This window comes from Hyperoodon ampullatus (genome assembly GCF_949752795.1).
Source record: "Hyperoodon ampullatus genome assembly, chromosome: X".
Lineage (NCBI taxonomy): Eukaryota > Metazoa > Chordata > Mammalia > Artiodactyla > Ziphiidae > Hyperoodon > Hyperoodon ampullatus.
In genome coordinates, this window is record NC_136913.1 from 133272500 (window position 1) to 133416678 (window position 144179).

General features: G+C 38.8%; 1 protein-coding gene across 1 annotated transcript; it reads left to right on the forward strand.

Moving 5' to 3' along the window:
* The first annotated feature begins 38063 nt into the window (after positions 1–38063).
* On the forward strand, positions 38064–103385 carry VAMP7 (vesicle associated membrane protein 7). Its single transcript, XM_079728309.1, has 8 exons — positions 38064–38146; positions 53342–53496; positions 58992–59049; positions 61026–61163; positions 70867–70957; positions 91594–91661; positions 99274–99366; positions 103276–103385. Exons 2-8 carry the CDS (start codon positions 53351–53353, stop codon positions 103342–103344), a joined length of 663 nt encoding a protein of 220 aa, XP_079584435.1. The 5' UTR covers positions 38064–38146; positions 53342–53350; the 3' UTR covers positions 103345–103385.
* Positions 103386–144179: the final 40794 nt, after the last annotated feature.

Sequence of the window (144179 nt, forward strand, 5' to 3'; positions counted from 1 at the left end):
AATTTAAAATATTTCCAAATCATGGAATATTATGCAATAGTTAAAAAAAGAATGCAGGGCTTCCCTGGTGGCGCAGTGGTTGAGAATCTACCTGCCAATGCAGGGGACACGGGTTCGAGCCCTGGTCTGGGAGGATCCCACATGCCGCGGAGCAACTAGGCCTGTGAGCCACAACTACTGAGCCTGCGTGTCTGGAGCCTGTGCTCCGCAACAAGAGAGGCCGCGACAGTGAGAGGCCCGCGCACCGCGATGAAGAGTGGCCCTCACTTGCCACAACTAGAGAAAGCCCTCGCACAGAAACGAAGACCCAACACAGCAAAACTTAATTAATTAATAAATAAACTCCTACCCCCAACATCTTCTAAAAAAAAAAAAAAAAAAAGAATGCAGAATATCTCTGGGTACTGTAATTAAAAGAGCTCCAAGATATATTGCTGAATAAAAAAAGCAAGTTGCATATACTTCTATTTCTATGTTGATACCTTTAAAAAAAACAGTGTGTGTGTATACATGCCCTTGTGTATACATATATTTGTATATATGTATTAAAAAGTTTTAAATATTTCAAATATTATATAACACATAGCATTGTCTACATTTGGGTAGGATACTGGGTTTGGGGGCTGGTCAAGCGACATTTTAGCTTTATTAGTAATGTTTTAGTTTTATAATGAAAAGATATTTACATATTACTTGCAAAATTATCTTTTACCTAATTTAAATGAGTGGAGTAATTTCATATAACTATCGGAATCAAGTCATACTGAACTATAGTGAAGTGGTTAGGAACAGGGGCTTTGGAGTGGGGCTTCCTGTATTTGCATCCTGGCTCTGCAATTTAGTAGCTGTGTTTGAGCAAGATGAAAAAATTCTCCATGCTTCTGTTTCCTCATTTTTAAAATGGAGATAACAGTAGTACTTACTTCAAAGGATTGTGTTAAAATAATATATGCAAGAGGCTTTAAAAATTGCTTAGCACATAGTAAGTGATCAATAAATCTCAGCCATTTTTATTATTATTGTTTTCATTTCCATTAATAGGCTTAATAGGTATATTAAAGGAGTCTGGATACTATTCTTGTGAATAAAATGATGAAATGTAGCCTGAATGTTATTGTTAGGATATTCATAGCAAATTCATTCATTAAATATTTTACATACATATTATGTGCAATTGTGTCCAAAGTGTTTTCATTCATAGATTACTGTCTGCATGAAAATCCATAGTGTAGTACTATTCAATGGTTTTGCCAAAAACTTGAGAAGAAAGAAAAAAAATGAAGATCATATAAATCTTCAAAGGAATACCAATTCCACTGATAACATGCAATGTTGAATCCAATAAGATGAAAGTATTTTTTTCATAAAGTAAAATAAGCTTAAATTAGATCTTAAAGTTTCTTTCACCCAACAGCCTCTCAATGCTATAATATTCTCACCAGTATCCCAAATAAGAATCATTCTATCGCTTATTAAATGTTGATTTGAACAGAGGACTCATTATTTCGTGATGCAGACAGTTCAATTGTTGAGCAGCTAGAACTGTAGCTTATGTTGATTCTAAATCAGCAACTCTGCAACTTCAAGAGGTGGCTCCTTTTCCCACTAGAGCTACACAAATCAATTCTCTTTCATCTTTTACATGTCAAAATTTTGAATATTTGTAGACATTGATCCTGCCATCCTAGAATCATTTCTTTTTCAAGCTAAAAATTCCTGCACTTATTTGGCTTCTTACCACCCTCTTTATCCTCTGAACCAATTCCAGTTCTTTGGTGTTCTACTTAAAGTGTAGGGCTTAGTATTTTTGTTGCTGGGAAAGTACATCTACTATTGCAACTCGCCACTTTTGCACATATCAGAGAGATAATCAGGAGCAGTTGTTCTATTGACCTCATATAATTAACCCTTGTGGTGTCTAATTAAAAAGAAATATATATCGGGGTCCCTATGTTTCCCTGTGGAACTGTTCTAATTCATCTTTGTCCTCTGGCTACTACTTTACATAAGATAACCATAGGGCAGTTAATTTTGGAAACACATATGATAGAAACTTGCAGTTCAGTCTTTTTTCCTTAATGTACTTTCAATCAATCCTTCTGGCTATACTCAATGATAATTTTCTTATACCTGTTTATTCTTTCATCCCTAACCCTATGTAGGTGATACTAAAAATTAAACCTTAAAATGACATGGTCTACGTTACCCTCATACTCAGATTTACCCAAGTTTCCCCTCTGAAGTCAGGTGACAGACATTTTCCTCAACTGGGGGAAATCTTGGCCTACTCTCTCTCAGAAATAGGAGAAATCCAAGGGAGGCCACACCAGCATACCTGAACCTGTTTCTTTAGGCTTTTATAGACCCTTTGGTTATCAAGTTCTGACTCTTAGAGAGCCCAGAATTAGCTCTTTTATTAGGATCACTGAATTCAGAGTTATTTTGTTCCTCTGGCCCATTAAGGTAAATCTCAGGTGACTCCCATAAGACTAACTTCCAAGCACTAGGGCTCCATCCTTAGATCTCTTCTCTATCTATACCTACTCCCCTCCCTCAACCAATCTTATAGTGTTAAATACCATACATATGCTGATAATACAAAATGTATGTCTCCTGTTCAAATCTCTCCCTTAAACCCTGCCATCCATGGCGTCAGATTCATCCCAAGCCTGGCTCCTTTTAAAGTCATAGGATGGCTGCTGGCAAACATCAGGACTACATTCTTCCTTGTTCCTATCTACTGGAAAATAGACTGCATTTCTTCCCAGACTCAGAATTTTACCAAAGGCTTTGTCTATAATAAATTTCTATTATCATGTAGTTTTCTCTTTTAATCTGTTAATATAATGAATTACTTTTATACATTTTTTTTCAAATGTCACTTTTTATTCCAAAATTTATTTTTTTGGCCATGCCACATGGCTTGCAGAATCTTAGTTCCCCAACCAGGAACTGATCCTGGGCCCTCGGCAGTGAAAGCATGGAGTCCTAACCACTGGACTGCCAGGGAATTCCCTATACATTTTTTAATATTAAACCACTCTTGCATCTCTAATGTAAAACCAACCATTTGATTCAATTGTTAATGTTTCATGTAGGATTTAACATATCTTTATATAAATGAAATGGACATGTCACATAATGCTTTTACATTATGTCTTTTACAGAGTGTCTTTATCTGATCTTGGTATCATGATTATGCTGTCTTCAAAGAATAAGTTAAGAAGTATCTCTTTTTTCTATTGCTTGAGAAAGTTTGATTAAAATTAGGATGATCTTCTTGAAATTTAGTCAAACTTGCCTGTAAATCAATCTGGACCAGGTGTTTTCTTTGGAGAAATATTTTTAAATCCTGCTTTAATTTATTTCATGATCCTAGGAATATACAAAATTTTATATTTCCTTAGGTCACTATTGGTAAGTTTAAGTCAAACTTCTTAATTTTGATGTTGATATCTTCTATATTCTTCTGAATCATTTTTGTCTCCTTGACCTAACACTAATTGAAAGAAAAGTGTTGAAATCTACTTCTATGTGGTAGATTTGTCAACGTTTCCCTGTATTCTATCAGTTTTTGCTTCACAGTTTTGAGGCTATAAATATATTTAAAATGTAAACATTTACCATTCAGTGATGATCCTTTCTATATCTAATATTTTTGTGTTAAAATCTATTTTATCTGAAATTAATGTAAGCACACCATTTTCCTTTTCTTAATATTTGCCTCCTATTCTTTTTTTTTCATCCTCTTACTGATAAAAAGTCTTTAATTGGGCTAAATTCTAAACATTTGATGCTATTATTGTAAGAATTACTTTTAACAATTTATATGTAACCTTCAAATTAGCAAATTTGGATCACTTACCCTTTAATTCTAAATGGAAGTTAATTTAGAGAAATCTTAATTATGCAATTGACCCATGACACACGCAGACTCAACTATACACATTCATTTGGGGAGTTAGTCCATAATGATTTCTGTTCGTTCAAGCTTGCTGCAGGTATAGTTTGTGTCAACAACCCCTCTTTTACTACACACAGTGTATTCCCGTATTTAAATGGTGGACTTGAAACAATGGTAGTATAGTTGTTGTAAAGATTAAGAGAAAAAGAACTTTGAGTTACTTCAATTCTATCATTTTGTTTGAACACTTGGAGTTTTTATTTGTTTTTAAATTCAAAACACTGTAACAGTATGAACTATGAGATAGAACATTTTTGTTTCATAAGTGAGAGTTTTAGTTCACACATGAAATATTTTACTGAGTTGGATTAATGTGCTTAAAATTGAAATTTAGCATTTTAAAATTAATTGTCATTTTAAAACTAAAGAAGAAATAAAAAAGATAATGATTTTTGCATATTGTTATATATTATTGAAAATATTTTTTTCATATGAAGGAAGAGAGCATTAAAAAGTTATCTACTTCAGGTGATGAATACATTAAGTATGCCACTGTTAGGCCATTTGCTCATTCTCTTTATAAGCTCTTAGAATTTTCTCCTTGAGAAATTCTGAAATTTCACTATGGCTAGGTGTGGGTTTTTCCTTATTCTCCTTAAGAGTACTGCCAATAAGAAGTTTTTTGCCTCTAATTCTGGAAAATTTATCTACATTATTCCTTTAAATTTTCCTCTTCTCTATTTTAATTTTTTTCTCCATTTCTTAGACTCCCATTTCCCACATGTTAGCACATCTACTTCTATTACACATACATATCCCCAAGGTTTTCTTCTATATTTTCCTTTTGATTGAAAAATTTCTTCAATCTGCTTTTATAATTTCTTAATCCGTTCTCCTATTTATCCCAGATACTGTACTCTTTATTTCTTTATTTACCCCAGAGAGTGAACTCTTTTTTAATACTAAATATTTCTGCTTTGTTCTTTTTTGTAATGTTTTTAATCACTTTGAATCACTGAAATATAATTATATACAGTAAATGTACCCATTATCATTTTTTGAGTTTTGACAAATGTATATAATCATGTAACTACCATCAATATCAAAAGGTTGAATATTTCCATCACCCACAAAAGTATTCTCAAGCCTCTCCCCCGCAACCCTCAGGTCCATCTGCTTTCTGTCACTGTAGTTTGCATTTGAATTTTTTCTTTCTTTCTTTCTTTCTTTCTTTCTTTCTTTCTTTCTTTCTTTCTTTCTTTCTTTCTTCCTTTCTTTGTGTATGGATATCCAGTTGTTTCAGCATCACTTGCTATAAAGATTATCTTTTTCTCCTTTAATTGTCTTGGCACCTTTATCAAAAATAAATTGACCATAACTATGTGGGTCTATTTTAGGATGTTCTATTCTGTTCTATTGACCTACATTACTATCCTTTTGCGAACACCAAATTATCTTGATTTCTGCATCTTTATAGTAAGTGTTGAAATCAGGTAGTGTAAGTATTCCCAATTTATTTCACTTTTTTTGAGCTTAATTGAATTACAATATTATATTAGTTTCAGGTGTTCAACATAGTGATTAGATATTTTTATACATTGCAAAATAATCATCACAATAAGTCTAGTTATCCTCTGTCACTATACAAAGTTATTTCAATATTACTGACAATATTCCCTATACTGTACATTATATCCCATGACTTATTTATTTTATAATTGTAAGTTTATACCTTTTAATTTCCCTAACCAATTTCACTCATCCCCTCCCCCCTCCCCTCTGAAAACCAACAGTTTTCTTTCTCTATATATATGAGTCTGTTTCTGTTTTGCTACATTTGTTCATTTGTTTTGATTTTTAGATTCCACATATAAATGAAATCATACAGTATTTTTCTTTTTCTGTCTGACTTATTTCCCATAGTGCAATACCCTCTAGGCCCATCCATGTTGTTGAAAATGGCCAGATTTCATTCTTTCTTATAGCTGAGTAATATTCAAGTTTATATATATCCATTCATCTATCAATGGACACTTATGTGGCTTCCATATCTTGGCTGTTGTAAATAGTGCTTCTATGAATGTTGGAGTGTATGTATCTTTTCGAATTAGTGGGGGTTTTTTTAACTTTTTATTCTATATTGGAATATAGCCAATTAACAATGTTGTGATAGTTTCAGGTGCACAGCAAAGTGACTCAGCCATACATATACATGCATACATTCTCCCCCAAACTCCCCTCCCATCCAGGCTGGCACATAACATTGAGCAGAGTTCCTGTGCTACACAGTAGGTCCTTGTTGGTTATCCATTTAAAATATGGCAGTGGGTACATGTCGATCCCAAACTGCCTAACTATCCCTTCCCCCCACCCTTCCTCCCTGGTAACCATAAGTTCGCTCTCTAAGTCTGTGAGTCTGTTTCTGTTTTGTAAATAAGTTCATTTGTATCATTTCTTTTTAGATTCCACATATAAGGGATATCATGATATTTCTCTTTCTCTTTCTGACTTACTTCACTCAGTATGACAATCTCTAGGTCCATACATGTGGCTGCAAATGGCATTATTTCATTCTTTTTAATGGCTGAGTAATATTCCATTTTGTGTATATATGTGTGTGTGTGTGTGTGTGTGTGTATATATATGTATACACACCACATCTTCTTTATCCATTCATCTATCAATGGACACTTAGGTGGCTTTCATATCTTGGCTATTGTAAATAGTGCTTCTATGAATGTTGGGGTGTATTTTTTCAAATTAGTGCTTTTGTTTTCTTTGGATATATACCCAGGAATGGAATTGCTGGATTATATGGTAGTTCTATTTTTAGTTTTTAAAGAAACCTCCATACTATTTCCCATAGAGGTTGAATCAATTTACATTCCCATCAAAAGTGCATGAGGGTTCCCTTTTTTCCACATCCTCACCAACACTTACTTGTTGTCTTTTTAATTAATTAATTAATTAATTAATTAATTAATTTATGGCTGTGTTGGGTCTTCCTTGCTATACGTGGGCTTTCTCTAGTTGCGGCGAATAGGGGCTACTCTTCGTTGCCATGTGCAGGCTTCTCATTGCAGTGGCTTCTGTTGTTGCGGAGCATGGGCTCTAGGTGCACAGGCTCAGTAGTTGTGGTGCATGGGCTTAGCTGCTCCGTGGCATGTGGGATCTTCCTGGACCAGGGCTCAAACCCATGTCCCCTACATTGGCAGGTGGATTTCTAACCACTGTGCCACCAGGGAAGCCCTGTTGTCTTTTTGATAATAGCCATTCTGACAGGTGTGAGGTGATATCACTGTGATTTTCATTTGCATTTCTCTAATAATTAGTGATGTTGAACATCTTTTCATGTGCCTGTTGACCATGTGTATGTCTTCTTTGGGGAAATGTCTACTCAGGTCCTCTGCCCATTTTTAAATTGGGTTCTTTGTTTTTTTTGATATTTAGTTGTATGTGTTCTTTTTATATTTTATCCAAAATATAAATATAACCCTTTATCAGATGTATTGTTTTCAAATATCTTTCCCCATCTAGTAGGTGGATTTTTCATTTTGTTGATAGTTTCCTTCACTGTGCAAAAGCTTTTTAGTTTGATGTGGTCCCATTTGTTCATTTTTTGCTTTTATTTCCCTAACCTGAAGAGATGTATTCAAAAAAATATATATTGCAATGCCAATCCAAATAGTATACTACCTATGTTTTCTTCTAGTAGATTTATGGTTTCAGGTCTTATATTTAAGTCTTTAATCCATTTTGAATTTACTTCTGCACAGTGCAAGTAATCCAGTTAGATTCTTTTTCATGTAGCTTCCCAGTTTTCCCAAAATCCATTTATTGAAGAGGCCGTCTATTTCCCCCATTGTATATTCTTTCCTTCTCTGTCATAGATCACTTGGTCATATGTGCATGGATTTATTTCTGGGCTCTCTATTCTGTTCCATGGATCTATGTGTCTGTTTTTGTGCCAGTACCATACTGTTTTGATTACTGTAGCTTTATAGTATAGTTTGAAATAAGGGCGTGTGATACCTCAAGGTTTGTTATTCGTTCTCAAGATTATTTTTGCTATTTGGGGTCTTTTGTGTCCCCATACAAATTTTAGAGTTATTTGTTCTAGATTTGTAAATATTTCTTAAGTTCAAACACATTCTAACAATTCTGCATTTTTACTCCCTTACCATGCTTAACGATTTTAACATCTTATTTTACATCTTTTTGTTTTGTGTATCCCTTAACTACTTATTGTGGATATAGATTATTTTCCTACTTTTCTCTTTTAACGTTCCTACTAGCTTTATAAGTACTTGACCTACTACCTTTACTGTATAGTTGCCTAATAAGAACTTTCCTCCTATAATTTTCATATTTCTAGTTGTGGACTTTTATGTTAAGAGAAGTTCCTTTAACATTTCTTTTTTTTTAATTTAATTTTTATTTTATATTGAAGTATAGTTGATATACAATGTTGTGTTAGTTTCCGGTATACAGTAAAGTGATTCACTTATACGTATACATATATCCATTCTTTTTCAGATTCTTTTCCCATATATGTTATTACAGAATATTGAGTAGAGTTCCCTGTGCTATACAGTAGGTCCTTGTTAATTATCTATTTTACATATGGTAATGTGTATCTGTTAATCCCAAACTCCTAATTTATCCCTGCCCCCGACATTTCACTTTTGGTAACCCTAAGTTTGTTTTCAAAGTCAGTGAGTCTGTATCTGTTTTGTAAATAAGTTCATTTGTATCATTTGTTTAGATCCACACGTGATATCATATGATATTTGTCTTTGTCTGACTTACTTCACTTAGTATGATAAATGCTAGGTCCATCCATGTTGCTGCAAATGGCATTATTTTGTTATTTTTTATGGCTGAGTAATTATATATATGTAACACATCTTCTTTATCCACTCCTCTGTCAATGGACATTTAGGTTGCTTCCATGTCTTAGCTATCATAAATAGTGCTGCTATGAACATTGGGGTACATGTATCTTTTTGAATTATGGTTTTCTCCAAATATATGCCCAAGAGTGGGATTGCTGGATCATATGGTTCTATTTTTAGTTTTTTAAGGAACCTCCATACTATTCTCTATAGTGGTTGTACCAATTTACATTCCCACCAACAGTGTAGGAGGGTTTCCTTTTCTCCACACCCTCTCAAGCATTTATTATTTGCATACTTTTTGATGATGGCCATTCTGACCAGTGTGTGGTGACTGGAGTTTTGATTTGCATTTCTATAATAATTAGCAATGTTGAGCATTTTTCATGTGCTTTTTAGCCATGTGTATGTCTTCTTTGGAGAAAGGTCTATTTAACTCTTCTGCCCATTTTTTGATTGGGTTGTTTGGTATTTTTTATATTGAACTGCATAAGCTGTTTGTATATTTTGGAGATTAACCCCTCGTCAGTTGCCTCATTTGCAAATATTGTCTCCCATTCTGTGGGTTTCTTTTTGTTTTGTTTATGGTTTACTTTGCTGTGCAAAAGCTTTTAAGTTTCATTAGGTCCCATTTGTTTATTTTTGTTTTTATTTTCATTACTCTAGGAGGTGGATCCCAAAAGATATTGCTGTGATTTATGTCAAAGAGTGTTCTGCCTATGTTTTGCTCTAAGAGTTTTATAATATCCAGTCTTACATTTAGGTCTTTAGTCCATTTTGAGTTTATTTTTCTGTATGGTGTTAGAGAATGTTCTAATTTCATTCTTTTACATGTAGCTGTCCAGTTATTCAAGCACCACTTATTGAAGAGATTGTCTTTTCTCCATTGTATCTCCTTGCCTCTTTTATCATAGATTAATTGACCATAAGTGTGTGGGTTTATTTCTGGGCCTTCTATCCTGTTCCATTGATCTATATTTCTGTTTTTGTGCCAGTACCATACTGTTTTGATGACTGTAGCTTTGTAGTATAGTCTGAAGTCAGGGAGCCTGATTCCTCCAGCTCTGCGGGTGTTTTCCCTCCCTCAGGATTGCTTTGGCTATTTGGGGTCTTTTGTTTTTGCATACAAATTTAAAAACTTTTTGTTCTAGTTCTGTGAAAAATGCCATTGGTAATTTGATAATGATTGCATTGAATCTGTAGATTGCCTTGGGTAGTATAGTCATTTTGGCAATGTTGATTCTTCCAGTCCAAAAACATGGTATATCTTTCCATCTCTTTGGGTCATCTTTGATTTCTTTCATCAGTGCCTTATAGTTTTTGGAGTACAGGTCTTTTGTCTCTGTCTCCTTAGGTAGGTTTATTCCTAGGTATTTTATTCTTTTTGATGCAGGCTTTAACATTTCTTATAAAGCTGGTTTGGTTGTGCTGAACTCTTTTAGCTTTTGCTTGTCTGTATCTCTCCTTCAAATCTGAATGCTAGCTTTGCTGAGTAGAGTATTCTTAATTATATATATTTTTCCTTTCATCATTTTGAATATATAGTGCCACTCCCTTCTGGTCTGTGGGGTTTCTGTTGAAAAGTCTGCTCAGAGTCTTATGGGAGTTCCTTTGTACATAAATAGTTGCTTTTCTCTTACTGCTTTTAGTATTCCCACTTTATCTTTAATTTTTGCCATTTTAATTACAGTGTGTCTCGGCAGCGTCCTCTTTGGGTTAATCCTGTTTGGGACTCTCCTTGCTTCCTGGACCTGGATGTTTGTTTCCTTTCCAAGGTTAGTGAAGTTTTCAGCTATTATTTCTTCAAATAAGTTCTCTGCCCCTTTCTCTCTTACTTGTCCTTTGGGACTCCTATAATGTGAACGTTAGTATATTTGGTGTTATCACAAAGGTCTCTTAAACTGTCCTCATTTTTTAAAAAACTATCCTCAGTTTTGAAAAATTCTTTTTTCTTTTTCTTTTTTCTATTCAGCTTGGGTGATTCCACTACTCCATCTTCCAGTTTACTGATCAATTCCTCTGTATCATGTAATCTACTGTTGATTCCTTCCAGTGTATTTTTTATTTCAGTTATTGTATTCTTTGGCTGTGTTTTGTTCTTTTTTATATTTTGTAACTTTTTGGTAAAATTCTCACTGTGTTCATCCATTCTTCTCCTGAGTTCTTTGAGCATCCTTATAATCATTACCTTGAACTCTTTATTGGGTAAATTCCTTATCTCTCTTTTGTGTAGTTCTTTTTCTGAGGGTTTGTCTTGTTCCTTCATTTTGAACATATTCCTCCTTTTCCTCATTCTCTGTGTTTATTTCTATGGATTAGGTAGGTCAGTTACACTTCCCAATCTTGAAGAAGTGGCCTTACGTAGAAGACATTCTATGGGCCTAAGCAGCATGCTTCCCTCTGGTCACCAGAGTTATATGCTTTAGGAGCGCCCCTATTTGGGCTGCACACACCCTTCTGGTGGAGGAGCCAGCTACTGTGGTAATGCTAGTAGGTGAGGCTGGCCCCCGGCGCAGTTGGCTGCCAGGACCTCCCTCATGCAGTGGCTGCCCCAATGGTAGGCAGGTCCAGTTCCCATCATGGTTGGTTGCAGGGCTTGAAGGTGTCTGGGCTTGTTACAGTCTCCCTGGTAGACACAGCCAGTTTCTGGGGTAGCTGGCTGTGGGGCCCTCAAGGACCTGGGTCTGGTACTGGCCCACTGGTGAATGGGACCTTGTCCCAGAGCATCTGGCTGTGCCACCTGGGGTCACCAGGTCTGGTGCCAGCCTGCTGGTGGGCAGTGCTGGGTCCCAGGCTGCCTGGGTGTGGGGCTGGTAGTGTCCAAGTTTGGTGCCTGCCTATTGGTGGGTGGGTTCCTGTCCCCACATCACTGGCTGCTTCTCTTAGGGAGTCCCAAATAATGGTGCCACTGGCTAGTGACCAGATAATCTCCCAGGACTAATAGGCTAGAGGGAGGACTCCAAAATGGCAATTGTCAGCACCAGTGTCCTTGTGGTAGAGTGAGCTCCCCAAAATGGCTGCCACTGGTGTCTGTGTCCCCAGGATGAGCTCCAGTTGCCTCCTGCCTCTCCAGGAAACTCTTCAAGATCAGCAAGTGGGTATGACCCAGGCTCTTTTCAAATTAGTCCTCTGTGCTAGGACCCAGAGCATGTGAGGTTTTTATACACACCTTTAAGAGTGAAGTCTCTTTTTCCTATAGACCTCCAGGTCTCTCATATATAAGCTCTGCTTGCTTTCAAAGCCAGATATTTTGGGGTCTTGTTTTCCTGGTGCAGAACACCCAGGCTGGGGAGACCAATGTGGGGCTTAGACTCCTTGCTCCTTGGGGAGAACCTCTGCAATTATGATTATCCTCCCATTTGTGGGTTGCCTACCATGGGAATGGGCCTTGACTATACTGCATCTCTCCTACCCATCTTGTTTTGTCCTTCTCTCTATCTTTAGTTGTGGAACGTCTTTTCTGCTAGTGTTCAAGTCATTCTAATAGATAGCTACTCTGTAAATAGTTGTAATTTTGGTGTGTGCATGGGAGGAGATGATCTCAGAATCTTCCTATTCCACCATTTTGACCATACCTCCCCCACTTTGTTATTTTAGAAAATTCTTTCTGGCATTTATATCCTTCAGATTTCCACACAAATTTTAGTAACAGCTTATAAATATCTCTTAAAAACCTTTTGGGATATTGATCAGCTTGAGTTGAATCTATAAATTAATGAGGAGAATTTGACACAACTTTAACACAACTGAGTCTTCCAATCTATGAATATAGTGTATTGCTCCATTTATTTAACTTTTCTTCTATTTCTGTCAGCAGAATTTGAAATGTTAAATGTACAGGTTTTCACATATTTTGATAAATATAGCTTTAAGCAATTCATATTTTTGGACACTATTTCAAATGTAACTGCTTTTTATGTCAGTATTCAATTGTTATTTGCTAGTTAATAAAAAGCAATCAGTTTTTGTATGCTGATCTTATATCTTGTGACCTTGCTCAATTGTGTATTTAATAGCATTTCTGAAGATTCATTAGGATTTTCCATTATATAAAATGTCATCTGTGAATAAAGATAATGTTGTTCTTTTCCTTTTCAATCTTTATGACTTTTATTTTGTGTACTGGTCTCATTATATAGTGGCTAGGACCCCCAGTACAATGTTGAAAAGAGATGGCAAGAGTGGACATCCTTGCCTTGTTCTCAATCTTAAGGGTAAAATATCAGGGCCTTTTTGTAGATGACCTTTATCAGGTTAAGTACACTTCAATTTCTTTTTGCTAAGAGATTTTTAAAAAATCATCAATTAGTCTTGATATTTTTCAAATGCTTTTTCTGCATATTAAGATGATCATATGGTTTTCTCCCTTATTCTGTTGATATGGTGAACAACAGTGTATTTTCAAATGTTAATGCAACCTTGCATTCACAGAATAAACCCAACTTAGTTGTGATGCATTTTTAGATAGATATTGCTGGATTCAATTTGCTAATATCTTGTTGAGTAATTTTATATCTTTGTTCATAAGGGATGTTGCTCTGTAGCTTTCTATTCTTGTAATATTTTAGTCTGGTTTTGATATCAGGGTAGTGCTGGCCTAAAATTTATTTGAAAAGTGTCCTCTCTTCTAATTTCTGAAAGAGTTTGTGTAAGATTGATATTACTTCTTCCTTAAATGTTTCATAGAATTCATCTTGTCCATCTGGTCCTATAGTGTTTTAAATGATGAATTAAATGTCTTTATAGAATATAAACTTATTCCAATTTTCTATTTTTTAGTCAATTTCAAAAATTTGATTTTTTTACAGTCAGTTTGTGAATTTCATCTAGTTGTGAAATGTCTTGGCATAAAGTTGTTCATAATACTTTCTTATTATCCTTTTAATATATGAAGGATATGTAGTGGCAGCCCTCTTTCATTCCTGATATTCATAATTTGTTTCTTCTCCCTTTTATTCTTGACCACGTTAGTAAGGCTTTTGAATCTTTTCAAATAACCAGCTCTTGGTTTCACTGATTTTCTCTATTGTTTTTCTGCTTTTAATGTCATTGATTCCCTTTCTTTATTATTTCCATCCTTCCACACCTTAGATTGAATTTGATCTTCTATTTCTAGTTATTCAGGTATAAGCTTAGATTATTTACTTGAATACTTCTTTCCTTTCTAATAATCAATACCATAAATAACCCATAAGCACTGCTTTAGCTATAACCCACAAATTTTGGTATGGCATATTTTCATTTTCATTCAGTTAAAAATATTTTCTAATTTAATTTATGATTTCTTTGACCCATGTGTTATATACAAATTTGTTTTCAATTCCAAATATTTAGGTATTTGTTTTATGGCCCCAAATATGGCTATTTTGGTGAATATTCCATGTACAGTTGAAAAGAATGTGTATTTTGTTGTTGTGTGGAGTTTTCTATAAATGCCAATTAAATCATGTTGGTTGATCTAACTCTTCAAATATTTTATACTCTTATTGATGTTCTGTCTACTTGTTCTGTCAGTTACAGAGAAAAGTGTGTTGGAACACCCAACTATAATCATGTTTTGTCTATTTTGCCTTTCACTTCTGTCAGTTTTTACTTCATGTATATTCAATCCCTGTTGTTAGGTGCATACACATTTAGGATTGCTATGTCTTCCTAGAGAATCGACTTGTTTATCATTATGAAATATCTGTCTTTATTCCTAATATTTCTTATTCTGAAATCTACTTTATATAATGTTAATATAGCCACTTCATCTTTCTTTAGATTATTTTTGCATTGTGTATCACTTGCCACATATTTCCTTTTTACCTTTCTGTGTCTTTATAATAGAGTCTCTTAATTGGGTCTTGGTTTTTTATCCAAGAGAGGAGAAGAGAAAATGTTTCTTTTCTTTTGTAATATAAGGAACTCCTATTTGAAAGTCAAAGTAAGTGAAGTCAAATGAATATATTTTCCAAGATGAGTCAATGCCACCTGACCCAATAGGATTTTAAAAAATCACAGTAAGAAATGAGGAAGAATTAAAAATACTTCTGGCAATATTTTGACATTGAATGAATAATGCATGACTCTCAAGCAGCATATAATACAAATTAAAAATTTTGAGTCAACAGCTCAGGCACATTTTATAATAAGATTGCAATAGAGAATGAAGTATAGACCTAAGTCATAGACACAATTGAAATACAGATAGCTTTCAGTTTTATGCCTTAGTATAAGGGAACAGTGATATTAATGACCTTTAATGAGAAATAATCTGAAACTTATTTTTATTTGTCAGTGGAATAGACTGTAGTACATTGATATGTGTTCTTTTTTCTAGCAGTTTTACAATATACCAGGTAGTTAGGACACAACAATTAACAACACTATCATTATTCCTGCCCTCATGAAATTTATATTTTAGTGGAAGAAAGAATGAAATATGTAATTAAATAATTACATGTAATTAAATAACTACTAGTAGTGAGAGCACCGAATGTTATAGAAGTGTATGTAAAATGAGGACATAATCTAGTCTTCAAGGGACCAGAACCAAAGGTTATAGTTAAGATATCTAAAGAATGAGCAGTAGTAAGCTATGTGTAGAGGGTTGGTTTGATAGTCCAACATGGGCAAAGGCCTGAGGCAGGAGAAAACTTGGTATGTTTAAGGAAGTGAAAGGAGGCCCACTTTATTCCCGTATACCTGGAATAAAGTGAGGGGGATAAGGTAGGATATGAGATAGGAAAGAACTACGCAGTGACCTGGCAACGTTAAGAAGTTTGTTTTAGTAATTAGGAGGCTGCAAAGAACAATGGAAATCAAGGTAATGACATAATCAAATGTGCATGAAAATTTTTTACTCTTTGCTATTCCCATGAGGTTTTGATGTGGCAGTCTATATATGTACAAGATTATTTTAAGTTGTTGATCTCTTTCCTGCCTCGAGGAGCTCCTTTAGAATTTGTTGCAAAGTTGGTCTGGTGGTGCTGAATTCTCTTAGCTTTAATTGTCTGTAAAGCTTTTGATTTCTCTGTCAAATCTGAATGAGAGCCTTGCTGGGTAGAGTATTCTTGGTTGTAGGTTCTTCCCTTTCATCACTTTAAATATATTGTGCCACTCCCTTCTGGCCTGCGGAGTTTCTGCTGAGAAATCAGCTGATAACCCTATGGGAGTTCCCTTGTATGGTATTTGTCATTTTCCCCTTGTTTCTTTTAATATTTTTTCTTTGTCTTTAATTTCTGTCAATTTGATTACTATGTATTTTAGCATGTTCCTCCTTGAGTTTATCCTGCCTGGGATTCTCTGCACTTCTTGGATTTGGGTGACTGTTTCTTTTCCCATGTTAGGGAAGTTTCCAACTATTATCTTTTCAAATATTTTCTCAGGTCCTTTCTCTCTCTCTTCCCCTCTGGGACCCCTATAATGCAAATGTTGGAGTGTTTAATGTTGTCCCAGAGTTCTCTTTGTCTTCATTTCTTTTCATTCTTTTTTCTTTATTCTGTTCTGCAGCAGTGATTTCCACCATTCTGTCTTCCAGGTCACTTATCCATTCTTCTGCCTCAGTTATTCTGCTATTGATTCCTTCTAGTGTATTTTTCATTGCAGTTATTGTATTGTTCATCTCTGTTTGTTTGCTCTTTAGTTCTTCAAGTCTTGGTTAAACATTTCTTGCATCTTCTCAATCCTTGCCTCCATTCTTTTTCTGAGATCCTGGATCATCTTCACTATCATTATTCTGAACTCTTTTTCCAGAAGGTTGCCTAGCTCCACTTCACTTAATTGTTTTTCTTGGATTTTACCTTGTTCCTTCATCTGGGACATGATCCTCTGCCTTTTCATTTTGTCTAACTTTCTGTGACTGTGGTTTTCGTTCTGCAGGCTGCAGGATTGTACTTCTTCTTGCTTCTGCTGTCTGCCCTCTGGTGGATGAGGCTATCTAAGAGGCTTGTGCAAGCTTCCTGATGGGAGGGACTGGTGGTGGGTAGAGCTGGGTCTTGTTCCCCTGGTGGGCAGGGCTGTGCTCAGTAAAACTTTAATCCACTTGTCTGCTGATGGATGGGGCTGTGTTCCCTCCCTGTTGGTTGTTTGGCCTGAGGCAACCCAGCACTGGCGCCTACAAGATGTTTGGTGGGGTTAATGGCGGCCTCCAGGAGGGCTCACACCAATGAGTACTTCCAAGCACAGCTGCTGCCAGTGTCTTCGTCCCTGCAGTGAGCCAAGCTGCCCCCCACCTCTGCAGGAGACCCTCCAATACTAGCAGGTATGTTTGGCCCAGTCTCTTATGGGGTCACCGCTTTTATGCTCTGGGTCCTGGTGCACACAAGACTTTGTGTGTGCCCTCCAAGAGTGGAGTTTCTGTCTCCCCCAGTCCTGAGGAAGTATTGCAGTCAAACCCACTAGCTTTCAAAGCCAGGTTCTCTGGAGACTCCTTCTCCCATTTCCAGACCCCCAGGCTGGGAATCCTGATGTGGGGCCCAGAACTTTCACTCCAAAGGGAAATCTTTTGTGGTATAATTGTTTTCCAGTTTTTGGGTCACACAATGGGTATGGGATTTGATTTTATTGCAATTGCACCCCTCCTACCATTTCGCTGTGGCTTCTTGATTGTCTTTGGATGTAGGGTATCTTTTGTGGTAGTTTCCAGCATTTTTTTGTCGATGGTTATTCAGAAGTTAGTTGTGATTCCAGTGTTCTTGTAAGAAGGGGTCAGCACACATCCTTCTACTTCACCATCTTGAGCTGTCAGGTTGAATGGATTTTTTTAAAAAGGCACACACACACAAGATCCAACTATATGCTGCCTACAGGAAGCTCACTTAACTTTAAGGACACATATAGGCTGAAAGTGCAGGGATGGAAAAAGATACTTCATGCAAATAATCAAAAGAGCAGGGTTAGCTATAGTCAAACCAGAAAAATAGACTTGAAGTCAAAAACTGTGAGAAGAGACAAAATAGGTATATAATTATAAAGGGGTAAATTCATCAAGAGGATATAGCTTTTGTAAATATATAAGCATCCAACCCTGGAACACCTAAATATGTAAGGCAAATATTAACAGAAATGACGGGAGAAATAGATAGCAATAAAATAATAGCAGGAGCCTTCAATAGCTCACTTTCAACAATACACCATCCAGACAGGAAATCAATAAGGACACAGAACACTTGAGTAACACTACAGACCAAATGAACCTACAGATATATACAGGACATTCTATCCAATGGCAGCAGAATGCACATTGTTCTCAAGTGCACATGGAACATCTCAAGGATAGATCATATGTTGGGCCACAAAACAAATTTTAACAAACTTAAGAGGCTAAAATCATATCAGTATCTTTTCTAACTACAATTACCTCCACATAATAAAGGGTATATATGATAAGCCCACAATTAACATCATAGTCAATGGTAAAAAGTTGAAAGCTTTTCCTCTAAGATCAGGAACAAGACAAGAATGTCCACTCTCACCATTTCAATTCAACATAGCATTGGAAGTCCTAACCAGAGCAATTAGGCAAGAAAAAGAAATAAAAGGCATCCAAATGAGAAAAGAAGAAGTAATGTCTGTTTGCAGATGACATGATCTTATACACAGAAAACCCTATAGATGCCACATAAACATTGTTAGAACTAATCAATGAATTTTAAAAAGTTGCAGGATACAAAATCCACAGAAAAAAATAAGTTGCATTTCTATATACAACCAACCAACTATCCAAAAAAGAAATTAAGAAAACAATGCCATTTACAATAACATCAAAAAGAATAAAATACTTAGGAATAAATTTAACAAAGGAAGAGAACAATGTGTATACTGAAAAACTATAAAACATTGATGAAAGAAATTGAAGAAGACATAAATGAATGGAAAGATATCCTGTGTCCATGAGTTGGAATAATTAATATTGTTAAAATGTCCATACTGTCCAAAGTCATCTATAGATTCAATGCAACTCCTATGAAAACTTCAATGGCATTTTATACAGAAATAGAAAAAAACAATTCTAGAATTCATATGGTACCACAAAAGACTCTAAGTAATCAAAGCAATCTTTGGCAAGAACTAAGATGGAAACAACACACTTCCTGTTTTCAAAATGTATTACAAAGTTATAGTAATTGAAACAATAGGATACAGGCATAAAAATGTACATACATACCAATGGAACAGAATAGAAAGCCCAGAAATAAATCTATACCCCTACAGTCAACTGATCCTTGACAAGGGTGCAAGAATATACAATGAGGAAAAATAATCACTTCAATAAATAGTATTGGGAAAATTGGATATTTACAAAAAGAAATTTTTCTTTTTGTAAATATCGAAGAATGGACTTGGACCCTTATCTCACACCATATATGAAAATTAACTCAAATGGATTAAAGACTGAAACATAAGACCTGAAACTGTAAAACTACTAGAATAAATCATAGGGGAAAACTTCTTGACATTGGTCTGCATAATGATTTTTTTTGGATATGACCCTGTATTAGTCAGGGATCTTCCATGAAACAGAACCTTAGAGATAGAGACAGAGATAGATAGATAGATAAATAGATAGATAGATAGATAGATAGATAGATAGATAGATAAATAGATAGATATGAGATTTATTATAGGAATTGGCTCATATGGTCATGGAGACAAGAAGCCCTACAATCTGCTATCTGAAAGCTGGAGAACCAGGAATTCTGATGGTATAATTCAGTCCATGTCTGAAGGCCTGAGAACCAGGGAAACCAATGGTATGACTCCCAGTCCAACACCAAAGACCTGAGAACGAAAAAACCACTGATGTAGGTCCTGAAGTCTGAAGTCCCAAGAACCAGGAGCTCTGATGTCTGATGACAGGAAAAGATGGACATCCTGGCTCAAGAAAAGAGAGAGAATTTGCCCCTCCTTTGCCTTTTTGCTCCATTCAGGTCCCCCAACAGATTCGATGTTCCCCTCCCACATTGTTGAGGGTAGATTTATTTATTCAGTCTATTGAATCAAATGGCTATCTCTTCTAGAAACATCCTCACAGATACACCAGAAATAATGATCTGCCATCTATCTGGGCATTCCTTAGCCCAATCAAGTTAATACATGAAATTAAGCATCACAAACACCCAAAACAAAGGCAACAGAAGAAAAATAAACAAATGGAATTGCATGAAACCAAAAAGCTTCTGCACAGCAAGGAAACAATCAACAGAGTGAGGAAACAACCTATGGAATGAGAGAGAATATTTGCAAACCATACGTCTAATAAGGGGTTAATATCCAAAATATATAAGGAACTCAAACAAAAAGTGGGCTAAGGAACTGAATAGACATTTCTCCAAAGAAGATACACAAATGGCCAAGCATATGAATAGGCACTTATAATCACTAATCATCAGAAAATGCAAATCAAAACCAATGTGGTACTGGAATAAAGACCGACATATTGATCAATGGAATAGGATAGAGAGCCCAGAGATAAACTCTCATGCATATGGTCAAATAATTTTTGCAAGGTTACCAAGACCATTTAATGGGAGAAAGGACAGTCTTTTAAACAAATGGTGCTGGGAAAACTAAATATCCACATGCAAAAGAATGAAGTTGGACCCTAATCTAACACCATATAAAAAAATTAACTCAAAATAGATCAGATAGCTAAATGTAAGACATAAGACTCTAAAACACTCAGAAAAAAGATAAGGGAAAATCTTCATGACATTGGATTTGGCAATGGTTTCTTGGATATGACACCAAGGGTGCAAGAAACAAAAGGAAAAAATAGACAAACTGGAATTCATGAAAATTTAAAAACTTTGTGCATCAAAAGACAGTATAAACAGTAAAAAGGCAGTCCACAGAATGGGAGAAAATGTTTTCAGATCATATATCTGATAAGGGATCAATATCCAGAATATAAAGTGAACTCCTAAAACCCAACAACAACAAACAACTTGATTCAAAATGGACAAAGCCCTTGAACAGACATTTCTCCAAAGAAGATATGGAGAAATCTAAATGGCCAATAAGCACATGAAAGGATTCTCAACATCATGAATCGCTAGATGAATGCAAATCAAAACTCACACCCATTAAAATGGATAATATCTAAAGAACATAAAATAATGTGTTGCAAGGATGTACAGAAATTGGAGACCTTGCACACTGTTGATGGTAATGTAAAATGGTACTATCACTGTAGGAAGCAGTATGGAAGTTTCTCAAAAAATTAAAAATAAAACTACCGTATGATCCAGCAATTACACTTTGGAGGTATACCCAAAAGAATTAGAAGCAGGGTCTTGAAGAGATAGTTGAACACCAATTATATAGCAGTATTATTCACAATAGCTAAAATGTGGAAGTAACCCGTGTCAATCAATGGATATATGGATAAGCAAAATGTGAATATATATATATGTGTGTGTGTGTGTGTGTGTGTGTGTGTGTGTGTGTGTGTGTGTGAGATTGGACCACTGGAGGCAGAAGAACAGATAAGTGACCTGGAAGATAGAATGGTGGAAATAACTGCCTCGGAGCAGAAAGAAGAAGGAAAGGAATTGAGGACAGTCTCAGAGACCTCTGGGACAACATTAAACGTACCAACACTTGAATTATAGAGGTCCCAGAAGAAGAAGAGAAAAAGAAAGAATTATAGAGGTCCCAGAAGAAGAAGAGAAAAAGAAAGGGTCTGAGAAAATATTTGAAGAGATTATAGTTGAAAACTTCCCTAACATGGGAAAGGAAATAGTCAGTCAAGTTCAGAAAGCACAGAGAGTCCCATACAGGATAAATCCAAGGAGAAACACACCAAGACACATATTAATCAAACTATCAAAAATTAAATACAAAGAAAAAATATTAAAAGCAGCAAGGCAAAAGCAATAAATAACATACAAAGGAATCCATGAGGTTAACAGCTGATCATTCAGCAGAAACTCTGCAAGCCAGAAGGGAGTGGCAAGACATATTTAAAGTGATGAAAGGGAAGAACCTACAACCAAGATTACTCTACCCAGCAAGGATCTCATTCAGATTCAACGGAGAAATCAAAAGCTTTACAGACAAGCAAAAGTTAAGAGAATTCAGCACCACCAAACCAGCTTTACAACAAATGCTAAAGGAACTTCTCTAGGGAGGAAACACAAGAGAAGGAAAAGACCTACAAAAACAAACCCAAAACAATTAAGAAACTGGTAATAGGGATACACGTATCGATAATTACCTTAAATGTAAATGGATTGAATACTCCAACCAAAAGACATAGACTGGCTGAATGTATACAAAAACAAGACCATATATATGCTGTCTATAAGAGACCCACTTCCGACCTAGGGACACATACAGACTGAAAGTGAGGGGGTGGAAAAAGATATTCCATGCAAATGGAAATCAAAAGAAAGCTGCAGTAGCAATTATCATATCAGACAAAATAGACGTTAAAACAAAGAGTATTACAAGAGACAAAGAAGGACACTATTGATCCTTGATAATGATCAAGGGATCTATCCAAGAAGATATAACAATTGTAAATATTTATGCACCCAATGTAGGAGCACCTCAACACATAAGGCAAATGCAAACAGCAATAAAAGGTGAAATTGACAGAAACACAATAATAGTAGGGGATTTTAACACCCCACTTTCACCATTGGACAGATCATCCTAAATGAAAATAAATAAGGAAACACAAGCTTTAAATGACACATTAGACCAAACGAACTTAATTGATATTTATAGGACATTCCATCCCAAAACAACAGAATACACTTTCTTCTCAAGTGCTCATGGAACATTCTCCAGGATAGATCATATCTTGCGTCACAAATCAAGCCTTGGTAAATTTAAGAAAATTGAAATCGTATCAACTATCTTTTCCGACCACAATGCTATGATACTGGATATCAATTACAGGAAAAGATCTGTAAAAAATACAAACACATGGAGGCTAAACAATACACTACTAAATAACCAAGAGATCACTGAAGAAATCAAAGAGGAAATTAAAAAATACCTAGAAACAAATGACAATGAAAACATGACTATCCAAAACCTATGGGATGCAGCAAAAGCAGCTCTAGGAGGGAAGTTTATAGCAATACAATCCTACTTTAATAAACTAGAAAAATCTCAAATAAAGAGCCTAACCTTACACCTAAAGCAACTAGAGAAAGAAGAACAAAAAAACCCCCAAAGTTAACAGAAGGAAAGATATCATAAAGATTAGATCAGAAATAAATGAAAAAGAAATGAAGGAAACAAGAGCAAAGATCAATAAAACTAAAAGCTGCTTCCTTGAGAAGATAAACAAAATTGAAAGCATTTTGAAAATTGAAAACAAAAACCATTAGCCAGACTCATCAAGAGAAAAAGGGAGAAGACACAAATGGACAGAATTAGAAATGAAAAAAGAGAAGAAACAACTGACCTTGCAGAAATACAAATGATCAAGAGAGACTACTATGAGTAGCTATATGCCAAAAAAATGGACAACATGGAAGAATGGACAAATTCTTAGAAAAGTATGACCTTCCAAGACTGAATCAGGAAGAAATAGAAAATATGCACAGATGAGTGACAAGCACTGAAATTGAAACTGTGATTAAAAATCTTCCAACAAACAAAAGCCCAGGACCAGATGGCTTCAAAGGCAAATTCTATCAAACATTTAGAGAAGAGCTAACACCTATCCTTCTCAAACTCTTCAAAAAATTCAGAGGGAGGAACACTCCCAAATCATTTTACGAGGCCACCATCACCATGATACCAAAACCAGACAAAGATGTCACCAAAAAAGAAAACTACAGGCCAATATCACTGATGGACATAGATGCAAAAATTCTCAACAATATACTACCAAACAGAATCCAACAGCACATTGAAAGGATCATACACCATGATCAAGTGAGGCTTATCCCAGGAATGCAAGGATACTTCAATATATGCAAATCAATCAATGTGATACACTATATTAACAAGCTGAAAGATAAAAACCATATGATAATCTCAATAGATGCAGAAAAAGCTTTCAACAAAATTCAACACCCATTTATGATAAGAACTCTCCAGAAAGTGGGCATAGAGGGAACCTCCCTCTACATAATAAAGGCCATATATGGCAAGCCCACAGCCACCATCGTTCTCAATGGTGAAAAACTGAAACCATTTCCTGTAAGATCAGGAACATGACAAGGGTGCCCACTCTCACCACTATTATTCAACATAGTTTTGGAAGTTTTAGTCAAGGCAATCAGAGAAGAAAAATAAATAAATGTAATCCAAATTGGAAAAGAAAAGTAAAACTGTCACTGTTTGCAGATGATATGATAGTATACATAGATAACCCTAATCCTACTAGAGCTAATCAATGAATTTGGTAAAATAGCAGGATACAAAATTAAGGCACAGAAATCTCTTGCATTCCTATATACTAACGACGAAAAATCTGAAAGGGAAATTAAAGAAACACTCCCATTTACCACTGCAACAAAAAGAATAAAATATCTAGGAATAAACCTACCTAAGGAGACAAAAGTCCTGTATGCAGAAAACTATAAGACACTGATAAAAGAAATTAAAGACAATACAAACAGATGGAGAGATATAGCATGTTCTTGGATTGGAGGAATCAACACTATGAAAATGACTATACTACGCAAAGCAATCTACAGATTCAGTGCAATCCCCATCAAACTACCACTGGCATTTTCACAGAACTAGAACAAAAAATTTAAAAATCTGTATGGAAACACAAAAGACCTCGAATAGCCAAAGCAAACTTGAGAAAGAAAAACAGAGCTGGAGGAATCAGGCTCCCTAACTTCAGACTATACTACATAGCTACAGTAATCAAGACACTATGGTAATGGCAAAAAAACAGAAATATAGATCAATGGAATAGGATAGAAACCCCAGAGGTAAACCCATGCACATATGGTCACCTTATCTTTGATAAAGGAGGCAAGAATATACAGTGGAGAAAAGACAGCCTCTTCAATAAGTGGTGCTGGGAAAACTGGACAGCTACATGTAAAAGAATGAAATTAGAACACTCTCTAACACCATACACAAAATAAACTCAAAATGGATTAAAGGCCTAAATGTAAGGCCAGACACTATCAAACTCTTAGAGGAAAACATAGACAGAACACTCTATGACATAAATCCCAGCAAGATCCTTTTTGACCCACTTCCTAGAGAAATAGAAATAAAAACAAAAATAAACAAATGGGACCTAATGAAACTCAAAAGCTTTTGCACAGCAAAGGAAACCATAAACAAGACAAAAAGACAACCCTCAGAATGGGAGAAAATAGTTGCAAATGAAGCAACTGACAAAGGATTAATCTCCAAAATATACAAGCAGCTCAATATTAAAAAACAAACAACCCAATCCAAAAATGGGCAGAAGACCTAAATAGACATTTCTCCAAAGAAGATATACAGATTGCCAACAAACACATGAAAGAATGCTCAACATCACTAATCATTAGAGAAATGCAAATCAAAACCACAATGAGGTAACACCTCACACCGGTCAGCATGGGCATCATCAAAAAATCTAGAAACAATAAATGCTGGAGAGGGTGTGGAGAAAATGGAACCCTCTTGCACTGTTGGTGGGAATGTAAATTGATACAGCCACTATGGAGAACAGAATGGAAGTTCCTTAAAAAACCAAAAATAGAACTACCATATGCCCTAGCAATCCCACTCCTGGGCATATACCCTGAGAAGACCATAATTCTAAAAGAGACATGTACCACAATGTTCATTGCAGCACTATCTACAATAGCCAGGACATGGAAGCAACCTAAATGTCGATTGACAGATAAAGGGATAAAGAAGATGTGGCACATATATACAATGGAACATTACTAAGCCATAAAAAGAAGCGAAATTGAGTTTTGTAGTGAGGTGGTTGGGCCTAGAGTCTGTCATACAGAGTGAAGTAAGTCAGAAAGAGAGAAACAAATACCGTATGCTAACACATTTATATGGACTCTATAAAAAAATGATTCTGGTGAACCTAGTGGCAGGACAGGAATAAAAGCGCAGACGTAGAGAATGGACTTGAGGATACAGGATGGGGGAAGGGTAAGCTGGGATGAAGTGGGAGAGTGGCATGGACATATATACACTACCAGATGTAAAATAGATAGCTAGTGAGAAGCAGCCACATAGCACAGGGAGATCATCTAGGTGCTTTTTGACCACTTAGAGGGGTGGGATAGGGAGGGTGGGAGGGAGACACAAGAGGGAGGGGATATGGGGATATATGTATACATATAGCTGATTCACTTTGTGATACAGTAGAAACTAACACAACATTGTAAAGCAATTGTATTCTCATAAAATGTAAAAAAAAAGTACATAAAATAAAAAACCACAATGAGCTTTCACCTCACACCTGTTGGAATGGTTATTTTCAAAAGACAAGAAATAACAAGTGTTGGCAAGGATGAGGAGAAAAGACAACTCTTGTGAACTCTTGTTGGGAATGTAAATTGGTGCAGCCACTGTGGAAAACAATATGAAGGTTCCTCAAAAAATAAAAGTAGAACTACCATATGATCTAGCAATTCCTTTTCCAGATATTTATCCAAAGGAAACAAAATCACTAACTCAAAAAGATATATGCACCCCCATGTTCATTGCCGCATTATTTACAATAGCAAGACATGGAAGCAAGCTGTTCCTATCAATGGGTGAATGGAAAAGAAAATGTTTTACACACACACACACACACACAAATGGGATAGTATTCATTCATAAAAAGGAAGAAAATCTTACCATGTGCAATAACATGGATAGACCTTGAGGGCTTTATTCTAAACGAAATGAGCCAGACAGAGAAAGACAAATACTGTATGATCTCATATGTGGAATCTTGGGAAAAAAAACTGAACTCAAAAATACAGAGAATAGAATGGTGGTTGCCAGAGGTGGGGGATTTGGGAGGGTGGGCAAAATAGGTGAAGGTGGTCAAAAGGTATAAACGTCCAGCTGTAAAACAAATAAATCCTGGGGATATAATATACAACCCAGTGGCTATAGTTAATAATGCTGCATTATATAATTGAAAGTTGCTAAGAGAGTAGATCTTCAAAGTTCTCATCACAAGAAAAAAAGGTGTAACTACGTGTGGTGATGAATGTTAACTAGACTTATTGTGGTGATCATTTCACAATATATACAAATATTGGACCATTAGGTTCCACCTAAAACTCGTATAATGTTATATGTCAATTATATCTCAATTGAAATAAAAACAAAAATAATGTCATGCACACACATAGAAAGTCCTCATTATCCAAGGACAACCGGTACTTAAAATGCTACCTGAAGGGAATCAACCTAAAAGGGGAAAAAAATTTCATCACTAATGATGGATAAAAGGTTTGTTTGGGACTTCATCCGGAAAAATAAAACCTAAGATTATGAAAATAAGCTTGCTTAATCTCATATTTAAAAGAATTTAGGTTTTAATTGCAGCTATGCACTAATTTTTAGATTGGACAAAGAATGAAATAAGAATTGTTTGGGGGATTTGGGGCATTTTTCCAATAAAAGTATCACATGATATAGTATCCTTCACCCCATTTATTGTTCTCCTAGCATAAAAAGGTGATTTTTGCCCCAAAATTTGAACAATTCATTGTTTCTTCTAAAGACTCCTCATTAATTTGGTATGAAAATACCTATCAATCATCCTCCATGTAGATTTTCTTCACTTCAGTTGTTAACTGATCTAATTCATGTGTCAGTGGCTTTGGTGTATTGAAGCAATTATCCAATACCACTTTCAACTTTATGAAATCCTGTATCTTTTGCATGATTTATAATTTTACCTTGCAATTAATTTGTATTTTGTTTTTTTTGGCCATGCCACGCAGCATGCGGGATCTTAGTTCCCCAACCAGGGATTGAACCTGCGTCCCCTGCAGTGGAAGAGCAGAGTTTTAACCACTGGACCACCGGGGAATTACCATTAATTTGTAATTTTTGCATTGTTAGCATTCAGTAGTCAACGAAGGACCGATGATATGATGAAGAGTATAGATGCTATTGTTAGGTTTTTGAGGCAGACTAATTTTATGTGATCAATTCATCGGTGGCCTTTTCCATGGTATAATGAATTTTAATTTCCTATACAATGTCATAAATCATACACACTCAGAAAAAAATTAATTTTTTACACAAACATACACACGTCTATATACATGTAAAGTCTTGTGAGATATATACCCTAAATGGTAGGATTAAGGTTGATTTTTATATTTTCCTTATTACCTACTTGCATTTTCAGATTTTTCTATTACGGATCATGCATTACTTGTGTAACTTAAAAAACTTTTGTGACTTATCAAATGAAAGTAGGTTTTGAATAATGTTGGAAAATAATGAGGCTTATAGTCTGTCTAGTGACAGATTTCATTTGCATTTGTTTTTCAAAGTGGCAACTGAAATTAGGCCTCGGTAGCAGTGTATCCTAGAGGCTATGGACAGTAAATGGACTTGAAACTAAAGAATGATAGATTTTGGTTATATCTACTAAACGACATTCTGTTTGTGTTGTTAACTCTGGTAGGCACTATTGCAAATTGAAAAATCTGATCCCAGTTTAGGATTAAATCTGATCCTATTTTGGAATTGGGGAATTAAATAGGTTTCCATAGTCTCTGCTTTTGCAGTATTTTCTAAGCTTATCAGCATCACTTGTGTTCCTTGCTACAAATACAGATACTCATCTTAAACCCTCAAAAATGTGACTTTGTAGGCCAGGAATCTATGTTAACAGCTAACATCCCAGGTGATTCTTGTGTAGCCTATCCATACACTGGTGTTAAAGGATCAATGTTTAGTCCAATGGTTCTAGGAAGAAACCACCAAACTCTTGGTGAATGGACATTTACACTCACTTCTTCATGATCGTATAATGAGAGTTTCTTAGGGTCCTCCTTGGGCAATAAAAACGTGATACAACTTCTATATGCATCAACTGCCAGCACCTTCCAACCAAGATAAAGTGAAAGATTATTATGTTATTCCTCAGTATCAAGTACCAGACCATAGAATGCAGCAAAATTTGAAAGAGAAAAGTAACCACTTAAAGAAAACTTTTTGCCAGATTCTAATACAGCTAGATTATAAAAATTTTTCTTAATGACCAGCTAATACAACCTCATAATTTATAGAGGAGAGTCAGAAAGATGAAGACATATGAATTGTATTGAAATCAGAATTGTAACAAAATCCAGGACAAAAATATCTCAATTGCATATATTATTTAAGTCTTTTCAGAGCATGTATCTCTAGTACTTAGCATACTTCTTGGCACATGATGCCTCAGTGAAGTTTGTTGAACTGCACCTCTCTGTTTAATTGCAGATAGTCAAAGTCATGGCGATAACTTCTAAAAAAATTTCCTAGAATGTTGGCCTTCCTAATTTGGCAGGCTAAAATTGTATGAATAACTCAGTAAGTCTGGATAACTAAATCATGTGACCTTAATGACTGAAGAAAAGAAGTTCTTTCTGTGGGATTTATTACATAAGCAGTAACCTTTGTCTCTATTATGCTCCTGTCCCACTCATCCTTTAAGATGCAGTTTGACTGTGAAGTCAGATTGGGCTTGGCCCCACAGGAAGCTGCATTGTATAAAGGTATATGGGGACTGTGGAGTAAAAATAGACATTGGATTTGAATTTATGCTTTGCTATTAACCTTTAACAAGATTTAAACCCAAGATTTCTCACCATTTTCACCATGTTCTTTTATATATCTAGATAAGGAGATGTCTATGGATTGTAAAATTCCAGTTGTTACTGAAATTTTAAGATATGGACCTCAAGAAGATACTACCCAGTGTTGTTGGAATATTAACTGAGAACACATATATCTAAAAAAATGAATGTAAGAACTTGCCTGACACTTAGTAGGAACTCAACAACTGCAATCTCCAAGAGAGCAGGAACTGTGTTTTGTGTACTGTTGCGTTAGTATCTCGGACATAGCAGGGACTCATTAAATATATGTTCAATAAATAAAATGTTAATGTTTCCTTTCCTCTGCCTACTTTGTTCATAAAATCTCTCTCATATCAATTATTGTTCTACCATGCTAAGTATCTTGACCCAGATTGTGAACGTATGGTTTTATCCTTGTTTGTAGTCTCCCAGTTCTTGGTCTTCAGCAGGCTCCAATAAATGTTTGCTAAATAGAAGCCATTAGCCTGTATGTTGATTCAATCCTCTTAAATTTCTATATGCCTTTCAATTATACATAGAAACTTACTGTCTTCTTACAAAAAGTATTTCCATCTCTCAACAAAGCTAATTATCTGCACAGCTGTGTGAAGATACAGTGCAGAGTTGAGCAAGAGTGTATCCTAGAGATCTTGTGAGCCACAGGATATGTGAATGAATTCCAGCCACTTTTTTTTACAGAGCTTCCAAAACACTCTGCAATTACTTCCCAGAAGGAAGTAAGATACACAAATTAAAAACATATATCCCTTGATTCCCATTGTGTTACATATGGACTCACAGCTTTCAGATACTCTTAAAACATAGTGTGAAAACCATTATCTTTACATGTAAGCTATCTGAAGCCGTTTTAAATTTCTTTTCCTTACAGGGAACTACCGCGGCCACATATTTGAAATAACGTTGAAGGCTGTAGTGGGAAGGAAAAAAAAAAAAAAAGGCTTGTGATGCCTTGGGGACACCAAAGGTGTGGGTGGCAGCCGCCTTGGGTTCTAGTCCCAGCTCCACAGTCTCTAACCCAGGGATGATTTAGAGCAACCCCTGTGAGCCTTACTGTTTTAGACTCTAGGAGTGGACTCTATCGGTGGTCCCTACCCCGACCCCCACCCTGTCAGAGAAGTGCTCCAGGTAAATCCCGAGCCGAGTGGGGAGGGAGATGAAATCCTGCTCACTGTGTTTTTGAGAAGCAATAAAAGAGACAAAAGAAAACCAAAGCTAACCTGCTCTTCATGACTGTTCTGTTCCCTTGCCCCTTGAAGAAGGTCACAGGTTCAGTCGGTTTCCCACTGCTTTCCCGAACCGGGGTCACGAGCTCGCATTCAGCGGCCATGTTCAGTATGGAAGGGTAGCGGCCCTCCTACCCTTCCATTCCTCACTGGAGCGCTGCACCCTTATCAGAGAAGCTGCCACAGGCAGTGACACAACACCGGGCCTGCCTGGTCCCTGTCCCCTGACCTTGTTCCTGGCTCTGTTTCAAGCTCTGGGCCCCTTGGGCCCTTTCTGCCAAGGTCCCTGGGCTGTGTACTCTGAAATACTTCACCCTTCGGTAGCACTTACGGACTGTCTTCCAACCATTTTGCTGAGAAATGTGAGATTTCTGCTCCCTCCCCCATCTCTGCGGCTTCTGCGTTGTAATCATCCCTTTTCAAGGTGACAGGAAGGCCCAGGACACAGGAACAGAAATGGAGGGGACAAACGGAAACAAACAGGTCGATCTGGGACTGTTGGATTTAGTCAACCAACACTGATTGCCTATCCTTCCTTGCATTCCCTCTTAAGGAACTTCTGAAACTTACGAAAGAGGGGGTGGGTTAGGAAGCCAAGACCTCGGGAGGCAAACCTTGGCCCCTTGAGTTTCTGTGCAACTTGGAGCCACGGTTTTCTTATCTGGAAAAAAAAGGTTGATGACAATAATAATGACTTCCTATCATTACACCAATGATTAAATGCAGTAATATATATTTATCTTAGAATACTATTTGATACCAGAGAAAGACATGTGCACAGATATGGAGGTTCAGCATTCAGTGCTGAGTAAACAGCTGATGCAAAAACTCAAAGGTAGGAACATACCAGATCTGTTCCAAGATAGAAATCATGGACTTGCAATATGATCATGCCTTAGAGATGTATTTCTACCCTTGTGCATGTGGGGATAACTTATATGGACATCTTCATCCCTACCAAGGAAAAGTTGGAGAATGGGGAAGACACTGCTATGTGTCCTGGATGTTCTCTCATTATGAAAGTGATTGATGACAAAGATCAGTTTATGTGTGGAGAAACAATCCCAGCCCCTTCCACCAGCAAATAATTGGTTAAAGGCTGAAGGCTTGAGGAGTCAAAAATTCTAAACAATTGGAAATGAGGCAAGGTGGAAAAAACAAATGTCAAGTTACAGGCCTCTCCCATAGGGACACCAGTTTTGTGGTTTGCTATTGCGTTAGATTGTGGATTCTTTACATCATATGAGAAGTAAGCCAACATATGGATTTTATGCTTAGAGCTTTGAACTCTAAGTGTTCTCAATTTTTCATCAGAATTGTAAAGGAGGATAATTTCAAGTCAGTGCTTTCTTTCCCTCTGTTTCATCATTTTAATGTCTTAAACCTAATTACTTGCTGTCTGATAGCAGCAGTATCTACCCCAAAGTCATTAGTATCCCTCATTTTTGACTTGGTTATAAAAATAATTCAAAGTAGCCCATTTTACAGTTTGACATCACGTTTGCTTTGGAAACTTTGGAACTTAAGACAATTAGTTGCCTTGTCAGTGCTGCACTTTCATCTCCTGCACCAAGCCTCAGGCTTGCCCTTGGTCTTGCCCTTTTGAGAATGTTCATGTACTATGAAGCAGGCCTTTTCTGTTACACTCCATGCGGTATTTGTCATGCCATTAAAATGAAAATATAGTGAGCTCCCAATTTCTCCAGGACTAAATGTTCATGGATAAAAAAGAAAAGTCAAAAAGTTAAATGGTCACAAAATTTGGAATTTTCTCATGAATATTCTGTATTTTTTTTTGAAAACTGGAAAAAGTCAAGGAGCTGAGGGAGGTAAAATTCATAACAGAATGAGAGGAGCAAAATATGCCAACTTAGTAAGTGGAACACTTGAATAATTTTGCCAGACCAGGGAAGATATTTCTATATTCCTATATCTGGATGCTCACTTGTTTTTAGAAAAGGCTAATGAAATTGCTCTTCAAATGGGAGTTGATGTCAAGTCTTTATGACTGGCAACAATGCTTTCAGCATTATCACAATATCATTTCACTTAACCTAAACAGTGAAGCACCTACAATAACTCTGTTTGCTGATGATTGTCTTGAAAATGAGAAGCCAAATCTGAATAAATGTGTCCTTGGGGGCATATCTAATGCGCCTCTATAATCTGTGACCAAACCAGAGGAACACTCTGACAGAAGAATGTTGTCCTGGAGAAAAATAAATTAAGAAAGAAAGCTGGGTCATCAGCTTTCCTCCATTAGAATGCTGAGAGGAGCAGGAAATTAGAATCAATATGGAAATTTGAAAACTCCCCTTTTATACACAACTTTCCTGTGTGTATATAAACTTAACAAAAATGCACTGACGTCTGGCAGGTTGTTTGGGAAATGGCTCCTGCAATTAGAAAGTAAAATGACTTACCAGAATGTAAACATTCTATTACTGTTAGCTGCACATGGACACCAGAGGTTTAAATTAAAACGTTTGTAGTCTTTTATTTTTGCCTGCCAGCACCATGGCTACGTGTAGCCATTTGACTGAGAAATAATAAATCATCAAAAGTTGGATGATGGAAATGCTTGGTATGTTATGAGAAGCACTGTTCTATTGCAGGTGTAAAGAAATGGCATGTCCTTCGTATGATGAGAATTTCATTGCTATGTGAGATAGAAACCTCAGAAGTAATCCACAACTGCTTTGCCAAAGCTGATGTTGGAACCATTGATGGCTCAGACCAACAGAGCCGGAAGTGTGATGACACTAACTGGAATGAGCTACAAAGAGAAACAAACTGTCCCATACTCAAATGTCAATGATTTTGTAGATATTGATAATGTGTTAGCTCCCTCTACTGATTGTGAATTTCAAAGGAGAACATGCATTCTCAAGGTAGATCTATTTTGGGCACAGACGAACAGGAAGAAAATTTTCCCAAGTCCAAATATCCAGGAGAAAAGAAGCATAAATAGCACTGGTGATCAGTGATAAATTGCAATAATGTGAATGATGGTGATGCCAAAACAACAGTCACTAGATTTGTTTGTGAACTACAAAATAACACATCACGATCCAATCCTGTTAAGCAGAATGTAAAACCAGGATCTCTCAGATATGACTAGAGTTCTGTATGATATATGTATCTTATTTTAGTGCAACAGACAGTTCTGGAGCATCTACTATAAGAAAGCTAGTTTGTAATCCAGGCTCCATCTCTTCTTAGCTTTGTAATCTTTGTCATGTGTACAATTGGGAGACTGGATAAGGTTATCTAAACCATCAGTTCTATAATTCCAGGTTTGGTAGCTGAAGGAACTAAAATGGAAATTGAAACCTTTACTCCATAAGCTCATACTATCTAAAATCATGTATTATAAAAAAGAGAATCCATTTTTCAGTAACCTGATGAAATGGTAACAGAACATCTAAATTTGAAAATTATCAAATTATAAAGCCACCTATTTAAACGGTTCTGCATGCACTGTAGTATACACATCCAGAAGCACTCCTCTTGGAAACTACCCAACATATTTTGAAAACTGTACATATTAATTTATTACCGGGGTAGACAGTATACTGGTATGCTAAATAAAGGCAGATAATTTTTTAAAACCCATACATCAGATCACTCCTTTGCTTGAACCTCTCTATTTCCCATTACACTTAGAATAAAGTCCAAACTCCTTCTTCTAGCTTACGCAGCCTTGCAAGACCCTCTGGCCACAAAAAGATAAGAGGGAACAAAACTCCAAGCAGAGAGAGCTGGTGCAAAGATATAAAGTGAGGAGGAGCTTGACATATTTGAGGAGCAGAAAGGCCTGTGTGATCTCCTCTCCTACTACTCTCCCCTCATTTCCACTACCCTCTAGTCACTATGGCTTTATTTCTGTTCCCTCTGATCTTCTTATGGCTGATTCCTTCTTGACATTTATATTTCAGCTTAAATATTACCCCATCAGAAGGAACTTTCCCTGATTTCCCAGTATAAATGCTTGTGCTAGAGATACAAATTTTGAAGCACAGGTGAGATTACTTTAGGAGAGACTATAGAGTAAAAGAGGGCCTTTGATAGAGCTCTAAAACCTCTAAATTGAGGCAACATTTAGAGTTCATACAGCTATTAACTCAGGACTGTCTGGCTCCAAAACTCCTTCTCTTTCTAAGATACTATGCTGTCGGGCTTCCCTGGTGGCACAGTGGTTGAGAATCTGCCTGCTAATGCAGGGGACACGGGTTCGAGCCCTGGTCTGCGAAGATCCCACATGCCGCGGAGCAACTAGGACCGTGAGCCACAACTACTGAGCCTGCGCGTCTGGAGCCTGTGCTCTGCAACAAGAGAGGCCGCGATAGTGAGAGGCCCACGCACCGCGATGAAGAGTGGCCCCTGCTTGCCACAACTAGAGAAAGCCCTCGCACAGAAACGAAGACCCAACACAGCCAAAAGTAAATAAATAAATTTTTTAAAAAAGTAACAAATGTTCAAGTACAATTGGTGTCTTTAAAAAAAAGATACTATGCTGTCTCTCAAATAATAGGCATTGAATAAAATTAAATTAATATTAAGATGAAAAGTAAACCTTTGCAGAGGATGAAAAAGCTTAAAAAAGCATATACTTTGCTGGAAAGTTAAGAGGTGATATTTAAGATATGTCTTGAAGGGTAAATAAGATTTAGATAAGGGAGGCAGCCTGTGCAAAGTCACTGAGGCATGAAAGAGCATGGTATTGAAGTGTTAACTTCAGTAGGCAAGGACATTGTCTGTCTTGTTCACTGCTATATCACCAGAATCCAGAATAGGCCTGGCTCATAGTAGGCACTTAGTACATATTTGTTGGAGGAATAGATAGATGGATGAATTAGTGAATGACACCATACAAGAGTAGGCTTGAACACAGGATGTGTTGGTGAGAGAAGCAGAATATGAAGCAGGGAAGGTCAAGAGAGGTCAGGTCATGGAGGGCCTTGAATTCTCCGTTTAGAATCTTAGACTTTATCCTCTACATAATGAGGAGTGAATTAAGATTTTAAGTAGAAGTTGGAAATGATCAGATTTTGTTTTAGATAAAACAATTTCAAGTGATGAGGAGTGGGTGGGAGGGAGATGGTGAAGGAGATACTGTAGGTACAGAGATATTACTTCTGGTTTCTAGTGCTCAGATCATTTATCATGATTTTTTTTAATGTCTATAGCCCAGCCAGAGCTGATAACAATAAATAAAGTATGGTATATGCTGCACACATTAGAGTAGAACAGTTTGTATAGTGCTTTGTGACTACTGCTATATTTTTGTCATGATTGGAAAAATACTGAGGAATGGAGTGGATTGTAACTTACACAAAATATCTCACCATTTCTCATTTTCCTTTTCTTTCTCCCTAAATATAAAGTAAATGCTAGCTATTATTATGTAAGACCTAATAAAGAAGAACCAATGACAAATATAATGCTTGTTCAATAAATGGTTATTGTCCTTGAGTGCTTACTCTTTGCCAGGCAGTATTGCTCATTTATCATTGCAGCAATCTTTGAAGACAGGTGCCGTTATTATCTTCATTTCAAAGATGAGAAAACTGAAGTTTGACAAGTGAGATATTTAGGGAATAGAATTAACATGGCTTGCTGATTATTTGGATGTGAGCTATGAGGGAGTGAAAGCATCCAAAATGATACCCAGCTTTCTGGTGTGGGCAACTGATTGCATGGTTGTGCCATTCACTGAGATGGGATTAGAGGAGAAGGAGGAGCAGCTTATGGGAGAGGGGAGAGTAGAAATGTATTAGGTCAACTAAAGACTACATTAAGTTTTAGGTGCCTGAAAGAGATGCCCAGCTTTCATTAGATATTTAGTCTGGGTTACAGGAGTCTTGTCTGGGCTTCCTATATGTGAGAATCATCAGCATACAGATGATAATCAAAGCAATGGGATTAGTTAAGATCACCCAAGAAAAGTTTTACAACTGAGAAAAGAAGAGAGTGTAAGGAAGAGCCCTGTGGAAAATGAACATTTCAAAGGAAAATGAGGATCTGCCACAAAAGTGGGAGGGGAACCAGAAGAGTGCAGCATCTTAGAAAAAGCTAAGAGAATAAAGGGTGCTATAAAGTGAATGTTTGTGTTCTTCCCACCCCAATTTATATATTAGAGCCTGGATCCTCAATGTGATTGTATTTGGAGGTGGATCTTTGGGAGTTAATTAGATCATGAGGGTGGGGCCCTCATGAATGGGATTAGTACCTTTATAAGAGATGTGCGAGAGATACTATCTCTTCACCACATGAGGACACAACAAGAAGGCAGCAGCCTGCAAGCCAGGAAGCAGGTCCTCACCAGAACCCCACCACACTGTGGCACCCTGGTCTGAACCTTCCCAGCCTCCAGAACTGTGGAAAATTAATTTCTGTTTAAGCCATTCAGTCTGAGGTATTTTGTTAAAGCAGCCCAAACTAAGGGGGTTTCAAGAAGGAGGGAATAACCAATGTAAAATCCTGCAGAGGTGAAGTATGGTAATGGTTAAAAAGTGTCTATTTTAGCAACACCGTTGAGAATTTTGACTGGAAAGGAGAAGTTAAGTCTGTGTGTGGTGAGAGGTTTGGGGTGGTGTGGGGTTGAGAAACGTGACTTTGGAATACTTTAGATGAGAGAAACTTTGACAGTCTTTAAATGCTGATAATAAAGGGCAAATAAGCAGGGAGCCGTTGAGACACGAGACACAGTAGTTTATTAGTGGAGCTCGACTGAGTTAGTAAGAAGGAATAGGGATGTAAAGGGGATGAGGGAGTTTACATCAAAGGAGAGTAGTTGGTTTATTATTATTATTACCATTTTTATTATTGCAAAAGAATGGGAGAAAGGATTGCTGAAGGATCCAAGGAGGTTAAAAAAATTTCGTGGCGAAATTAGAGGGAATTCCTGTCAGATGAATTCTATGTTGTCTGTGAAGTAACAGGCGACGTTACCTGCTGAGACTAAGCAGGGAGACGGTGGGGAAAGCTCGGCTCTTCATTTATCCCGCCGGTGGACTTTTTGTGGCCGTGCACTCTCTCGCTTTCTCTAAGGAACAGCGCTTGATGTTGTTTATAACATGAATTGTTGATGGAGCGGGTGACGGATTCGGCGATAGGCCAGCCGAAACTACCACTCCCAGAATGCAGTGCGGCTCCTGGGTAGTGCGGGGGCTGGGAACGCAGCAGGCCCCTCCCCGCCTCTCGCTCCCATTGGAGGAGCGCTCACATTCCCAGGAAGCCGCGCGCGGGCGGGGCGCTTTTGCGGAAGCCGGCGGCGTCCGGTTCAGCCTCCTCCGGGAGCAGGCAGTTGGCGACCCCGCGCTAACCCGCGCAACTCTGTCCCGATCCCCGAGTTCTCACACGGTGTCCGGACAGGTAAAAGCAGCGGGGAGCGCTGGGCCGGGAGACGATGGCAGAGGGAGGGCAGAGGTGTCGACGGGAAGGTGGAATTAGGAGGCAATGCAAGGGTGACTAGGGCTTCTCTGGTGTCGACAGTTCGAATTGTCGGACAGGTCCAGTTTTGGTGAAGTGCGTTTTATGCCGCTAAAAGGGTCTCGAGTGAAAGAGTCAGAATGCGTCACTTAAGTTGTTACAGAGGAAAAAAGAATGTTAACTTTCCCTCAGTTTGCATTCTGCACGACCTCTTTGTAGCATTTGAATATCTTGAGATTTCTTGAATCTTCTAAAAACTCTCTACGCCCTTGTTTCGATGACGTCACTTTCTGCTTTACCACCTACTTCTGGGCTCCTAGCCCTCTGCGTGCCCTTCCTCCAAGGCCCAGTGTTGTAATTCTTCTTCCTCAGTTCGGATAGGAGCTCTAATTCTCTGCCCCGACCTATTTCCTCAGCGTCAGACCTGTACAGTGTTGTTCTTCTTATTACTATTGGCCAATATTTAATAAACTGACCACGTACTAGACTCTTTAGTAAATGCTTTACACCTCCCTCCTCCATAATCCCCACAAACAATCAGTTATCAAGTCCTTTTCTTTCTGTCTTATTAATTGCTCTCAACTACCTGTACCTCCATTGTCCCACCCTTGATCCCGGAATATACTGTCATGTTTCGGACATTTTTTCCCTTGAATAGCTGTGACTGAGAGTAGAGCCACTCATATGTTTTGTTTAACACACATTTATTGAACAGCTAATATGTGCTAGACACTCTTCTAAGTGCAAGGGATATAGCTGGAAATGACATAGGAGATCGCTACTCTCAGTAGCTTACATATTTGTGAGTGTGTGTGGAAGGGGCAAACAAGAAGAATCAAGTTGATGTTATATGGTGGTGGTGGTTAATGCAAAATAGAACAAATGTTTTACTTGACAGGGTAGTCTCCTGTCCTGAGAAAGTTAGAAGGGTTGGGTTGGGTCTCAGAACATCACCCCAAAAGAATATTTGTAATACCAACAAGAATAGTCTTGATCTGTGACCAGACTTCAGGATTTTCATAAACACTTCTTCTTTTTCTCTCTCATATCAACGTTTGTTCTTCATTCTTCTGTCTCCTCCAAGGTTATTACATCAGAATTGGTGGCTTTTCTGTCATTTGCTTAGTTCCTCCCTAAGAAGAGTTGAGGATTGGATTATTCTCAGCTCAACTCCTTTATCTTAGGGAGATAGTTTGGTAATCAAAATATTGTTCTTTCCAGGTCCTACTGAATATAAAGTTATCTGTCTATAATAGTATATTTAAAACCAAAACATGTTCGGTGTTTATTTATTTATTAAATATTTGAGGGATTATTATATGTCAGGCACTGTGCGTTGAGGCATTGAGAACCTAGTAAGGATAGTAAGTAAATCTAGTAAGGATAAAACAGACACTTTGACCTCCTTCCAAGAAGAAAAAACTGTATACTGAGGAAATTCCCAATACATAGGCTGACACCTGCATTTTTTTTCTTCATCCAAGATGAGATAATCACAAAACTTTAAGAAATCTTCTAAACAATTGGGTGCATTCTTAGATTATTCAACCTTAAAGTTTATTGCATTTATTTGTTTATGTCTGTCTTCCATATTTTACTATGGTTTCCTTGAGTATAGACGTCCTTTCTTGCTGGTCTTCATACCTCCAGTGTTTACTATATTGGGTGCCATATAGTAAAGCCTTAGAACATGTGTTGAACTGAAATAGAAAAACTATTTGAGCAAATACAAGTTATTTAATTTATACAAGGCCTTCTTTTTACATATGGCCATTAGACTTATCCCTAAACCTTCTCATTTGCCAAATGTGGACCATTCCATCTCATCAGGCTAGTTTATTTACCTTCTCAAGCATGTTCTCACTTCTGTGCCTTCTCTTGTTCCATAGCTGTCTCCTAAAATGAGTTCCCATCTTTTTTCTGAGCACCTTCCATGCCCCCCGCATTTAATTTAATGGGACAATTTAATAGTATGCCCCATGATACAAGGGTGGAAAAAATTTAATTTCCATAATGTATTTCCTGTGAAACATTTTACTAATGAACTGTTGCAAGGATTAAACGTAATATATTTCCTTGCAGTAATACAGATAATGATACAGAATGCTTTCGTTTGATTTGGCATTGGCTATTGCCATGCGCTATGTGATGAGTTAATTCTTCCATTTCTTTCTTCTGTTTGAATAGTTGTGCAACGTTTATTCATATAGCACATTATAGTATCATTTGGGTTCCACTTGGTACAAACACCTTTGAGTATTATTTTTTGCTTAGCTTGAGATAATTTATGAGTTAATGTTATTCTTCCACACTGTCATTTTCAGAATGTCAGAAAACTAAGTCTCAGTTCTTAAAAATAAAAGGCTTTTTCCATGCAGACATCTTTCAGATGTAAATTGTTACTGCAAAGTATAAATTTTGTCCTTATAACTGATTAAAAAACACAACAGGAATACAAGAGTGCTTGAGTCATGATTGTCATTATGATTTTAGGATGTGTCAACCTAGGAGCAGCCAGACATGCTTCCAGTACATTAAAAATTAAGCACTGTTTTAGGGAATTTCTTGGCACCTATGCCTTTGTAATGCAAATGCAGCACTGAATTGTTTGCCATCACTCATTTATATGGTATACATGTAGATAATCCGGGTATTCGTATATATTTTTAATGTTATCAAAATAAAAATACAGAATTAAAAAATTTCTCAGAACACAAAGACTTGAGTGTGGGAAACACTGACTCGTCCTTTTACCCTACTCAGTTCCCTGAAACCATCTTCAACTTCCATTTGAAGATGCCTCCACTGAGGAGGAACATTTATGTTGTTGCTGTGCTATTTTGTTAGCAATATTTTTAATGCAGGCAATCCCTTACAAATGGATATATCCCAGAAGTTCCTTTGTAAGATTATTGTTTGAAACTCTGGGTGCATTTTTTTCTATAAATAATGCTACTTATGACATTTCAGTTGTTAAGCCAATGAATAGCATCATATATAACCTTTAATGGACTTAAAGACCTTCACCACAATTTCTAATAATTCCTCTATAAAAAACTACATTCAGAATTCTCACTCGGATTCCCCCATAGCATATCTTTTTTTCGGAACCCCAGCAACTGAAACAAAAATGTTCTTTCCTTAGAACTTTCTGGGCAGTAGAAACTGGTCTTTCTAACTCCAAGCTGTTGGAGGTTGCTCTTCTGGCCCATCGTTCTAAGGACAGGCCTCTAATATGATTATGGGAGGATGTGAGACAGAGGTTTTGGAGAAGAGAGGGAGGCAAGTTGGGGTGATATGAATATGTGGAGAGGGGAGAGTAGGAGTGATTTGGGAGGAATGGTGAGTTCCCAAGATGGGATTTGTTGTGTCCTCAAAAAACATGTTGAATCCTGACCCCTGCTATCTGTGCATGGGACCTTATTTGGAAATACGGTCTTTGCAGATGTAATTAAGATGTAAGTTAAAATGAGGTCATACTGGAGTAGGTGTCCTTATAAGAAGGGAAGAGACACAGAGACTACCATGTGAAGACATAGACACATGTGGAGAACGCCATGTGACTATGGAGGCACAGATTGAAGTGCTGCAGCTACAAGCCAAGGAACACCAAGGATTGCCAGCAAACCACCAGAAGCTAGGAAGAGATTCTAGAAGAGATTCTCCCCTACAGATTTCAGAAGCAGCATGGACCTGCCAACATCTTGATTTCGAGCTTCTGGCCTCCAAAACTATGAGACAATAAATTTCTGTTATTTTAAGCCTTGCATCTTTCGGTACTTTGTCACGCAGCCACAGGAAACTCATACAGGATTCTTAGCAGGAATGTAGTAGAATTGGGATGATGGCTATGGACCAAGCAAGGAGTGAGTAAGAGAACAGGGAGGAGCAGTGTTAAGACAACTTTCCTTTATATTCCATTATCTTTTTTTGTTCTTCTCTTTCTGGCTTATAGTTTAGTTCTTTTTCTTCTTGAATCTGACCTTATATAGCACTTTATCATTTAATGGACATTCACATACTGCTAATAATTAGCAGAGCCATGTTTTCGGACTTCAAATGCAGTATTCTTTTGCTACAGTTGTTTCTATTGTCCCAATATTCATTAAGACATTACAGATTCTATTGCAAGATAATAATAGTGGGCCCATGTGAGACTTGATTACAGGTGTGGTTTTTAGCAGTATAGGAGAGAGTAAGAAATGCTTATTTGTTTTTAACATCTTTATTGGAGTATAATTGCTTTACAGTGTTGTGTTAGTTTCTGCTGTATAACAAAGTGAATCAGCTATATGTATACATATATCCCCATATCCCCTCCCTCTTGCGTCTCCCTCCCACCCTCCCTATCCCACCACTCTAGGTGGTCACAAAGCACCGAGCTGATCTCCCTGTGCGATGCAGCTGCTTCCCACTAGCTACCTGTTTTACATTTGGGGGTGTATATATGTCAGTGCTACTCTCCCACTTCGTCCCAGCTTACCCTTCCCCCTCCCTGTAACTTCAAGTCCATTCTCTATGTCTGTGTCTTTATTCCTGTCCTGCCTCTAGGTTCTTCAGAACCATTTTTTTTTAGATTCTATATATATGTGTTAGCATACGGTATTTGTTTTTCTCTTTCTGACTTACTTCACTCTGTATGACAGACTCTAGGTCCATCCACCAAACTACAAATAACTCAATTTAGTTTCTTTTTATGGCTGAGTAATATTCCATTGTATATATGTGCCACATCTTCTTTATCCATTCATCTGTTGATGGACACTTAGGTTGCTTCCATGTCCTGGCTATTGTAAATAGTGCTGCAGTGAACACTGTGGTACATGACTCTTTGAATTATGGTCTTCTCAGGGTATATACCCAGTAGTGGGATTGCTGGGGCATATGGTAGTTCTATTTTTAGTTTTTTAAGGAACCTCCATACTGTTCCCCATAGTGGCTGTATCAATTTACATTCCCACCAACAGTGCAAGAGGGTTCCGTTTTCTCCACACCCTCTCCAGCATTTATTGTTTCTAGATTTTTTGATGATGGCCATGCTGACTGGTGTGAGGTAATACCTCATTGTAGTTTTCATTTGCATTTCTCTAATGATTAGTGTTGTTGATCATCCTTTCATGTGTTTGTTGGCAATCTGTATGTCTTTGGAGAAATGTCTATTTAGGTCTTCTGCCCATTTTTGGATTGGGTTGGTTGCTTCTTTTTGATATTGAGCTGCATGAGCTGCGTGTATATTTTGGAGATTAATCCTTTGTCAGTTGCTTCATTTGCAACTATTTTCTCCCATTCTGAGGGTTGTCTTTTCATCTTGTTTATGGTGTCCTTTGCTGTGAAAAGCTTTTGAGTTTCATTAGGTCCCATTTGTTTATTTTTGTTTCTATTTCCATTTCTCTAGGAGGTGGGTCAAAGAGAATCTTGCTGTGATTTATGTCATAAGGTGTTCTGCCTATATTTCCCTGTAGGAGTTTTATAGTGTCAGGCCTTACATTTAGGTTTTTAATCCATTTTGAGTTTATTTTTGTGTATGGCGTTAGGGGGTGTTCTAATTTCATTATATTACATATAGCTCTCCAGTTTACCCGGCACCACTTATTGAAGAGGCTTTCTTTTCTCCATTGTCTATTCTTGCCTCCTTTATCAAAGATAAGGTGACCATATGTGCATGGGTTTATCTCTGGGCTTTCCATCCTATTCCATTGATCTATATTTCTGTTTTTGTGCCATTACCATAGTGTCTTGATTACTGTAGCTTTGTAGTAAAGTCTGAAGTCAGGGAGCCTGATTCCTCCTGCTCTGTTTTTCTTTCTCAAGATTGCTTTGGCTATTCGGTGTCTTTTGTGTTTCCATACAAATGGTGAAATTTTTTGGCCTAGTTCTGTGATAAATGCCATTGGTAGTTTGATGGGGATTGCACTGAATCTGTAGATTGCTTTGGGTCGTAGAGTCATTTTCACAATGTTGATTCTTCCAATCCAAGAACACGCTCTATCTCTCCATCTGTTTGTATCGTCTTTAATTTCTTTCATTAGTGTCTTATAGTTTTCTGCATTTAGGACTTTTGTCTCCTTAGGTAGGTTTATTCCTAGATATTTTATTATTTTTGTTGCAGTGGTAAATGGGAGTGTTTCCTTAATTTCCCTTTCAGATATTTTGTCGTTAGTATATAGGAATGCGAGAGATTTCTGTGCACTAATTTTTTTTTCCATTTATTTATTTATTTATTTATTTATTTATTGCGATACGCGGGCCTCTCACTGTTGTGGCCTCTCCTGTTGCGGAGCACAGGCTCCGGATGCGCAGGCTTAGCGGCCATGGCTCATGGGCCCAGCCACTCCGGGGCATGTGGGATCTTCCCAGACCAGGGGACGAACCCGTGTCCCCTGCATCGGCAGGCGGACTCTCAACCACTGCGCCACCAGGGAAGCCCTGTGCACTAATTTTGTATCCTGCTACTTTACCAGATTCATTGATTAGCTCTAGTAGCTTCCTGGTAGCACCTAGGATTCTCTGTGTGTAGTATTATGTCATCTGCAAGCAGTGACAGTTTTACTTTTCTTTTCCGATTTGGATTCCATTTATTTCTTTTTCTTCTCTGATTGCCGTGGCTAAAACTTCCAAAACTATGTTGAATAATAGTGGTGAGTGGGCACCCTTGTCATGTTCCTGATCTTACAGGAAATGGTTTCAGTTTTTCACCACTGAGAATGATTGTGGCTGTGGGCTTGTCATATATGGCCTTTATTATGTTGAGGAAACTTCCCTCTATGCCCACTTTCTGGAGATTTTTTATCATAAATGGGTGTTGAATTTTGTTGAAAGATTTTTCTACATCTATTGAGATTATCATATGTTTTTTATCCTTCAGTTTGTTAATATGGTGTATCACGTTGATTGTTGAGAATTTTTGCATCTATGTTCATCAGTGATATTGGCCTGCAGTTTTCTTTTTTTGTGACATCTTTGTCTGGTTTTGGTATCAGGGTAATGGTGGCCTTGTAGAATGGTTTGGGAGTGTTCCTTCGTCTCCATTTTTTGGAAGAGTTTGAGAAGGATAGGTGTTAGCTCTTCTCTAAATATTTGATAGAATTCACCTGTGAAACCATCTGGCCCTGGGCTTTTGTTTGTTAGTAGATTTTTAATCACAGTTTCTATTTCAGTGCTTGTGATTGGCCTGTTCATATTTTCTATTTCTTCTGGTTCAGTCTTGGAAAGTTATACTTTTCTAAGAATTTGTCCATTTCTTCCAGGTTGTCCGTTTTATTGGCATACAGTTGCTCATAGTTGTCTCATGATCTTTTGTATTTCTGCAGTGTCAGTTGTTTCTTCTCTTTCTTCATTTCTAATTCTGTTGATTTGAGTCTTCTCCCTTTTTTTCTTGATGAGTCTGGCTAGTGGTTTATCAATTTGGTTTATCTTCTCAAAGAACCAGCTTTTCATTTCATTGGTCTTTGCTATTGTTTCCTTCATTTTTTTTTCATTTATTTCTGATCTGATCTTTATGATTTCTTTCCTTCTGCTAACTTTGGGGTTTTTTTGTTCTTCTTTCTCTAATGGCTTTAGGTGTAAGGTTAGGTTGTTTATTTGAGATTTTTCTTGTTTCTTGAGGTAGGATCGTATTGCTATATACTTCCATCTTAGAGCTGCTTTTGCTGTGTCCCATAGGTTTTGGGTCATCATATTTTCATTGTCATTTGTTTCTAGGTACTTTTTGATTTCCTCTTTGATTTCTTCAGTGATCTCTTGGTTATTTAGTAGTGTATTGTTCAGCCTCCATGTGTTTTTATTTTTTACAGTTTTTTCCTGTAGTTGATATCTAGTCTCATAGAGTTGTGGTCGGAAAAGATATTTGGTATGATTTCAATTTTCTTAAATTTACTGAGGCTTGATTTGTCACCCAAGGTATGATCTATCCTGGAGAATTTTCCATGAGCACTTGCGAATAAAGTGTATTCTGTTGTTTTTGGATGGAATGTCCTATAAATATTAATTAAGTCCGTCTTGTTTAATGTGTCATTTAAAGCTTGTGTTTCCTTATTTATTATCATTTTGGATGATCTGTCCATTGGTGAGAGTGGGGTGTTAAAGTCCCCTACTATGATTGTGTTACTGTCGATTTTCCCTTTTATGGCCATTAGCATTTGCCTTATGTATTGAGGTGCTCCTATGTTGGGTGCATAAATATTTACAATTGTTATATTTTTTTCTTGGTTTGATCCTTTGATCATTATGTAGTGTCTTTTTTTTCTCCTGTTTTAGTCTTTATTTTAAAGTCTATTTTGTCTGATATGAGAATTGGTACTTCAGCTTTCTTTTGATTTCCATTTGCATGGAATATCTTTTTCCATCCCCTCACTTTCAGTCTGTATGTGTCCCTAGGTCTGAAGTGGGTCTCTTGTAGACAGCATATGTACGGGTCTTGTTTTTGTATACATTCAGCCAGTGTATGTCTTTTGGTTGAAGCATTTAATCCATTTACATTTAAGATAATTATCGATCCGTATGTTCCTATTACCATTTTCTTAATTGTTTTGGGTTTATTTTTGTAAGTCTTTTCCTTCTCTTGTGTTTCCTGCCTAGAGAAGTTCCTGTAGCATTTGTTGTAAAGTTGGTTTGGTGGTACTGAATTCTCTTAACTTCTGCGTGTCTGTAAAGCTTTTGATTTCTCTGTAGAATCTGAATGAGATCCTTGCTGGGTAGAGTAATCTTTTTTTTTTTTTTTTTTTTTTTTTTGCTTTATAACAAAGTGAATCAGTCATACATATACATCTGTTCCCACATCCCTTCCCTCATGCATCTCCCTCCCTCCCACCCTCCCCATCCCACCCCTCCAGGCAGTCACAAAGCACCCAGCTGATCTCCCTGTGCTCTGTGGCTGCTTCCCACTATCTATCTACCTTACGTTTGGTAGTGTATATATGTCCATGCCTCTTGGGTAGAGTAATCTTGCTTGTAGTTTTTTCCCTTTCATCACTTTAAATATGTCCTGCCACTCCCTCTGGCTTGCAGAGTTTCTGCTGAAAGATCAGCTGTTAACCTTATGGGGATTCCCTTGTGTGTTATTTGTTGCTTTTTCCTTGCAGCTTTTAATATTTTTTCTTTGTATTTAATTTTTGATAGTTTGATTAATATGTGTCTTGGTGTGTTTCTCCTTGGATTTATCCTGTATGGGACTCTCTGCGCTTCCTGGTCTTGACTGACTATTTCCTTTCCCATGTTAGGGAAGTTTTCAACTATAATCTCTTCAAATATTTTCTCAGCCCCTTTCTTTTTCTCTTCTCCTTCTGGGGAACCATATAATTTGAGTCTTGGTGTGGTTAATGTTGTCCCAGCGGTCTCTTGAGACTGTTCTCTATTCTTTTAATTCTTTTTTCTTTATTCTGCTCTGCAGTAGTTATTTCCACTATTTTATCTTCCAGGTCACTTATCTGTTTTTCTGCCTCTGTTTTTCTTCTATTGATTCCTTCTAGAGAATTTTATATTTCATTTATTTTGTTGTTCATCATTGTTTGTTTGCTTTTTAGTTCTTCTAGGCCCTTGTTAAATATCTTGTATTTTCTCCATTCTTTTTTCAAGATTTTGGATCTTTACTCTCATACTCTGAATTCTTTTTCAGGTAGACTGCCTATTTCCTCTTCATTTGTTTGGGCTGGTGGGTTTTTACCTTGCTCCTTTATCTGCTGCATATTTCTCTGTCTTCTCATTTTGCTTAACGTGCTATGTTTGGGGTCTCCTTTTTGCAGGCTGCAGGTTTGTAGTTTCCGTTGTTTTTGGTGTCTTCCCCCAGTGGTTAAGGTTGGTTCAGTGGGTTGTGTAGGCTTACTTGTGGAAGGGACTGGTGCCTGTGTTCTGGTGGGCGGGGCTGGATCTTGTCATTCTGGTGGGCAGGACGCAACTGGTGGTGTGTTATGGGGTGTCTGTGAACTTAGTATGACTTTAGGCAGCCTCTCTGCTAATGGGTGGGGCTGTGTTCCTGTCTTGCTGGTTGTTTGCCGTGGGATGTCTAGCACTGGAGCTTGCTGGCCATTGGGTGGAGCTGGGTCTTAGTGTTGAGACGGAGATCCCTAGGAGAGCTCTCGCTGATTGATATTACGTGGGGCCGGGAGGTCTCTGGTGGTCCAATGTCCTGAACTCGGCTGTCCCATCTCAGAGGCTCAGGCCTGACACCAGGCCAGGATACCAAGACCCTGTCAGCTACACAGCTCAGAAGAAAAAGGAGAAAAAAAGAATAATAAATTTTTTAAAATAATTAAAATAAAAAAGTAATAATGAAAAAAAGAAGAGAGCAACCAAACCAATAAACAAATCCAGTAATGATAATAAGTGCTAAAAACTATACTAAGATAAACATAAAAATCTGAAATCAGTTCCAGACAGTAGACCCCAAGTCAGTTACTCCCAAAGTCCACCGCCTCAACTTTGGGATGATTCATTTTCTGTTCAGGTATTCCACAGATACAGGGTACATTGAGTTGATTGTGGAGATTTAATCCGCTGCTCCTGAGGCTGCTGGGAGAAATTTCCCTTCCTCTTCTTTGTTCGCACAGCTCCTGGGGTTCAGCTTTGGGTTTGGCCCTGCCTCTGCATGTAGGTCGTCCTCAGGCATATGTTCTTGCCCAGACAGGACAGGGTTAAAGCAGCAGCTGATTAGGGGGCTGTGGCTCACTCAGGCCGGTGGGGGGAGGGAGGGGTACGGAATGTGGGGAAAGCCTGCGGCGGCAGAGGCCAGTATGATGTTGCAACAGCCTGAGGCACGCCATGTGTTCTCCCAGGGGAGTTGTCCCTGGATCTCGGGACCCTGGCAGTGGTGGGCTGCACAGGTTCCTGGGAGGGGAGGTGTGGATAGTGACCTGTGCTTGTACACAGGCTTATTGGTGGCTGCAGCAGCAGCCTTAGCGTCTCATGCCCGTCTCTGGTGTCCAAGCTGATAGCCATGGCTTGTGCCCATCTCTGGAGCTTGTTTAGGTGGTACTCTGTATCCCCTCTCCTTGAACACCCCAAAACAGTAGTCTCTTGCCTCTTAGGCAGGTCCAGTCAGCTCCCAGCCCCCACCCACCCCAGTGGGTGAGCAGACAAGCGTCTCACGCTGGTGAGGCTGGTCAGCACCGATCCTCTGTGCAGGAATCTCTCCGCTTTGCCCTCTGCACCCCTGTTGCTGCGCTCTCCTCCGTGGCTCTGAAGCTTGCCCCCCCGCCCTCCCCCCATCTCCACCAGTGAAGGGGGCTTCCTAGGGTGTGGAAACTTTTCCTCCTTCACGGCTCCCTCCCAGAGGTGCAGGTCCCGTCCCTATTCTTTTGTCTCTGTTTTTCCTTTTTCTTTTGCCCTACCCAGCTACGTGGTGAGTTTCTTGCCTTTTGGGAGGTCTGAGGTCTTCTGCCAGCGTTCAGTAGGTGTTCTGTAGGAGTTGTTCCACATGTAGATGTATTTTTGATATATTTGTGGGGAGGAAGGTGATTTTCACGTCTTACTCCTGTGCCATCTTGAAGGTCCCCTCAAGAAATGTTTATTAGTGACATCTGAGAGGAAAGTAAAGTTTCTGTTGCTATATACCCAATGTTTAATAGCTCTTTTTAAAATTGAGGACTGCTTTTATTGAGTAAAACACTGCTATGCATAACTTACGTAGCTATCCTTATAACTTATATTCACTGTTCCTGGTTATATTCCAAATAATGTCCTCCCTCTTCTAGGTGACTATACTTTATATAAGCTTGCTGTCTTTTTCATGTGTAATATTTCTAGTTCCTCTAGCCATTCTTCAAGTGATACAATCTCCAGGTCTCTCACCATACTTTGCCCTTCTGTCCAGTCTTAGAATACTATACCTAGAATTGAACTCAGTATTACACATGTGTTCTAAATAGCACAGAGTATAATGGCAATAGTACTTAAAAAGATCAAGACACTCTGTTTCTTAATGTAATTTAAGATTACATAAGCATTTTAAGCAATTACATCATAACACTTCATAACGAACTTATGGTCCGCTAGCACACTAGATCTTTTTGTATTGTTGCTAAACTCAGTTTTCTTCTTGAAACTGCTAAAGGACTGAGGCTGTTACCTTTTCATCTCTTTGTCTCAGGGGCCATATGATTTCTCATCTCTGTTTCTCTTTGTGTTTTTTTTTCCCACTCCACTGCATGTCTCTTTCACCCTTACCAATGACCTCCTTCCTTAAATAATTTCAGTGACTGTTTTATAGTCTTAATACTGTGTATCAGTGAACAGAGCTGGGAGGTGACACTTGTTCCTTCTTCAAGGTTTCTTTTCCTTTGGCTTCAAGGCCACCACACTCTTCTGGCTTTCCTTTCGCTTTCCTGGTTGGTCCTCTTCCATCTTCTTTGTGGGTCTCTATTCATCTACCTTTCCCTCAACTATTTGGTATGCCTTGTATTTTGTCTTTGGTTTTTCCCTCAACTTTGGTTGTGCCTTTGATTTTTTTATGTATGCAATGTATCTTCGGCAAATAAAGCATGTTTAAAATGGCAGGTCTAGATGAGCTCATCTAGGATAAGAGAGTGCAGAACCAATCCCCATGGAAAGTCAACATTTAGAGGTCAGATAGAGGAGAAGGATTCAGCAAGAAGACAGAAGGAACAGCCAGACATTTAGGAGTGTTCCCAGAAGGAGGGTTATTCAGCTGTGTTGACTATTTCTGAGACGTCAAGTAAGGTGAGAATAGAGAAATGACCACAGAAGTTTGTAATGTAGAGGCTGTTGGTGATCTTGACAAGCATGGTTTTGTGGAGTGTTGAGGGGAAAAGCCAGATTATAGAAGAGAAGAATTAAAAGAAGATAGAGAAGCAGAGATAGTGTGTAGATGATAATTTTAAGAAATGGAGCAGTACCTGGATCATGTTACATGGTCAGTTGAGGCTTTTATGTTCAAGGGATATAATGTATGAGAAAGTCATTTGGGACTTATAACATGCTACTACATATGTGTTTGGAGAAATCCAGAAAGAAGATGGCTGAGGACACAACCCTGGGAAACACCTTCATTTACAGAGTGCAATGAAGAGACCCCAAGAGGAGTTCAGCTTAAGAGACACATGAGCATTTCTGTTCTGTATGCTGTCCTTCATACCAAAGACATTCCAAGAGGGAATCAGTGGATTCCCTGACCTCAAGCATTTTTTAGTTGCTGTGTTTCACAAAACGTGTTCATGTGAATCACCTGCATCCAGACAGGCTTGGCTCTTAAGTATATATTCTAGGGTCCCACCTCAGGCCTACTGAATCAGAATTTCAGGGAATGATACCAAGGATTTGAATTTTTAATAAGTGACTCTCACTTTGCCACCCAAGATGACTCTGGCTTATTGGATGAAACTGAACATGTTAACAAATAACATTAGGTTGAAGAGTTAGTTGAAGAATAAGAAGATGTTTGTTCATCTCTCTTATAAGTTCTTGCCATTAAATAAGAGAAACCAGGCTGTTCTGTGGGGAAAAAAATAGTACAAATTCATAAACATGAGGAAAATACAGGCATACCTCTTCTTATTGCACTTTGCTTTATTGAGCTTCACGGATATTGCTGGGGTTTTTTGTTGTTGTTTTTGTGTTTTTAACAAATCAAAGGTTTGTAGCAACCCTGCATTGAACAAGTCTGTCAGTGCCATTTTTCCAACAGTATTTTGCATACTTCATGTCTCTGTGTCACATTTTTTTTTTTTTTTTTTTTTTTTTTTTTTTTTTTTTTTTTTTGCGGTACGCGGGCCTCTCACTGTCGTGGCCCCTCCCGTTGCGGAGCACAGGCTCCGGACGCGCAGGCTCAGCGGCCATGGCTCACGGGCCCAGCCGCTCCGCGGCATATGGGATCCTCCCAGACCGGGGCACGAACCCGTATCCCCTGCATCGGCAGGCGGACTCTCAACCACTGCGCCACCAGGGAGGCCCTCTGTGTCACATTTTAATAATTCTTGCAATATTTCAAACTTTTTCAGTATGTTTGTTATGGTGATCTGTGATCAGTGATCTCTGGTGTTACTGCTATGACTCTCTGAAGGCTCAGATGATGGTTAGCATTTTTTAGCAATTAAGTTTTTTAAAATTAAGACATGTACATTGTGTTTTTTAAGATATAATGCTATTGCACACTTAATAGACTACAGCATATTGTAAACATAACTTTTATATGCACTGGGAAACCAAAAAATTCATGTTACTTGTTTTATTGTGTTATTTGCTTTATTGCGGTGGTTTGGAACTGAACTTGCAATACCTCTGAGGTATTACTGTGTAATCTTTAACTCATTCTGTGTTGTTTTAGAAATATTTTGTTTATAAAGGATCTTACCATAATTTATAGAACCATTACTCTCTTGCAGAAGATTCGGGTTATTTTCAGTTTATTTCTGTGATGGATAATGCCTTCATAGGACAGGCAGAATATAGTATAGGGATAATATTGTGGGTTCTAGAACCATACTGCCTGGGTTTAAATCCCATCTTTTACCACTTATTAGCTCTGTAATTCTGGACAAATTATTTAAGTCATTTATACTTCATTTTCCTCATTTTAATGTAAGTATCATGATAGTGTATTAATTTCATTGACATAAGGATTAAATTAAGTGTTTAAAATGGTGCCTGGCACATAGTAAGTGCTTAATAAATATGGGCTATTATTATTGTTAATAGGTATATTTGTGAATATAGAATCTAACTGCTGTTGAACTATTTCCCTAGGATAAATTTTCAGGATGGGATTACTTTATTAAAGGATGAAAACATTTTTATGTCCCTTTGCCGTCTATGGTCATTGCTTTTCAGAGGATGATAACAGTTTGTGCTGTGTAATTTGTAAATGCAACCTGTCTATCAGTGTAATGTACGTGTGTGTATGCATGTATCACATATGCATTACATTGTATATACACACACACATAAAAATATGTTACGTGTATGCATTTGGTTTTTCTCTAAATATGAATGCATGTCAGTGTGGTTTAGATTATAAGCTCGTAGAAGACTGACTTTGTTAAGTCTGTTGTTAAGTCTGTTCTGTTTAATGTTACAGTGCCTTGGTCAATACTGTCTCCAGATGGATGTTGGTAATGATAGTAAGTTACTTTTGAAAGATTATGTCAAAGAAATATTCTAAGTCTTATGTGTCTTTTTTCCTTTTGATAGATTGAAGCCATGGCCATTCTTTTCGCTGTTGTTGCCAGGGGAACCACTATCCTTGCCAAACATGCTTGGTGTGGAGGCAACTTCCTGGAGGTGACAGAGCAGATTCTGGCTAAGATACCTTCTGAAAATAACAAGCTAACGTACTCACACGGCAAGTGAGTTCTGCTCTGTGTGGGTAGCGGGTGAAAGAAGTGAATTATATTATTATAATCAGAACAGTAGAAAACTAGAAAAGCAAGCTTCTCAGTAGATAATTTGAATAAGCTGACAGAACAATAATCTTTACCAGTTTAGAAAATGTCTGGTTCTATTAATTTTAAATTTAACTAAAAATTATTTTATTCTTTCATCAAAGTGATATTAATATTTTAAAGAAAGATATGGAAATGTTAGATGTAAAAGTGACTCTGCTATAGAGCTCTAGTACATGTGAAACTTGATGTAGTTAAGATAAAGAATATTTTTTTCTTTCATTCTGTCTGTAAATATTTACTGAGCACTTGACTATCGCCAGACGCTTTGCTTGGTGCTGGGGATACAAGAAATCACTCAGTATTTGCCCTCATGGAGGTTATAGTTTAATGAAGGAGACAGTCATATCCATAGGTAATCACAGTAGAGGGTAGAAGCTAGTGGACAGGGGGATGGTATTCCAGGTAGAAGGAACAGCTAGTAGAGAAGTATGGAGGCATATTTAGTGAACTGCAGGTGGTTGTCTGTGACTGGTGCCCAACATGGTGAAAATAAAGCTAGAGAGACTGACAGAAGAGAAGTCCTGTAGAGCCTCATAGACCATGTTAAGGGGTTGTACTTTGCCGTATGGGCAATGGGAAGGCATTGAAAGTTTTCAGCTGGTGTGTGACATGGTAAGCTTTTGCTTTAGAAAGATCACTGTCGTGGCTGGTTGGAGAATGAATTGGAGGGGCATGGGGGGAAATCTTAGTAATCATAAAAAGTGCCTCAACCTTCCTCCTCAGTACTTAACTATCTTTTGTTACCTAACTCATCCTAATTTCCTTAGACCCTGTCTCAGAAGGAGGTCCTTATTGGTTTCCAGGGCCAACTCCTTGTATAATTTAGGATCTAGTCTAAGCTGCTGTAAGAGAGAGACCCCAAAATACAGTATTAATTTATGAGATAGCCCAGAGATGAGTGCTTTGGGACTGGTGGGGTGGCTCTGCCATTTTTTAATTAGTGCCTTCCAACTCTGGCCAAGGCAGCTTCTTCAGTTCTTGTTACTTCCCTGTGCTTGCCCAGTATTTTTAAAGGCAAAGCCCAGAAGTGGCCTGACAGTTTATTGTTCACTGCATAGTTATGTAGCTAACCTAGCTGGAATGGAGACTAGAATTTGTCATCTCTAGCTGTGCAGCCATATGCTCAGCTAAAACTCTGTTACTCTGGAGGAAGTTATAGGACATCAGTAGACAACATACAATCTTCCAGTCTACTCTTCTAGGCCACCAAAATATTAGGATGTACTCTTCTTCCCAAACTTAGAGCATACCTCCTCTCTGCAGGAGGTGGCCCCAAAGACTCATCTGATCGCTGTGTCCAGCTCCAGGTCCAGACAGTCCGAGTGATACACAGTCCTCTCCATCATGCCCAGGAGTGGCTCCTGTGGCCCATTAACAACAAACTAAAAGACAAGTCATATGATCTCCCTGTTTCACCAGACCAACCCAGTAGACATTGGTGGAATAAGAACAGCATCACCAAGTGGAAGTTGTAAACCTCGATTTAGAAAAGGGAAGAACAAGAAACACATAGATGTCACTGCTTCTTAGCAGTATTCAAATAACTACTCCACAGCAATTTCAGAGACTCCTATTCTGACCTGGGAGTGGTTAGTGGTTCTGCTTTCTTGGAAGAAATTCTTCATCTTTTCTCCCTTTCTTCTCCAGGAGGCTCTTCCTGGTCCATTATCCTCTCTGGCCACATCCAGAATGGGTGTTAGTGTGTCATCTTTGGGAACTGTATCGGTTTTGTATTCTGTTACTTCCTGGTGTAGTTTAGGGGCTAAGAAGTTACCTCTGGGTTAAATGACCTCAGTTTCTTGTGAGTATGGCTTTAGGGTTTCTTCAAAAATTTATTGGGCTCAACGATCGTGTTTCTAGTCAGTTCCCAGGAAAATGCTCAGGGAAAGCACATGTCATCTTTGTAGAGGCAAGGCTGGGAAGTAGGGCATGTTTCTTCCACTCATATTTTATCAGGCAGAACTTAGTCACTAGCCATATCTAGCTACAAGGGAAGCTAGACTATGTAATCCAACGAAAATGTGGTTATAGTGCAAGAAAGTGATGTTATCCATCTGCTGTGTCTTTCCACCTGCATCCTGACCCAGTCCTACCTGGTATCCTTTGGAGTAAGTCTCTATCACTGAGTTGTCTTTTCTTTTTAACCTTCTGCCTTAGTTTCTTTCCTATAATCATGTTCCGTCATCCCAATCAAAAATATCTTTTATTACTGTACACCAACAGAAAAAAGTACATTTTACTGTATGAAAATCATTTCCCCCTGAAATCTGACCTTCCTCTTGCTATTTCTTTCTTTCTTTAATAGCATCACCAGTCATTCAGTTGGCTAAGCCTAAAGCTTCAGAATCATATTTGACTTCTTAACCAAATCCTTGCCATTCTCCTACAGGAGGTATTTCAATCTCCTCTGTCCTCACTTGTCATAGTGTTTGTTCAGGCATTCATTGTTTCTCATTTCTAATAACCTCCTCCTAGCTGGTTTTTCTGCTTCTAGTTGATCCCTCCTTAAATCTGTATTTCACATTCCTATGATTATACTTTCTTGCTTAAAGCCCATTGCTTTTAGAATAAAGCCGAAACTCAGCCTTCACAATTTTGTCTATTCCTGACTTTTCTATCCTTATCTCTATAAAAATCTTTGTCATTACCTGACCTATCTATGTTATTTCAAGCTTTGGTATATTTTTTTCATGACTTTGTGTCTTGGAATGTCCTTCCCTTCCTAGGCCCCCGGTAAATTTTTGCTCATTTTACAGGTTCCAAATGAAATACTTTCTTAATTGTCACTTTAATCCTTCTGATTAAAGGGCAGTTCTGATCATGTCCCTTCCTTCAGCAGGTACTCAGGGTAAAGTTCCTTAACACTACTTGAAAGATTCTTCAAGATCTGCCCCTGCTCCCTTCTCTGGCCTTATCTCTCATTACTTGAGCACTCAGTTTTGTTCTCCAGCCATACTCAGCTATGTGCATTTCAGTGTTGGGTTCCTTCTCTCTTCCTAGCCTTTGCAATAGCTATTACTTTTTAAAAATCTGAGTTTGTCTTCCTGAGCTTATACGTTTCCTCTTCTGGAAACCCCTGAACTCCAAGATTGGGCCAGGTGCCCCCTTTTTGTGTGTCTCCATAGCATTCTGTGTTTATTCATATTGTAGTACTTATGACGCAGTGTTATATTTGCTATCTTTATTTTTTGTCTCTGTCCTCTGACTATAGGCTCCTTGATGACAAGGACCATATCTCATTACCTTCTGTGGTCTTTTCACCAACGTCCTCCCAAGTGTGGTTTAGGAGAAACAAATTTTGTGGGGAAAATTATGACTTTCATTTTTGCACCTGTAGTGTTTAAGTTGTCTATGGTACTCCTGTTGGATATGTCTAGTAGACAGTAGCGTATGCAGGCCTGGAGCTCGGGAGATAGGTCAGATTTAGATTTGGAAATCATTATAATTGTAGCAGCTGAAAACAGATATCGACAGCAAAACGAGAGTGGATGCCACCCTCCAGGGAGTGTGTGTGAGAAAAGCAGGGGGCTGAGGATGCTGCAAGACATCAACAGAGAGCAAAAGAGACTACCTTATAAACTAGGCAAGTCTGGTGTCAAGAAATCTAGTGGAGAGAAAACACTTTCTAGAGGAAGGAAGTGATCAGCACTATCAAATGTGTCAGAGAGCCACTGGATATGCAGTGTGGAAATCATTGGTGGAGTTGATGTGAACAATTTCAGTGCTGGAGGAAGACATTTTGCCTGAGTTCCCATACCTCCTTGTAATTCATATCAAGCCTCTATGTGAATATTAATAATATAATTCAACAAGTATTCTTGTCTGTCTACTTGCCCAGGGTAGAAATCTGGGAAGCAAAATAGACTTATCCCTCTGCCTCACCCCCAGTAGCCAGTCATCAAGTTCTATTATTTTTTCTCAGTCCCTTCTTCTTCACTGCCCATAGTAGTTTAGTTTGTTTCTCTCACTGTTCTACTTCAGTAGTCTTCTGTCTGGTCCTCCCTTCGGTCAGTTCTCCACACTTTAGCCAAAGCATCCTTTTATATGGCAAATCTGATCACACTCCCAGGCTTTAAAAACCCTTTGATGCTTGTTCATTGTCCTTAGGATAATGCATAGTGAGGTTTGAAAGTCTTATACAGCATGGTATTTGCTTACTTACAACCTCATTTGTGCAAGCAGTTTATTTTTTCCTTACATTCTATACTCTAGTCCAGGGGTCCTCAAGCCCCAGGCTGCGGACCGGTGGTGGTCCAAGGCCTGTTAGGAACCGGGCCACACAGCAAGAGGTGAGTGGCGTGTGACCAAGCAAAGCATCATCTGTTGCCCCCCATCACTCCCATCACTCGCATTACTGCTTGAACCATTGCTCGCTCACATTCATTACCACCTGAACCATCCCCCCAGTCACTCGCCTGACCGCCTGAACCATCACCCGTTCCCCGCCTGTGGAAAAATTGTCTTCCACGAAACCGGTCCCTGGTGCCAAAAAGGTCGGGGACAACTGCTCTAGTCATATTAACTAATTTTACTTTTAAACCCAGTATTTGCTCTTTTATCTCAAAGCCCTTAAGCTTATTGGTCTCTCACTCTGGAACACTCTTGCTTGTTCTTTTTGCCATCTCTTACTTAGTCTTCAGGTCTCAGCTCAGACATCACTTGCTCCAGGATGTCTTCCTGTTACCCTTTGACAAACTCTGTTGGGTGTCTCCTCTATGTCCCCACAGCACCATGTACTGCCCTTAACTCCTTATCATCCTGCTTACTATGTTGTTCCACAATTGCCTGCACTTTCATCTCTGTAAAGGCAGGGACTGACAGTTTTGCTTATTTGTATCCTCAGCACCTAGCCCAGTAACTGGTTCAAAGTAGATGCCAAATAAATGTTACTGTTGAGTATTCGGTAGAAAAAGTGTTTGCTATGAGATCTTAGGAGAAGGCAAAGAACACTGTATGGCCCATTTAGGGGTTATTCTTAATTACCTGTCCCTCAGATGTCATCTCTTGTTCAAACCTTAAGTATCTGGGAATTCCCTGGTGGTCCAGTGGTTAGCACTCGGCGCTTTCACTGCCAGGGCCCAGGTTCAATCCCTGGTTGGGGAACTAAGATCCTGCAAGGCACGTGGCACAGCTAAAAAAAAAAGTCCAATTATGCTTTTGTAGATATTATTTTAATGGGTAATGTGCATAACACTGCACTATGTAGCTTGTTTTAATTTCTTATTTATTTCTATCAGTTTGACTTCAGAGGAACATGTATATAGGGGAGAGGGAGAATAGACAGTATCTCTAAATAATACGGTCATGTTGGCAGTACTAAAATTTCTTATGCATAGATAGAAGTGAAAGAGATATTACTCATAACCACAGTAAGTTTTATATCTTTTATTCTACAGTTATTTGTTTCATTACATCTGCCAAGACAGGATTGTATATCTTTGTATCACTGATGATGTAAGTAACTTGAAGACATGTTGCTATTTAAGTATGTGTAATGTTAATAGAGCCAGTTCTTAATTATCTGTATCTGTGGTGGGTAAAGGTGATGTGAATATAACTGTCTATAGCTGGAAATTTTTTTCCTATACTTTGTATTTATCATATAGAGCAGCAAATGAAAAGAAAAGTTGATATCTGGGTATATGCAAATAAGCTTGCTTTTGTAGAGTTTTAGCTTAACCTCTTGTAATTTCTACATTTATTCTATTGTGTAGTGAGAATTGGTGTTCATAATTATGATTCTTTGGTATCAGACCCTCTCAAAATTTATTTATCTGAAATAGTAAATAGGTTATTTCACTCCTCCAATCAATAGTGAATTTTTTTTAATGTATGTGGACTTTGGGAAAACAAAATCACAATACATTATGATCAGCTTTGTAAACCTGTAGTTCACATTGGTAGGTTGTTTTTGAGTATTTGTAGCTTCTAGATGGAAAATGCTCAATAACTTAATGGTGGTCATCAAGGTCCTTTCTCCTCTCTGCAATCCTAGTGTCAGCTTCTTCCTGGATACATTCCCCTTATGGTTGCATGGAGCCACATGCTTCTTTATTTGTGTCCAAAAAAGACGGACTATGTCTTCTCAAGTCTCTTACTGTATGAATGAGGAAACTTCCCAGACGCACACACTACCCTCCCCGTGCTTTCAAAGTGGACTTCTTTTCATGACTTATTGGCTAGGACTAGGTTACGTATTTATTTCTAAATTGATCACTGACAAAAGGCATGGAATTGGCATGATTGCCATAGGTCAGGGTTCTTACGTTTATTGTGTCACAGACCCCTTTGGCACTCATGGGCCCCTCCCAGAATTTTTTTAAATGTGTGATTATAAACAAAACCAATTATATTGAAATACAGTATTCAAAATATTTTAAATACTGATATAGTAATATATATGCTTCTTTATGAATTCATTAAATAGCAAATTCTACTCATGGGTCTAATAAATAAAAATTATTTTGATGTGGTGATGAGTATAAATAATATTTTGAGAGATGTTTATAACTGATGGTATATGAAAAAAAGACTTCTCTTGGTGACAAGGTCACAGGTACTGTTAAATACTTCTCCGGTTTGTTACTACATTTACAATTGAAATTTGAGTTAAAGATTGGTGAAAATAATGATGAGATTTTTTGTTTTCTATCCAAGTACATCAGCTCCTTGAATTTGGACCATTGACCCCACTTTAAGAACCCTTGGCTTAGACTAATCATCTTAGGTGAAATGGAGATGAGTGTCAACCACAGTGATCATCACAATGATTTATATTTCCTGATTTCACAGTATTTTCTAAAATTATTTTAAAAATACAGCTATATCTGAAATGACTGATGTGAAAGTGCTTGGAGTAGGCAAGAAATATCACTAAATTTGGGATGGTCACAGTTGAGTCTTATATTTCTTGAGCTATAATTATCTTTTTGTATATATGTTATACACACACACACACACACACACACACACACTTTTTGACTGGGACTAGATAAGAGTACCACCACTATTGAAAAAATCAATTCAAACTTTATGTCAATAGTGTTATCTTTGTATGTGAAAGACTGTACTATTATTATGGATTTCTTAAGCATCTTCTTGTGCTGGACTTTCTAATAGATCCTGTGAAAGATATAGATGGAGTAAAACCCAATTCTTGCTCTCAAGAAGCTAACCTAGGTACTGTTATCTTAGTTGGCAGTAATCAAACATATTTGGATTAGACTCTCAGCTCTTTCATTTACTAGTTGTTTCACCTTTGGCAAATTAGTTACCTTTTCAGAGCTTTTGTTTCTTTATCAGTAAAATGAGGTCAGTTCCTCCTCATAGAATCATTGCTTAGTAAATGTTAGCTGTTCTTCTGGTTGTTGTTAATCATCCATATCATCTTTGTTTACTGTAATGTAAACTCTGTGTTGATCTCCTTTCAGGATTTTGAGCGTTCCCGAGCCTTTAATTTTCTGAATGAGATAAAAAAGAGGTTCCAGACTACGTATGGTTCAAGAGCACAAACAGCGCTCCCATATGCCATGAATAGTGAGTTCTCAAGTGTCTTGGCTGCACAGCTGGTAAGATCTTTCTCAGGATATAGTATTTGATTCATATCTTCTTTATTACCTTAAAGCACCATGAATATAGGGGACTCTGACCTGCAGTGTGTTTTTCTGATTGTGTTATTATATGCCAAGATAGTAAAACTTCCCTGATTAAAAATATATATACAGGGGCCATTTTAGGATGGAAAGTGAATAATTGGTGATATTCTCTATAAATGGTGGTCAGAGTATCTCAGGGTTGGGGAAGAGATTAAAGATCATCTACTTCAACTACCCATTTAATGTGTAAATCCACTCAACATGCCAAATGGCCTCTTAACCTATACATTAACCTCTACCCTCCCACGAGGCAGATTTAATTTTTGAACAGCTCAGTCAGTCATTTGAAAGTCTGTTCATCTGTATGAATACTTAATTATCCGCTCAGTAAAGTTGTACATATGTATACACCCGTGAAATACCACCCTTTTCAAGGTACAAAACATCTCCATGACCCTAAAGGATTCCTCATATCCCTTTGCAGTCAGTTCCCGCCCCGTCACTCTGCCTGAGGCAACCACTGCTCTATTTTCTGTCACCATAAATTAGTTTTATCTTTTCTAGAATTTCCTATAAATGGAATCATACATTATATACTCTTCTGTGTCTTCCTTGTTTTGTCGGTGTAAGCTTTTTGATATTCATCCATGTTGTATAAATCAGTAGTTTCCTTTTTTGCTGAGTAGTATTGTATGCATATACCACAATTTGTTTCTCCATTCACCTGTTGCAGGATATTTGAGTTACTTCCAGTTTTCAGCTATCACAAACAAAGCTGTTATGAACATCCATGTACAAATCTTTGTGCAGACGTGTTTTTATTTCTCTTTGGTAAATACTTAGGAATGGAATTGCTGGGTCATATGGTGAATGATGTTTAATTTTATAATGAATCGTCAAACTTTTTTCCAAAGTGGTTGTACCATTTATATTCCCACTAGCACTTGCAGTGTTTCTGCGTACTTGCCAACACTTGTTATGGTCTGTCTTTTTAATGTAATTCGTCCTTGTGGGTGTGTAATGATATCTCATTGTGGTCTTAATTTGCATTTCCCTGATGACTAAGGATGTGGAGACCTTAAAAAATGCTTAGTTACCTTTTATCCATGAAACTATTTGAGTGCAAAGACATAAGTTTTATCTGTGATGGTGTTGTGAATGAGAAAAAGAGACTTACTGTAATTGAATACGATCCTTTACACTTCTCCTTTTTAATACCCTTTTTGAGGATTACACTTCTAAATATGCATCCTGTAGGGATGAAGTTCCTTTAAATAGTTAAAATCTTTATTATTCAATCAGTTGGTTTGTTTCATGCTTCCAGTAGGAAACATTCATATATGTGAAGCTATGTAAAACATCACCAGCAAAATATATACTAGTGCCCATTTGAAAGTAAATAGGGTCAGGTTGGTGGCCAAGATGGTGGAGTAGGAAGACCCTGAGCTCACCTCCTTCCATGGGCACTCCAAAATTACAACTGTTTACAGAGCAACTATTGATGAGAAAGAACAGAAGACTAGTAGAAAAGATCTTATACAACTGAAGATATAAAGAAGGAACCACAGTAAGACAGAGGGGCAGAGACACAGTATAATCAAGATCCATACCTCTGGGTGGGTAACCCACAAATGGATAATTACAATTGCAGAGGTTCTCCCCAAGGAGTGAGGTGTCCAAGCCCAACATGAGGCTCCCCAGCCCTGGGGTCCTCCATTGGGAAGATGAGCCCCCAGAACATTTGGCTTCGAAGACCAGTGGGACTTAATTTCAGGAGTGCCAGAGGGCTGTGGGAAATAGACTCTACTCTTAAAAGGGCGTGTATAAAATCTCACATGCTGGGCTTCCCTGGTGGCACAGTGGTTGAGAGTCCGCCTGCCAATGCAGGGGACATGGGTTCGTGCCCCGGTCTGGGAGGATCCCACATGTCATGGAGCGGCTGGGCCCGTGAGCCATGGCCGCTGAGCCTGCGCGTCCAGAGCCTGTGCTTCACAATGGGAGAGGCCACAACAGTGAGAGGCCCGCGTACTGCAAAACAAAAAAACAAAAAAAACTCATGTGCTCTGGAAACCAGGGCAGAAGCAGTAATTTTAAAGGAGCCTGGATCAGACCCACTGCTGATCTTGGAGAGTCTCCTGGAGAGGCAGGAGGCACCTGGAGCTCACTCTGGGGACATAGACACTGGTGGCAGCCTTTTTTGGGAGCTTTTTCTACCATCCTTTACTAATGGAGCTTGCAAGCACCATTTTAGAATCTTCCCTCTAGTATATTAATGCCAGGACCTGGCCCTGCCCACCAGACTATCTGCATCAGTACTGGGACACCTCAAGCCAAGCAACTAGCCAGGCAGGGACACACCTTCACCCACCAGCAGGCTGGTTGCCTTAAGAACCCCTGAGCCTACAGCTACTCCAGGACCTGGCTCTGCCCAACAAAGGGCCCAGGACCTGGCCCTGAATAGCAGTGTGCCTGCCCTAGCCCTAGGACCTGCTGGGCACTGGCCCTGCCCACCAGCAGACCAACACCAACTTCGGGACACCCCACACTCCACAGCCAGCCATCTCAGAAACTAGCTCTGCCCATCAGCAGGCCAACACCAGCTCCGGGACCTCCAGGGCCCTGCAACCAGAGACCCCAGGATCCCCTGGACCTCTACAGCCAGCTGCCTTGTGACCTGGCCCTGCCCACCAGCGGCTGACAGCCTCCACACAAGGCAGAATCTGGCAACCAACCAGACTGGGGGCCAGCCATGCCTACCAGATTATCCACAGTAGTCAGCCAGCCACAACAGAAGGATCCACACAGCCCATGTAGGAGGTATCCCTATAGCATACAGCTCTGGTGACCAGAGGGAAGTGCCCTGCTGGGACTCGTAGGACGTCTCCTAGAAAAGGCCAACTTCTTCAAGGTCGGAAAATGTAATCAACTTACAAAATACATAGAAATAAAAAAAGGAAATTAGGAAAAATGAAGGCACAGAGGAACATGTTACAAACGAAGAAACAAGATAAAATCCCAGGAGAGCTAAGTGGAGATAAGCAATCTACCGAATAAAGAGCTCAAGGTAGTGATTGTAAAGATGATCAAAGAACCCAGGAGATGATTGTATTAACAGAGTGAGAAGTTAGAATTTTTTAACAAAGAGAAAGTGTAAACAATGACCAAACAAAGATGAATACAATAACTGAAGTAAATACACTAGAGGGAATCAACGGTGGATTAGATGATACAGAGGAACGGATCAGTGAGCAGGAAGACAGAGTAGTTGAAATCACTGAGGTGGAACAGAAAAAAGAATAAAAAGAAATGAGGACTGTTTAAGAAACCTCTAAAACAACATCAAATGTACTAACATTTGCGTAATAGGGGTCCCAGAAGGAGAAGAGAGAGAAAAAGGGGCAGAGAACATATTTGAAAATATAACAGCTGAAAACTTCCTTAACCTGGGGAAAGAAACAGATATCTAGGTCCAGGAAGCACAGAGAGTCCCAAACAGGATCAATCCAAAGAGGACCACACCAAGACATTGTAATTAAAATGGCAAAAATTAAAGAAAGAATATTAAAAGAAGCTAGGGAAAAGCAAAGTGTCACATACAAGGGAATTCCCTTAAGGCTATCAACTGACTTTGCAGCAGAAACCCTGCAGGCCAGAAGGGAGTGGCACGATATATTTAAAGTGATAAAAGGGAAAAACCTACAACCAAGAATGGCTTTCATTCAGTTTTGATGGAGAAATCAAAAGTTTTACAGATAAGCAAAAGCTAAGAGTTCAGCACCATCAAACCAGCTTTATAGGAAATGTTAAAGGGGCTTCTCCAAGAAAGAAAAGGCTACAAGAAGAAATATGAAAATTATAAAAGGAAAAATCCCATTGGTAAAGGCAAATATACAGTAAAGGTAGTAAACTAACCACATATAAAGCTAGGAGGAAGATTACAGGAAAAAGGAGTGAAATCACCTATAACTACAATAAAGGATACACAAAACAAAAAAATGTAAAATATGTCAAAACAGTAAATGTGGTGGGAGGGGGCATAAAAATGCAGGGTTGTTAAAATGCATTTGAACTTAAGAGATGAGCAACTTAGAATAATCACGTATGTATATATAGATTGCTACGTAGAAATGTTATGGTAACCACAAACCAAAAATCTATACTAGATAGACAAAAAAGGGAAAGGAATCCGAACATAACACTAAGATACTCATCAAATCACAAGGGAAGAGAGCAAAAGAAGAACAAAAAAGAAGTATAAAAACAACTGAAAAGCAGTTAACAAAATGACCATAAGTATATACCTATCAATAATTAAATGTAAATGGATTAAATGCTCCAATCAAAAGACATAGAGTGGCTGAATGGATACAGAAACAAGACCCATATATATATACTGCCTACAGGAGACTCAGTTCAGATCTGAAGACGAAAACAGAAAGTGAAGGGATGGAAAAAGGTATTCCATGCAAATGGAAATGAAAGGGAAGCTGGGATAGCAATATTTATATCAGAGAAAATAGGCTTTAAAACAAAGTCTGTAACAAGAGACAGAGAAGGACTACTTAATGATAAAGGAATCAATCCAAGAAGATATAACAATTGTAAATATATATGCACCCAACATAGGAGCACCTAAATACAAAAAGCAAATATTAACAGACATAAAGTGAGAAATTGACAGCAACACAATAATAGTAGGAGACTTTTAAAAAAATTAATTAATTTATTTACTTTTGGCTGCATTGGGTCTTCCTTGGGTTGCGTGAGCTTCTCATTGCAGTGGCTTCTCTTGTTGTGGAGTACGGGCTCTAGGCTTGAGGGCTTTAGTAGTTGTGGCTCTCAGGCTCTAGAGCACAGGCTCAGTTGTAGCACATGGGCTTAGTTGCTCCCCGTCATGTGGGATCTTCCTAGACCAGGGCTCAAACCCATGTCCCCCTCATTGGCAGGCGGATTCTTAACCACTGCGCCACCTGGGAAGCCCAGTAGGAGACTTTAACACCACACTTACCTCAATGGACAGATCATCCAGACAGAAAATCAATGAGGAAACACTGGCCTTAAACAACACATTAGACCTAAATGGGCTTAATTGACATATATACAACATTCCATCCAAAATCAGCAGAATACACATTCTTTTCAAGTGCACATGGCACAGTATCCAAGATAGATCACATGCTAGGCCACAAAACAAGCCTCAGCAAATTTAAGAAAATTGAAATCATATCAAGCATTTTTTCTGACCACAATGCTATGAGGCTAGAAATCAACTATAAGAAAAAAAACTGCAAAAGACACAAACACATGGAGGCTAAACAGTATGCTACTAAACAACCAATGGATCACTGAAGAAATCAAAGAGGAAATAAAAAAAATACCTGGAGACAAATGAAAATGAAAACACAATGATTCAATATCTGTAGGATCCAGCAAAAGCAGTTCTAAGAGGGACATTTATAGCAATGCCAGCTTACCTCAGGAAACAAGAAAAATCTCAACCTAACATTACACCTAAAGGAGCCAGAAGAAGAAGAACAAGGAAAACCCAAAGTTAGTAGAAGGAAAGAAATCATAAAGATCAGAGCAGAAATAAATGAAACTGAGACTAAGAAAACAATAGAAAGGATCAATGAAACTAAGAGCTAGTTCTTTGATAAGATAAACAAAACTGATAAACCTTTAGCCAGAATCATCAAGAAAAAAAAGAGAGGTCTCAAATCAATAAAATCAGAAATGAAAAAGAAGAAGTTACAACAGATACCACTGACATACAAAGGATCATAATAGACTGCTATGAACAATTATATGCCAATAAAATGGGCAACCTAGGAGAAATGGACAAATTTCTAGAAATGTACAATCTCACAAGACTGAACCAGGAAGAAATAGAAAACATGAACAGAACAATTACCAATAATGAAATTGAGTCAGTAATTTTAAAACTTCCAACAAACAAAAGTCTATGACCAGATGGCTTTACAGGTGAATTCTACCAAACATTTAAAGAAGAGTTAACACCTGTCCTTCATAAACTATTCGAAAAACTTGCAGAGCAAGGAACACTACAGGTCAGCATCACCCTGACACCAAAACCAGACAAAGATATCACAAATAAAATTACAGGCCAGTATCACTAATGAACATAGATTCAGAAATCCTCAACAAAATATTAACAAACTGAATTCAACAATACATGAAAAGGATCATACACCATGATCAGGTGGGATTTATTCCAGAGATGCAAGGATGGTTCAGTATCTGGAAATCAATGTGATATACCACGGTAACAAGTTAAAGAACAAAAACCATATGATCATCTAAATAGATGCAGAAAAAGCTGGACAGAATTCAACATCCATTTATGATAAAACCTCTGAACAAAGGGGGAACATACCCCCAAATAATAAAGGCTATATATGACAGGCCCACAGTTAACATCATACTCAGTGGTGAAAAGCTGAAACCCTCTAAGATCAGGAACAAGACAAGGGCACCCACTCTTGCCACTTTTATTCAGCATAGTATTGGAAGTCTTAACCACAGTAATCAGACATGAAAAAGAAAGAAAAGGAATCCAAATTTGAAAGTAAAACTGCGACTCTTTGTAGATGATGTGATACTATATATAGAAAATCCTAAAGATACTGCCAAAAAAAACTGTTAGAAATAATAAATTCAGTAAAATTGCAGGATACAAAATTAATATATAGAAATCTGTTGCATTTCTATACACTAACAACAAACTATCAGAAAGAGAAATTAAAAACCAATCCAACTTACCATCACATCAAAAAGAATAAAATACTTAGGAATACATCTAACTAAGGAGGTAAAAGACGTGTACTCTGAAAACTATAAGACCCTGATGAAAATATTGAAGAAGACATGGATGAAAAGATATACTGTGCTCATGGATTTGAAGAATTTATATTGTTAAAAATGACCATATTACCCAAGGCAATCTACAGATTCAATGCAATACCTATCAAAATACCAATGACATTTTTTACAGAACTATAACAAATAATTCTAAAGTTTGTATGGTGACGCAAAAGTTGCAGAATAGCCAAAACAATCTTGAGAAAGAAGAACAAAGCTTGAGGTATTACACGCCCAGATTTCAAACTATACTACAAAGCTACAATAGTCAAAACAGCATGGTACTCTCACAAAAACACACATAGATCCATGGAACAGAACAGAGAGGCCAGAAATGAACCCATGCTTATATGGTCAATTAATCTACAATAAAGGAGGTTAAGAATATAGTGGGAAAAAGCTGTCTTTTTCCCTCTTCACCAAATGGTGTGGTAAATCTGGACAGCTACATGCGAAAGAATCAAACTGGGCTACTTCCTCACACTATGCACAAAAATAAATTCAAAATGGATTAAAGACTTAAATATAAAACCTGAAACCATAAAACTTCTAGAAGAAAACATAGGCAGTATGCTCTTTGACATTGGTACTAATAATCTTTTTTTGGATATGTCTCAGGCAAGGGAAACAAAACCAAAAATAAACAAATGGGACTTTATCAAATTGAAAAGCTTTTGCACAGTGAAGGAAACTACCAACAAAATGAAAAGGCTGCCTACTGAATGGGAGAAGATATTTGCAAACAGTATATCAGATAAGGGCTTAATATCTACAATGTGCAAAGAACTGATAGAACTTCAACATCTAAAAAACAAACCAACTATAAAGTGGGCAGAGGAGCTGAATAGCTGTCTTTCCAAAGAAGACATACAGATGGCCAACAGGCACATGAAAAGATGCTCAACATCACTAATTGTCAGGGAAATGCAAATCAAACCCACAATGAGATATTACCTCACACTTGTCAGAATGGCTGTTTTCAAAAAAGGCAACAAATAACAAATGTTGGTGAGGATGTGGAGCAAAGGGAACCCTCCTGCACTGTTGATGGGATTGTAAATTCGTGCAGCCACTATGGAAAACAATATGGAGATTCCTCCAAAAATTAAAAATAGAACTATTATATTATCCAGCAATTCCACTCCTGGGTATTTATCCGAAGAATACAAAAACAATAATTAGAAAAGGTACATACACCCCTGTGTTCATCACAGCATTATTTACAACAGCCAAGATATAGAAGCAACCTAAATGCCCATCAAGAGATAAATGGATAAAGAAGATGTGGCATACACACACACACACACACACACACACAGACACACACACACATACGAATATTACTCAGCCATATAAAAGAACGAAATCTTGTCATTTGCAACAACATGGATGGATCTAGAGGCTATCATACTAAGTGAAATAAGTCAGCGAAAGACAAACACTGTATGATTTCACTTATATGTGGAATCTAAAAAACAAAACAAATGAACAAACTTAACCAAACATTAACAGAGTTATAGATACAGAGAACAAATAGGTTGCCCGAGGGGAGAATGTTGGGGGTAGGAAAGAATAGGTGAAGGAGATTAAGAGTTATAGACTTCCAGTTGCAGTATAAATGAGTCATAGGTATGAAATGTGCTGTGTTGGGAATATAGTCATAACTATGTAATATCTTTGAATTTTGACATATCATAACTAAACTTATTGTTGTGATCATTTGGAAATGTGTAGAAATATCAAATCACTATGTTGTGTAACAGGAACTAACATAGTGTTATAGGTCAATTATACTTTAAAAACAAACTCATAGAAAGAGAGATTAGAGAGGTGGCATTGTGGGGAGGGGAATTGGATGAAGGCAGTCAAAAAGTACAAACTTCCAGTTATAAGATAAATAAATACTGGGGATATAGTGGACCACATGATAAATATAATTAATAATGCTTTATGTTATGTATGAAAATTGTTGAGAGTAAATCCTAAGAGTTCTCATCACAAGGGGGGAAAAAGGTAAATAGGGTTAGCTGGCAGCAAAACTTTCAATTTAGCTTGTTTGTCTTTAGCTCCAGATGTGTATGTGAACCTCTAAACAAATCTGTGCCAGGATCCTTGACTATAAATGGAGATAATAATAATGGCATCTTCATCATAGAGTTTTTGCGTGGATTAAATAATATCCCCTATTTGAAGCACTTAGCACAGTGAAGTGACTGGAATATTGTGTATTAAGCAGTCCACAGTTGTTTGCTATAGATAATAATTTCAAAATATATACTATCTTCAGTGTCTTACATTTCTAGATCCTATAAGAAGCCAATGAAAATAGGATGCATACTCTGATCCCAACAGATACAAGAACAGATGCTCAGAAGCTGGGCCAGTCCCTACCTCATCATACCCAAGAAATGGGGAAAAATTTAGAGTACCCTTTCCCTGTCCTGTTCCCCCTGCCCCCACTACAGTCTTTTCTCCTTTCTTCCTTGTCTGAGCACAGGTTATATAACACCCTACTTCTGCCCCAGGAGTCTCAGATGTATATTTGATATAATACATTTAGCTTTATTTCATTTAAAACAAGGTGATCTTTTTATACTATAACGCTTATATTTCATATGGTAGCAAGTTTTATGCTTGCCTATATTTTTGGTAACAATTTTTGAATGAAGTGACATCTATCTTTTGTGCCAAAGATAAAGACAGTTTTATAGCATTCTTCAATGTCATTCCTCCTCTTTTTGTTTTCACATTGTAAATAATGTCTGGGTATCATGAGTTAAATCATATTCTTTTATAGAAGCATCACTCCGAGAATAAGGGCCTAGATAAAGTGATGGAGACTCAAGCCCAAGTGGATGAACTTAAAGGAATCATGGTCAGAAACATAGGTATGTTTCATGGCATACTCCGCATGCATGAGGGCAAAAATGATAATAGATTACTTGATTGGGGTCAAATCATTCTAGAGAGGCTGAAAGAGCACTTCCTTATTCTTAATATTGGAAGCTAATTGTCAGCTGAGATATGGATATTACTTACCTATGATACTGCCTGCTGTATGATGGTTTCTTTTTAGCACTTATGACTATTCATTCTAAATTTGTTAGCTTGCTTAGCAAGACTAAGCAAAGACTAAGACCCTTAAACAGTTCAGCAACTTAGAATAATTTAGTCAGTTTTGGCTGGAAATACCCAGATAGTTGATATCATCAGTATAGGCACTTAAAGTATAACTATTTGACCTCCTTAGAAAGTTTGTAGCTCTTGGCTGAGAAAGAATTGGACCAAAAAACTGTTGTATTCTTCAAGAGAATGAACTACGGCATGAATTCCATTGGCCTGTGTTTTGTCAAGAACCTATTTACCACATTAAAATAATCCAGAGAAATGCACTGTTTATTTTTTAATCGATTATAACAGTGGTATTTAGATTTAGGATGATGTTAATTTTTTAATAGCACCTGTTCTCACGATGTAGTCCCTGGGCCAGCAGCATCAGCATCCCCTGGGAACCTGTTACAAATGCAAATTTTCAGGCCCCACCCCAAGCCTACTGAATCAGAAACTCTTGGAGTGGGAAATCTGTGTTTTCACAAGCCCTCCAGAGGATTCCAGTGCATACTCAAGTTATAGAACCACTCTTAAGTATATCTTCTAAGAGGAATGTCTTGCAGAGAATAAATTCTTAATATAAAATTGAACAAAAATTAGTATATAAATGCTTTACAAGATATTTAACTGAGACGTCATTTCGTAGATGTCCATTTAATCATAATTTTGAATTTACTGTTTGAATTACTTTTACATTTATTATTAGAACACTTAAAAGTTATGAAAAGACATTTTAAAAATTTACTTTGTCTCAACATCCTAAAGTTTTATTTACATTTTCTTTCCTTTAAATTTTTACTTACATGTATACATAGTTAATCATAGTTTATATTCAGTTTTGTGGAGGCAGTATAATAGAGTAATCAAGATTTGGAGTCATACATGCCTGAGTTTGAGTCCTGATTTCACTTCCTACCTGCTGTTAGGCCTTGATCAGTCCTCTAACCTCTCTGACCTTTATTCCTTAATCTGCAAAAAGGAGGTAATAGAACCTGAGGTTACCAGGATAAAAGAGGTAATGTATGTAAAACACTGTGTACAGTCCCTGGCACATAGTAAGAGCTGAATGATTGTTAGCTGTTAGTCTACTTTATGCTCATACAGTATTTCTTTGAGTTATATCACAGGTGACCAATTATGTCCTTATGTTGGACACTTTGGGTCTTTAGAGCATTATTACTCAGAGTGCTGTTTTTCAACCAGATAAGGAGCTTGCTCCAGAATAGAAGTCAATGCTGTGCTTCCTTCATTGAGAACATCTTGCTATGAAAATGTCAATTTGACTGAACAGTATACTTGGAGACTTAGTTGAGCAGTAGCAAACACTCTTAGGTAGCACTGATTTAGAGTTTGTGTTATAGTAACAGTACTGTTATAAATGTTTCTGTGCCTATTCTTCTTATTTTGTTGAGATTAGTTCCCAGGAATGGGATTAATAATCAAAAGGCAGAAACATTTTTATATTTCTTAATATGTATGTCTCTTGGTTATTTGAAGTGATTTCCTTTCATTGATTTTAGTTTTAAATATAGGTCTAGATGCAGACTAGAGAACTCTTAAATATATCTTTCAATATACCTATTGAAAAACTACTAATATTTTTCTCTTTTTTTGGTCACCAAATATATTTATTTTGCCTAAAAGTGGAAGCAGCCAACTGCTACAATAGTATTTATTGCAGATGCATGTTTCCAGAAAATGAACCTTTTTAATCAACTCCTCTTAAATGACATTTATGTTTAGAATTACATAAATAGCAAATTAAAAATGTAGCAAAAACCTTCCTAATCATCTCCCTTTGATTTTTTTAACAGCTTTATTGACATATAATTCACATACCATACAATTTACCCATTTAAAGTATACAGTCCAATGGTTTTTACTATGTCCACAGAGTTGTATGACTATCACCACAATCAATTTTAGAACATTTTCATTACCCCCAAAAGAAATTCTGTACCCATTTACAGTCACTCCTCTCTTCCCCTCAACCTGCAGACCTAAGCAACAATTAATCTCCTTTCTGTCTGTATAGATTTGCTTGTTCTGGATATTTCATATAAATGGAGTTATATAAAATGTGGCTTTAGCAATTTTGAAGTATATAATACAGTATTGTTGACTACAATTAGTGTGCTGTACACTAGATGTTCAGAACTTACTAATCTTCTAGTTGCAAGTCTGTACCCTTTTACAACATCTCCCCAATTCCTGTACCCCCCAGCCCCTGGTAACCACCATTCTACTCTGGTTCTATAAGGTTCACATTTTTAGATTCCACATATGAGTAATATCATACAATATTTGTCTTTCTTTGACTAGCTTATCTCACTAAGCATGGTGCCCTCAAGATCCATCCCCATTGTTGCAAATGGCAGGATTTTCATTTTTCTCATGGCTCAATAATATTCCATTATATATATACACCACATCTTCTTTATCCATTCATCCATTGACAGACACTTAGCTTGTTTCCATATCTTGGCTGTTGTGAAATAATGCTGCGATAAACATGGGAGTACAGATATCCTTTCAATATCCTGCTTTCATTTCCTTCAGATAAAAACCCAGAAATGGAATTGCTAGATATATATGGTAGTTGTATTTCTAATTTTTTTAAGGAAACTCCATACTGTTTTTCATAGTGATTGAACCAATTTACATTCCCACCAGCAGTGCATAAGGGTTCCCTTTTCTCCATATGCTCACCAACACTTATCTCTTTCTTCTTGATGATAGCCATTCTAACTGGTATGAAGTTGATATTTCATTGTGGTTTTTATTTGCATGTTCCTGATGACTTGTGATGTTGAGCATCTTTTAATGTACCTGTTGGCCATTTGTATATCTTCTTTGGAAAAATTATATTCAGTTCCTCTGCCCATTTTTTAATCCAATTGTTTGTTTTTTTGTTATTGAGTTGTATTAATTCTTTATATATTTTGGATGATAACTTCTTATCCAATATATGGTTTGTAAATATTTTCTCCCTTTCTATAAGTTGCCTTTTCATTTTGTTGATTGTTTCTTTTCATGTCCAGAAGCTCTGTAGTTTGATGTAGTCCAACTTGTTGATTTTGCTTTTGTTGCTTGTGCTTTTGGTATGCTAAATATCATTGCAAAGACCAGTGTCAAGAAATTTCTTCCCTATATTTTCTTCTAGGTGTTTTATTGGTTTCAGGTCTTACATTTAAGTCTTTAATCCATTTCAAGTTAATTTTTTGAGTGATATATATAGGGGTCCAATTTCAATTTTCTGCATGTGGCTCTCCATGTGGTTTTCCCAACACCATTTGCTGAAGAGACCATCCTTTCCCCATTGAGTGTTCTTGACTCCCTTGTCAAATCGTAGTTGACTCTATATGTGGGGGTTTACTTCTGGTCTCTCCATTTTGTTCCAATGGTCCATGTATCTATTTTTGCCAGCAATACTGTTTTAATTACTATAGCTTTATAGTGTAGTTTGAAATCAGGAAGTGTAATGCCTCTGGCCTTGTTCTTCTTTCTCAGGATTACTATGGCTATTTGGGATCTTTTGTGGTTTCATATACATTTTAGGATTGTTTTTTCTATTTCCATCAAAAATGCCATTGGAATTTTGATAGATTGCATTGAATCTGTAGATGAATTTGGGTACTATGAATATTTTAACAGTATTAATTTTTCTGATCCATGAACATGGGATATATTTCCATTTGTTTGTATATTCTTTAATTTCTTTCATCAAAGTCTTGTAGTTTTTATCACACAGATCTTCACTTCCTTGGTTAAGTTTATTCCTAAATATTTTATTATTTTTTATGGTATTGTGATTGGGATAGTTTTATTACTTCTGTTGATATTTTGTTATTATATAGAAACAACTGATTTCTGTATGTTGATTTTATATCCTGCAACTTGATTGAATTCATTGACTAGTTTTAACAGTTTTTTTGGTTGAATCTTTAATATTTTCTATGTATAATATCATATCATCTTAAATAATGGCAAGTTTACTTCTTCCTTTCCAATTTGGATGCCTTTTATTTCTTTGTCTTGCTTGATTTCTCTAGCTAGGATTTCTAGTATTTTATGAACAATAGTGATGAGAGTGGGCACCCTTGTCTTGTTCCTGATCTTAGAGGAAAAGCTTTCAATCTTTCATCATTGCGTATGATGTTAAGCTATGGGTCTGACATAATGGCCTTTATTATGTTGAAGTAAACTCCTTCAATATTCAGTTTGTTGAGAATTTTTGTTATGAAATTATGCTGAATTTTGTCAATTGTCTTTTCCCCATTTATTGAGATGATCATAAATATTTATCTTTCATTCTATTAACGTGGTATATCACATGTATTGATTTGTGTATATCAAACTATCCTTGCATCCCAGGGATAAATCCCACCTAGTTGGTGTATGATTGTTTTGATGTGTTGTTGAATTCAATTTGCTAATATTTTGAGAATTTTTGCACCTATATTCATCAGGAATATTGCTCTAGTTTTGTTTTCTCATAGTGTCCTTATCTGGCTTTGGTATCAGGGTAATGCTGGCCTTGTAAAATGCGTTTGGAAGTATTTCCTCCTCTTCCATTTTTTTCAAAAAGTTTGAGATGAATTGGCATTAACTTTCCTTTAAATGTTTGGTAGAACTCACCAGTGAAGCCATTTGGTACTGGGCTTTTCTCTGTTGGGAGGCTTTTGATTACTGATTCAATCTCTTTGTTCATTATTAGAATTTTCAGAGTTTCTGTTACTTTCTGATTTAGTCTTGGTAGGTTGTATGTTTCTAGGAATATATTCACTTCTTCTAGGTTATCCAGTTTGTTGGCATATAACTTTTCATAGTAGTCTCTTATGGTCCTTTGTATTTCTGAGCTATCATATGAGCTATCAGTTGTGATATCTTCTCTTTCATTTCTGATTTTATTTATTTGAGTCCTCTTTTTTTCTTAGTCTAGCCAAAGCTTTGTCAATTTTGTTTATCTTTTCAGAAAACCAGCTCTTAGTTTTGCTGATATTTTCTATTGTTTTTCTGGTCTCTATTTCAGTTATTTCCACCATGATTTTTGTTATTTCCTTTCTTCTGCTAACTTTGGGCTTACTTTGTTCTTTTTCTAGTTCCTTGAAATGTAAAGTTAGGTTGTTTATTTGAGATCTTTCTATTTTCTTAATATATGCATTTATCACTATAAATTTCCCTTTGAGACTGCTTTTGCAGCATCCTCTAGGTTTTAGTGTGTTGTCTTTCCATTTTCACTTGTTTCAAGATATTTTTTATTTCCATTTTGATTTATTCTTTGACCCATTGGTTGTTCAGGAGTGTGTTATTTAATTTCCACATATTTGTAGATTTTCTAGCTTTCCTTTTATTGTTGATATCTAGTTTCATACCATTGTGGACAAAAAAGATAGTATGATTTCAATCTTCTTGAGTTAGTTAAGACTTGTTTTGTGTCCTATCAGATGATCTGTCCTGGAGAATGTTCTGTGTGCACTTGAGAAGACTGTGTATTCTGCTGCTGTTGGATGAATTGTTTTGTACATGTCAGGTTCACTTGGTCTAATGTGTGTTTTGAGTCCAGTGTTTCTTTTTTGATTTTCTGTCTGGATGATCTATCCATTGCTGAAAATGGGGTATTGAAGTCCCCTAATATTGTATTGTCTATTTCTTCCTTCAGATCTTTTAGTATTTGCCTAAGATAATTAGGTGCTCTGATATCATGTGAGCATATCATTGATTGTTATATCTTCTTAATGAATTGACCACTTTATTATTTTATAATGACCTTATGTGTCTCTTGTTACCATTTTTGGTGTATAATCTTATTTTGTGTGATATAAGTATAGTTATACCCACTTTCTTTTGGTTTCTACTTGCATGGAATATCTTTTTCTATCCCTTCACTTTGAGTCTGTGTGTGGACTTAAATCTGGAGTGAGTCTCTTGTAGCCAGCATATAGTTGAGTCTTGTTTTTTTATCTGTCCAACCACTCTGTGCCTTTTGATTGGTAAATTCAATCCATTTACAGTTTGAGTAATTATTGATATGAAAGGACTTACTAATTACATTTCATTCATTGCTTTCTGCCTGTTTTATGGTTTCATTGTTCCTATTTCCCTCTACTTCTGCTTACCTTTTTAAATTGGTGATTTTCTGTGGTTGTGTCCTCTATTTCCCCTTTCTTTGTCTTTTGTGAATCTAATATAGATTTTTGTTTTGTGGTTTCCATTGGGCTTACATAAAGGCTCTTATAGATAAAATAGTCAATTTTAAGCTGATAGCAACTTAACTTTGCATACAAACCTCCACCCATTTACTATCCCTATTTTATCTTTTTGACATCACACTTTACCTCTTTTTATATTGTGCATTCATTAACAAATTATAGTAGCTGTAATTATTTTTTAATTAGTTTTTATTGGAGTATAGTTGCTTTTCAATGTTGTATTAGTTTCTACTGTACAGCAAAATGAATCAGTTATACATACACATATATTGCCTCTTTTTTTGGGTTTCCTTCCCATTTAGGTCACCAGAGTGCATTAAGTAGAGTTCCCTGTGCTATACAGTATGTTCTCATTTGTTGTCTATTTTATACATAGTATCAATAATGTATATGTGTCAATTTCAATTTCCTCACCCCCACCCCACTTTCCCCCTTGGTATCCATACATTTGTTCTCTATATCTGTGTCTCTATTTCTGCTTTACAAATAAGATCATCAATACCATTTTTCTAGATTCCACATACGTGTGTTAATATACAATATTTGTTTTTCTCTTTCTGACTTACTCACTCTGTATGACATTCTCTAGGTCCATCCACGTCTCTGCAAATGACCCAGTTCCATTCCTTTTAATGGCTGAGTAATATTCCATTGTATATATGTACCACAACTTCTTTATCTGTCAGTGGACATTTAGGTTGTTTCTATGTGCTGACTATTGTAAATAGTGCTGCAATGAACACTGTGCATGTGTTCACTGTGCATGTCTCTTTTTGAATTATGGTTTTCTCAGGGTATATGCCCAGTAGTGGGATTGCTGGGTCGTATGGTAGTTCTATTTTTAGTTTTCTAAGGAACCTCCATACTGTTTTCCATAGTGGCTGTATCAATTTACATTCCCACCAACAGTGCATGAGGGTTCCCTTTTCTCCACACCCCCTCCAGCATTTATTGTTTGTAGACTTTTTGACGATGGCCATTCTAACCAGTGTGAGGTAATACCTCATTGTAGTTTTGATTTGCATTTCTCTAATGATTAGTGATGTTGATCATCCTTTCATGTGCCTCTTGGCCATCTGTATGTCTTCTGTGGAGAAATATCTATTTAGGTCATCCACCCATTTTTTGGTTGGGTTGTTTGTTTTTTTGATATTGAGCTGCATGAGCTGCTTATATAATTTGGAGATTAATCATTTGTCAGTTGCTTTGTTTGCAAATATTTCCTCCCATTCTGAGGGCTGGCTTTTCGTCTTGTTTATGGTTTCCTTTTCTGTGCAAAAGCTTTTAAGTTTCATTAGGCCCCATTTGTTTATTTTTGTTTTTATTCTCATTACTCTAGGAGGTGGATCAAAAAGGATCTTGCTGTGATTCCTGTCAAAGAGTGTTCTGCCTGTGTTTTCCTCTGAGAGTTTTATAGTGTCTGGCCTTACACTTAGATCTTAAATCCATTTTGAGTTTATTTTTGCGTATGGTGTTAGGGCGTGTTCTAATTTCATTCTTTTACGCGCAGCTATCCAGTTTTCCCAGCACCACTTATTGAAGAGGCTGTCTGTTCTCCATTGTATATTTTTGCCTCTTTGTCATAGATTAGGTGACCATAGGTATGTCAGTTTATCTCTGGGCTTTCTATCCTGTTCCACTGATCTATATTTCTATTTTTGTGCCATTGCCATACTGTCTTGATTACGGTAGCTTTGTAGTATAGTCTGAAGTCAGGGAGCCTGATTTCTCCAGCTCCGTTTTTCTTTCTCAAGATTGCTTTGGTTATTTGGGGTCTTTTGTGTTTCCATACAAATGGTGAACTTTTTTGTTCTAGTTCTGTGAAAAATGCCATTGGTAATTTGATAGGGATTGCATTGAATCTGTAGATTGCTTTGCATAGTATAGTCATTTTCAAAATATTGATTCTTCCAATCTAAGAACACAGTATATCTCTCCATCTGTTTTTGTCGTCTTTGATTTCTTTCATCAATATCTTATAGTTTTCTGCATACAGGTCTTTTGCCTCCTTGTGTAGGTTTATCCTAGGTATTTTATTCTTTTTGTTGCAGTGGTAAATGGGATCGTTTCCTTGATTTCTCCTTCTGATCTTTTGTTGTTAGTGTATAGGAATGCAAGAGATTTCTGCGTATAAATTTTGTATCCTGCTACTTTACCAAATTCATAGATTAGCTCTAGTGGTTTTCTGGTGGCATCTTCAAGATTTTCTATGTACAGTATCATGTCATCTGCAAACAGTGACAGTTTTACTTCTTTTCCCATTTGTATTTCTTTTGCTTCTCTGATCGCCGTGGCTAGGACTTCCAAAACTATGCTGAATAATAGTGGCGAGAGTGGACATCCTAGTCTTGTTCCTGATCTTAGAGGAAATGCTTTCAGTTTTTCACCATCGAGAATGATGTTTGCTGTGGGTTTGTCATATATGGCCTTTGTTATATTGAGGTAGGTTCTCCCTGTGCCCACTTTCTGGAGAGTTTTTATCGTAAATGTGTGTTGAGTTTTGTCAAAAGCTTTTTCTGCATCTATTGAGATGCTCATATGGTTTTTATTCTTCAATTAGTTAATATGGTGTATCACGTTGATTTTTGTATGTTGAAGAATCCTTGCATCCTGGTATAAATCCCAGTTGGTCATGGTGTATGATCCTTTTAATGTGTTGTTGGATTCTGTTTGCTAGTATTTTGTTCAGGATTTTTGAGTCTGTGTTCATCAGTGATATTGGCCTGTAAGTTTCTTTTTTTGTGGTATCTTTGTCTGGTTTTGGTGTCAGGGTGATGGTGGCCTTGTAGAGTGAATTTGGGAGTGTTCCAGCCTCTGCAGTGTTTTGCAAGAGTTTGAGAAGTATAGGTGTTAGCTCTTCTCTAAATGTTTGATAGAATTCGCCTGTCAAGCCATCTGGTCCTGGACTTCTGTTTGTTGGACGATTTTTAATCACAGCTTCAATTTCATTATTTGTGATTTGTCTGGTCATATTTTTTATTTCTTCTTGGTTCAGTCTTGGATGGTTGTACTTTTCTAAGAATTTGTCCATTTCTTCCAGGTTGTCCATTTTATTGGCATAGAGTTGCTTGTAGTAGTCTCTTATGATCCTCTGTATTTCTGTGATGTCAATTGTATCTTCTCATTTTTCATTTCTATTTTTTTTTTGCGGTACGCGGGCTTCTCACTGTTGTGGCCTCTCCCGTTGCGGAGCACAGGCTCCGGACGTGCAGGCCCAGCAGCCATGGCTCATGGGCCTAGCCGCTCCATGGCATGTGGGTCTTCCCGGACTGGGGCACGAACCCACGTCCCCTGCATCGGCAGGCGGACTCCCAACCACTGCGCCACCAGAGAAGCCCCTCTAATTTTATTGATTTGGATCCTCTCCCTTTTTTACTTGATGAGTCTGGCTAAAGGTTTATCATTTTTGTTTATCTTCTCAAAGAACCAGCTTTTAGTTTCATTGATCTTTGCTATTGTTTTCTTCATTTCTATGTCATTTATTTCTGCTCTGATCTTTATGATTTATTTCCTTCTACTAACTTTGGGTTTTGTTTGTTTTTTCTCTCGTTGCTTTAGGTGTAAGTTTAGCTTGTTTATTTGAGATTTTTCTTGTTTCTTGAGGTAGGATTGTATTGCTGTAAACTTCCTTCTTAGAACTGCTTTTGCTGCATCCCATAAGTTTTAGGTCATTGTATTTTCGTTGTCATTTGTCTCTAGGTATTTTTTGATTTCCTCTTTGATTTCTTCAGTGATCTCTTGGTTATTTAGTAACATATTGTTTAGCCTCCATGTGTTTGTATTTTTTACAGTTTTTTTCCTGTGATTGATTTCTTATCTCATAGCATTGTGGTCAGAAATGATGCTTGATATGATTTCAATTTTGTTAAATTTACTGAGACTTGATGGTGACCCAAGATGTGATCTGTCCTGGAGAAAATGTTCCATGAGCACTTGAGAAGAAAGTGTATTCTGCCACTTTTGGGTAGAATGTCCTGTAAATATCAATTAAGTCTATGTGGTCTATTGTATCATTTAAAGCTTGTGTTTCCTTATTTATTTTCTGTCTGGATAATCTGTCCATTGGTGTAAGTGGGGTGTTAAAGTCCTCCACTATTATTGTGTTACTGTCAGTTTCCCCTTTTATGGCTGTTAACATTTGCCTTATGTGCTGAGATGCGTCTATGTTGGGTGTATAAATATTTACAATTGTTATATTTTCCTGGATCGATCCCTTGATCATTATGTAGTGTCCTTCCTTATCTCTTATAATAGTCTTTATTTTAAAGTCTATCTTTTCTGATACGAGTATTGCTACTCCAGCTTTCTTTTGATTCCCATTTGTATGGAATATCTTTTTCCATCCCCTCACTTTCCGTGTGTATGTGTTTCTATGTCTGAAGTGGGTCTCTTGTAGACAGCATATATACGGGTCTTGTTTTTGAATGCATTCATCTAGTCTGTGTCTTTTGGTTGGAGCATTTAATCCATTTGCACTTAAGGTAATTATACATATGTATGTTCCTATTACCATCTTCTTTATTGTTTTGGGTTTGTTCTTGTGGGTCTTTTCCTTCTCTTGTGTTTCCCACCTAGAGAAGTTCCTTTAGCATTTGCTGTAAAGCTGGTTTGGTGGTGCTGAATTCTCTTAGCTTTTGCTTGTCTGTAAGGCTTTTGATTTCTCCATTGAATCTGAATGTGATCCTCACTGAGTAGAGTAGTCTTGGTTGTATGTTTTTCCCTTTCATCACTTGAGATATGTCCTGCCACTCCCTTCTGGCCTGCAGAGTTTCTGCTGAAAAATAAGCTGATAAGCTTATGGGGATTCCCTTCTTGGTTATTTGTTGATTTTCCCTTGCTGCGTTTAATAGTTTTTCTTTGTATTTAATTTATGTTAGTTTGATTAATATGTGTCTCGGTGTTTTTCTCCTTGGGTTTATCCTGTATGGGACTCTCTGCACTTCCTGGACTTGATTGACTATTTCCTTTCCCACAATAGGGAAGTTTTCAACTACAATCTCTTCACATATTTTCTCAGTACCTTTCCCTTTCTCTTTTTCTTGGACCCCTGTAATTCAAATGTTGGTGTGTTTAATGTTTTTCCAGAGGTCTCTTAGAGTGTCTTAATTTCTTTTCATTCTTTTTTCCTTATTCTTCTCCATGGCAGTTATTTCTACCATTCTATCTTCCAGCTCACTTCTCCATTCTTCTGCCTCAGTTATTCTGCTGTTAATTCCTTCTAGTATATTTTTCATTTCAGTTATTGTGTTGTTCATCACTGATTGTTTGTTCTTTAGTTCTTCTAGGTGCTTGTTAAATATTTCTTGTATCTTCTCTATCCTTGCCTCCATTCTGTTTTCAAGATCTTGGATCATCTTTACTGTCATTACTCTGAATTATTTTTCAGGTAGATTTCCTCTCTTCATTTATTTGGTCTTGTGGGTTTTTACCTTGCTCCTTCGTCTGCAACATATTTCTTTGTCGTCTTATTTTGTCTGACCTACTGTGTTTATGGTCTCCTTTCCACAGGCTGCAGGGTCGTAATTCCTCTTACTTCTATTGTCTGCCCCCTAGTGAGTGAAGTTGGTCCAGGGGCTTGTGTATGCTTCCTGGTGGAAGAGACTGGTGCCTGTCCTCTGGTGGGTGGAACTGAGTCTTTTCCCTCTTAGGGCAGGGCCGCATCAGGTGGTGTGTTTTGGGGTTTCTGTGAGCTTAGTACAACTTTAGGCAGTCTGTCTGCTGATGGGTGGGGCTGTGTTCCTGTCTTGTTGGTTGTTTGGCGTGAGGTGTCCAGCACTGGAGCCTGCAGGCAGTTGTGTTGGGCTGGGTCCTGGTTTTGATGTGGATACCTCCAGGAGAACGTGCACCTATTAATATTCCCTGGGCCCGGGGATTCTCTGGCAGTCCAGTGTCCTGTAGTTGGCGCTCCCACCCCGGAGGCCCAGGTCCGACCCCTGGCCAGGGATCCAAGAGCCCACCAGCTTCACAGAGCAGCCAGAGAAAAAAGGAAAAATAGAAAAGAAAACAAACAGACAAAATCCAAGACAAATAGCAAAAACAACAGCAAAGAGACAGCAGCAGCAACAACACAACAAACACACACGCAGGAAAAAGAAAAGAAAATAAAAACAAAACAAGAGCACAAACAAACAAAGGAATTCAAAGATGAGAATAGTCCATAAGGACTAAACTAACAAAAACAAAAAAATGAAAAATAAAACTAAAACAGAAAGCAAACAGCAAAAAAGTGAAGAAAACAAAATAGAGACATAAAAACAATAAAAAAATAAAAGGGAAAGAACAAAAACCAGAATAAACCCACAAAACAACAAAAAAGTAAAGTAAAAATTTAAAAATATATATGTTAAAAAATTCTTTTTAAATAAAAATAAAGAATAGAAAGGTAAAAAATAATAAAAGCAACAGCACCAACAACTGAACAAAATGAAACAAACAAAAAAGAATAATAGTAATAAGAATATTTTCTTGGGGCCTCCTCTGTCAGTGTCCTTGCCCCCACAGTGAGCCAGAGCCAATCCTTGTCTCCTCAGGAGGCCTTCCAATACCTCTAGTTAGGCCTCGGGACCTGCTGTGGGTACTGTGGGGCCAGCTCAGACTCTGACCTGGCCAGACTCCTTGCCCCCAGTGTCCACTGCTGCAAAGGCTAGACTGGTCTCAGTTGTGGAACACTTGTTGTCTACTCAGGTATTCCACAGACGCAGAATTTAGCAAGCCAACCTCAGGGATGTAATCCGCGGCTTGTGCAGCTGCACAGAAAGATTTCCATTCCTCTTCCTTAGTCACTGCCCCTGGGCCTCAGCTTTGGTTTTGACCCCACCTCTGCGTGTGCACCACCCTCAGGCATCTGTTCCTTGCCCAGGTGAGAGGGAGCGAAAGCAGTGGCTGCTTGCTGCACACTTACTCAGGCCAGGGAGGGGTACAGCGGCCACAGTTGGGCTGTGTGCAAATTGCCTGCAGTGGCAGAACCAGCAGGCAGTTGCAGCAGACTGGCACACTCGCTCTGGTGAGAGTCCCTCCCAGTGCCCGCGTAGGCAGGAGCTGGAATGTGGGGGCGGTGGTGGTCCTGCCCCCCACGTGTCTCTCAACAATGGCACCTTGCTTCCCAGGCAGGACCACACTTCCTCTAGGGGCATTCCCAGCCACGCATCCCCTCACTCCTGTCCCCTCTGCTATATCTACACAGCCAACAGCACTCCTCTCCCCAGACCCATTCTCCCAACCCCACACTTTAGTTCTCAGCCCCCGCCAGCATCGACAGACTTTTGTCCCAGGCAAGGGTGCCCAGAGCTGATTCCCAAGGAGGCTTTGGGGTGTGCAGCACTCAGTCCCCCAGAGCCCACGGGCAGAGACCCCAGCTCGAGGGCCAAGTGGGCCTGCTCAGATGGGAGCCCCTCTCAGTGCCTGCAGAGGCCGAAGAAGCCGGTGGGTGGGGAAAGGGCTTGTAATGGCGGCTCCATCCCTCACGTACCACTGAACAATGACACCTTGCTTCTATGGTATCCTGGGCTTTTTCCACAGACTTTCCCGGTTGTGGAGCTCCTTACTCCTGTCTCTTCAGGCTGTCTTTTCACAGCCAACAGCTATCCCCTCCCTGGGTCCACACTCCAAACCCCACTTTCCAGCACCCAGCCCCCCTCCGTAACAGGCAACTCATGACTCAGGCCAGAATGTGCAGAGCTGCAGTGTAGACCATGCATGCAGTCTTTGTCCTGCCTTCCACAGAGTGTCCACTGCATTCTCCTTTGATTCCCCAAAGGTCCGTTTCTGTCCCAGCTGATATCCCCACTGTGAGGGAGTTTTTCTGAGTGTGGGGACCTCCCCTCACCTTCAGCTTCCCGCCAGATTGCTGGTCCCTGTTTTGATTCCTCTTTTCTTTTTCTCTTCTTTCTTGCATCCTACCTCATTGTGAGGGGATTTTTCTTGTCCTTTTAGGTTGTCTGAAGTCCTCTGCTAATGTTCAGCAAGTGCTCTATGAGAATTGTTCCATTTGTAGATGTATTCTTGATGTACTTGTGAGGAGTGACAAATTCCATGTCCTCCTATTCCACCATCTTGACTCCTCTCCAGTAGCTGTAGTTATTTTTAATACTCTTTTGCTTTAACCTTTATACTGTAGTTGTGTTTAACACACCATCCTATTACAGAATTAGAGTGTTCTAAATCTGTATACTTACCTTTACCAGTGTATTATATACCTTCATATGTTTTCATTTCACTAATTAGAGTCTTTTCCATTCAGCATTTCTTGCATTGCAGGTCTGGTGGTGATGAAATCCCTCAGCTTATGTTTGTCTGGGAACATCTTTATTTCTCCTTCATATCTGAAGGATAACTTTTCCATGTAGAGTATTCTTGGCTGACAGTTTTTTTCTTTCAACATTTTGAATATGTCATTCCACTCTCTCCTGGCACATAGGGTTTCTGCTGAGAAAACTGCTGATAACCTAATGGGGGTTCTTTTGTAGATCACAGTCTTTTTCCTCTGGCTGCTTTTAGGAATTTCTCTTTGATTTTTGTAATTTATCTTAAGAAGGTCTTTTTGCATTGAGATAATAGGGTGATTAGCATCATGAATTTGGATGTCCCAGTCTTTCTTTGAGTTTGGGAAGTTCTCAGCTATTATATCTTTAATAACTTTTCTGCCTTTTATCCCTCTCTTTTCCTTCTGGAACCCCAGTTATTATAATATTTGTATGTTTGATGGAGTTCTATAGATCACATAGGCTTTCTAAATCACTCTTTTTCATTATTTTTTCTTTGTTATCCTCTGATTTCAAATTTCCTATATTTTAGCTCATTTAATCTATCTTCCACTCAGTCTACTCTGAGATAGATGCTCTCTATTGCATTTTTCATTTTACTCATTGAATTCTTCAGCTCCAGAATTTTGGTTTGGTTGTTTTCCATGATTTCTATCTCTTTATTAAATTTCAGATTTTGTTCATGTACTGTTTTCCTGATTTCGTTGAATTGTCTTTCTGTGTTCTCTTGCTGCTCTTTTGGTTTCCTCAAAACTGCTATTTTGGGCTTCCCTGGTGGCTCAGTGGTTGAGAATCTGCCTGCTAATGCAGGGGACACGGGTTCGAGCCCTGGTCTGGGAAGATCCCACATGCCACGGAGCAACTAGGCCTATGAGCCACAACTATTGAGCCTGTGCATCTGGTGCTTGTGCTCCGCAACAAGAGAGGCCATGACAGTGAGAGGCCCGTGCACCACGACGAAGAGTGGCCCCCGCTCACCGCAACTAGAGAAAGCCCACGCACAGAAATGAAGACCCAACATAGCTATAAATAAATAAATAAATAAATAAATAAATAAATAAATAAATAAAATTTTTTTAGAAACTGCTATTTTGAATTCTTTATCAGCTAGATCCTAAAATTTCATGTCTTTGATTTTGGTTATTGGTGAATGATTATTACCTTTTGGTGATATCATGTTTCCTTGATTCTTCATGTTCCTTGGAGTTTTGTGTCACTGCTTTCACATATGAAGTAGCAGACACCTCCTCAAAACTTTGCTAATTGCCTTCAGGTGGGAAATATTGTTCATACATCCTGTTATATCTGGGGTTTTCTCTGACCTTGTGTGGATATACCTGCTCCATGCTTCTTGCTCCCTCTTGTGGCATAATTATTAAGCTTTTATGTCTTGTCTGGTCTTACAGCTCACCAGGATGTCTGCTAGAACCTCTCTTTTGTTTTTCAGAATGTAGCACTACAGTTCAAGTTTTTGGTTTCTCCCTTTCACATAGACCCTGGTCAGATATTTTGAGAGCACTTTTTTATTGGAGCTTGCTCTTGCCACTGAACTCAGGAGCACATATAAGGAGCTGGCCGGAGAGTGGGAGGAGGTGTGAGTCTTGCACTCTGGGCATTGGGGGTGACTGTGGGACTGGTGAGGGGATCATTGGGTGAGGGTTTCCCAGAAGCTCACAGATGGACTTTCCACTGAAGTCCTGAACACAGTCATCAGGAACTATATCCCTTTAATATTGATATTCTTACCTGCTTTACTAATTTCTTCCCTTCCCCCAGTCATGGAGGTCCCAGCCTCAAATTTGTTTTGTTTTGTTTTGCTCCAGTAGCATGCTAGAATCTCCCCTCAGCAAGGCTGGAGTTCTACAAATTCTCTTTTGTCCTTGTGTGCCTGCTCAAGTCAGTACTCCTCAGGTTTTCCCCAACCCAACCATGGCCAAGAGGGATTGGGGCAGGTTCACTGGTCCTGCTGATTCCACAGCTCATACAATGGTCTTTCTGCCTATTACTGATGCACAGGTGGATGAGACTCCTCCCAGGTCCCTTGGCATACCTGGATCCCAGAACTCTAACAGAGGGACTTTTGTTCATGGATGGATGTCTAACTAGTTGTTTAAAAGGGGGGACAAAAAGGAATATCTTATGCCACTATGATGCTGACATCACTTGTCCTTGTTATATTCAGAGTTGAGCTCAGTCTCTCTCCCCTATTCCAATAATCTTGACCCCTATTGCAATAGTCTTGAATAAAGTCTTTCTTACCATTTTTGACAAGTGCCAGAATAATTTCTTTTTAATAGTATCTCTCTTCCAACATCTTTCTTGCCTTGTTCCCATTTTTTTTATGCTATTGTAAATTGAATTTTTCTCTTTTTTTCTTGGATTTTTCATTGCTCATGTATAGAAATACAGTTGGTTTTTGTATTTTGATCGTGTACAATCTTGTTGAACTCATTTAATAGTTCCTTATGATTTTATGTATATAGGATCATACCATCTGAAAGTAGAGTTTTAATTCTTCCTTTCCAATCTGGATAACTTTCATTTCGTTCTCCTGCCTAATTGCCCTGGCTAGAACCTCTGGTACAGTGTTGAATGAAAGTAGCAAGAGTGGACATCCTTGTCTTATTCCTGATCTTAGAAAGACTTTCACAGTTATGTATGATGTTAGCTGTGGTTCTTTCATAGGTGCCATTTGTCAGGTTCAGGAAGTTCCCTTATGTTTCTTGCTTGTTGAGTTATCATGTAAAGGTGTTGGTTTTTGTCAAGTCCTTTTTTGTATCTAATGAAATGATCACATTGTTTTTTGTCCTTTATTTTATTAAAACATTACAATAGTTGATTTTTGAATACTAAATCAACCTTTCATTTCTGAAACAAATGCCACTTCATCATGGTGTATAATCCTTTTTATATATTGCTGGATTCATTTTGCCAGTATTTTACTGAGGACTTCTTATGTCTTTATTCATAAGAGATCTTGATCTATTATTTTCTTGTGATATCTTTATCTGGTTTTGATACCAGAGTAATACTGACCTTATAGGATGAGTTGCAAGTGTTCCCTCCTCTTCTGTTTTTAAAAGAATTTGTGAAAAATTGGTGTTAATTCTTCTTGAAATGTTTGGTAGAATTCACCCTTGAAGCCATCTGTGCTTGTGCTTTTCTTTCTGCAAAGTTTAAAAATTACTGATTCAATCTCTTTATTTGTTGTAGCTCTATTCAGATATTCTGTTTCTTCTTGAGTCTGTTTTGGTGGTTTGTGTCTTTCTAGGAATGTATCCATTTCATTTATCTAATATGCTGACATACTCTTGTTCATAGTATTCTCTTAGGATCCCTTTCATTTCTATGAATTTGATAGTTATTATTTTAGTAATTTGAGTATTCTCTCTTTTTTTGGTCTGTTTATGCAAATATTTGTCAATTTTGTTGATCTTTTCAAACCTACTTTTGGTTTCATTGATTTTCTCTATTTTTCTTTTATGATCTATATATTTTTTCTGCTCTAATGTTTATTATCTACTTCCCTCTGTTAGCTTTGGATTTAGTTTGATCTTCTTTTTCCAGTTCCTTAAGATAGAATGATAGGTTATTAATTAGGGATCTTTTGTCTTAGTCAACTTAGAGTACTATAAAAAATTACTATAGACTGGGTGGCTTAAACAAAAGAAATTGATTTTCTCACAGTTCTGGAGGCTGGAATTCTAAGGTCAGGGTGCCTGCATGGTTGGGCTTTGATGGGAACTCTCTTCCCAGCTTGCAGATGGTGCCTTATCACTGTGTCCTCACATGGCTGGAAGTAAGACAGGGAGCAAGCTCTCTGGTGTCTCTTCTTATAAGGCCACTAATCCCATCATAAGCCTTCATGGCCTCATCTAAATCTAATGATCTCCCAAAGACCCCATCTCCAAATACTATCACATTAGGGGTTAGGGCTTCAATATATGAATTTGTGGGGACTCAATTCAGTCTATAACATTTTTCTTCTCTGTAATGTAGGTGTTTGCTGCTATACATTTCCTTCTATTCACTGATTTTACTTCATCCCATAAGTTTTCCTTGTTATTGATATCTAATTTCATTTCACTGTTGAGTGAAGCAGCTGAGCTCCCCCTCCCCCAAGTAAGTTTCTAATTTCTGCTCTTTTTCCTGTGTATGGATCACACTTTCCTGTTTCTTTTCATATCATAACTTTTTTTGAAAATTGGACATTTTCGATAATGTAGCAACTCTGGGTACTGATTCCCAACCCCTAGGGTGTATTGTTTGCTGGTTTATTTGTTTAGTGACTTGACTGCACTTTTACTTTGAAGTCTATTTCTCCCACAGTGTGCAGTCTCTAATGTCACCTCTCAGAGGGAACAGCCTTGGACATACACATAGTCACCCTGGAATGACACAGCTCTCTTGTTTCTTTTCCTAATCTCCCTATTAAGCCTGCCTCTGTGGTACCTCACCCAGTTGTTAGCCTCCATTAATTGCAGACTAATTGTTCCATTTTTATTTTTCTGACAATTTCCCATACATAAAGTCCTCCAGTGATCTAATTAGATTTGCATTCCCTTGTGTTTGAGGCCAGTCTTAGGTATTTGTTCTGACCTCAGGAGGGTTCTTCTTAGCTGACTCTTCCCCCAGGTACTCTCTGTTAAACTTCTAGCTGTCACATGGTTTAGCTTGTTATTCTCATGAAGCTCCCAGCTTTACTGTAACTGCTTATCTCTCAAATTTCCATTGTTTTGACAGCACCCTTAGGCTTGAACTTCCCCATACTCTGTTCCAAATAAAGTCTATTCTCTTAGGAAAGCTCTCTGTTCTTAAGTCCTGCCTTTCCCCCTGGGAACAATCTATGAACCACTGTTCTGGAGCTATGGATAGGGACAGTGGACTCCTTCTCTTGGAGTGACACCCTTGCCCTACCAGTGGAGTGCTGGGTAACCCTGGTTTTCTTGGCTTGCCTCTCCCAGTGTGGAACCTCTACTCTATGAGTTACATCAGGGCAGGGGCACTCAGAGCCCACTATTCTTGGCCTGCCACCTGCGGTAGAGCTTCTGCCCTGTGCATGGGGGCTAGGTAGATGGAGGAAGCCTCACACCTACCAGTCATGCCATGCTGGAATAGAGCTTCTGCCTTATGGACCTGGGTATGGGGTGAGGTAGGAGGATAAATGCTGATGAGTTGCCCCTCCTGGGGGCAAAGCATAGCCTTTGAATGGGACCTGAGGGGAAAGAGCGCTCCCAGGCTTTATTTGCCAGGAGTAGAGCTTCCATCTCACTGAACTGAAGCATGGAGTAGATCATGTCTCAAATGCCATAGACTCTCACTTTTCTTACTAAGAATTCATTGATTTTCATGTGTAAGTGTTTCTTCATTTGCTGTATGCCCTTAGGACATTCACAGTTTTCAGAGACTTTAAATTGTTTTTGTTTGATTTTATAATTTTTACCAGTTATGGTGGTTTTATTGGAGAGAAGCTCTGTGGAGCTCCTCACACTGCAATTCTGGAAATGTCCAACTCTCATTTATTTTGAAGGTTCTTTTTTTGTTTTTAGTCTCAGATTATACCCTTAATTCAGGTGTTTGCAAACTACAGCCCTTGGATCAAATCTGGTCTCTTTTTCTAAATAAAGTTTCATTGGAACACAGTCATGCCCATTCATTTATGTATTGTTTATGTCTGACAGAGTTCAGTAATTGCAACTGAGACCATTTGGCCCACAAAGCCTAAAATATTTAGTGTCTGGCCCTTTACAAAAAAACTGACAACACCTACTTTAGTTGATAAGCTTTACTAAGGTCTTTCATTACTTAAAGATATAAGTGCTTCCATAGAAAATATGAGTTGTCAAGAATACCAACAATAATTAAAATCAGATTTGGCTTAAAGGCAAAATTAGTAGATTTGTAATATAAACATATTTTTTGTTTTTCCAACATTTTCAGATCTGGTAGCTCAGCGAGGCGAAAGATTGGAATTATTGATAGATAAAACAGAAAATCTCGTGGATTCGGTAAGTATGGGATATGGTAATGTTTTTCCAGGGTGTAAACTAGAGAAACTGTGGTTGATGGCTAATATAATAGGGAAATGTCTTAAATTCAATACTTCAGTGGGTTTTTTTTTTTCGTTCTAACCCCCATTGTGTGACTACGTTGTGATCATGAGGATATCAATGAGGCATAGAAAAAAGCCACAACCCATTAATAGCCATTAAGGAAGCTTTCATTTGGAAAACGTACTCAATATAAAGAAACAATTTTTTAAAGCTTTGATGCCTACATAATTTAGCACCTTAGCTACATATACCAGTCTGTTCTCTGTATATTCGTAAAACACAAAACAAAAGTGCGGGACAGTTGTGACCCATTATGGATCCTAAAAATCAGACAGTTCAGCCACTTTCTTGCTTACCGTGACAGCTTGAGCTTTTTTTGTATTAAACAAGAGGCAGAGATTGATAGGGAAGGATGTGTCCCTGTAATCTACTTATGCTACAATTACGTGTGTCTCCGCATTTTCCATCTGGTTGGTGGATGAAAGTTTTCAGGAAAGATGATACATATACAGTGAATAGAAGGACAGCAGAGATCAGTTACAATTTGGGTCTACACAATTACAAATTTACATGAAGAGTAGAAATTTACCCCTTGAAACAGATATCAGTGAGTGATCTTTTTCATTCTTACTGACAGGTAGATTGTAGTGGTTAAGAGCACAAGCTCTAGAGTCTGGTTGCCTGGGATTGAATTCCAGCTCTGTCACTCACTAGTTGTGTGACCTTAGGCAAGTTACTTAAACTCTCTATGCTTCAGTCATCATCATCTGTAAAATGAAGATGAATCCTTTTCATAGTGTTTTGAGGGTTAAAGCACACAATGCATGCAAAATCCCTAACACAGTGTCTGATACATAGTAAGAGCTATTTAAAGGTTTATTGTTATTGTTAGTTTTACAGAGACATCTATTAACAGTAGGTCTTAGGAGGATAATAGTTTTTTCACCAAAGTACATGGAAATTGGAGGAAGAGTGGCACCATACAGGAAGTTAAGACACCAGGGTTTATAATGGCTCACTTTGTAAACCGTTGCTTGGGGACAAAGAGAGAAAACAGGTTTCTGATTGTAGATCTGATGACAAGTTTTTTTGTACTTCGAATCTATCTCTTAGGTATCCTTAGTCCCTGAAGATGACCCTATTTAGCTGGAGTGGCCTGTGTTTGACCAGTACTAGTATAGTCTGCACTTTCCAAAAAAAGCTTTCTTAATTTTGTTGACTACATCACCCAGATTAACAAAAGGTACTCACTAACTGCTGCCTCTTTTTATGGAGGAATAACAAATGCAATAAAGTACAGCAAATGTACTACTTTTAATAAGTGTGCAGCTCAGTTATTTTTTTACATATGTTTATACCCATGTAACCACCACCTAGGTCAAGATATAAAACACTATCAACACCTCAGAAGGCAGCCTCAAGCCCCTTCCAGTTAATAATCCCCAACAGAAGTAATTTTTCTGACTTATATCACCCTAGATAATGTTTTTCCCGTTCTTAAAATGTATAGAAAAATGGAAACGTATGTTATATATTTGCGTATGTCCCCTTTCACTCACCAGTATGCCTATGAGATTCATCCATGTTGTTGAATGTAGTAATAATTTATTATTTTTTATTGTTTTGTACTACATATTCCATTGTATAAGTCTACCTACCACTATTTATCCATTCTCCTCTGTGGGGCTTTAATTCTGGATCCTCTATTTTGTTCCATTGTTCTCTTTGTCTATCTTTATGCCAGTACCACACTGTATTGCTAACTGTAGCTTTATAGAATTCCCTAAGTCCTTCACTATGTTCTTCTCCAGGACTGTCTTCACCATTTTAGGTCCTTTGCATTTCCGTTTGTGTTTCAGAATAAGCTTGTTATTTTCCATCCTTAAAAAAATTTGTATCTTTGATTGTGATTGCATTTAACTGATAGGTCAATTTAAGGAGAATTGGTAATCTTGACAGCATTGAGTCTTCCTATCCATAAACCTGGCATATGTCTGCTTTTGCATAGGATTTCTTTAATTTTTCTCACCAGTGTTTTTTAGTTTTTGGTGTACAAGTCTTGCACATATTTTGTGAAATATACCTTTGAGAATTTCATGCTTTTGCATTCTACTGTAAATTTAAAGTTTTGTTTTCCAATATTTATTGCTAATTATATAGAAATGAAATTAATTTTTGTATATTGACCTGGTTTGTATCCTTCAACTTTGCAAAATTCACTTACTAGTTCTACGAGCTTTTTTGTAGGTGCTTACATTTTATTTCTTTTCCTTGTATTATTGCACTGGCTAGAACCTTCTACACAATAGTGAAGACAAGTCATGACTGGACATTCTTGAATGAAGCACATCTTCTGGAGAAAAATTCAATATTTTCACAATTATGTTGTTAGCTGTAGATTTTTAATAGGTACCTTTTATCAGGTGAAACAAGTTCCTTCAATTCCTCATTTCAGAGTTTTATTCATGAATTTTATCAAATATTTTTTCTCTATTTATTGAGAATATTATGTGGTTTTTCTCCTTTAATCAGTTAATATGACTGAACCTAACTTACTAAACTAATATTTATTTCTGAATGTTAAACTAACCTTGCATTCCTGCAAGATCATGATACAGTATCCTTTTTATATAATACCTTATTGGATTTGCTATTGATTTATTCAGGAATTTTGTATCTGTGTTCATGAGGGATGTTAGTCTATAATTTATTTTTCTTTTTGGGCTTTGGTATCAGGGATATACTGGCCCCATCTGTGAAATGTTACCTCTCCCTCTCTATCCTCCAAAAGAGTTTAGGTGTTACCAACATTATTTGCTCCTTTGCTGTTTGGAACGATTCACCAGTGAAGCAGTCTCAGCCTGGAGTTTTCTTTGTGGGAAGGTTTTAAATCTACCATTTTACTATTTGTTTCCCTTTTTTTTTACCATCTGTTCTTTGTTCCCTTCACTCTCTTTTTCTGCCTTCTATTCCATTAATGAGTACGTCTTAAATTGCACTTTTATTCTGTTTTGTTATTTTGTGATTGCTTTAAGGTTTATAGTATAAGGCTTTAACTTATCATAGTCTACCTCCAAGTGGTATTATCCCACATCACAAATAGTATGAGAACCTTATAATAGTATACCTCCAATTTTTACCTGGCCTTGGTGCTATTTTTGTCATACTTCTATTTACACATATAACCTTCAAAGGATATTTAAATAATAAGAAAAACATCTTTTCCATTTATCCATGTAGTTAATATTTCTCGTAACTCTTCATTCTTTTGTGTAGACCCATATTTCCATCTGGTGACATTTTCTTTCTGCCTGTAGGATGTCTTTTAACATTTCTTGTAGTGTAGGTCTGCTAGTAATGAATTCTTTCAGTATTTGTATATCTGAAAAGTCTTTATTTCACTTCCTTTTTTAAAAGATATTTTCACAGAATAGAATTCTATATTATTTTTTTTCTTTCAATATTTGAAAGATGTTTCATCACTGTCTTTTATATTGTTTCTGACAAAAATTCCACTGTTGTTTTTACATATATAATGTGTCTTTTTTTCCTCTGGGTGCTTATAAGATTTTTCTATCATTGGTTTTAAGAAATTTGATTATAATATACTTTGGTGCAGTTTTCTTTATGTTTCTTCAGGTCTGGGTTTGTTGAGCTGTGGGTTTGTAGTTTTTATCAAATTATGAAAACAGTCAGCTGTTATTTCTTCAAATATTTTTCTGTCCTTCTTTCCTTCTAGGACTCCAATTATGTGTACATTAAAGCACTTGAAGTTGCCCCACAGCTCACTGATGCTCTGTTCGTTTTTTTCAGTCTTTTTTCTTTCTGTGTTTCATTTAGGATAGTTTCTATTACAGTGTCTTCAAGTTTACTTATCTTTTTATTCTGCAGTTTGTAATCTGTTACTCCCATTTTGTGTATTTTTCATGTCTACAAGTTTGATTTTGATCTTTTTTATGTCTTTCATGTGTCTCCTTAACATTTGCATGCTTTCCTCTACATTGCTTAATATATAAAGTATGTTTATAATTGAAATGTTTATTCCACTTACATGTAATGTAAAGATAGAGTTGAGTTTAAGTAAGCTATGTTGCTCTTTGGTTTTTATTTGCTCTGTCCTCTTTGTTCCTCTTTTTTATTTTGTTTATTCAAATATTTAAAAAATTGTTTCATTTTATCACCTCTTGGTTTTTCTAACATCCTTATTTAATTATTTATTTATGATCAATAAATCACAGACCATACAGTTGACCCATTTAAAGTGTACAGTTCAATGGGTTTTGGCATATTACATTATAATTTTTAATTGTGGTGAAATATATACATATAATAAATTTGCCATTTTAACCATTTTAGTGTATAATTCAGTGACATTGATTACATTCACAGTGTTATGCAGCCATCATCACTATCTATGTCCAAAACTTTGTCATTATGCCAAACAAATTCTGTAACTATTAACCAATAAGCTCCCATTCCCACTCCCCCCAGCCCCTGGTAACCTCTTACCTACTTTTTGTCTCTATGAATTTGCCTATTCTAGAGACCTATAATTGGAATCCTACAATTATTTGTCCTTTTGTGTCTGGCTTATTTCACTTAGCATCATATTTTCAAGTTTCGTCCATGTTGTAGCATGTGTCAGGACTTCATTTCTTTTTATGGCTGAATAATATTCCATTATATGGATATACCACATTTTATTTATCCATTCATCTGTTGATGGACCGCTGAGTTATTTCCATCTTTGGGTGCTTATGAATAATTCTGCTATGAACATTGGCATACAAGTATCCATTCAAGTCCCTGCTTTTATTTCCTTTGGGTATTTACCTAGGAGTGGAATTGCTGGGTCATATGGTAATCCTATGTTTAGCTTTTAGAGGGACTACCAAACATTTTTTCATAACTGCCACACCATTTTACATTCCCAACATGTGCAAGGATACCAGTTTTTCCACATCTTCACCAGCACTTGTTATTTTCCATATTTTTATTATAGCCATTCTGGTGGGTATGAAGTGGTATGTCATTGTGGTTTTGATTTTCATTTCCCTAAGGACTAATGATGTTGATCATCCTCCGTGTGCTTATTGACAATTTGTATATCTTCTTGGGAGAAATTAGTCAAGTCCTTTGCCCATTTTTAGTGCATCATCAGCTGCTAGTGAAACCATCTACATGGAGTGGAGAGGCCATCAGGCTGGTCAGCTTGCCCTTGTCATTCTCACAGGGGTTTTTATATATTTTTGTTATTTTCTACTTACACCCACCCCCACCCATCCCCAAGGGAAGCTTTGATAAGGTGTAACAATTGCTCTTTATAGTTGAACTGGTTTTAAACAGGTGATATATCAGTGTTCAAATACTGACCTGAGGATTGTGGAGAAATCTTCACCCCAACCTGTTGAATCACATAACTGTATTTAGGTTTATTAGTTTGATTGCTCACTACTTTTTCTTATTCATATTATCTTCTTCCTTCTTGGAGTCTTTATTGTGACTTAGTGTTTGAGTAATTGAAAAGAGTTTGGGCAACTGAGAAGTTCACCAACTATGTACAGTTTAGAGGGCACAGTCCCCAAGCCTCCCTCAATTCTGACACCAGCTGCAAGTTTGTTCATTCCCCAAACCATCCTCGGGTTTGATAACTCACTAGAGGGACTCACAGAACTCTATGAAAGCTATTATAGTTATGGTTTTTTACAGGCAAAGGTTACAGATTAAGCTCAGCCAAAAGAAGCAGCATATTGGGTGGAGTTGGGGAGGTAACAAACCCACGGTTTCTGTTGTTCTCTCCCCATGGACTCATTACTCTCCCAGCATAGATGTGTGATGACATTGTCAACAAAGAATTAATCAGTCCATCTAAGAAAGAAATGGAAAATTTTATTTGAGCCAAATTTGAGAATTATAACCAGGGAAGAGCATCTCGGATAGCTCAGAGAACTGTTCCGCCCGTTAGAAGTCAAGTCACAGTTCTATAAGGCTTTTGAGACAGAGGACTGGACATTAAATGACATATTATTGACACTTACACAATCCAGATCTAAGTGTCACTGTGACCCCTTACAAGATTAAGAAGGAATGTTATCTTTAAGTTGTCTTGTTGGTGCTGGGAGAATGTTGGTCTTTATGGTTGAGCAGGAGTTTTTGCTGATGGGGAAGGTTTGGTCAATGCATAATGCAGATACACAGTGCACATTGTGGGGAGAGAGGAGGCCAAAGGGCAGAGAAAAATTTTTATGTTTAAATTTTTGTCTTGCCATAAAATATGAATTTTATTTCACAAAATACACAGAGCATTGTACAACAAGGAAGCTTGCCCAAGTTTCATTGTTCAGTTTTGTTGTTTTTATTGAAGTATAGTTGATTTACAATGTTGCATTAGTTTCTGATGTACAGCAAAGTGATTCAGTTATATATATATATATATATATATATATATATATATATATATATATATATATATATATATTCTTTTTCACATTCTTTTCCTTTATGGCTTATTATAGGATACTGAACATAGTTCCCTGTGCTATACAGTAGGACCTTGTTATTTCATTTTTCAGTTTTTATTGTGGTTTCATTACATAAGCATGATTGACTGATTGCCTACTTGCTTAATCTCAGTCTCCAGTCTCTAGCTCCTCTAGAGACCCAGAGCCCCTATCCTAAATCATATAGTTGGGCTTTCTAGAGTGACTAGTCCCTGCACTAAATCACATTGTTACTATTTGGCTAGCCCATGGCCCCCAGGCAAGAAAAGGGTACCTCCCAGGAGCTGAGAGCAAAGGTCAGATCCCTTTTTGGGCAAGGTTAAATTCTTTACGATACAGTACACTTAGTAGGCATTTGGGTTGTTTCCAGTCTTGAGATTAGAGAAATAGTGCAGTTAGAAACATTTTTGTATATGTCTTTAGATGAACTTATGCATATATCTCTGTTGGGTATATACCTAGGAGTGGAATTGCTGGGCTCTTAGGGATTTTTGTTTGTTTGTTTGTTTGTTTGTTTTAAACTGCTTGTGTCCTGGTGGGAATGGTTTAGTAGATATTGAGAAATTGATGCTGCAACAGAAAATGGATAACTGAAGGAGTGAAGTTCTTTGGGTTTGGGCCCTCATACGAGTAAATACATATCTTCCTATGGAAATTGAACAGGTTCTTATGGTTCACAATGCCAGGATTATACTGGGCCGAATAGGCAAATGTGTTTGCACCCAACTAGCTCATGCTTTCTTATTGGAAGCATGAAGATGAAAAGGCTTTTCTCCTATCACGAAGAACTACTTCTCGTGCTCAACATCACATGCATTGCTGTGGTGGAGAAGAAAAAGGAGGGAATTCTTTCTAGTGGGCTCATACTGCTTACCATATATGTGGCAGAGTCCTGCTTTGTGGAACTATTGATTATGAATGGCCAGTCTCTACCTGTGAAGAGAGGGAAGGGGTAAAAAACATTGAAACAGAATTTAATGAAAGTAAAAGTTTTGCAGGTATTATTGCAAATCAATCATGTAGTCAATGCCAGGGATCAAACAATTCATGCTTTCTTTTCCCCCTAGTCTGTCACCTTCAAAACAACCAGCAGAAATCTTGCCCGAGCCATGTGTATGAAGAATCTCAAGCTCACTATCATCATCATCATCATATCAGTTGTAAGTTTTTGTCCTTTTAATATATGATTTTATTTTTCAATCTCTAAGAAATTAGGTGCTGGAATTCTTTCTCAGTGTTAGCACTCTGAAAAAAAAATGATGAGCACTCTGAAATGAGCTACATATAACTTTTAATGGTAAAACACATGACCAGGGATTAGCTTTCCTATGAAGTTACTGTGACATAGTGTCCCTATTTAAACCCCATTTCCCCACTGAGAATTCTTATATGTAAGTAGTCGTTTAAGGCATTCCAGATATTCCTGATTATTTAATGGTTTTCTCACTGCTGAAATGGGATTCTTTTAAACTTACATTTTCTAATTGAGTGAATATTTTCTAATAATATTTCTGTTTTCTAGTTAATTCTGTTTTCTATTTCTTTGTTTCTGTATTCTCTTTTCTAATTCATCTGTTTTGTTTCTGGCAGCCTTGCATAATTTTTATTAGTTGTAATAGTTTGTCAGTTGATTCTTCTGTGTGCTGTAGATCAGGAGTCAGCACTTTCTGTGAGGTCCAAATAGTAAATATTTTAGGCCTTGCAGGTCACATACAGTCTCTGTCACATATTCTTTTTTTAAACAACTGTTGAAAAATACAAAAACCATTCTTAGCTCACAGGCAATGGCTGTAGTTTGTTGACTCCTGCTATAGGTAAATTATGATACTGTCTATTAATAATCTTAACCTCATCATTTATTTATACACATACCACACACACACACACACACACATATTTCATTTACAAGCAGTGCTGAATAATTGTGGTATCAGTAGGAATCTTTATTTAGTTCCTGGTTTTAATTGGAATGCTTCTAATATTTATGAGTGATATTTACTATGAATTCTTGTTACTTTTATTGTGAAGTTAAAGAACCTTTTATTTCTAGAGTGCTAAAAGTTTTTTTATCAGGAATAGGCATTTCACTTTAAGAAATGGTATTTCTCTACCCAATGAATTGATAATAACTACATTTAATATTAATATATTGAATGACATTAATGAAAGCACTAATAATTAACTATTCTTTCATTTCTGGGATAAGTACTAAGAGGTCATTATGTAGTATTCTTTTAATGCATGGTGAGTTCAGTTTCCTAATACTTACTTACTTACCCTTGTCTATGAATATAAAAATTAGTCTAGGGACTTCCCTGGCGGTCCAGTGGTTAAGACTTTGCCTTCCAATGCAGCGGGTGCATGTTCGATCCCTGGTTGGGGAGCTAAGATCCCACATGCCTCGTGGCCAAAAAACCAAAACACAAAACGGAAGCAATATTGTAACAAATTCAATAAAGACTTTAAAAATGGTCCACATCAAAATAAACAAACAAACAAAAAGTAGTCTGTATGCTGTCCTCCTTTTGGAACCCCAATATAAAAAGATATTGGACCTCTTTGAACTATCCTGCATGTCTGGTAACCTTTTTAATATGTTTAAACTCCTTTTCTGCATCACATTCTGGGTGAATCATTCAGCTAACTCTTCCAGCTCTGTTAATTCTGCTATCCAGTTCTTCTTTTTAAAAATTAATTTTTAAATGTGTAATTTTTTAAAGCCATGCTTTAAATTTCTAAGAACTCTGATTATTCTTATTTTAACTTTTTTTTTCATGGAACTTGTATTTGTTAACAAATATACTCTCTCCTTGAATTTGTCTGGATATATATTCAGAGATATATCACAGGGCATTACTTTCTGCAGTGGCAAGAGCTGGCTAGGCAAGTCCAAAATCCACATAGCAGGCGGGCAGGAAGGGCGGGCTGGACCTGAGGGGCAGGAGCAAACCTGTATATACAGGCAGAAGGTCTTCTTCAAGGAAACCTTGGCTCCACTCTTAAGGCCTTTTAGCTGATTGGATCAGGCTCATTCAGATTATGTAGGATAATCTGCCTTACTTAAAGTCAACTGATTTATGAGCTTTAATCACATCTACAGACTACAGCAACACCTTGATTAGTGTTTGATTGGATACCAGTGCACTGTAGCTTCCCCAAGTTGACACACAAAACTGACCTCACAGAAATGTAGTTAGTTATGTTTATATGTAATGGGTATATTTTTAAATTTTTATTTCTAATATGGTTAAGTGTTGATAGTTATAACCCACCTCTAAACAAGAGGTCTTTGGAGTCCTCACTAATTTTTAAGAGTGTAAAGAAGTCCTGAACCAAAAGCTTGAGAGCTGCTCTAAGGAGTGGGGGAGGGATGTTTTGCTTTGGGGGTAGTTTGTGTCTTGGCAAAGCAGCATTTCCTCCTCATCCTCTTTTCATTTACAGATGCCCAAAGTTAACTCCTAGCAGATATCTCTGACTCAGCTCCACCTCTCCTTGACCCCTATTGAAGGTCTTCCACCTTAGACAGCTGGACCTGCCTAACAGAGAAGGACAGCTATAGCTCTATTAATGTTATACTGGAAATTGTGCCTTGATTGTCCCCTTGTTCAGGATCCTCAGGTGGCACATTCTTGGCTTCTCAGCTTAGCTTCTTCCTCCTTCTTTGGTCTAGGAATTTAGATTGAGTTATAAAGGTAGATTATTATTAAATTCAGATTATATTTATTGATTACTTATTACATGCAGAGTACTTTGCCAACTTGCCAACTCTTTACCAAAAGGTGTTGTCACCTAATATATTGTACTTCAGCTTTAAAAATCCTTATATTTTAGCTGTGGCAAGTTTCTATCAAATTGGAATATCTGTGTTTATGTGAATATGATGAGTAGTTTAGCCTATTTATTAATAACCAGAATTTTCTATAACCCCTACCCCCAACATTTGTAGAGAAGTAAGGAAAAACACTTTGCTGACTTTAGGTAGGGAGCATGTAATTCATAATGTATTTTTTTCTAAGTGTGTGAGTAATGAAATCAGTCACTTAAAGATCTTAGAAAGTTGCAATTTAAATCAGAACAAAATGACTGATTTAATGCAGTGAACCTAAATTTTACAATGAATCTATTTTTGGAATGTAGTAATCTGAGCAAGCATATGCCATGCTGAATATCATAATTTAAAATTATAATACCATAATTAAAAAGCTAATACCTCTTTTTTGTTTTTTCAATTTTTAAAGCTTTTTAAAATTGAGATACTTAAAGGAAAATGCACATATCTTAAGCATACAGTTCAATGACAGATTCACACATTTGTGTAACCCATACTTTCATCAAGATACAGAGTGTTTTCATACCCAGAAAGACGGTTCATGTCCTTTCCCAGTCAACCCCCACCCCCAGCTGAGTGGCTACCGTTGTTCTGATTTCTTTTTCTGTGGACTAGTTTTGCCTCTTCTAGGACTTCACGTAACAGAATCATATAGTGTATCCTGTTTTTGAGTCCTAAAACACTAGTACATCTTTATTAGGACTAGTATTTTTGCTGTGTTACTTATAATTGGGTAATTATAATTATCATTGTTATCCACTGAAAGGTTCATGGCAACATTTTTGCTCATAGGTGATACAGATGTAGAGTCTACTCATGCTTTTTAATATTTTTAATCATCCTAATAATGAAAAATTAATCCATGTGCAAAAACCTAAAAATGTACTTAATTATAAAATCATACTTAAGGGAATCATGCTAATTTGTGATCTTTATGACAATGATGTTATCAGTAGAGTTGCTTATATAGTTCCATTCTGCCTATTTCCTAGTGAAGAGAAACAACCCCACTGCTTTCCCTACCGGAAAAGAAAACAGTGGAATTCAAGTGGATGTGGGTTATATCAAAAAAGATCATTTTAATTCCACTTCTGTCTTCGAAAATACTTCATTAGTGTATTGTATTATTACACAACTCCACTCTAATGGAACCAATATTTGTTCATCAGTCTTTATATATTATTTAGGAGCCTATGATAGATTCAAGAAAATAAAATTGCCTTCTCTGCCCCCACCCCAGGTATTCATCTATATTATTGTGTCACCACTCTGTGGTGGATTTACATGGCCAAGCTGTGTGAAGAAATAAAAAAGTTATCATTAACCAAGGATACGACAGAACAAGGAGTTAAAAGCAATCCGTGTGATTCAAGCCTTTTAATACTGAGAGATGGTGTCTGCCAGTCTCTTCAACCCTCTTCTTTCTCTCTCTTTTTTTTAATATTCTTCTATGCCTCCAGATTTATCTTTGTCCTATCAACCAATTTATTCCAGTGCACTTCAGACTGAACCATTTATTGCAGCAGTAGCCTTAAAAAGGCATTTTGTTTCTTGGTTTGTTAACTAGTGTCATCTACTTATAGATACATTTTTGTTTATAACTGCACAAAGCTATCACCAAGGTAGAAACCACCTGTCTTATGAGCTGTCTACTGAAATTATGGATGACCTTTGTGCACACAAAAGTTTAAGAGACAGATAGTATTGCTAACATCTCGTCTTAATGTCTTTTGATTTTGAAGGGTTTTAAGTGCTTGAAAATAAAATACATGGAAAATTCTTGTTATTTGGGGAATTGTAATTAATTGTTGGTGTTTCTAGGAGCCCAAGCAGGTAAAGTATTAAACATTTTATCTCAGATGGGGAACGTTTTGCTAGCCTGTTAGAAGCAAACAGAGTTATCCTTGTCTGCCTATTATTAACTTTGAGGAAGAAAGTTTTGATCATTCACAGACCTCTCAGAGCTTGATAGCCTCTGTTTCCCCATTGCAGTTGATTTGAGAAGACGGTGGTTTACATATTGTTGAAGGTTGTGGTTTTTTACATATTCCTTTTTCTTTGGTGGGTATTTAGGGCAATTGTATAGATAATAGAATGGGTAGTGGAAGGAGTGAGGAGACACATTCCTCTGGCTCACCAAAGAAAAAGAAGAGAACCACAGTGGAAAAGCCCAAACTGAATATAGTCAGCAATCAACTCCAGGGTTTGGGTTTGACTGGTGTTGAATAGTAGTTTGAGCATCCTTTGTGGTTTAGTAAGTCCTTTAATCTGCCTAGTTTTGAAGAATTCTTTTGGGAAACTTGAGAGTAGACAGTATGATACATAGAAACAGTACAAGACATTTTAGCTAACATCCATGTAACTGCAGTGTGAAAAAAACTGGAGTGTAATCATACTGCTTTGGCTACTCTGGCATCTGTTAGCTAGTGTGTACTTTTGGTGTGTATCTGAAAGGACAGCATTTGCTGCCTTAGATCTAATTGCATTTATTTATCAATAAATGCCAGTAAATGGAAATTATATTACATTTGACTATTTTCCCAATGAAAGAACAAATTGGTCTGTAAAACCTAGTCACCTTTTTAGCCTAATCATGTGCCTTGAATATTTATGTGTCACATAATCTGGCACCTGCTACCTGTTCTTCCATCTATACCTTTCAATTCATGCTGATTCATTTATTTGACATATTTTCAACCCCCTGGGACTCTTTTCCTGGTGATCATGTATAGTGCAAATGTTTTTTCAGTCCTCTTTATCAACACTAATGCCTTTTAATTACATCAGCATTTCCTATTGGAAAACACATTTGTTCCATGAAAACATTTGGCATTCCTTAATAATAATTTCCAAATGTCTTTAATCCAAAGAAAAAGACTTAAAGCTTATTTCCCTTTCTTATACACACCTGAATAAAAATGATGTGCATGTTTTAGGGATAAATTACTTAACCATCCCTTGATCTATTTATGTATAAGAATGCTTTTTAAAGCACATATCTTGTTTTAAATGATGCACAAACTGAAGGCATTAATAAAATTTAAGAGTAATACAATGAGTTGCTTGTTTTAGAATTTCTTCCTGCAATCTATTTTTTTCTGATGGCATTTTGCCATAGTTTACAGAACAAAAGTATTTTACTTATGCTCAAAATACATTTAAAAGTGTGACCTGGAGCCTTACAGTAAAGAGCTATAGCACTGTCTCAGGTGTATAAAATTTCTTCAAAACCAAAAGACACAAAAGAAGTTAAAAAAGTATGTAGGTCGTACCAAAACCAACGAAAGATCATGAAATGACCACACAGCCTCTACAGCCATCATCCTGAGACCATGGTTGAGACAGAACAGGAAGAGAACCCCAGGGATTGTAATCCAGTTCAACACAACTCTGACTGGTTCTGAAATAGATGGCTCAAAGGAAGGCATTTGAGGGTGAGAGAGAATAATTTGTTGGAGCAAAACAGGTTTAGTAAAGAAAAAAAGAAATAAGAGTGGCAAAGATCAAATGTACAAAAACTGGGCCACCACGAAACAATAATCTGTCACTTTGGGCCTTTGAACCTAGGTAACTGAAGTCAAGAATGGTAGAATATGTTTCTGTACATGCTAGAGCAACTCAAAAACAGCCCATTTAACTCTCCCCAGGCCTCCTGCAGGTTTCAACTGAAGTGTGCATTCCCTAACCAGACAGTTAGAGGTGGGGGAAAAAGGCTATTTGGTTGTTATGAACAAAGAAAGAAGTGGTAAAAGCTAATTATTTCTCTTTACTTCGAACCCTTGGCCACAAGGTCAAATAGTGTCACAGTCTCTAAGTTTCCTTCAGAATAGACGGACATGGCTTCCATCAGATAATGATTCTTCCTTGCTTAACTTTGCTTTCCCAGCCTCAAGATAGATGAAGAAATTGGGTTGCTTCCCTGGATATCTTAATGAAATTGATATAACAACAGAAATAGCAGCGCTAGACCCTCCTACACTGTTTGACATTAGAAGCAGATCTGTTTCTGACTACTCCATCTTTTAAAAAATAATAAATGGGGTAGAGTGGTGGTGGCGGTGGTGGTTAACCTATGATTCAGTTTGAATTCAATGAGTAAAACAGAGCCAAGACAAGTATTACAGAAACAAGGGGTTTAATACTGTCTTCAAGCTTATACAGGTGTATGACAAAGTAGGAAGAGAAAGTCTGGAAGGGAGGTGCCAGGGGATCAGAGGAACAGTCCTAAGCATTTCCACTTAAAGTGCTAGTGCTGTTGAACAGGTGGAGCTTGTTGGAAAACCTGAGAATCCCTACATGTCTGTTTGTCAAAATAGGTGTGTGACAAGAGTTGTGTGGAAAAGAAGCCACAGGCTCAGTAAACCTGATGCCAAGTACCCAATTGTGTCCCCAGTTGGTCAGCAGGGCCAGTAGTCAAGAGGATGAGCTAGATGCAGAGTGGAGGAGATAGAGAAAAAGCTGGGGTATGTCAGTTACCTTAGCATCTTCATGTCTGACTGCCCTGACCTTCAAAGAGTATTGGCCTCCACTTTCCTTCTGCTTTCCAAGTCTTACGTGACTTCATTTCACAGGCAAAACAATTCTAAAAGCATATAGGGAAAGGAGTTTTAATGAAATTCCCAGCTTCTAGCAAGAACAGTGGTGCCAGTCTAGCACAGTCAAGTTCTTCCTATATTCATTTTTAAGATCAACTGCTTCATCTTATGGAGAAAGACCATTTGGGAAGTTAAAGCATTCTTTTGGTCAAGGTACATTGTACAAAATTATTTTGGATTCGTGTTGTTTATTAAAACAAAACATCTAAATTCAAAATATGTTGTGACTTGTTACATCTCTTCCAAAAAGAATAACTGTGAAAGAAAATTCATATGCACAGGTTGACACCCTGACTTACTTGTTTTTTACTTGCATTCCAATTTGGACCAGCATAAAGAAAAGTTTAAAAGCCTTATGCACAGAGAGAGAACATTAAATTCAGTAATACCCCTTATAGACTTCATTTCTGGCCAAGATGGAGTAACAGTGACTGTGTTTACCCTCCCACCTGAAATAACCCAGTAAAGGACAAAATATTTGAAACAACTGTTTTAAGACACTGGCCTCCAGGCAATGAAGGGCAGTGATATTTCAAAGAGGTGAACCTAATTATTGCCCCAGCTTATTATGTTGAGAGAGTATCCAAGCTACAATGGAATGAGAAGGAACCCAGGAAGAGCCTGGAAGATTCCCTGAGTTGACACATGACAGATACCCAGAGATGTTTTCAGGGCAGGGCATGGTACTAAAAATGAGACAGTTGCAGAGAGAAGACTCTAGAGATCTGAGGAAACTACCCAATGGCAGGGAAAGAACCACCCAAAGACTAGAAGGAAGAATATCCTACACCCACACAGGGCTAGGAATAACCCTACAGACAGGAGATAGACAGGAAAACCTCATGAGTCACAGGGTATTGGGTAGAGTACTCAGAAGGGTCTTGCATAGACCAGAGTTTCTCAATCCTGGCACTGTTGGCCTTTGGGGCCAGATGTTCTTTGAGACTGTCCTGTGCATTGTGGGATGTTTAGCAGCATCCCTGGCCTCAACCCACTGGATGCCAGGAGCACCCTCTCTCCAATTGTGACAACTAAGAATGTCCCAAATGTTCCTGCAAAGTTGGGGTGAGGAACAAAATCAACCTTGGTTAAGAACCACTGGCCTAGACTTAACAGTCTCACCCAGGATAATAAATCTTAAAATCCAGACCTTAGAAGCTGTTTCCAAGTAACTGTCCTAGAACAAAACTTAAGGATATATTTGTGGGAATATAAACAAGATAAAAGAGTGTTGGGCAGGGCAGCAAATAAAAAATTACCAGTCACACAAAGAAGCAGAAAATATGATCAATAATAAGGGAAAAACCATTCAATTAAAATAAACATGGAACTGATACAGATGTTAGAATTACCAAAGACATAAAAAGTTGTTAATATTATATTTCATATGTTCCAAAAGGTAAGTAAAGATACGGAATTTTAAAAGGCCCATTGAATTTTTAGAGATGAAGGCTAGGTTTTCTGAGGTAAAAAATACACTGGATAGAATTAGTGACAGCATAGACGTTTCAGAAGAAAAGATTATTGACCTTGAAGGCATAGCAATACAAACTATCCAAATGAAACATACCAGTTAAATACATTGTTAAATGTCAAAATGAATTTTAAAAAAGGAAGAGTCAACTCTAAATGCCTATAAGAAACTCACTTTAAACATTAATGGGTTAAAGTAAAAACATGGAACAATATACATGCTGACACCAATCAAGAAAATTGGAATGGCTATTGTAATATCAGATGAAGTAGATTTCAGAGCAAAGAGTATCCAGGGATAAAGGAGATAATGTGTCAATTCATCAGGGGTCAGGGTATAGGGATTAATGTTGGGGGATAGGTTTGGGGCTACCTCTAACTGCAGCCCTATAATATGGGGAAAAAAATACTAGAGGTTGGTTTGTACTTCAGATTCTTGCTTAGAAACTAACCCTAGTAAAGAATTGTAACTGGAGATACAGTGAGACATGAGAAATCAAAAGTATACCTTTATCAATTATATATTACTGCATAACTACAATCCCCAAAATGTGTGCCATTAGAAAGTTACAAATATTTTCCAGTGTTCATGTTTATGATCAGGTTAAGGACTCCATGGGGGTCAGGGTAAGGGTCAGAATCAGGGGTCAGGGTTAGGGGCAGTTCAGATGCTCATCATTGTGCATAAATAGAAAAAGCACAGATAAATGCATGTTAAAGGTTACAATGTAGAGGCATTAATTTTAATTTTATTATTTGCTTTATGGTCTGCAAATATTTGCTACAGGTAAAACATACACAACAATCCTGTGGAAAATGAACACTGGGTTTCTGATTAGCGATAACATTTCTGAAAGCCACTTTTTCTCTGATGGCTCCATGTGGCTTCTGAAGTAAATAAACTGAGCACACAAAGATCAACTTTGACCCACACACCAGTAAAACAAGCAAAGCTGGTGAAAACTATAAAGAAAAAGAAAACAACCATTGCAGTCCTGGAAATTGACTTAAGGGCAGTCAGCACATGAAAAAAAAATCAGGAAAGTCTGCTACATCTTGGTAAGAACAGTGAGATTCTGTGGCACTTTAACCCTGACCCACTCCCTCTCTTCCCCTCCAAACTCAGCTTGATGGAGTGAGGCTAGAAGATAGGTATCCCTCCTCTTCCAGCTCCAGTCAAGAGATATGGAATCTCCCCAGGAGTGTCAGGCTGCCAGCCCTTCTTATGTCCCCAGCTCCACATTACAGAGGCTCAATCCTAGGTCAGTGCCGCCAAGAATCAAGGCTCCGTTCCTCCACCTAGTACCCCTTCATAGGGCAGAGGCTCCACCTCAGGTGCAGCATGATGAAAATACTGGGGCCCCAATCTCCCTCACCCCAGGTCAATTGTAGAGTACAGATTCTGTGCCAAGGCAAACAGCCTGCCACTCCAGCTCAGCACCCTATCAGAAAGCACAGGTATCACTTTGAGGGAAGTGGGTTCCTGTCCCTAGCTCCAGATAAGTGCCTTAGATATTCCACCCAGGGAGAGAGGCAAGAGATAGAAGGCTCTAAAGCTATCCCTAAAGGGACAGGCTATATATAGAACAGAGTGGGTGGGACGAAGCATACGATGTAGATAATGGAGCAAAGCAATTGAGAGCAGACAGGAGATCAAGATGGAATAGAAGGACATGGAGGTCACCTCCTCCCACAAATGTATAAAAAATACTTTTACATGTGGGATAATTCTCACAGAATACCTACTGAACACTGGCAGATGATATCATACAACCAGAGCTGCAAGATCACCACATAACTGGATAGGACGAAAGGGCAAAAAAAAAAAAAAAGGAATCAGGACAGAACCTATGCCCCAGGGAGGGAACTCTGAAAGGGGAAAGGTGCCCTCATCCTGGGAACCCCCTTCACTGGCTGGGAGATCAGCTGGGACAGATAGAGAGCTTCAGAGGCTCAGAGGAGAGTGCAGCAGCCTGCTTGCAGCAGGCAGGACAGAGAGAGACCTGCACAGAAGGCCACCTGGCCACCTCACTGAACACCCCAGCCTGAGACGTGTACCTGCCGGTGTGTGCATCGCCTGGGTGCTGAAATCCAGGCTTCAGTGGACAGACACAGGGACAGGACTCAGTTTGGCTCTGTGGAGACAGCCCAAAGTACCTGGAGTGTGGTCTGAGCCACAACTGGTGGTGTGAGCAGGATGGAGTCCAGGTCCACAATAAGAGCCCCATTATCAATGCCCGCCTGAAGGGAGGGGTGTGGCCCCGCCATAGCAGCCTCATTCTTAGCTTGCTCACAGTGGGCCTAGCTCCACTGCTATGAGTTCTGGGAGCACACAAGTGCTGGGGGGCAAGAGGGCTGAACTCTGAGCTGACTCCCAGTGGGTGTGCAACTTTGGCGGATTCATTCTGGCAGTTTTGTGAGCGCAGCACCTGGGGGACATCCAAGGTGATTACCGGTGCTCCCGTAGCTGAGGTGGGTCCAGCACCAGCAGCAGCAGGCTTTATGGGTGCACACACACAGAGGCAGGGCTGAAATCTGAGCTGATTCCCAAGTGCTCCCACAGCAGAGGTGGACCCAAGGGTAGTGCCAACAACAGTGTACTTTGTGAGCACACACAATGGGTGACAGGCCACATCACAGAGTACAAGTCTTGGACAGCTCTTGGAGAGGAACACACAGTGGCTCCTTTCCCAGCAGGAACACTCCAATTCCACCTACCTCACACCTCAGCTTAAAACTGGATCTGGAGACTTCTACTCCAAAAACTGGAGAGCAGACGCTGTCCCCAAAAGGGCTGTGACAACCATGGAGCAAAGAGGAGGCCCTAACATCCAGTGCAGACTCTGGTCACCACAACACTTATCATGCCCCCTATCAAGGGGATAATGACCAACACATCCTGAGGAAAGACATGGCAGGCATCCATACCAAAAACAGCCTTTGCACCAAAAAAATGAGACTCGTGCAGGCTACACAGGGATGCTCCCATGTAAAAACAGGCCTTCAAGACAACAGTAGATAACTGCTTCTCCTAAATTCATAGAGTCAGAGAAATAAAAGTAAAATGAAGAAGCAGAGGAACCACTCCCAATTAAAAGAACAAGAGAAATCCCCTGAAAGAACAAACAATGAAACAGACCTCTTCAGTCTACCAGACCCTGAGTTCAAAAAGTAGGTAATAAAAATGCTGAAGGAATTAAGAAAGGCTATCAATAAAAATGCAGATCACTGTAACAAGGAACTAAAAACTTTAAAGAGAAGTCAATCAGGGCTTCCCTGGTGGTGCAGTGGTTGAGAGTCCGCCTGCCGATGCAGGGGACACGGGTTCGTGCCCTGGTTCAGGAAGATCCCACATGCCGTGGAGCGGCTGGGCCCGTGAGCCATGACCGCTGAGCCTGCGCGTCCAGAGCCTGTGCTCTGCTATGGGAGAGGCCACAGCAGTGAGAGGCCCGCGTACCGCCAAAAAAAAAAAAAAAAAAAAAAAAAAAAAAAACCTGTTAGGCCAAGTTGTAACTTATGGAATGGGAAGAAATGGGCTACATTTTCTACCTCAAGAATATAAATAATTTATATGAAAGTTTTTATGAAATAAAACCAAAGGAGAATTTAGTAGTAAATTAAGAATAGAGTACTTAACTGAATCAGGCCATGAAGCACACACACACACTGACTGTCACTCCCCCCCCAATACTGATAATTTCATATGCCAGTAATAAGCTCCAGACATATAAGAGGAGATAAGTTGTAAGGAGGTGAGCATACTGGAAAGTGTGCTTGGATGAACCAAAGTGTAGCTTAAAGAAAAGCACCTAGGTCCTTCCCTGGTGGCACAGTGGTTAAGAATCCGCCTGTCAATGCAGGGGACAATGGGTTCGATCCCTGGCCTGGGAAGATCCCACATGCCGTGGAGCAACTCAGCCCGCGTGCCAAAACTACTGAGCCTGCACTCTAGAGCCTGTGAGCCACAAGTACTGAGCCCGAGTTCCACAACTACTGAAGTCCGCACACCACAACTACTGAAATCCGTGCACAGCAATGAAGACCCAACACAGCCCAAATAAAAAAATAAATAAATAAGAAAAGCACCTAGTTCACAACCAAGAGAGTTCATACTGCATGAACACTTTGTACTACAAGTAGCCCAAACTTCCCACCAAATTCAACTATCATTAAGTAAATTAAATAAAACATTCATTCAACATCTAAGTATAGGATATAGAAATTTGTCTGGTGCTATAGATAAAGTACCATAAAGGAATGATGGAAGAAGTATTAAAAGTAGCAAAAACTTACCCCTTTTACCTTTTGCATAATGATTTAACTAGAAAACTTTAACAGAGAGAACTTAAGTTAAATACCCTGAAACCAGACAAGCTACTTATGAACAGTTTACAAGAACAAACTCATCTTTATGGCAAAATAGTGAAAACGATTTATGAGTAGAGGTGACAAGCCTACCAAGCCTGGTGACAGCTGGTGGTCCAGAAAATAATTTTAGTTTAACTTTAAATATTACTTTAAAAATATAACTTTTAACATAATTTTAAATGTTATTATAAAAAGGTAGAGCTTCTTAGATATGATACAACCTTCCCTAGAGAGTATGCATAAATATCACCATAGTCGACTTAAAAGAAGCCACCAGTTAAGAAAGCATTCAAGGTCAACAACACATTCATCTGAATACCAATAGTAAATAAACCAACTTCTAATTTAATACTGGACTAATCTATTAATTAATAGAAGCAATCCTGTTAATATGAGTAACAAGAAATATTTCTCCATGCATAAGCTTATGTCAGAACAGATAGCCCACTGATAGTTAACAATAAACCTAAACTAATACTTAATCTATTCAAACACTGTTAACCCAACACAAGTATGCATTTAAGGAAAGATTTTAGAAAGTAAGAGGAACTTGGCAATCACAAACCCTGCCTGTTTACCAAAAACATTACCTCTAGCACTTCTGGTATTACAGGCACTGCCTGCCCAGTGACATTTCTTTAATGGCTGTGGTATCCCAACTGTGGAAACACAGCCTAATCATTTGTTCTCTAAAGAAGGACTTGTATGACTGGTCACACAAGGGATTTACTGTCTCTTTTAATCAGTGTAATGGACCTTCCTGTGAAGAGGTGGAAATAAGATGAGGAGACCCTATGAAGCTTTAATTAATTAATCCAAAAAATAAACAATAGACTTTAAGGGCTAACATCACTTTTAATGGATTAACAATTTTGGGTGGGTGACCTCAAAGAATAAAACAACCTCCAAGTGATTAAAATTTAGACCAACTAGTCAAAATGCTTTACCACTTATTGATTCAAAATATTGATCAATGGAACGAGTTACCCTTAGGGATAACAGCTCAGTCCTCTTCTAAAGTTCATATCAACAATAAGGTTTATGACCTCAGTGTTGGATCAGGACATCCCAATGGTGTGACTGCTATTAATGGTCTGTTTGTATAATGATTAAAGTCCTATGTGATCTGAGTTCAGACTGGAGTAATCCCAGTCGGTTTCTATCTATTATACATTTGTCTCATTATGAAAGGATGAGAGAAATAAGGCCCACTTTACAAAAGCACCTTCAAACTATATGATGATAAAATCTACATTCAATTAATTTATACATACCCTACTGTAGTCAGGGTTTGTTAGGGTTTGCGGAGCCCAGCAATTGCATAAAACTTAAACCTTTATTCCCAGAGGTTCATGTCCTCTTCCTAAGAATATGTTTATAATTAACATTCTTTCACTAATTACCCAATTTTACTCGCCATAGCATTCCTTACATTAACTGAATGGAAAATCCTAGGCTATATTGAAATCCAGAAAGAGCCAAACATCATCAGCCCCTATGGATTATTACAGCCCACTGCTGATGCAGTCAAATTATTTATTAAGGGATCACTATGACCATCAACATCATCACTTTATATGTTTATTATTGTGCCAGTGCTAGCCTTAACCCTGGCTCTCACAATATGAATTCCTCTTCCTATACCTTATCCACTAATTAATATAAACTAGGCATACTATTTATATTAGCCATATCAAGCCTAGCCATTTATTCCATCCTCTGACCCGGATGAACTTCAGATTCAAAATATGCAGTAATTGGAGCTCTATGGGCAGTAGCACAGGAAACTTCATATAAAGTAACAGTAGCAGTTATTATCTTATCAGTCCTACTGATAAATGGATCATTTACACTTTCAAGAGCAATTATTACACATGTCGACCAAAAAAAATGCACAACGTGAGAGTTGTGAGTTAAGTTTTATTTGGAGCAAAATGAGGACTATAGCCCACAGCATTGCAAACAACTCTGAAAAACTGCTCCAAAGTGGTAGGGAGGAAGGTCAGTACATATGTGGTTTTGCAGAAGGCTGCTGCTAGTCTCATGAAGCAGACGTCACCATGACAGATTTTGGTGCTTTTCTAGATATGAGGAGATACAAGAATTGGGCTCATAAAATCTTCTCCTGAAAATATCTAACCATCTAAAGGCCTGTTTTGCCAATTTTCCCCAGAGCACAGAGGACCTCATTCCTGATCTCTGCCCTAAACTCCTTTCAGGGGTTGTTGAAAGTCAGTGGTCTCAGCAGCTTGTGAGTTAATCCTTGTAGAGATAGGCGGCAAGTACCAAACTTTATTTGGCACACAAGAACACCTGTAACTAATTTTCCTCCTGACCCCATCCATAAATCGATTATCTCTATTCTAGCAGAAATCCAATGGAGCCCCATTTGATTTAACAGAAGGAGAAACCTGTATTTGTCTTCAATGTAGAAAACATAGCAGGACCATTTGCCCTGTTCTTCCTAGCAGAATATGTCAACATCATTATAAGAAACATTTTCATAACAATCTTATTTTTAGGAGCATTTCGCATTTCCTACATACCAGAATTATATATAGCTAATGCCATCATTAAAACACTCCTAACAATCTCCTTTCTATGAATTTGAGCATCGTATGCACAATTTTGATAGGATCAACTTATACATCTCTTTTTTTAATTTTATTTTATATTGACATATAGTTGATTCACAATGCTGTGCCAATCTCTGCTGTACAGCAAAGTGACTCAGTTATACACATAGACATTTTTTTATATTCTTCTCCATTATGGTTTATCACAGGATATTGAATATAGTTCCCTGTGCTATACAGTACGACCTTGTTGTTTATCCATTCTATATATAATAGTTTGCATCTGCTGATCCCAAACTCCCAGTCCTTCCCTCCGCTATACTGCCCCCCCTTGGCAACCACAAGTCTGTTACCTATGTCTGTGAGTCTGTTTCTGTTTTGTAGATAGGTTCATTTGTACCATATTTAGATTCCACATATAAGTGATATGATATGGTATTTGTCTTTCTCTTTCTGACTTACATCTCTTATAAAATTTTTTTACCACCAACATTAGCCCTATGTATTATATATGAGAGGTTTCATCACCTGTCATCACATCAGGCGTCACACCACAAACAAAAGTAATATGTGTGTGAAAAGAGTCACTATGATAGAGTAAATAATAGAGGTTTAAGTGCTCTTATTCCTATAACCATAGGAATTGAAACTACCCTTAAGGATTTTACATTCTCCATGCTACCACATAACACCACATGCAATAGTAAGGTCTGCTAAATAAGCTATCGGGCCCATACCCCCCAAAATGTTGTATATCCTTCCTGTACTAAGAAACCCTATTTTTACTATCATTCTACTGACCATCATCTCAGGAACCATAATTGTAGTAACAAACTCACACTGGTTACTATTATCCCCATTCTAATAAAAAAAATTTAACTCAAGAGCTATAGAAGCATTCAACAAATATTTTCTAAAACAATCCACCACATTGATGCTATTATTGTTAATCTAATATACTCTGGTCAAGAAACACAAAGAATAACAAAAATCTTTAATCCAGCAACATCCACCATCTTGACAATCGCCCTTGTCACAAAAGTAGGACTTTCCCCATCTCACTTCTGAGTGCCTGAAGTCACACAAGGTATTCCATGAACAGCAGGCCTGATGCTATTAACATGACAAACTTGCACCCCTCTCAGTTTTATACCACATGTCACCATCCATCAACCTAAACATACTATTAATCATAGTGATACTATGAATCATAATTGGAAGCTGAGGCCGACTTAGCCATACTCACCTAGAAAAGATTAGCCTCCTCATCAATTGCCCATATAGGATGCATAACAGCTATTATAATGTATATTCAGATTATAACAATCCTAAACATACTAATTTATATCATAACAATACTATCTTCTTCTTATTTATGTCCAGATCATGTACTACAACAGTATCATCATCACACACATGAGATAAAACACCTCCCATCATAATCCTCGTCCTCACCATTATAGTATCATTAGGAGGTTGCCCACCACTATCAGGGCTTTTACCCAAATGAATAATTATCCAAGAGATAACAAAAATGATAACATCATTCTACCAACACTAATAGCTATCATAGCAGTCCTCAGCATATACTTCTACTTGCAGCTAACATACTCCACATCACTAACTATATTCCCTTCAATAAACAACACAAAAGTAAAACAACAGTTTGAACATACAAAACAAATAACCTTCCTATCATTACTAATCGTGATAGCCACATGATTATTACCCTTAACTCCGATTTCTATCAGTGCTGGACTAGGAATTTAGGTTAGTTTAGACCAAGAGCTTTCAAAACCCTGAGCAAGTATTATTTACTTAATTCCTGAAAATAAGGATTGCAAGACTCTATCCTACATCAGTTGAGTGCCAATCAAACACTTTAATTAAGCTAAATCCTTACTAGATTGATGTTCTTCCACCCCAGGAAATTTTCATTAATAAGTATATACTCTAGTCAACTAGCTTCAATCTAATTTTGCCATCAAGGAAAAAAAAGGTGGGAAAAGCACCAGCAGAACTGAAGCTGCTTCTTTGAAGTTACAATTCAATTTGTTGATTCACCACAGTGTTTGGCAAAAAGAGGGCTCAATCTCTGTCTTTAGATTTACAGTCTAATGCTAGCTCTGTCATTTTACCTCTGTTCATACACTGCTATGTAAAGTTAAAATAAGGAAGGAACTGAATTCTTTTCAGCTGCTGTCAAGCCAACACCATAATCATTATTTCTTTCTCAATAAATGAGATAATAGTAAAAAATTACATAACATTGTCAAAGTTAAATCATAGGCAAAAATCCTCTGTATCACTAAGGCACATCCATTTCATCTAGGCTCTCAAGATGCAGCATCATCTATTATGGAAGAACTTTTACATTTTCATAATCACACATTAATAATCATTTTAAAATAAGTTTTCTAGTCCTCTATATTATTTCACTAATATTGACAACTAAACTGACTCATATGCGTAAAACAGATGCACAGGTAAAGAGAAGTTGAACAATTTGCCAGCCATCATTGTAATCTTAATTGCCCTATCATCATTGTGAATCCTTTTCATGATACAGGAAATCAATAACTTTTCCCAAACCATAAAAACTAAGGGTCAGTAATGATGCTGAAGCTACGAATACACAGATTATGAAGATTTAAATGTTGACTCCTCTATAATCCCCACATCAGATCTAAAACCAGGAGAATTATAACTAATAGAAGCCAATAAGGGACTTCCCTGGTGGTCCAGTGGTAAAGAATCTGCCTTCCAGTGCAGGGGACGTGGGTTCAATCCCTGGTCAGGGAACTAGATCCCACATGCTGTAGGGCAACTAAGCCTGCGTGCCACAACTACTGAGCTCGCACACCTCAACTAGAGAAGAGCCTGCACCATGCAACGAAGAGCCTGTGTGCTGCAACGAAACATCATGCGTGCCTCAATGAAGATCCCACGTGCCACAACTAAGACCCAATGCAGCCAAAAAAATAAACAAATAAATAAATAATAAATATATAAAAAGAGATCAATGGAATTAAAAAAAAGTCAATAAGGGAGTAGCATAGAGATAATCATCAAATGTTAATTTCATCTGAAAATGTTTTACACTCATGAGCTGTTCCTCCTTAGGCCTAAAAAACAGCTGCTATCCCAGGACACCTAAATTAAAGAATCCTAATATTGACAGGACCTGGCGTTATGTTGTGGACAATGATCAGCAGAGGTCGTTTTCCTGCATTCAAAGACAGGACAGAAGGAGATGGCTGAGATGCAGGGGTGAATTTGGAGCCCATGGGGGATGTGCTCTCTGAGCTCTATGACAGAAACAGGGTCCAAGACCACCCATCACGCCCTCCTGAGTGGAGTCTTGGGAATATTATGTGTTGGTGATGAAGTGGCCTGAGCGCTTGCACAGCCCTGATGCTGTGTCCAACATGGGCCCCATGCTCTTGGGACCACAACTTGCAGTCTATGGGTCCACCCTGAGAGTCCTTCCTGCCACAGAGTAGAGACCACCCAGCAAGCAGCCCCCTCCCCAACTAACAGGAAGAGGGGAGGAGAGCAGGGACATCAGAGGAATCTCACTCAGACAGCAATACCCCAGGGGTGCCAGCGGGGACAGTGATGATACAGATGAGACACAGCCCAAGAGACTGTACCAGAGGGCCCAACAAGCAGCTGGTCAGGTCCTGCCTCATCTGCACCCCAGACACCCTGTCCTTCATACACCCCCTTCCTCATATACCCTCTCCCTAAATGCAGATTCTTCAGATGTAAACAGGCAGAGCTTCAGACTGAAAGTCAGCTCTTCCAAAATGGTCCCTCAGCAAACACTGCAGGATTCCACTCAAATGGGGGCCCTGGAGTTGACAACTCATGGACCGAGGTGGATGGCAGTGCCGGGAGAGTGGGAGGGAATGGGAGTGGGACTTTCGTGGTTGTGGAATGTTGGTTTTACAAGATGAAAAGTTCTAGGGATGGTGTGATGGCTCCATGAGAAGGTGAATATATCTGATGCCTCAGAAACATGCACTTAAAATGGTGATGATTGTAAAGTGTATGCAATGTATGTTTTATTTCACTTAAAATAAAATATTCTTTTAAAATGATGTCTTATTAATTGGGATTCCAGTTAGACTCCCCTTTATCACAAATGTGTGAGGCCCAAGCACCATCCCTCACCTTGGGGGCCATAATTGTACCCTCCCATGGCACGTGAGGGACCATTCTTAGGGGGGCTAGTCTGTGATACCTGAGCTCTGTCCAGGGGAACACAGACAGTGGTGACGCCCCCCCAGATTAGATATACAATATGCTATGATATTAATATGATACCACCAAGGGTTATTTGTCACTCAGCAGAACACAGAACAGCAACTCGCTCAAAGGTGCCTGTCCTCAAATGAATGTGACAAGATTAAGACAAGAAAAGGGACCACGGGTTAATCAGGGCAACAGCCTCAATTCAGATGTTGGAAATCTCAGAGGGCACAAGACACACTGCAGCCAAAAAGCAGATGTACACGTGATCCTGACCCGTGCAGATGGCGTGAGACCCACACAGTCCCCCCACTCCCTACCTGGGGTCACCTTTCCATACTCCCTAGGGTGACCCCACCTCCCCAGACCCTGTACCTGAGGTCTCACAACCACACTCTCCAGGGTGACCCCACGTCCCCAGACACCGCACCTGGGATCACACATCCACACTCACCAGGGTGATCCCCACCTCCCCAAACTGCCCACCTCGGGTCACACGTCCACACTCTCCAGGGTGACCCTCACCTTCCCAGACCCTGAACCTGGGGTTACCTGTCACACTCACCAGGTGACCCCTACCTCCCCAGACTCCACACCTGGGGTCACATATCTACCTTGGTCAGGACACCATGGCTGTGCTAAGTGGGGCTATATGTGTGAACAAGGCAGGTTCCTGGACCACCTGGGACCCTAGAAAGAAGTGTAGGGTCCATCTCCTCTCCCCACACTTGGCCCAGAGAAGTCAGTCCCCTCCTGCTTCCACTTTGGTTCTATGTTATTTTAATTGTTTTTAACGCTTTCATGCTAAAGTTGAACACACAACCTTAGTTCTGGCAGGCTCAGCCCTTTCCTTTCTCACTGAGGTGATGAGAAAACTCATGGGACAGGAGGGCTGAAAAAGGAGGACAGGCCCAGAGATTGAGGATGGATGGTCGACCAGAAGGACAGTGCAGAAGCAACCTCACCTGCTGCCCATCAGCCTTAAGCCCAGGTCCACATGCCCTGAAATCAACTCACCAGGTAAACCTGCCTCCCTACTCGCCCTGTGCATGCTGGTGAATAGGAATAATTACCAGGTATCACACCTGAGGAGCCTCCATGAGCCCTAGGGAAGGTGAACCTCACAGGGTTGAGAAATGAGGCCTGTACCACAGCACTTAGCCTCAGCATGCATCCCCTGGGAGGGCCAGGTAACCATACTCAGAGCAGAGGCTGTTACCCAGACAAGCCCACATCAGCTCCAGACCCCAGACGTCTGAGCACTGACATTTGGATGCAAGCACAGAGCTTCCCAGTGCTGAGGCCAGGCCAGGTCTCTACCCAGGTCTTCACATCCACCCTGAAGCTCCCAGGACTGAGGCAAGGCTGGGTCTCTACCTAGGTCTCCACATCTTAGTGTATGCAGAACACTGTCAGGTCTAAATGTACTTGGTGTAAAGAAGATAGTAAGGTCTAAATTTCCCAGCATAGACAGAAATTATTCTGGTCTAAATGTTCCAGTATAGACAGAACAAGCTCAGGTCTAAATGTACTCAGTGTAGACAGTACTTCATCAAGTATCAATGTGCTCAGATTGACAGAATAAAGTTAGGTCTAAATATACTCAGTGTAGGGCTTCCCTGGTGGTGCAGTGGTTAAGAATCCACCTGCCAATGCAGGGGGGCACGGGTTCGAGCCTGGTCCAGTAAGATCCCACATGTTGTGGAGCAACTAAGCCTGTGCACCACAACTACTGAGCCTGCGTTCTAGAAGCCCATGAGCCACAACTACTGAGCCCACGTGCTGCAACTACTGAAGCCCATGCACCTAGAGCTTGTGCTCCAAAACAAGAGAAACCACCACAATGAGAAGCCCATGCACGGCAACAAAAAGTAGCCCCCACACGCTGAAACTAGAGGAAGCCTGCACGTAGAAATGAAGACACAATGCAGCCAAAAATAAATGAATAAAATCAATAAATTTAAAAAATAAAATAGATAGCCTCATCGACCAGAGGGCAGACAGAAGAAGCAAGAAGAACTACAATCTTGCAGCCTATGGAACAAAAAACACATTCACAGAAAGATAGACAAGATGAAAAGGCAGAGGGCTATGTACCAGATGAAGGAACAACATAAAACCCCAGAAAAACAGCTAAATGAAGTGGAGATAGGCAACCTTCCAGAAAAAGAATTCAGAATAATGATAGTGAAGATGATCCAGGGCCTCGGAAAAAGAATGGAGGCAAAGATCGAGAAGATGCAAGAAATGTTTAACAAAACCCTAGAAGAATTAAAGAACAAAGAAACAGAGATGAACAATACAATAACTGAAATGAAAACTACACTAGAAGGAATCAATAGCAGAATAACTGAGGCAGAAGGATGGATAAGTGACCTGGAAGACAGAATGGAGGAATTCACTGCTGCAGAACAGATTAAAGAAAAAAGAATGAAAAGAAATGAAAACAGCTTAAGAGACCTCTGGGACAACATTAAACGCAACAACATTCGCATTATAGAGGTCCCAGAAGGAGAAGAGAGTGAGAAATGACCAGAGAAAATATTTGAAGAGATTATAGTCGAAAACTGCCCTAACATGGGAAAGGAAGTAGCCACCCAAGTCCAGGAAGCACAGCGAGTCCCATACAGGATAAACCCAAGGAGAAACACGTCAAGACACATAGTAATCAAATTGGCAAAAATTAAAGACAAAGAAAAATTATTAAAAGCTGCAAGGGAAAAACGACAAATAACATACAAAGGAACTTCCATAAGGTTAACAGCTGATTTCTCAGCAGAAACTATAAAAGCCAGAAGGGAGTGGCATGATATACTTAAAGCGTTGAAAGGGAAGAACCTACAACCAACATTACTCTACCACACAAGGATCTCATTCAGATTTGATGGAGAAATCAAAAGCTTTACAGACAAGCAAAAGCTAAGAGAATTCAGCACCACCAAACCAGCTCTACAACAAATGCTAAAGGAATTTCTCTAAGTGGGAAACACAAGAAAAGAAAAGGACCTACAAAAACAAACCCAAAACAATTAAGAAAATGGTCATAGGAACATACATATCAATAATTACCTTAAACGTGAATGGATTAAATGCTCCAACCAAAAGACACAGGCTTGTTGAATGGATACAAAAACAAGGCCCATATATATGCTGTCTACAAGAGACCTACTTCTGACCTAGGGACACATACAGACTGAAAGTGAGGAGATGGAAAAAGATATTCCATGCAAATGGAAATCAAAAGAAAGCTGGAGTAGCAATACTCATATCAGATAAAATAGACTTTAAAATAAAGAATGTTACAAGAGACAAGGAAGGACACTACATAATGATCAAGGGATCAATCCAAGAGGAGGACATTAACAATTATAAATACATATGCACCCAACATAGGAGCACCTCAATACATAAGGCAACTGCTAACAGCTATAAAAGAGGAAATCGACAGTAACACAAAAATAGTGGGGGACATTAACACCTCACTTACACCAATGGACAGATCATCCAAAATGAAAATAAATAAGGAAAGAGAAGCTTTAAATGACACAATAGACCAGATAGATTTAATTGATATTTATAGGACATTCCATCCAAAAACAGCAGATTACACTTTCTTCTCAAGTGTGCATGGAACATTCTCCAGGATAGGTCACATCTTGAGTCACAAATAAAGCCTCAGTAAATTTAAGAAAATTGAAATAATATCAAGCATCTTTTCTGACCACAAAGCTATGAGATTAGAAATCAATTACAGGGGAAACAATGTAAAAAACACAAACACATGAAGGCTAAACAATACATTATTAAATAACCAAGAGGTCACTGAAGAAATCAAAGGGGAAATCAGAAAATACCTGGAGACAAATGACAATGAAAACACGATGATCCAAAACTATGGGATGCAGCAAAAGCAGTTCTAAGAGGGAAGTTTATAGCTATAAAAGCCTACCTCAAGAAACAAGAAAAATCTCAAATAAACAATCTAACATTACACCTAAAGGAACTACAGAAAGAAGAACAAACAAAACCCAAAGTTAGCAGAAGGAAAGAAATCATAAAGATCAGAGCAAAAATAAATGAAATAGAAACAGAAAACAATAGCAAGGATCAATAAAACTAAAAGCTGGTTCTTTGAGAAGATAAACAAAATTGATAAACCATTAGCAAGGCTCATCAAGAAAAAGAGGGAGAGGACTCAAATCAATAAAATTAGAAATGAAAAAGGAGAAGTAACAACAGTCACCGCAGAAATACAAAGCATCCTAAGAGACTACTACAAGCAACTCTATGCCAATAAAATGGACAACCTGGAAGAAATGGACAAATTCTTAGAAAGGTATAACCTTCCAAGACTGAACCAGGAAGAAAGAGAAAATATGAACAGACCAATCACAAGTAATGAAATTTAAATTGTGATTAAAAATCTTCCAACAAACAAAAGTCCAGGACCAGATGGCTTCACGGGTCAATTCTATCAAACAATTATGGAATAGCTAACACACATCCTTCTCAAACTCTTCCAAAAATTTGCAGAGGAAGGAACACTCCCAAACTCATTCTATGAGGCCACCATCACCCAGATACCAAAACCAGACAAAGATACTACAAAAAAAGAAAATTAGAGACCAATATCACAGATGAATATAGATGCAAAAATCCTCAACAAAATACTAGCAAACAGAATCCAGCAACACATGAAAAGGATCATACACCATGATCAAGTGGGATTTATCCCAGGGATGCAAGGATTCTTCAATATACGCAAATCAATGTGATACACCATATTAACAAATTGAAGAAGAAAAACCATATGATCGTCTCAATAGATGTACAGAAAGCTTTCAACAAAATTCAACACCCATTTATGATAAAAACTGTCCAGAAAGTGGGCATAGAGGGAAACTACCTCAACATAATAAAGGCCATATATGACAAACCCACAGCAAACGTCATTCTCAATGGTGAAAAACAGAAAGCATTTCCTCTAAGATCAGGAACAAGACAAGGATGTCCACTCTCACCACTATTATTCAACATAGTTTTGGAAGTCCTAGCCACGGCAATCAGAGAAGAAAAAGAAATACAAGGAATACAAATCGGAAAAGAAGAAGTAAAACTGTCACTGTTTGCAGATGACATGACACTATACATACAGAATCCTAAAAATGCCAGCAGAAAACTACTAGAGCTAATCAATGAATTTGGTAAAGCTACAGGATACAATATTAATGCACAGAAATCTCTTGCATTCCTATACCTAATGATGAAAAATCTGAAAGAGAAATTAAGGAAACACTCCCATTTATCATTGCAACAAAAAGAATAAAATACCTAGGAATAAACCTACCTAGGGAGACAAAAGACCTGTATGCAGAAAACTATAAGATACTGATGAAAGAAATTAAAGATGATACCAACAGATGAAAAGATATACCATGTTCTTGGATTGGAGGAATCAACATTGTGCAAATGACTATACTATCCAAAGCAATCTACAGATTCAATGCAATCCCTATGAAATTACCAATGGCATTTTTTATGGAACTAGAACAAACTATCTTAAAATTTGTATGGAGACAGTAAAGACCCTGAATAGCCAAAGCAGTCTTGAGGGAAAAAAACGGAGCTGGAGGAATCAGACTCCCTGACTTCAGACTATACTACAAAGTTACAGTAATCAAGACAGTACAGTACTGGCACAAAAACAGAAACACAGATAAATGGAACAAGATAGAAAACCCAGAGATGGCCACGAAACACATGAAAAGCTGCTCAACATCACTAATTATTAGAGAAATGAAAAACAAAAGTACAATGAGACATCACCTCACACCAGTTAGAAAGGGCATCATCAGAAAATCTACAAACAACAAATGCTGGAGAGGGTGTGGAGAAAGGGGAACCCTCTTGCACTGTTGGTGGGAACGTAAATTGATACAGCCACTATGGAGAACAGTATGGAGGTTCCTTAAAAAACTAAAAATAGAATTACCATATGATCCAACAATCCCACTACTGGTCATATACCCAGAGAAAACCATAATTCTAAAAGACACATGCACCCCAATGTTCATTGCAGCACTATTTACAGTAGCCAGGTCATAGAAGCAACCTAAATGCCCATTGACAGACAAATGGATAAAGAAGTTGTGGTACATATATACAATGGAATATTACTCAACCATAAAAAAGAACAAAATTGAGTCATTTGTTGAGACGTGGATGGATCTTAGAGACTGTCATACAGAGTGAAGTAAGTCAGAAAGAGAAAAACAAATATCGTATATTAACGCATGTATATGGAACCTAGAAAAATGGTACAGATGAAATGGTTTGCAGGGCAGAAGCTGAGACACAGATGTAGAGAACAAACGTATGGACACCAAGGGGGGAAAACCACGGGGGGGTAGGGATGGTCGTGTGCTGAATTGGGTGATTGGGATTGACATGTATACACTGATGTGTATAAAATTGATGACTAATAAGAACATGCTGTATAAAAAAATAAATAAAACAAAATTCAAAAATTAAAAAAAAAATTACTAAAGAGGACAAAGCAGGGAAGTAAAAGCATCTCTTCTTACCAAATAAATAAATAAATAAACTCAGGGTAGACAGGACACCTTCAGATAAATATTCCAATGTTCCAGTGCAGACAGAACATAGCCAGGTATAAATGTACTTAGTGTAGACAGATCACTCTTGGGTCTAAATATCACAGTGTAGACAGGATATGGTCAGGTCTAAACATACTGAGTGTAGACAGAATATGGGAGATCTAAATCTACTGTGTAGACAGAACCTGGTCAGGTTTAAACTACCTTAGGGCTGCTCTCCTAGGAGGACAGGTCATACAAGTGGGGTCTCTCATCTCTGGACAGGGGGCTCACTCTCATGTGGGAACTAGGATGCACATTGCTTGGAGACTAAATCAACATCGGGCTCCACACTTTACCCACATCAGGAAATGGAATAAAATCTCTCTGTCATTAAACATGTTGGCATGCAAAACAAAAATGTTACCAATTTTTCTGGCCACATTATGGTTGGGATCCAGTGAAGAGTAAAATATGACTCCATGTTGGATCTGCTTCTTTTACTTTAACCTTTGCTCTCCGTTGTTTTTTGTTACTATAATCACTAAAAGGATGCTGACTATAGCCATTGGCATATATAATGACCTACCTTGTGTAATCCTGCCCCTCTGCCTGAATGTTAAAGTGCATTTGTTCCACTCACAGGGAGACATTCTGACCCTACCCACCTGTGAATAGCTTCAGAAAAGAAGAAATTAAGACATCCCCTCCCCGAGGCTGACCAAAACCAGGAGATATTTTGCAAGACTTATGGCCTTTTTACTTTACTTCCACATATCCTCCCCCTCTCTGTTCTATAAAATAAACTGGCATCCAGACCCCAATAAGATGGTACTCTAGCACATTAATCCACCATCTTCTCAGACACCTGGCTTTCCAAATAAGGCACTGTTCCTTGCCTCAACACCTCATCTCCTGAATTATTGGCCTGTTGTGTGGTGAGCAGAGTGAGCTTGGACTCTGTAACAAATTTGGCTTAGCCAGCCAGGCACCTTCCTGCTCATGGATAGCCAGTTCTTGTCAGGGAATTTTAGGGCAAGGCCCTAGCAGCTGCTGGGACCATTTGTCCTGAAGATCTTCCCTTCAAAACTCCCTGAAGCAGCACCTGCTGCCCCAGCACTTGGCAGTTGAAGCAAGGAAACTACAAACTTATGCTAGTTGATGGACTCGATTTTGGAGGGTAAGTCACTCTGGTATGCACCCCAGGAGCATATTACCCCCCCCCCCTCGATTTTGGCTTTTCCTTTACGGGACAAGCCAATTTGTTTCGTCGGGGTACCTGTTGGAGAGGGGAATTGTTGGACTCTACCTGATTTGGGAGCCGGTTCATTGGTTTTGGTTTTGGTTTTGTGTGCATCAATGCTGGAATTTATTTTTGGCTTTTGTGTTGGAATTTGTTTGCGTCTTTTGTGTTTTGGTGTTATCAAACTTATAAAAATGGGAAATACTTCATCTATCCTGAAGGAGAGCCCTTTGGGGCATATATTAGATAAATGGGCAAAACATAGCTGTGATGGTGGACTAAGAAAGACATGATGTACTATTGTAATAGGGTGTGTATTAGATATGTTAGGATCAGAAGAGTGATGGCTCCTGAATGGCTCACTCAATTATTATACGATCTTGCAATTAGAAGTGATTTGCAAAAGAGTAGGGAAAAGAGATGAGATTCCATGTGTAGAAGCTTTTATGCTATTGTATCAGGAAGAAAAGGAATCAGAGGGCTGCCGCCTTATGGTGCAGTGGTCTGAAAGAAAATCCAAGAGGGGACTTAAACAAAAGAGCTTAAACAAAATTCAGGAGATAAAACAAAAACCAAATGAGGATCCATCCTCATTTGGATTTCTACAGTTTCTAGAAAGGATTTATCAAGCTTATAGGCAGTACACAGATACAGACCCTGAAGCCCCTGAGAACATAAGGATGCTAAATATGACCTTCATCGGGCAAAGCATCCCAGATATAAACAGAAAATTATAGAATTTAGATGGTGCATTTGGAATGAACCCTTCTCAATTAGTAGATGTTGCTTTTAAAGTATTCAACAACAGGGAACAAGGACAGAAGCAAGAAGATGCAAAATGAAATGCAGCCTTTTTGGCAGTAGAATTGAATTCTCAGAAGGGGAGTAACCCGAAGGAAGGTAAGCCAACACTGGGGAAGGAACAATGTGCTTACTGCAAGGAGGAAGGGCATTGGAAAAAAGCTTGTCCTAAACTAAAGAATAATAGAAGGAGGACAGGAACCTCTCATATGTTAAAAAGAGAGGAACACTCTGTTAATGAATGAAGAGGCCAGGGAGCTCCCTTGGGCTTGAGGCGTCTGATTCTAATTTCCCCACAGGAGTCCTGGGTAACTTTGACAGTGGGGAACAAGTTGATTGACTTTCTAATAGATACGGGTGTCACATATTCTGTGGTAAACACCAAGGTGGCACAGAAAACATCCCAGTCTATCCTGGTCAAGGGAGTTTCTGGAGAAGTACAAAACCGTTCGTTCTTACAATCTCTAGAATGCCAACTAGGGGACCTCACCCTGAAATATCCAGTGTCCAACCCCTTTTGGGATGAGATCTCCTTTGTAAAAGGAATGCTGGGACACGTAATCTAAAACAATATCCTCTGAGACAAGAGTCCCAAAAGGGAATTCAGCCAATTTTGGAAAAGTTTTTTAAAACAGGACTGATTAAACTTTGAAGGTCCCCATATAACACCCCTATCCTACTGGTCAAAAGGCCAAACTCAGCAGACTATCACTTTGTCCAAGATTTGAGGTGCAAGTAGTGCAAGACCTAAACCCTGTGGTGCCTAATCAATACACTCTGCTCACAACTATTCTGGGAGAATATGGCTGGTTCTCAGTCCTGGACTTAAAAGATGCCTTTTTTCTACATTCCTATTACAGAAGAATCACAGCAGCTAAAAGTAAAATGTTCCAATGTAGGTAAATGGGTATGTCAGTCCTTCAATATCATTGAGGTAGCCACCCAATTCTTTAAAAAAGAGAAAAAAATTGTCCTTGTTTTACAAATCTAGTCTTTACAGGGCCTGAGGTGTGGCTCCAAAAATAATCTGAAATGCACCAATCCTTTTACCACTCCCCAAACCTTCCCTATTTATCTTAAGAGGCTTATAAGTATTAAACAAAGGGGAAACAAAGTCATCCTAGGGGAAACTTGCCTATATCTTTAAGATGCAAATGTCCTATCTGGTCTTCTCAGGAACCCTTTACCTCTGCCATCTTTTTAAAATGCAAATTTTGAAAAGATGGTAAAGTAATTTAGAAATTGACTTGTCAAGGATAAGTAGAAATCCTAAGTGTCTTTTCTGTAAACATTAGTAAACAGATTTAGCCATCTAGACAAGTGAGCTTGATTTGTTCCATTGCCAGAAACCCAATTTTAATCCAACCGCTTTTGTAAACTGATGGGTTTTACATGCCGTACCTGACTCAGGGCTGAAATTTTGAAATGAGAACTATGAAGTCTCTCTGTTTGTGTGTTTGTATGTGTCTATGTGTGTTGTAGATGTATGGTATTACCAAAATTAATTCATAAAAGAGCTCTACCTAATTGACTTTAAAAATAACAAGTGCTTATATAAATACTCAGGAATATAAAACTGGACAGAATAAATTTTAGGTTCACATGATCTAGAAAATATTCAACATTAAACTGATATCTGGTATTGAAGGTGGCTTAAGCTTGTTGATCTAATTAATATAGACATGTCTTCAGAGTCATTCATATTAAGCATAATACTTTTTTGTACGTAGGAATCAAATAAGACCTTATTACATCTGTTGCAAGGAAAATAACTTGATAGGATGAAACTTTAAAGTAAATGTAAACGAGATAAGGGCTTTTAGGTAAACTCTATACGAATAATTATGTTCTCAAAATTATCTAAAGTAGTCTCTCCTGATTTTGGTAACTATTACTTGCCTCTTGGTTTTCACTAGAAATTAAGGTTTTTAAGAGTTGGAGATTCTAATTTAAATATGTAATTAAAACTACTAAAAATAATGAAACATTTCACTATATAATAGGGAAGTGGGATATATGTTTTGAGTAAAAAGGAGTTTTATGCATGGTCAGTCTGAGATTGGATTAAACTAAATTGGGTAAATAGATTTTGTTATTAAAAGTAGACTGGGGCTTCCCTGGTGGTGCAGTAGTTGAGAGTCCGCATGCCGATGCGGGGGACACGGGTTTGTGCCCCAGTCCCAGAGGATCCCGCATGCCCCGGAGGGGCTGGGCCCGTGAGCCATGGCCGCTGAGCCTGCGCATCCGGAGCCTGTGCTCCGCAACGGGAGAGGCCACAACAGTGACAGGCCCACATACCGCAAAAAAATAAAAATAAAAAAATAAAGTAGACTGGTGCAGGACCAGATTTTGTGCCTCTTTGCTAAGAGAACAAGTTTACTTAGAATGCTGCTTTTGATAACAGATTGTGTGAACTATCTTGCCTTTGAGCTGTATTTGTTCTTAAATTTTCTATCTAACCAAATGTTTAAAATTTTTTTTGATATTTTTGATGATTTTCCTATCAAATTCTAATTAAAGTTCTTTTCACTTCCGCTAGCTTTGGGATGCTTCAGAGGGCCCCTGAGAGCCTTCCCTATTGTGTAGGTTTTGCCTGTGGCAGAGTGTTGGTTGGGATTTTCCCTTTTGAACTAGCCTTGGTCATTCATTCAGCTTCATCTCCAATGGGGCATTGGTTGGGGTTCTTCCCTTTTGTACTGAGGGGGCACTGGTTGGGAAACTTCCTTTTTTGGGAATAGGGAACTGTGACCCTGAGGCACTTCCAAGGGGGGGAATATATATATATTAAACTGATTAGAATTGGTTGGTATGCTAACTTACATGGAAAGCATTGTCAAATGAATGATAAGCCTCCTCAGATTGTACAGTAGAATAAATGTTATTGATATAGACATTCTAAAAATTGTATAAAGTTTCTGAAATTTGCATATATCCTGGTATAATTTTATAGTTTTAGTTGTTATCTTAAAGTGTTGTATGTCACAACAACTTGGATAAGCTTCTTTGCCAAGAAGAATTGTAATCAGATCTTTAATCTTGCCTTTTTAAGACCTTTATCATTCATAGGCAGCTAAGGTGATGCTTTGCAAAACTGCCACATCTTCAAGAAGGCTCATAGGGACTTCCCTGGTGGTGCAGTGGTTAAGAATCTGCCTGCAGGGGCTTCCCTGGTGGCACAGTGGTTGAAAGTCTGCCTGCCGATGCAGGGGACATGGATTTGAGCCCTGGTCTGGGAAGATCCCACATGCCACAGAGCAACTAAGCCCATGTGCCACAGCTACTGAGCCTGCACTCTAGAGCCAGCAGGTCACAACTACTGGGCTCGCATGCCACAACTACTGAAGCCCACACACCTAGAGCCCATGCTCTGCAACAAGAGAAGCCACCGCAATGAGAAGCCTGCGCACCACAACGAAGAGTAGCCCCCGCTCGCAGCAACTAGAAAAAGCCCGCATGCAGCAACAAAGACCCAACGCAGCCAAAAATTAATTAATTAATTAATTAATTTAAAAAAAAGAAGGCTCATAAAAAGAAATTTTTTAACAAATATAAGTTTCTGATAGCCTTTAGATAATACCATTAGACTGGGTAACAAATGACAAAACTAATGGGAAAACTGATTACTTCATCTAGATCAACAGGAATTAATTACATGGGACTGAGTGAACTGATGAATATGATTTATAACTTTATGACTTTGGGAAATATACTAGCCTTAATCTTTGTTTTCCAGAAAGACCTTTTCTCTTATGCTATGACCTACAACAAGTTGATAAAGTATACACTTGTAAACAAAGGTGAAACATTTATCTTTTTCTCTCTACCTGATCCTGCCAGAATTTGGCTTCTCCAGCTAGCTCTCCTGTGGACTTGATGGTTTACTGTAACTGGATTACAACTAGTTATACTAAGCATTGTTTTAATTTGTTCTTTGTTTCCAGACTGTTTATGTTTTGTGCCTCCTTACTGAACTATGAGTTTGTCAATGTTACTAGCTGCATTACTTATATACTGTCTTTTTTTTTTTTTGCAGTACGTGGGCCTCTCACTGTTGTGGCCTCTCCCATTGCGGAGCACAGGCTCTGGACGTGCAGGCTCAGCAGCCATGGCTCATGGGCCTAGCCACTCCGCAGCATGTGGGATCTTCCCAGACTGGGGCATGAACCCATGTCCCCTGCATCGGCAGGTGGACTCTCAACCACTGTGCCACCAGGGAAGCCCTATACTGTTATTTTATAAGATTGTTGTCTCTTAGAGTACCCAGTATGTAACCAGGCCTCCAACACAATTGATGATAGCTCAACATCTTGAGGAAATAGATCACATTTATGACTCTTATAGAATAATTGTAATACTGTGATTCTAAGTATGGGAGGAATCAATAAGGGAAAACATTTCCTGGATCATAATAGACTAGAAAGACAGAGAATCTTTAATTATCCTCAGGGCCTAATCTGGAAATTAGCACCTGGAGTGGCATATCAACAAGAATTTTCCCCTGAACTTGGATTAGCCTCCCAGTGCCATGGGACAAAATTTGGTCATGAAATGTCTCCCAAATATCGGTCGAATTCCAGACCAAGAGGAGGATCTGAGAAATGGAATATTTCCTTCCACAGTCATCGGTGATTGCAGCCCTCCAACATGAGCTGGTGAGCCCTGTGGAAGGAAGAATGCCTGCCATCTAGCAGCCATCAGACTTCAGCCACTCCCTATGGTGAGCCTTGAGGAAACTCAGGATGTGAAAATACAGGATTCAGGCCCCAGATAGCTGAGGGGCATATCAAAGGAATGATTTCAGTGAGTCCAGACTCTTGCATTTTCCCATACAAGGAAAACTGCTAAACTCCTTAACCTGAGATTGCAATTTCCTTACATTTGGACAAGGGTGGGTTAATCTACTTGTTTAATCCTATTCAACTGAACAACACAGCATCAGGTTCAAAGAGTTGGGAGTTCCTCTATTTACTAAAAATTCTAAGAATTATTCCCTGCACAAGGCTGATCAGTTCTATTCCATGATCACCCCTCGTCAATCCTACACTGCAGGAAGCAGTTAGAATGGTCATCACCCCTTTCCCCACAAGATTGTGGAATGAACATTGACTGTGGGGAATTGTAACAGGGAAGAGCAAAATCTGACTCCATGTTGGATCTGTTTCTTTTACTTTAACATTTGTTTTAGTTGCTTTTGTTATTATAATCATTAAAAGGATGCTGTCTATAGCTGTAAGCATACATAATAGCCTGCCTCGGGGAACCCTGCCCCTCTGCCTGAATGTTAAACTGAAGTGCCTTTGTTCTGCTCACAGGGAGAGGTTCTGACCCTGCCCACCTGTGAATGGCTGCAGAAAAGAAGACATTATCACATCCCCTCCTTGTTGCTGGCCAAACCGGGAGATAGTTTGCAAGACTAATGGACCTTTTACTTTACTTCCTTACCTCCTCCCCCTTTATGTTCTATAAAAGAAACTGGCATCCAGGCCCTGATAAGATGGTACTCTAGGGCATTAGTCTGCCACCTTCTCGGATGCCTGGCTTTCCAAATAAAGTCACTATTCCTTGCCTCAACATCTCGTCTCCCAATTTATTGGCCTGTTGTGTGGTGAGCAGAGTGAGGTTGGACTTGGTAACAGGGTGAGCAGGGAGCTTCGTGTAGTGCAGCCCAGGCTCCTGCAAGGACAGACCAGAAGTGGGCTGACTCCAGCATCCCAGGCTTCCAGCAGGAGACAACTGCACTGGAAGCCTGGGTAGAACAGTCCATCCCATGGGTTGACTCCGGGTGTAGCACATTCAGGGTCACCGAGAGCCCCACACTCAGGTCCTGCTTCCCAGCAGCATGTGTGTGTGGGGAGGCCTGATGGCTCCTATGGCTTCTGGTCAAGCAACTTCCTGCACTAGTATGATGCCCAGAATGGGCACCACACTGTCTTCTTCAAGGGAAGCCACCCAAGTGGAGAAAGCACAGGCTGAGCTCCTTGCACACTGCCCCATCTCCACCCAGTGACCCACCTGTCCACCAGCGTCCCACATCCCACACCCACCACCACTGTGTGCCTGGTGCCTGCTCTTTCAAAATCAAAGTCTCACATGAAGGAGACCCAGTGGGGGCTGTCAACCCCCCCACTCTTGATGCTGAGTTTGAGGAGAATGAACCCCCTTCACTGAACAGTAGGACACTCTGAGGAAGGAGGTGCTCACCCCATCAGAGTCGGGGCTGTGCTGAGCAAGTTGCTCCCTGAATATTATAAGACATGAGAAATTAACGTAGACACTACCTGTGTCCATTGATGGCTGAACAGAAAACCAAAACATGGTCCATCCACACAAAGGAATGTTATTCAGCCTAAAAAGGAAGGGAATTCTCACACAGGCTACAGTGTGGATGATCCTTGAGGGCATTATGCTCAGTGACATAAGCCAGACACAAAAGGACAAATACTGTGTGATTCCACTCACATGAGGCCCCTGGAGCAGTCAGATCCACAGAGGTGAATAAGAAATTCACCTTCCGTCATTCTTGAGGTGTAACCTGCACTTTTAAGCAACACCCAGGGGTCCTGTGCAGAGGCTGAAAGCCCAGCCTCACATGGTGCACAGCCCCCCTGTGTGACTAGAGCCCAGGAGGAAGGGTGAGAAGGGCCTGCATGTTTACAGACCAGCGTCCTATGGTCTCATGTGAAACCAACTTGCTGGTCCACGTCCTGTAAGAGCTGCTCCCCAGGGCACCATGCGGGCAAGACCGAATGGTCAGGGCCATGGTGCTGCCTTCAGTTCAGGCCCATTCATGGTAACTGTCTAGTTGGAAAGTGCTGAGGCTCCAGGGGAGGGTCCTTCCTGCCTCGTCCAGCTTCTGGGGACTCCAGGCATCCCTGGGCTTGTGGCTGCATCCCTCCCATCTCTGCCTTCATCTTCACATGGCTTCCCCTCCATGTCTGTGACTCCACTCATCTTATAAGGACACAGTTACACAGGATTGGGGCCACCCTAATGCCCTTGTCTTACCTACTTACACGACCAGGCCCTACTTCCAAACGAGGTCACGTCCTGAGGCCCTGGGGTCAGAACATGGATGTCTCTTTCCCTGTGGGGTACACGATCCCACTTCACTCTGAGATAACAGATAATGTTGTCCAGAAAACAAGCAAGCCCCTTACCTAAGCCAGCCCCTGGAAGAGATCTGAGCCCTTCTGGTCTTGGAAACTGACCTGGGCAGGAGAGTGCAACTCATGACCCGAGCGTGAAGAATGCCAGGAAGCACACGTGTGAGGCTCCAGTTCACAGCTGCAGCACTGGACCAGCTGATGAAGTCCAGCAGGGCAACTCCATCCTCCTTATAGGACTCAACCTATGTGGTCTGGGGGTGACAGGCAGCAGTGAGCTGGTGTGTGATTAAGTGTATGTGATGGGTTTGCAGTGAGCAGGTGAGCATATGTGTGTCTGACATCAGGCACATGTGGGGTCAGCAGTGAACACACATGTGTGAGAGATCAGGTGCATGTGATGTGCCAGTGGTGCAAACACACGTGATCAGGTGCACCTGGCATCTTGGCAGGCAGGGCACCACAGGGCTGCAGAGCTGCCACAGGCTTGAGCCACCAACCCTGCCTGGTGTGGAGCATCCCTCCCCCACTACATGCCCCAGCAGCTCCCATGTCCCCAGCTGTGACCCCCTCAGTGGCTGCACCTGCGCAGAGTACGTCCTCTGGGCAAGTACTTCTTGAAGAGGGTCACCTCCATGGTGATGGTGACCTTCCTCTTCAGCTGCTCCAGTGGGGGCCACCCCCACCAGTGGCTGCTCTGTGCCAAGGCATCTGGCCCACGGAGAGGTGGTCCCTGCACCTGAGACCAAAGAGAAGGACTTGATGGGCTGCATTTTCCCCCACCAGGAGCCCTGTGTCTGGGTGGCCAGTAAAGGCATGTCAGACACACAGGGCCAGACATTCTGGTTCAACTTCCCCAGCACAGTGGGTGAGAGGAGAGCCATGTGGGACCTTAGACCACGTAGGACAAGGCATGTGTTGAGGACCTTCTCACCACTGTTGACCAGCCCATTCAGTTTGCTCTCCTGTGAAATGCTGTTTATGACTGGCGCGGTTTTCTAATGGGCTATGTATTATTGGGACATATGTATGGCTATTGATTATTGAGTTATTTTACACATGTATGTGTGTATACATCACCATATATATACACACACACACACACACACACATACACACACATATATATACACAAATGCATAATGTCATGTATCCACAATTATAGTATCATATAGAGTATTTCTCTGCCCTAAAAATCCTCTGTGCTCTGCCCGTTTGATGCCCCCAGCCCCTGGCAATACCATCCTCTTACTGTCTCTGTAATCTGCCCTCCCCAATATGTCATTTGGTTGGAATCACACAGGATGTAACATCTCAGACCAACTTCCTGTTCTTCTTTTTTTATTTGAAATTGTCTTTTCATTCCACAACACTCAGAGACTGTTATTCCAATGCAATGGACTTTGATGCCTAGAAGTCTCACTGACTACCCAGCATATCCATGTTTATAAATAGATAATTAAATTTTTGTTTTATTTACTATGACCATAGAGTTCTAAGGGTTGCATTTTTTCTTAATTGTTATTACAATTATAAGTAGTTCCAACTCATTAAAACAGTATATATATTATTACACATATTTTATAATTATTAAAGATAAATGTTTTTTGGAAACATATCTTTTAATAGAATGAATGTGACTTTTCCCTTTTATTTTTTATATGTATTCAAGGATGACCATGACTATTTGCTAGGAAGAGAAAAGATTCAGTAATTGGATCTATTCCTAGTTTGTATTTTTTACATATTAGCACTGAGACACCTTGTTCAGATAAGAGTGGGAGTTTTGTTTTAAAAATGTCACTTATTCTTTCAATTCTTTCCCAATTACCTACCTAAATATTACACAAAATATTTGGTAATCTATCAGCTGATGATGTCATTAGCTTTTCTTTCAATCTTGCTGAAAGCAAACCATGGGAAACTTTCAAGAGGATTTATGAGAATCCCTTCTCAGTGTCTAAGAAGCAGGACAAAGCCTTCATTAGGCTCAGCAATTGAGCAACTGTCAATTTGACTAGCTACTTTTTCACTGAGAAAGTCTTGCTTAACCTGATGGCCCAGGAAAGTTGCAACAATGTCCATGTTATTCCACATTTGTACATGTAGTATTTCATTTTAATAAAGGGCTCTTACTTCAGGATGTGCTTTAAGTGCACTTTCTTCAAATCTGCATATTTAGCTTATTCTGCTTGTGGAAGATGATTTGCATGTCCATCCTCCCTGCTTGGCCCACCAGCCTGGTTGGATTCTCTGATAGTCACGACTCATTTCAATGTGCACTGCAAGAAGTGTGTGCTTGTGTTGAGAGGAGGCTCACCAAACCGGTGAGAGGCAAACTGCAGGCAAACAGGAGCCCCACTGAGATCAGAATAAGAATGATGGAGCTGGGGTGAACGTGGTTCCTATGTAAGTCACAAAAACAGGAGAGATCAAAATGTCACTTCTCATTAAGCCGCTGAACATGCAATGATGCATTATTACCTAAAACTCTGGGATACTTTAACAGCTTTATCGAGGTGTAATCGACATACGACAAATGCACATGTTTAAAGTGTACAATTTGATAGGTTTGGAAACACATGTACCCCATAAAGATAATGATTATACTGTCAATGAAAAATTAATCAATGGTCAATCTAAGAAAGAAATGGAAATTTTTATTCGAGCCAACCTGAGGATTATAACCCAGGAGACAGTTTTTCAGAAAGGTCTGAGGACTGTCTTGAAGAGGTAAGGAGGGAAGCCAGTTTATATGTGATTTTGATGAAGGGCTATGTTCAGCCAAGCACACAGCTTGCTAGGAGGTTACTGCTATTCACATGGAACAGATACCTTAACGGTTTTAGTGCTTTTCTAAGTGTGGGAAGAGGCAAGAATCCAGCTTCATAAAAATTTTCTCCTGAAAATATAGAACTCTCTAAGGGCCAGTTCTGCCAGTTTTCCTAGGGCACAAAGTGCCTCATCCTGATTGTTGTCTGAATTCCTTTCAGGGTGTCCTGTAAGTCAGCGACTGTCGTGGTTGATGACAATTCTTGTAGAACTGGTTGGTGGGCAACATTCTTTATGTTACAACCCCTCCCTTTTGGTCTTAATTTTGACCAAGTTTTGGGAGGCATTTAGTGACCAATTTATCCCACGGTGCTAAGAATGCTCATTCCCAGTTCAGGCGAGGATTTCCTTGATAGGCCACTCAACGTGCTGTAACTGGACTAGACCCTGTTAACAGTAGCCCAAAACCTCTAGGCCGCCTGTCCTACTAGTCTGTTATGATCCAGGAAATGGTTCTCTCTTGTGGCTTCTTCCCATATCTAGAGTTACACTATTACAATCACTGATCTTATAGAACTGTGTATTTGACAATTGTTTTAGGTCACATAGTCATCATTATTTTTATCGGAGGCTCAGTCACACATTTGGTAATGCAAGAAAGAAAAATCTTGTAAAATAGGCAGAATACAAGTAATATAGCTAGTGACTTTAATAAGGTCATAAGTAAGTATTTAAGCTAAGAACATATTTTAGGTGCAGCCCAGTATCTCCCCAGGTCGTCTGACCAGTCTGTTCTGCACCAATCATTATCTTTAAGGGAAATGATATAGTGGCCTTATCCATAAAGTCCACCAAAGACGTCTGCACGTACAAGGTGAGTGGTGGGTCATCGTGACCCCTTACAGGATAAGGAAAGGAATGCTACCTTATAAGGAGTTACATGGCTGTTGCCAGAAGGAGAAAAATTAATTTTTGTGGGTGAGCAGATATTTCTGTCATTGGGGAGGTCAGGTGAACACATAATGCAAATGCACATGCATACTAGTGGGGAGGGAGGAGGCCAAAGGGCAGAGAAAAAGCTTATGTTTTTAATTTGTCTTGTCTTGCCTTAAAATATGAATTTTTTTTTTCGGTACACGGGCCTCTCACTGTTGTGGCCTCTCCCGTTGCAGAGCACAGGCTCCGGACGTGCAGACTCAGCGGCCATGGCGCATGTTCCCAGCTGCTCTGCGGCATGTGGGATCTTCCTGGACCGGGACACGAACCCGTGTCCCCTGCATCGGCAGGCGGACTCTCAACCACTGTGCCACCAGGGAAGCCCTAAAATATGAATTTTTATTTCATCCATACCTTCATCCCCAGAACATTCCTCCTGCTCTCCCCAATCCAGGCAAACTTGGATCTGCTTTCCGTCACTACAGATTACTTTGTATTTTCTGGAAATGTACATATGAGTGTGGGGAGTGGCTGTATCAAACTTTGGTTTTTAGCTTCAGAATAAGTAACTAAGAAGACATAAAGATTAAAAATGCCTTCAGGGCTTCCCTGGTGGTGCAGTGGTTGAGAGTCCACCTGTCGATGCAGGGGATGCAGGTTCGTGCCCCGGTCTGGGAAGATCCCACATGCCACGGAGCGGCTGGGCCCATGAGCCATGGCCGCTGAGCCTGTGCGTCTGGAGACTGTGCTCCGCAATGGGAGAGGCTACAACAGTGAGAGGCCCGCGTACCGCTAAAAGAAAAAAAAAGGCCTTCAATGACTTTATCACAGTCAAACTTCAAGGCAGTAGAAAGGTATTTACTGGGGGTGGGGTGGGGCAGATCAGGTCAGCAGATAGAATACACTGTATTAATAGAAAAGTGTACAGATAGATACTCTATTAATAGAAAGTTATAGACATTTTCTAAGGTTTGATGAGGACCAGCCACACATGAAACTAAACAAAAGAAGCTCTGGCTGCTCCAGGAAAGCACGCCCACCAGGAAGAAGTCACAGAGCGGTTGCTCCAGGGAACAGCCGCAGCCCTGGACAGCACGACAGTTGACAACCCATCCTGTCCTGACCTTCCTGGGATCTTTCCTTTCATGTAGAGAAAAGCTGAAGAGAACTGCTTGTATTAAAAAAGTGATACATTTTGTGTTCACCCCTCTCACCAGTGCTGTGGACACCTTGTCCAAGTGGGCTCCCACTTGGGGGCAGTGGTTCTCATGTGGTTGGAGGATAGATGAGGCACACATGGCAGAACTGTCCTGGCTCCACCCACAGCTGATTTCCTGCCTTCCCTCGAGGCCACCTGCCCCATCTCCTGTCCTCGCCCTTAACACAAACATCCCTGGGCCAGGAAAGGCAGGCAGTCTTGTGTTCCAGGCATGTGTCTGCTGTGGGCTGAATCGTGTCCTCAAAATTCACATGTTAAGTCCTGACCCCCAGGATCTCAGGATGGGACTGTGTTTGGAGAACAAGGTCTTTAAAGAGGTGATGATTAAAGTAAAATGAAGTCACTAGGGTGGGCTATACTCCAACGTGACTGTGCCCTTATAAGAAGAGGTGATTAGGACACAGACACACAGAGGGTTGACCACATGAGGACACAGGGAGAAGACGGCTGTGTACACACCAAGGAGAGAGGCCTCAGCAGGAACCAGCCCCACTGACACCTTGCTCTGGAACTTCCAGCCTCCAGGACTGTGAGAAATAAATGTGTGTTGTTTAAGCAGCCCTGTGTGTTGTGTTTGTTATGGTAAACAAGTTACGACATCTTGCATTTATGGGGCCTTAAGAATTTAATGTCTAGGAAGAGGGGACTGCACCAGGGTCCCTCTACACATGAGCTGCTCTGCACACAGGGGCTCCAGGAAGGCCAGTTTCAGGGGCAGCTGCAAAGTGACCCCCTTGCAAACCATGCACTCTCCTGCACCCTGGACAGGGGCAAATGTCCCTGTTTGGGAACCTCTGGTCTCAGCTGGGTTCTCCTGGGCACACGTGGAATGGTGCACTTGTGCTCGACACAAAGGTTGGGGTTCTCAGGCACATTGTGGTGGTGCCCTGAGCTGCCAGGCCTCCTGCAGGAAGGGCTGCCCTGTGCCCCCCACCCTTCCTGGGAAAGACCTGCTCGTGATTTTCTGAGCCGAGAATCTGACTCTGTTCTACTTTACACACAAGTTATTTCTGTATGCCATTAAGATATGCTAAATTATGCAGGAATATAACAATGATGTGATTCTAGGAAAGCTTGTTCTCATAGTTATTCAGAACCTTAACAAGAATTCTCCAAAATTTTAGAAAATCGTATCTCCTGGCTCAGAGTTTCTGAATTGCCAGTAAATGCACCAGGATTGCTGTCACAACAGTAATTCAAATTATATACAAAGATGCTTATCTGCCTTCATTTAAAATCATTAATATAAAGGTTGAATTCAGTTGAATGTTATCTACCTTTTCTTCATCTAAATTGAAGAAAAATTCAAGCAAACATCTGATTACTTAGTGTAGTTGAAGCCAAGCACTCACCTATTAAATTATGTATTATTTCATTAAAATATATTTCCCTTTAATGCTCCTCTGTATTGTAACTATAACTGCATAGATAGATGCATAAATATAATTATATTTAAATTATATGTGTATAGAGATTATGTTACTTCTGCATTTGATTTCAGAAAGTGAGGGGAGTGTCACAAAATACTTGATACAAAAGGAGTGAGGGTCTGATGGGCTGACAGAACCCCTATGACATAGCATTTCATTCCCGCTAAGGTGCTAGAATCAAAAAGACAGACAATAACAAGGGGAGAAATTGGAACCTTCAAACACTGCTGGTGGGAATGTGAAATGGTGCCACTATTTTGGAAAACAGTCTGATAGTTTCTCAAAATGTCAAACATGGAGTCACCACATGACCCAGCAATTCCACTCCTACGTATAAACCCAAGAGGAAGGAAAACACATGTCCACACAAACACTTGTACATGCATGTTCATAGCAGCATGATTAACGACAACCAAAAGGTAGAAACCACCCAAGCGACCATCAACAGGTGAACAGAGAACAGATACACACAATGTGGTCCATCTACACAGTGGAACATTACTCAGCCATGAAAAGGAGTGAAACTCTGACACAGGCTACAACGTGGATGAAACTTGAAAACATGATGCTCAGTGAGAGAAGCCAGGCACAGAAGGACACTGTCTTATTCTGCTTGGGCTGCCATAGCAAAATACCAGGCTGAGGGCTTAAACAACAGAAATGTATTTTCTACAGTTCTGGAGGCCAGAAGTCTGAGATCAGGGTGTCAGGATTGTCAGGTTCTGGTGAAGCTCTGTTCTTGGTTGCAGACGGTGTCTTCTCACTGTGTCCTCACATGGAGGAAGGGGCCAGGGGGCTCTCTGGGGTCTCTTTATAAGGACACTGATTCCATTCATGGGGGCTCCACTCTCATGACCTCATCACCTCCTCAAGGCCCCATCTCCTAATACCATAACCTTGGGGGTTAGGATTTCAACATGTGAATTTTTTGGGTGACACAAACATCCAGCCCAGAATAACCACAAACTGTATGATTCCATTTATAGGAAACATCCAGAATAGGCAAATCCAGAGAGACAGGAAGTGGGTTAGTGGTGCCAGGTGCTGGGGGAGGGGAAGAGAAATGGGAAGTGACTGCTCATGGGGATGGGGATGGGGTCTCCTTTGGGGGGCTGAGAATGCTTTGGAACCAGATAGAGGTGGTGCTTGCACAACATTTGAACGTGATAAATGCCACTGAGTTGTCCACTTTCATGGTAAATGGTGAGTTTTATGTTACATATATCTTACCACAATTAAAAAAAAACATCGTTAATCACATCAACAACTTGACACCACAGGGGACTCGCATTTCTGCTGAAAGACCCCACCTGCTTGCTCACGTGGTTCCCGGGTGACCATGTGGGGACCGTGGAGTGTAAAGGAGGGTGTGAATGACCCCACACCGGGGAGGTCCAGAGGCGGACCCAGGGCTCAGCCCACGTGTACACGCATCCACAGCAGCACAGGACAGAATCCACTGGGAGGGCTGGCCAGCTTTATCATCAAGTGTGAACAGCCTCGTGGGGCCGGTGGCCGTGCACTGGTGACTGACTGACTGCAGCCCTGGATGCCAGGGCCTGCGGCCTGACTCCTCTCAGCCCAAGGCCCGGGCCACCAGCTGAAGTGGATGGTGCTGCCGGCAGTCCGTGGTCACTGCTGGAACACGGGCGCAGCTGTGGAGCAAGACCGGAGCACCTCCAGTTCCTTGAGAACCTCATGGTAGAAACGTGATTTTTAAATAATGCACAGGAGCCATGAAAGGTTATTTTCTTAGGCGAGCTGGTAATACCTCCCTGTTCACATGGGACACTCGCTGCCCTGCTCACTTTCCCCACGGTGGTTGGAGCTGAGCCCTTCCATCCTCCCCCAGCAGAATTGGCCTCCAAGGCCTCATGAAGTTCCTCCCCGAGCCCTGAGGATGTGTCCTGCCTGAGACTCCTGACACAATATGCTCCCGCTGAGGTCGGCCTGCAGAGGTCATGCAGAGGTCTGAGCAGTCAGGTCCCAAAGCAGCAGGACATGATCCTGGACACAGACGTGTCCACCCTACACAGCGGGGTCCCTACGAGCAAGCGTGAGATCACTTCTTAGGGCCACGACCCCTGTGCCTTCGAGGTGCAAGGCCTGCCCCACTGCCTGGCCCACGTCCCTTTCTCTGCGGCCCCTGCGGGACTCAAGCCTGCACATTCCCCAGACCTGCATCCCCCGTGTAAGGCTGTCAGCATAACTGATGCCGTCCTGGGTCTGTACAGCTCCTTCTGTCCTTCACTGATCCTACCCAGGACTGTACTGTGTGGTCCGTTACTTCTCTGTCCTCAAGGCCTTTCTAGTTAATAGAGACTGTTTAATAATCATTAGGACCAGGTGGTCTCTATAGTTTGTTAGTCCCCAAACAATGAAGACCTTTGCTGACGTGTTCCTGGCGCCCATGAGAACAGTTACCCATTCATAAACCTTGACTTAGGAATGCACCTCCTGTTTCCAAGCAACCCCCCCCCGTGTTAACTATAAATTGTCCCAGTGACCCCGCGGCCATGCAGAGTGCAGCTGCACATGCTTCCAGTTGTCCCCCATTCCCGATCCCACCCTGTAAGTTTCCTGATAATAAACTGATCTATTGATTACCTGGAGCTGACTGTCTCTGTGTTTATAGACCCAGCCTTGGAGGGAGGCCATTGCCCCGAGGGCGAAGCCGGGTCCCGGGCGCTGGGGGCGGGGACGGGCTCATGGCGCTGGGGGCGGGGCCGGGTTCAGGCCAGCAAAGAGCAGCTGGGATATTCACGCCAGTGGTTGAGC

Excerpts from the sequence above, each read along its gene's own strand:
- VAMP7 (XM_079728309.1), top strand. The coding sequence starts at position 53,351 with ATGGCCATTCTTTTCGCTGTTGTTGCCAGGGGAACCACTATCCTTGCC. Across the intron at positions 53,497-58,991 it reads CTAACGTACTCACACGGCAA|TTATTTGTTTCATTACATCT; the intron begins GTGAGTTCTGCT and ends TTTATTCTACAG. Across the intron at positions 99,367-103,275 it reads TCATCATCATCATATCAGTT|GTATTCATCTATATTATTGT; the intron begins GTAAGTTTTTGT and ends CCCCCACCCCAG.